Here is a 144,179-nt window from a genome sequence, read left to right as displayed (position 1 = left end):
GCAAGAGAGCAGTTACCTCATCACATCTGTAATATTAGATTTCCAACAAATATATGTGTTTTATATGAGAGAGCACCTATGAGATAATATTATCACAAAATGCATTAGTCCGGGAGATTAAATACAGTCAACTGCAGGGTTTAAAAGAAGACAAAATGTTGAGACATAAATTATATAAACAATAATCTTCTATTGTTTAGCATTGACAAGGTTGGATGTAGCAGAATATTTGCTTGGCTCTTTGTGCTTGCATGGTGATTGTGTCTTCACATTAGCAATCAGGACTATGTACTTTAAGGGTGACAGTAATGAATTACTTGCTCTTTATAGACAGCAGGACACCTAGATAAGTGATGGCTTTCCCTACAAATTATTCTGTTTTAAGATGTGCACTTTCACATCTCTGTGGTACCAACAATCTCCTGCTGATTAGTGATGGCCATCGGTTACAACTAACACTTATAGATAAGTTATAGAAGATAACTACTGTATTAGTTTAACGTTTCTTGGTAAAACACTTAATGGATTTTTTTTGGTTTATTTTGTAAGTGACTGCTTGGCATAACTTATCTATGCACCATTAATTCACTCTGCTATTTTAATGTTATATAGAATATTAGAAGACTATTAAAACAGTCACCATATTATTTGCATGTTATGTAACACAATGCTTATTTAAAGGGGCATACATTGACTTTTTGACCACTTGGGGGCAGCAAATCAAACTGTAAACACAACACTGATATTATCACCTTGTGTTAGCAAAAGGTTGCTTATTTACACATCCAAGAGACAATGTTAGCACACATTTGAGTCAAGTTTTTGATCTCTTGATGAATGTAAGTCCAATATTCAATCTCCTTCTAGCTCTGTTTTGGTCTCCACTAACACCAGAGATGTGCCATTTGGTGCTGGTAGGTAATGTGCAGAGGATTTATAGTAGCTTTTTTTTTTACTGAAAGCAGCTGCTCGTTGTGGTTGAAATGAGGTTCATGAGAGCGGTAAGCCTCAATTAAAACAGTAAAGTTGTTGGATGTAAAAACCATAACAATGAGTTGAAAGATGCCAAAATGGTTCTGCATAGAGTTGACGGGAACTGCAGTCGGGTGAGACTTATCTGTGGGTTTGTCACTATGAGCGACAACTTTCAGATTACAGATAGTGATTTGATCCTAGCATTAATATAAATATATTGCAGTGCAGTGTTGATTTACATATTTGATCCTAAAAATGAAAGCTGAAACAAACCAAGCCCCTATTATATGTATAAGTGATCATGTGCTTATATTGTTTGAGTTTGAAAACCTTGCTAACCTGAGCTTAAATACTATTGTCCTTGTATTTGAAATTATTTTCCTTTAGCTTCAAACACTTAAGGTGAAAAAAAAAATAAAGTACAGTAGATATCACTTCAGCAATCCTGAACAAGTAGCAGTTATAAAGGTTTTATCCCCAACAATAACTATAACAACACCCTCAACACTTTCACCACCTCTGGAACTACACTTAAGAGCCACTTTCAGCACACACCCCACTGCGCTGGTTCCAACCTTGGAGTCACACACGGGAATATGCAGTCTCCTGCAACATACACACTTTAGGTCATGAATATGGAAATCAAGGCCACCAAGGTTTTAATAGAACTCAGACCTAAACCTAGATTCACTTCTTCACTCTTATATATAGCAGATTTTCCCAGATGTTGTTTTCTGATACAAAACTGAAATCTGCATGCTAATAAATTCCTTGGAGAGCTAATAGAATAAATATTTTAATGAAAAATGAATAAACTAAAATCCTTCATCCTTCATTGAATTGTTGGAATATGCTTTTAGTTTTCTTGCACACACAATTTCTATCACATTCTGAATGTGAATCCACAGTTTTGTCACACACAGATGTTGGTTGAATTTTAAGGGATCATCAAAAGAAGCAGCACTATCAGGGCACATGGAGCGAGCCAAGAAATTATTTTAATATGAACATTCAGTGCATCCATTGTGCATGGATAGGGCTCGGATCACCGAGGTGTGCTGCCATATTTCCTCTTAGCTGGTGGTGTCCACTCCTGTGCCCTGGAAGATATGCAGGTTTAAATTGCAGCCAAATTCATCACCAGCTGATTTCACCAGTTTGTTTCTCTCTGTCTGGTTGAAGGCATGCTGATTAGTAAAATTAGTGGGTGAGGTTTGATTGGATTGAAAACCTGCACACTCCACTACTGGCAGGGAGCATTTGTTTTGAATGATGTCCCTCAGAGCCAGATTGCACAGCAGACACCCTCCCATTAGCCAAAAAGGGAGTCAAGGAATGTTGAAACATTATCCTCATGTCTATCATCCTCAAGCACAGTGAACAGTAACACAGAACTAGGATATTGGTCAGGCATTGAACTGATGAGTGTCACTTTATAATCTATTTTATTTATTTTATATTTTGCATTTTATATATTTTTGTACCAAAGGAAATGCTGCACATTGAATCTCTTTGCACTTTTATTCACACCTGAATTAAAGGAGCCTTACAACAAGAGACAGACATGTGCGAAGACTGTACGGAACTCAGTCTTTGTGACATGCAGGCTGAATAATTTAGTGTTCTTTTTTTTTTTTTGGAGTGAAGACCTTTTTTACTCAGAGATTGCCTGAGTCTGTGATGTAATAGCGTTTAAGGACTGACAGAATGTGATGTATGCTATCTTTAATTGAGACTTTATCTGTCTCCTAGTTGGCTCAACAGAATGACCCAGAAATGACAACTGCTTTCACTTCAATCGCTCTGCTTGAATCCCTAAAAACTTCTTAAAAGGACATTTCTTTGAAAATGACTTTGGTTGAGTTACCTCTCTCCAACCACTTTTTAACAAGTTAATTTATGGTGCTTAATGAATAAAATATTGTATTTAACTTTTGAGGAGATGAAAAAATAATGATCACTACCACTGTTTTTTTTCACATAATAAATAACACCTGTTTTGTAATAGTTCACCTATTGACAGTAAACCTTTCTGACTTACTTTTCTCATACCAGACACCAAAGGAGTTTATCCTGAAGTGCTCTATTAATAGCATTATTTTGTCGGTCATAGGTTTACAACAAGTAAAAAAATCATACAGTTTAAAAAATGGAGATGTTTAATAGTTGCTGTTAAAGAGAAATCTAATGGACTTCTGCAAATTTCTGCGTCTTCCCTCGCTGCTACAAATGCAATAGCATTTTTATGTCCCCCCATCCATCCATTCAATGCAATACTACATACCATGCAGTCTACAACAATGTGTAAATCTGACACGACAAAGGGTTAATGCATATGTCATGTAGGCACTAAATAAAATTCACTGTCAAAGGGAGAATACTACATTTCCTGTTTTATGTTTTATGTTTTATGAGTATTTACTGCAGGTTATTGACACATGAATTAGTCTAAGATCCCCCCACTGCTATACCCCATTTTATTTATATTTTACATACACCAACGGTTTGGACACCTGATTTAATAGACTGAATTCTACATGTTTTCTGTGTGTTCCCTGTGAAAATCCAGCATGCTTTCTCCTCCACATTAGCTGTAAAACCTGTGAATTCCAGGTATTGATTTTAAGGTTTCAAGTAGCAAGAGATGGCTTGCTAACAAAAAGGCTTGCTTAGCATTATACAAGGACACTTTGAGCCATACCCAGGACACTGCAATGCAAAGAAAAATGCATTGATAGAAAAGGCTTTTGTCAGAGCAATTAATACACAATCTATATTTCTAGTTACAGATTATGCTTTTGAACTGGATGCTGATATAAAAATCATGTCTGATTAATTGGGTCTTTTCATTTTGATCTAGGTCATTTGAATTCATGGGATATTGTCGCTGTTATGCTAAGAGACAAAGATAATGAAAAACTTAATGTATGGCTCTGCCCACATCCTTGGAGTTATGATTTCAATTGCTATGCACAACTTGATTTTCAAGGTCTGGAGTCTTTCTTGAATGAATGCTTGGAATCTGGCTCCTGGGGGTTAACAAGGAGGCTCCATATACTGTTCAACAATTCAGCCCATGCTCACCCCACGTGACTGTGCATGCAATAGGGCCTGCACTTGTTTATATCTCTGGATAAAGCATCCCACTGGCCGCAAATTAAGCATTCAGGCTCGGCAGCCTTGTTGTGCTCCAGTATGACGTGTTTAGAGTACTAAATCTGACTCTGCGCCCTAGGTACACCGCAATCTTGTTTGGGAGCTTCATAAGTTCTAAAGCTGTCATATCCTTTGAAATGACATCAATACACATGATTCACACTTGATAGGAATAAAGTCACCTGTTTTTTTTAAAATGGGAAGCCTTTTGTGGGAATTACTGGGGAGTGATTACAAATAAGAGGAACAAGTTTGTCACAAGATATTGAAAACATAGAGAGAAATACCCTGTCCTCTACATTATGATTGTGGGGAGTATAATGATCAAATAAATCAGACACCACTAAAATGTTTCTGTATGAAAGGTTATACACCAAGCTATTTCAGGCTTAGAAAAAAAACAGGAGACAAAAAAGATATTAAACTAAATGTCACTTGCCATATATCTAGAGCCGATACAGCTGTGACCCTGACTGATATTTGTAATCCTACCAGAACCTAAGATTAAAAGTAACCCGCCACACTGTAGACATTCTGAAACTAAATTGATTATCAACACTGGGCCGTTCATATCAACGATGAGCGAAATAAATTCACAGAATAACCGCTCATTCATACAGAGCCTAAGAGTTTAACTTGCTGAGACAGAAATGTCAGTGCAGGAATGCAGATCAATGAAATAAAGAAAATAAAGTAAAATAAATTTCTATGATAGTTTCCCTAGTAATTCTCAAAACTACTGTGAGCACCTTTCGTCCAAAATCCCAGTATTCTTGGTTTAAATGAAAACATAAAAATGTTTTCCTCACATATTATAGACATCTACGTCAATCCAGACACTTCACTGGCTCAGCTCAACACAACTTTGTATGAGATAAAATGGTCCTCCACATACAGCAGAGACACACTGTAGAAAGAGTTCTTATAGGAGCAATTAATAGATCCTATCTTGCACTGGTGACAGGGGAAAAGCCAGATCACACACTTAAGTGACAATTCCTCTGACAACATATTACATGCATAATTAAGCACAAGATCTCAGTTAAACGCTGAGAGTTGAGTCTCTGAGGATGATACAAGAAGAGACACATGTCCTTATTTAATATTTTTAGCCCTTAGCTCTGTCTCCCATGTATTTGGTGCTGCAGGGTGATGTGGACAGGGAGACAAACCATAGTGTGAACTGCTTTTCCTTTTTATTATGACTCCTCTCTTCAATTAAACTCCCTACATTTTACACAGATCAATACAGAGGAGTCTATAAAAATGTCAATATCTGAAGCATAGACTGCAGCTCAAGAGAAGCTGGAGATAATACAGCATCCCCCATGTGTGTTTGGCTAACAAGTTTCCCCCTTTGAACTTAACGCAGGCTTCCTTTGTGAAATACCAAAGCATTGATTAATCCATCTGTACTGATCTGAATTTTCTCCGAGTTGTGTTGCATCCCTTTGAAATATTCAAAGCAGAGCTCTTGGAATAACCATTATATGGACCTCTGCTTTCCTAGGGGCAAGCAATGAAAGTGGCTGCATACAAATTAAGTATGAGCAAAGAAAAGAGAGCGCACTGACTGAAACCACACTTGCATAATCATGCTTTTAGCAAGACGCTCGTTACAGAGTAGTTGTAGACAGAGTTGATTGCTTAATTAAGAGATGCACAGGTGTGTCTTTCACAGAAAAATAGTTATGTGGAAGGGTTCGATATAGCACAAATACTGTATGTGCAGGTATGCTTAGTTGTTCGATATGACAGGACTACTGAGGAATTTAACAAGGTCATAAGGAAGTAATAATACATCGATTTGCCCTTTTATCAGGAATGTAAATTTGTGCTTGAATTGCAAGGTTAGTAACTAAAATGAAGGGATAGGACAATGAGAAGACAGAGTCAAATATCTGTAAATGAAGTTATACGTTCTGTGATTAAGCAAAACGTCTCTCTTCTTAGGTGAGGCAGTTCAAATATATCACTGTCTCTACATCTAATCGGTATAATCAGATGTTATTGTGCTGAAAGTTATACACAACAACAAACAATGTTCTGTTCGCATTTATAAAACATTCATATCATTTCAGGTGATAGATGCTGATGCAATTTAATAATTATGCTAATATGTCTGTGTCTCGTCTTTCAATTAATTATATCTGAAAATGGATTAATTTTGGATGTATTGGTACATATTTAACAAGCAAATGTGTCTTTTCTTTTTGGTGTCCCTTTGCTGACACACTGGGAAGCAGGATATTTAAAGTAAAACTGAAATTAATTGAAATACTTGGGATTAAGGGTGTTTATATTACAAAGCATTACGAAAGCCTGCATAGTGTTGCAAATATACAGAAAATGACTAAATAATGTTTCAGAGGGAATGCCAACTGACGCTTGACATGAAAATGTTGCTGAATCTGTGATAGAACATGTTAGTAGACATGTGCTTTAACCCTAAAGGCTGAATACATATAACATAACCTACATTCTCACTGTCAGAATGCATCTAGGTTCATGGTTTCATTGTAACTGAGCTGAGGTTTCATTGAAACTAGATGTCTACCATGTGACATTCATGTTAAAACGTTCAGCTGTTGTCATGGTAGCCAAATAGGTTTACACCTTGTACTGTATGTTGTGAAATCTCACTTAGATTCACTGTGAAACCTCCAATTTAGGGTCCTTTAAATGCTAAATACTACGGTTTTTTTTCACCATAGATGAAATTGGCCAAAGTTCCCTCAGTGCAGGAGCATAACCTAGAGTATTCATGAGACAGGTTTATGTCTATTCTTTCAGTTCCTGTTATGTTTCAGATTTTCTGTCTTTGGAAGACAATGCTGAAGCCAACAAACACCTTATTGGCACAAAGCAGCAATTCATACACATAGCTGGATCATCTCTCACCCTCAGGGCAAGGCTACCTAAACCTGGACAGACCACAGGCACGCCCTGCCCCAACACCCCCAGGCATCCACAGCCTCAGTTGCTTTATTCTCTAATTTTGCCTTAAAATATGCAGCAGTGTTAAACACTCAGTCGTTATCAGCATGGCTGGCTGTCTCTGTGCAGAAATGCAGGGTGTGTTTGACTTTTCTTAAGAGATTCTGCAACAGGGGTAAGGGTCTCAGCTGGCCTCACAGTGTTATCTCTGGCACATTGCCAGTGTGATACAGTGTTCTGCACTCGGCTGGTTTCATCACATTAGAAGCCGACACATGCGTGGCACGATAGGGGAAATTAGTGGTTACAGCCAAGCACTGACTGTCTCACAGGAGACTACACTCATGTTAGCAGTGGACACAATGCTGCACAGTGTGACTTTTGGTAAACTCCTACTACCTTCACTGTGACTTGTACCACAGTGAGCTCCTTAGTTAATTCCAAACGGAAACCTCCAGGGCTGATAAATGACGCCAACGCTGAAGTGCCAAAAACTGCAGTTCCTTGAATGGCCAATTGAGGCTGGCTCCAAAAGCAAGTCAATCCCCACAGACCCCCATGTTAAAATGCCCAACTTTACAGCAGAAATAAACATGTTTACAGCCTGGTAAAAAAAAATGGTTTTGATCTCTATAGTTAATATTCCCCAATTGTGACAACTGTGAATTTTCATATAACTCACCTGTTTAAATTTTATGAAGGCTTAAAGTTATTCATAATTAAGGGCATGGCCGCTTTGAGTGACAGGTGGGTGCCGTCACAGGTAAGTCTCTACCATGGCAACAATGTTGGATAGGTATCATAACCATGGCGTAACCCCAGATTCACAGAGTATAGGTGTAGCTGTTGCTATTTCAGTGTGTTTTCAGTTCATGAAAGTTAATTGTAACACTTTGTTCGCCTAAAAAAGTCTTGTTCAGCGTTTGGTTGTACTAAAAGACCCTCTAAGGAGTCAGATGTTCAGTTTTTTCCATGCCGATGATCAAAATGCAAACTTGAGGCATCAAAAAAAGAGTCCAGAAAACCAATGGGTGACATCACGATGACTAGGTCCATAATTTTTTACAGTCTATGGTTAATTCCTTTCAATAAATGCATGTGGTGAACCAGTCAACATTCTCTTGGTGCTGGTGTTAGAATATTTGTGGCCTCGAGCATGCTGATGCTGATGCCTCAGTACTCATCCATGGTGACTATTATGCCCCTGCATACTTTTATAAAGTTTACAATGGCTCCTTCTGGCACTATGTTATAATAGAAACAGCCTATCCTCCCAAGAAAAACAACAGAATAGGTTGTTAATTCAGTCATCAAAAACAACCCACAGTTACGTTTGAGTGACAGACTGTAGTAATTATGATCAGCCGCTAGATATCTGAACTATGATGACATAGTTCAGATATGATGTCAATATAAGGTAACAAATTTCCATATTCGGAGCGGCGGGTTGGGTGCATGACTAGATAGATGGTAAAAAGTGGACTTAGCTGCAGGAGACCCGTTTCTAACTGCGAGTGTCATGTTTCCATGAGGACAGGACAGTATTTTAAAAATCGTAACTATAATTGCTGTTGGCGTGGCGATGAAGGTTGCCTAAATTTAAGGAAGCTGTAACTTTGACCCACACCACGATTCAAGTGATCATTTTCCAAACCATGATCTTTCAAAAACCAATTCTTTTTTGTGCCTAAACCTAACCAGACCTTAACCACAGCTTTGTCACACCTAAAAACATAAGTAATTTTTAAACAGTGATTTGTAACAGTTTTTGAAAGTGGCACAGTAGAAAACACTCCAATGGATTGCAGTGCATGGTACAATCGCCCTATGTAGTCGTTTAATTATGAGGATGTGTTGAAAAGGAAATAAAAGAGGCTGACTCATAAAAATAAATGCAATTCATTTAATAGGATGTTTGTGACAAAGCAATAGCAACGTTGCCTGGGAAATATGGTGCAACTCAAACTTGAGCAGAAATGCAGGGTTTATGTACATTAGTTTTCTAGTTTTCTACTGCAACCTCTTAATTAAATGTCAAAATAATGGCATTATGTTTCCAGTGTCCTGAAATCCATACAAAACATAGCAACAGATTAAGATTTACCTATGATTATGATTATGATTATTATTATTATTAGTAGTAGTAGTATTAAATTAGAGAAAAAATGGTGATTTATTATATGGAAAACCATATCAAGTACAATGAAAGTCCATTTATTCAAAGCAGAGATACCTCATCTAGCAAAGGACTAAAAAGTGAATTATGAAGAAAAAAAAAGAATGTAACCAAATAATAAAATATTATTATTATTAACTTTTTTTCAATATCAGCTAACTAAAGAGGTTATTGGTTGCTGTTTTCTATTATTATGATTATGATGATGATGATTATTTATTTCATTTATTTCTAACCATCATACACATACTTTTGTAGAATTATTTTAGTGTGTATCAGGTTTTATATGTTACTAGTCTGACGTTAAGATAGATAATGAGATAAGAGTTATACATGTATGTGTTTATTATATTGATAATACAATACTATAATCCAAGGATTCTAATTAAAATCTGTAATTAGGTTTTTTAACGAAGTCTCAGTTGACAAAGAGCAAATAATAAGTCTGTGTACTGCACCACCTTATGAGCCTCAAGGGCCAGCAATGGTTGCAGTATGAAATGCTAATGAACAGACTCATTCAAAGCCACGTACAAGAGAGAAAGGAGCCATTCAAGTGCAGTTCTTTTAAGACACTCAGGACAGAAAGACCAATGCTAAAAATAAAACTATAGGCTACAGTATCCACATCTGTCCAATATGTTTGCCATCAGTTACTATTAATCTTTAATAAAAAATAATTTAGTCAGTGAGAAAGTTACTCATTGTAATTACAGTATTTAACAACTGATTCAGCATTCTGACAAAATGTACATAGGAAACATGGCTCTTCACAGAAAATTCAGATGTCTATCTACAGTATAGTACAATATTGTGTTGTGCCATTGAGGATTAGACACTTTCTAATAAACAACTCATTCAGTACAGGTATATTTTTGTGATTTGAAAGGGTTGCTAAATATTGGCTGTCTTAGACAAACAGATATAAAATCAATTATTCTATTTAGAGCATCAGGCTTTGCAGCAATAGTGGATTAATTCTTAATAATGATACCAAGAACTCAGAGTTTAACAGTGTAAGATTGTAATTTATTTAATAGTGTAACTTTTATTTCTACTGAGCCCCCATAAACATAATCTAGACAAGAAAATCTGACAAATCCCCCAAAATGTTTCTTTTGTCTCCCCTAAATCCTAACCTATCCTATCCTTTTTCAAAATGATACACACATGCACCATCTGAATTACTCTTTCAAAGCAGCAACAACACACTGATGACTTTATACAAAACACTGCTGTCTTTAGTACTTTGTATTCCTTTTTAATTCTCTTGTACAGGCTTCTAAAAGATTGTTCTAGTATTGTACATCTACTCACATTTCAATGAACACAAAAATAGAAAGGCTTCAGAAAAAAAATGTATACAGCTTTTTTTTTTTTCCTTTTTTTGCCATTGCAGGTTTCTACAAAAAACAAACAAACAAACAAAAAAACAACAAAGTAGAATTATAGTACAGTAATCAATACAAAATGTTACTGTAAAATCACAGAAACAAAAATAATTAAAGCTGCAGATCATTTTGCTTTTTAAAAATGAGGGATATTTCTTACAAGTGTGGTGTGCTTTAATTTTGAAAATTTGATTGACAGGATGAGAATTTTCTGCAGGGTGAGACATGTCTGTCTTGCTCACACCTGTGTCATCAAAATCATGCAAGTTTTGGGCCCATTCACTTGAATTTCAATTAGTAAATTGAAAACTCTTGATGAGTTTGTGTGTAAAACAAATTATTTTCTTAATTTTCATCAAGTCTATTTTTAGAAAAGGAAAGACTTTTAACCCATATGACCTGGTGAAAGTTTGATTGACATGTGTACTGTCAGGTGTGTAGAGACAATAAGTAACTGCAGCTGGACACAGAAAAATACTCATATTTAATTGGAGAGTGTGAGCGAACCCACACATTTTTGAACATTTACTGCTTCCACATAGTTTTAGATACAAACTTCATTTGAACTTTAAATGAGTCATGAAACCTTGACCTACAAATCTTGAATTTACATGTTTTTTCTATCTTTTATTGTTTTTGAGATATTAGAGTGTGAGTTTTAAAGTCTTTTCTTGCTCCGCCTGTGATTTTATAATGAGTGTGTATTACAGAATGTTTCACAACACTGAGGGAGTCAGGAGCTGTTGGAGAGCAGGATTTTAGAGAACACTTCTTGTGAAATATCCTCATAAATCCCACTACTTTGGCCAAATCTTACATTAAAAATTATATTTTTTAGTAGGAAATTTCGTTGAGAATCCATTGATACCGGTTTGAAAGTGGTCAGACTTATACTTTAGACGTCAGAAGCCTCAGTTTGACACAAAGTCCATGCCCATAGATTGCCTCCCCATTGGTTTACATTGTAAGGTGTGATGTGCCACTGCAACTTTCAGGGCTTATAAAATTCAAAACGTTCAGGTTATTACAAAGTTTTTAACAACATTTTTTCAGCATAGTGTCATAAGTCACCTATTAAAGCTTGAATCCTATACCATTAACGCCCTCGGAGGAGATAGCGTTTGTTTGGGGGGCAAAATTGGGGCAAAGTCTTATTTTGAAAGGCTAATTGTGGACTTCCTATTGGATTTAGGTCAGGGGTATCAGTGTATGTGTAGGTCTTGATGAGACGAATAATTGAGTTTTGGTTTGATCTCTCTACGACATTCCTACGGGCTGTGGCGCCCACTTAATTACATAGGTGGTGCTAGAGAGCACATTTTGGCATTTTAGGGGTTAATATTTATATTTTATCAAATTTTTTCACCAGACCTGATGTGTGTACCAAATTTGGTGAGTTTTTGAACATGTTTAGGGGGTCAAGCTTAGGGTTTAGGTGGCGTAATAATAAAGAAAGAAACAAACAAACAAACACACGAAAAACAATAGGGTCCTCACTGTTTTACAGTAGTCGTCTGCCTTTTGGGCTCAGTCCTTAATTACAGTAACATTACAGTGCAATGGTAAACGAAAAATAGTATTGTAAGGGATGGGGTAGACAGTTTATGGATCCAACACAGTGTGTTGCCTTAGGGTGACCACACTTGAAGTGCCCCCTCCTCACACTTTACACATAAAGTTAAATTTACTATAGCAACAAAAACTGTAGATTTACATGAACTTATTGCTGAAGTACAGGCTCAACACACTAAAGAAAAATGTTAGACACAACCAAAAAACCTGACACCATAGATAGACATGGGCCTACAAATGCCATACCAGCCTTTACACTGATACTCAAATCTGAATGCAACTCACATCCCAATGCAACATGTCATGCTAAATATCATGAGGACTACATGCAAAACCATTAGAGTATGGCTAAAAAAACATTACAATAGTCCAATAATGACTGTTGCAAGCAACCATCTCAACAGCTGAATGATCATAAGGAGTGGGGTGAGGTGATGTGAAGGTATAAGGAATAGCACATTGAGACAATGTATCACAGTGTGTAGGCTATTAGAAATTCTGGTTGTTTTGTTGTTGAAACAAATTAATTAATTTTCATTTCAAAATCCACAAATGAAAAGGCATTTTTCGTTTTCCTGGTCAGAGACGGCAGATACATTGATAAAAGACTTTTATAAGATTTTTCTTCTTGCATTTGTAAAACAGAAGATGACATAGTTAACTAATGTATAAACTGTAGCACTCAGGAATATGAAGGTGTACTTGTTCCACACAGGAGGGTGGATTAGTAAAATGGTCTTTGAACATATTTTCTATCAGCAATAAAGTTCAGCCTACTACTGTTATTACTGAAATAAACAGTGACTCTCTCTCTCTCTCCCCCTCCTTGCTGCTCTCCGTGGTGCTGAAAGATGCACAGCAGTGGCTACTTTTCGACAGTTTTCTTATTCTAATTATTCATACTGTTATCAATAAGAATAATTATAAATAAAAGCTAAATCAAGTGCTTTATAAATGTTGTATCTGCCATTTCCGACCACAAAAACTAAGTTTTTTTGTTTTTTTCTTTTTGGTGCCCCTGGTCACTTGCCCAATGTGATATATGGATAATCGGGCCCAGGCCACATCATCTCATCCACATTACAAGCAATGTCATCCCTGGCTAGACAATGGGGGAAATATTGCCTTGTGTGCTTTGCTGCTTGTGCTGACTTCAGTTAGATGAGTGAGTGAATTGTGCGCCCTGTTGGTTCACCCCAGCTGCTTGCTGCTTTGTGGTGACCACAGCAATACTACTCTCAGACCGAACCCCTCCTTTGTTCCTAAGAACATAAGGATCTCATTTAGGTCGAGAACTATTCAGATAGAGGCGTTTTGCCCTCCACCCCATGGGGATGCCAGGGAGCAAAACTACACCTCTTATGCCTAGTACATGTGTTGACATGTTATGTTGAACACACAGCCCCCTTTCGGTGCACTGAGCAGCTGTTGTGTACTATGTGTACTATGGGGAAAGAGTAGCCGAACGAAGGTTATGATATTGTAACCCTGCCTCTTTAAGCACAGGGGGAGCCCTCTAACTATGGACCCTACTGCTCCTACGCCATCTGCTGAAGTGGTTTCAGATAGTGAGCAGCAGCGAGATGCTGCTCTTATAGTGTGTGAGACACACGTAATTGATAGGTGTGTCCCGATTAGCTGGCTATGTACATGAAAATTTCAGTAGGCGATGTGCATGATTGGAGGAGAGTATTACCCACAGAGTCCAGTAGAGGACTCTATGGCCTGTGCTTATGGAACTAGGGTTACAATATCGTAACTTTCATTTCATTTCCTCATTCATTCAATCCATATCAAAGCGCATATCAAAGCACATTAATTAGCGGAGGTTTACTCAGAATCAAAATCCTGGTTGGATCTTAGTTTGCTACTCAAGGACTATATCTAAAGTTACCACTTTTATGCATTATCAGTCATTTCTCTGAACAGTGTTTTTTGCCTTCACATTCAAATATTACACAGCATGAATTCACCCTCAGCTCAGAATAAAAACTCTGCATATCCTTTTTGTGAGTGAAAGTTTTTTTTTATAACACTGTGACAGCTGTCAGTTTGTTAGAGCAGTTCCTGCACTGAAATGTTTAATGCGCATAATGTTAAATCTCAGTTTAAATTTACCAAATCAGTATGACGCTTTAGACACGTAGGATCAATGAATAATTATTGGTTGGTCGCACTGATGGAACATCTTTCCTATAATATTGGACATTATATGTTAATATATTTCTGTGTGAGCAGAATTGTGGTGCAGCTGCAGTGTCCAAAATTTTAAAATCTACAGTATTTTAACCTTTTAACGCCTTTTCAAGTGCAAATCACCAAACACATTATTACCGGATCAGATTGTGAGATTACAGTCATGTCTCTAAGTCTTTGATCTATATCTTTTTAAATCTTTAACTGTATTTTTAGTCTTCAGTTGCTGGCCCGTTTTGTCCCTGTCAGATTAAAGCTGAACAAATATATTTAAAATGTAATGTAGGCTGTAGCCTACTACAGCCAGATTCTACCACTTTATCAACCATTAAGGAAATGTAAGTCTGATAAAAAATTAATTAATGAACAACACTGAATAAAACTTAATTGTGTTAACTTATTGACACTTTTCCCCACTGTGACTCAGGCTCTTTTCTTTCTTTTTTTTTTTTTTAAAGATGAATGTGCACTGTCCGCCCACACATTCATTACATTTTTTCCCAATTGCTTAGACACAGTTCCTGGAACAACTCGCCATTTTCTCAAATCTTCACATACAATTTTAAAAACTCACACCCAACGGTACAAACACCTAATTTCTGGGTCCCAGTTCAGACTTTGCCCTCAGACAACACGCACAAGCTGTCACAAGAACAGACTACATGACTGTTACAGACTGGAGGGATTAATTCAAAACACTGCTACAAAATGTTTTGAATAAGTTTTATTTGGAACTTTGTAAAATCACAGCACTGACTATCCAGATAACCCCCTCAGGAACTGGCGAGAGAGATTAAAACAGTACTGTACTAAATACCTATTACATTAGTGGATAAGGGAATACTACTGTATATACTGTTTTGGTCAAAAACATAACGTTTGAATTGTCACTGACAAAACATGTAAATAAGAGTTCATGCACAGTAAAAAAAAATTTCCAAAAGCTTTAAAGTATTTCCAAATTCAGCAAATGTACAGGTTCCTCAGCATGAGCATCAGTGTTCTCATCTCAGGTCTGTGTCAGGCCATAATATCTCACCAACGTCACACATTATGTTTGCTCTTGCCAGGTAGCGTGGGAAAAATGCCCTTGTGTGCCTTATCCAACCCTGGATAGACTCCACAGACACATCACCACAGGGGTCCACCATTGCCTCCAGGAGGTTTTGCTGTGCGTAGGGGTTTGCGGTCATACATTCTCCACTGCCATACTGAGAAAAATTCCTCAATCGGATTTAGAAATGGGGAATAAGCTGGCAAAAAAGAACGGTGAACCTGGGGTGGTCATTGAACCAGGCACAAACTGGACCAGCCTGTAACAACAAGGAAAATTACCTGTTTTCCCATCTGAAAGTACGGACAATGGATGAAACTGTGTAACGGCTTAGGTTAGGTTGCACTAGCTTTCCAGCTTCTCTCATAGTCCTCCCATGTATGAGCACAGGATAAACTAAGGTGGCACGAATTTCATCTGATATTACTTGTCCTTGTTGTTGTTGTGCTTGTCCTCTTCCTTTATGTTGGCAACCTCAGCATTGTAAGGATCCATTGTTCCAAAGCACAAAGACATGCCTCTAGGTCCTATTTACTGACCTTGCAACTCCGAATGGTGTGCTAACAATTTGGAAGCTTAATATTTGCACCTGGAGAAAGGTGAGGTCTTTGAGTTTACACTGTGATGATTTTAGTTAATTATATTGAGAGCATGTGTTTGCTTTATGAACATATAGAATGAATGATTTATTTGGTCACTTTTGGGTAAGGTTTTGCAGAAAGAGTTTTGAATATTGAAATGTGTGGAAACAAGTAAACAGTGTTTACAGTTATGGGAAATGTGTGTGTGTTTTTGGGAATGACACAAAGGTATAGATTTTTGTGCGACAGGAACCAGTGTTTGTATTTAAGCAATCGAGAAAAACTGTAATAACTCTATGCCCACTGGATTAAAATGGAGGTTCTGCCTTTTATTTACCTGTTGCCACGGTGAATCATAGTATCGGTGCTCCATTGATGATGACTTTTTTCAGTCACCACGCACGTGCTTAACTCAGAGTGAACATACTCAGAATTGACTGAACTGACTCTGATCAGCTGTTCTGGAGCCATAAACTCGGAGTTTCCCATCTCAGGGTTCATCAGCTCAGAGTTAAGGGTTAGGCTTAGAGTTTCTTAAACCTGCTTTCTAGAATACCACCCAGAGAAGCCCTGTGGAAACTAACATTATCACAGATGACAACAAACCTGGGCTGCTCTGGTCCGTCCTGTACAACTGCATTATGTAGTGCATCCAGAAATGTGATTATGTGTGCAGTATTGCAGTAACTTAGGGTGGCATGATGATGGAGAACTCCTTGCAGACTAATGGCGGCACATCAGGTAATATTTCCCTCACACTGCCCAGGGACATTCACAACGGCTCTTTGTCCTATAACAGTTCGGCCCTGACGTCTGGTTTTAGCTAGATTGAATCCAGCGTCAATGAAAATGAACTCATGAGGCTGTGCAGCTGCATCAAAGTCCAGGACTCTGTTACAGAAAATACATACATTGGACTGTGAATATGATGAAACTCAAAACACAGGACTACAATGTCTACATTTTCACTTAAGGATGGGGGTGGGGGGTGGTGGGTGGATTGGGTCAGACACATTCAGCCAAAACAAGCTACAGGCAAGGCAGGTGCCACCACAGACAACCCCCCTACCACCCCCAGAATGGGGGCACCTGCCTACACATACTGCTCTGTCTGAATGTATCTATGCAGTGCCAATAGGACACAATCTACTGCCATTACTGTATTACAGTTTAGTACAGTGACACTTGGTTGCACATAGTCATAGCAAAGGTCTTTGACTCTAACGCTGTTCCTCTCAAATGGATCTCTGTACAGCTGAGTGTCAATATACTGAAACAGATGATATTATGGAATGTTTTGTTATCTGTGATGATTTGCTCTCGTAGTTGATGTAGGTGGATGGTGTTGTTTGCCAACACAATACTGACATTGGCCAGTTCTTGTTCATGGGTGAACAAATGTTGCCCTCTACCCTCAAGAGGTCATTGGGCAGTTCTGTAGAAAATGCAAGAACATGTTAATATTGGTTTTTACATACTGTACTGTCATACTGTACACAGTAACATCAAAACTGTATTACATGCACTTCGCAGCTACCTACTCCTCTTTCTCTTCCTCTTGCTCTCGCTCTCACTGTCTCCATGTTTGCACAGTTCTCACAAAAGAGGTGAGCTTACCTGAGGTGTATTTGTAGTACTAAGGCTCAGACTGACTGGTATTCAATTAGTGTTTCCGCATGTATGTGTGGGTGTTGCCAATTTCAGGTATGTTTTGCATTTTGAATAGAAGTGTTTCCCAAAGATTGCAAGAGATTTCATTCTTGAACAAAGTGTCTATTGTAAGAAACAGTGTGTAGTGTTTTGCAAGAAGAGTGCTGCAGAATTGTGAACAAAGTGCAAAGTGGAAAATTTGTTCTCGTTCTGTAATTTTGGTGCCTTGGTTTAAAGGTTAAATGTGTATGAATTGGCCAAAAAATACAAAATATCTTACATCTCTTGCAAAAGCAAACGCTTCATTCAAAACTATATAAGCTCTTTGGTATTTTTGCTTCACAACTTCACACACAAACAACAAATAAATAGCTCCTTCCACATGGCAACTGCACACTGAGGTGCTAAGTATAAAATACCGTTATCTAGAGTCTTTGGCATTTTCATTTGCAGCATGCTGTAAATATAGACTATGAACACAAATGCAATGGGGAAACAAATAAATTTGTTTATTCTCAATACTCATATACTCATAACAGTATCAGACACAATTACTGTAACTGAGGATAACATGAACATAATTATTGTATTGTACTGTAAACAAAATACAGTATATTGCAATTTCAGTCCATTCTGTCTTCGATGTACAGCTGTCTCATCTGAAGTTGATGCGACGGCCCAGTGTCGATAAACCTACCCTGTTTATGTTGTTGAATTGTGTTGATGATGTGGTGTCACAGTTGTTGCAAAAGTATGCTGTTGTTTGCAATGACCATGTTTATGTTGTGTTGTTCCTGTTCTTGTGTGAACAGTTGATTTCATCCTCCTGTTGCCTTGCAATTCCGCAAAAACAGAATGCAAATGTTTAAGGTCTAAGATCACCTTCTTAAGAAATACTGTAAAATCATATAGAGTGTAGGATTTCTTACCTGTTCTCATTTCCAAATGTCCAGATGACACCTGCTACAATGTAGTGGCTCAAATTAGGCTGGACCCTCTGACCAGCCTCCTGTAAACTCAACACATGGTTGATTACATGGTCTACCAAAATGGCCTAGATCTCATCTGAGACAGTTCTCCTATTTCTCCTGACTTGTCCTCTCACCACTCCTCGTCCTCTGTATCCTCCTCCTCCTCTTCCTCCTTTTCCTCTTGCTCATCCTCCTCCTCTTTCTTGTCTTCCTAGTCCTCGTCCTCCTCCCACTCGAACACCTTCCTCTAACTCTCTTTCCAAAATTGGCCTCCATTGCTGTGCACACCAAAGGGCAAGCCTGAATCCTATTTATAGTGTTCAAGCTCTGATTTCTAAGTGATCTTATTGGTTACGGATGTTTTCACATGTGCATTCTGGGTGCAGGTGATTGATAATTGAGTGTTGTATTTCATTGGCAGTGTTTAGCAAACAAAACATAGGCTTTTATTTTGAATGTGTGTAGATAACTGTGTGTAGTTTTTTGCAAAAAGGGTGTTTTAGTTTTAACAAACTTAGTGTAAAACAGAAAATGTGCTTATGGTTTAGCACATCTGGTCAACAGATAAATAAATAAATTTCAGGTGTACTAGCCAGGTGATTTGATTCTGTAGTGGGTGAAAAAGAGAACACATTTACAAAAGTCCCACAATCCCAAAATGACCATTGTTCAGCCTGCATCTAGCAAAGAATACTACAGCGACTTATGGATGTGTTTTCACCAGGTGTCCGCCCCACTCTGAAACAAGCTGTTGTTTGTTGTCTCTGGATTTTGTAGACGGTGTGAGTTGCAGGGAGCCTCTTGTGTCAATTACTTAGCAGAAGAAAAGGGATTGATGATTTGCTAGCTGTGGCAGGAACAGATGTCCACTTCCAAAGGTGCGGCTACATTTAAACAAAATACTGTATAACTCTATCCCATGTGTCAGTAAAATGATTTTTCAGTATTGCTGCTGTCTGTTCCAAGAACAGATTGTGTTTTAAAATGTTGGACAAGCTTCTCCTTGTCAGATCAAATCTAGGTTTCTGTTTAATGGTAGATAATATGGTTGAAAAATATCATATATGCCCAGACAAAGAGCTGGATCACTGATAGATGGAAATGGATGGCCTTAAATGTAATTAAATAGGAGTAATGTTAGAAAATCTTTTTTTTACAGGTTGATATATAGTTTGCCGTGCATTATAGAAGAATTGGGAGTTCATGTAAGAGTGAGGGGCTGCAAACGGGGTGAAGCTTCAAGCTACAGTAGTACAGGCATAGAGTGGAGTGGTAGCACAATGACAAACTCCAGCTGCATCACAGATCAAACACACCCTTTACAACAGGTGGATTACTTAAACTGTCAATGGCACGCCCACTCTTCTGCTCTTGTGCTACTACTCACGTAGCTTCTCACAAGGAAACTCACTTGCCCATAGTCTGATTAGTCACTCCAAGACAGCTTTGAGGAGGAAATGATCGTGTTTGCAAACACACATCAAGCTGGAAGCTAGAGTTTTCTTTCCTGAGATGAGCAGCTTGGGACTTGGTGAGTCCTCTCAAGGGATTTACTCTTCTCTGAGATGTCAGGCATCACTGTTTAAGAGAAGCTAAGTATTTGCTGCTTGTGCTAACACATTCATGTCCATGTCTTTTCTATGCGAGTTGGTTGACTCATATATGTTTAAGGTTTTTTTCATAGAGAATGAAAATGCAACTGTTTAATTTTAAAAAATCGTGTTCACATATCAGCAATATTACTTATTCTTCAGTATTCCTTAAGTGATTGTAAAAATGCATTACTTTAAAGTAAGCCTCTCTTGACACAGCTGGCACTTTGTTTTAGATCACAGAATTCCCACCACTTTTCTTTTCCTCAGAAAAGTATTTTATTGTACAAAAATACAGCTAATTTAAATACTAAAATCCAAACAACTTAATTTTTCAATTCAAATGCAAGTATTTTGGAATTGAATTAGCATGATATTTGCAACATTGATCATCAATCAACGATTACAAATAATGTGTGGTAAATGTAAAGAAGCCTATAATATTATAAATATGTTCTACATTGTATAAATTATAGATTAAAAAGGCATCTCTCCATACACAGAAAAGTCTTTTGTCAGCCCAGGTTTGTTTTATCAGTCATTCATAGGTTTTGATATCACTGTCGTGGGACTCAAACATTAAAAGATCTTAAGCCATCTGGCAATGTATTTGCATAACAAAGTGTTATTCCAAATGGTAGTCAAGTGGTAAAATAATTACAGTCCAGTGCCTGAGGGTTTTGCAGCTGCAAGCACATATTGTCTCCCAAAATGTTGAGCTAGCAGCTAACCTTGTTTAATAAAAGTTCATCTGAAACTAATTTGGACACCGTTCACTGCTCTTTTGAGGCTGGATCAGCTCGACACACTGCATGCGAGGGAAAGACAAATGTTGCTCTTTCTGAAAATGGAGCAAAGTGCAAGTAGGAACACAACAAAGCTGCAAAATCACATACAATGTTATTGCAACCTTAGTATGAAAAGCTCTCCATGTTCATGGTCTTTTGTCATTCCATAAGTCTTGTAGTCTGAGGCAGCATAAGTAACCTACCTCTCTGATAAAACAAGGACTAAGAGAGTACATTCAGCTGTCATATGAAGCATAATTACTTTTTTCTTCTCATTATAAGATCTTCTCCTGCAGGGGAATATGGTGGATGACGGCACAGCTGGGACTATATTTCGGAGATACAAGTCAAAGTGAAATATTTAATTGAACACACCCTCCTGCTTCACTGATCACAGCAACAAATCAAATTTAACTTGTCCTGATCATGCCTCTCTTTCCACACAGAACAATCTGACACCTAGTGAGACCTGGGATTTAAAAGCTGTCTCTTTTATCCTTGTTCAGACTTTTATATGTGGTAAAATGGGAATAAAATAGTTGCCTGAGGACCACTGGGCATTTCAGCTATTGTAAGTACAACACTGCAGATCTCGACTACTGCAAATTAATTTCCATAATTGAAGATAATAATGACATATTGCTTGTTATATAGCAGAGTTTCAGGTTGATGTTTCATTTAAAAAAAAGACACAACATCCAATATCTCCTGTTACAACGCATTTATCATACACTCTTTCTAAAGTTGGTTGAATAAGGGTTAAAGTAGAAAATGTTGATGTTCCTTACATGTTATTACTGTACATAAAGCCATAGAGTATTGAGTATTTATATGTAACAAGTTTAAATTAAAATGATAAAATGTGGGAAAAAAACAACATTCAACAGAGTCAAAAGAATTGTCACATTCTGAGTTTGTCACTGAAAGGTGATCTTTAAAATCTAAATAACCTGCCTGCCTGTCACTGCGGGCTGAGCACAATAATCAACCAATCTTCACGACCGTTATTTTAAATTGTTATGGAAATTCAATCCGAGAGATCATTGGTTACTGCAATCAGTGACTTGTCAGAAAATGTCAGCTAAATTTTTACACAAAAGAAAACAAAAAACAACAAAACTAGACAAATGAGATGTTTTTAACATGGAGGCATAATGAGATTCTGTTAGAAGAACTGTGCTTACTCTGTTTCATTTCCAGTCACCAGTTAAGATAGCTAATGGTTCTTGATGTGAGTATTTAAGTCATGTACAAATTTAAATCTCTACATTCTCCACATCTACGTTTTTTATCAAGTACCAGGGGAGTATGGACCAGATTAGTAAAACAGTTTTCAAACCCTTGAATTATGCAAAACCTACAGTACATCTTGTGATTAGGTTCCCCAAAATTTCATGAATAAGCTGTGTGACTTGTACTACACCTTCAAATTTCTACTAGGGAATCTGTTGCCTTTAGGCAATTAGAGTAGCTGTCAGTGCAACAAATATGATGGCTGATACATTTATTTGGAGAGAGCTAAAAAGGGACAGTAGGAATTGCAGCAGAGAAAGACAAAGAACCTCCCCAACATGCCATTTCGCATACTGATAATTTACTGCTTACTGGCAGTAATACCACATTTATTTGTTAAACATTTGGCCACCAGATAGAAGCATACCACAGGGGTTGGCTACTGGCATTTAATCAACACTGTTTCCAGCAAACTTTTTGTATATCCACAAAAATCATAAATGAAACTTGCAGCTGTTTACTGTTAAATGTCAGAATTTTTTCATGGTCGTTGGGTAACCTGTTTATTCTTCCTTTTTTCACTAAAGAAATATTGCTATAATGTGTAGTGCCGTTTCTGGACATTACAAAAACTCCTGTCATCACAACTAGTTCAACTATATTGCTTTTTTCATTGCATTCAAATGCAAGGATCTACATGGTGAAGCCCATGCATAAATTTATGAATATCTGTCCTACGAAAAAATGGTGAAATCTCTTAGGTCCTCTCACCAGGGTCTGCTTGTCCTGAGGACAAGGTTAAATCAAAGAGGATTGTGCATTTGCCATCTGTGCTCCTAAACTTTGGAACAGCCTCTCCCTTGATATTTAACTGATTAAACAAGCAATACCATTTTATTCACTTTCTTTAACCATTTCATCATGACACTGTGTGAACTCTGTTCTTGATTTTATGCAGTTTGTTTTATATGTTTGTCTTTTATTTTTGTTTAGTTTTTGGTGAAGCACTTTGAAACTTTAGCTAAGAAAAAGTTCTGTATATACAGATTTATTCACTTAAAGGGGAGTTGTCATTATGGTTAGTATTTGAGAAAGGCTACTATATAGCAGTTGTGTTCCAGCTGGACATAGTGAAACATCATATAGTCCAAAGTCCAAAAAGACCCAGCAGGATAAAAAAACAAAACAAAGAAAAGCAACTATTGAGGCAGATGTGTTGTGCTGGAATTGTTTACCACATAAGGAGAACAGAGTTGCACAAGGCAATACTTACTTTAGATTACATTGATCTGAAAGAGGAAATTGTCTATACCGTAGCCATATGTGCTTGTTGCTGAGATTGCTGGACTGAACTTGGCTGCAGCTCTCGTACACACTTGCTGCCCTCAACACTTCCCATACATGCTGCTCATATACTGAAGAATACCAAAGAGACTGCTTGGGGGCTTTGGGGCTCACCAGATTCATTCATGTACCAGTAGACTCAGTGTTTATTAGCGTCTTAGCTTGTTCTGTTCCCGCTGCCTGCAGAGTTTGGTGAGACTCACTGCTGCAGTTTGGCTGATAGGTAGATAACCTTTAGTGCCTGTGAATGTGAAACTACATGGAGGTCTTATGGTCACACAGCTTTGTGTCAATAATGAGAAGGAGAATCTAGAGTCTTAAGTGCAGACATCTTGCTCAAACAGCCTCATATCATGAGGCTGTTTGATACTTGAACTCATGATGCACAAGCACTTTACGAGTAGTGAAAGCAGTAGCAGACAAGCACTTTAAAAGTAGGTAGGTAGCAGGACAAAGGAACAAGCACTTTGAAACAAATGTCGCAGCACAAATCACTTGAGGACTTTTTTCCACAAGATGATACTATGCAGGAAATGATTATGTATATTTGAATGTATAAATGAGATAACTTTTTTGCTGTTCTTGTTTTATCAATTGTATGTACCTAGTGTGTGTGTGTGCGTGTGTGTGTGTGTGTTTGTCTGTTTTTAAGAGCTGTACTGAGTCAAATTCCTATCTACTGTGTTGGCATGGCAATAAAGTATTGAATTGAATTGAAGTTGTCTTATTTATGGAAATCAGATGGAAGCCATTACAACAGCGTCTGACTGAAGCAGACGGTAAGTAGTTGAATGATGCACTTGACGTTGTTCAAGGTGCTTACTGTTAGTCTAAATGTGGTGTCACTGCTCCACTTATATGTAAAAGAAACTAACATTTTTGTCACACAGGTTCTTATTGCAAGATGCTGACCAGAAGCCCTCTCCTTGTTACTGTGGCTAACTTGCTGTGACTCTGGTAGACTTAGCACTGTTAAGTATACTGTGTTATGCTGTCATTGGTAGGAAAGATAATATTCTACCTTCCAAATTTACTTCAAAAGGTGAAAATACTGTAGAAATGATGGCTGGCTTCCTGCCAATGTGTCTGGGAGAGTTGACAGGTTTTCCTGTCACTGCCAAAGATTCAGTGGCATTTGATTTGCCTGTTGGCTAGTGTTAATTTGCCAGCCTGTATGCTAACATGAAATACTGCTCTTCAAGTCAGGCAAAGCAGCTAATTGCAAAGGAGAAATAACTGGGGTTTTTGTAGATTGATAGACAATTTCACTAATGAAAAGAATTAAGCTGAAATAAAATTGAGAAAAACACATTTAAAGAAATGTTACTGTAAAATACACTCACCAAGAACTTTTTTAGGAGCACCTGTGCAATCTAATCCAATACAACAGCTCTGCCATTAAATTCAACTTTTACAAAGCTTATACATTTTCAATTTTTGTTGATATTGCCAAAGGAGATGATTCTACTTTATGTTTATTTATTAGGGTTGTAGTGGGTGGCAGTGGTGTAGTGGAGCGCATTATTGAAAAGTGTTCCTAATATTCTATTATATTAGGAATACTTTTATTATATTATCAACATGAAACGGAAAAAAAACTTGACAGTGGAGGATTTCACAGATTTCGAAGCATTCATTAACCACAATTACCACCTGCAAATCAACCTGGACCAAGATTCAGGAAAAAATAACCCATCCAAAAGGAAAAAGAAAGACTTTTCAACAGACACTGACAATCTACAAACCATAGAAATTGAGGTCAGTCTGCTGCCCAGCATGAACAAAAAACTGAATGCTCTAGTATCACTACACGAAGAAGTAAAAGACAAAAGCAATAGCCTGGAATTTGCCCATAACCACATCGTAACACTGCAAAAATCAAACCAGGAATTAACCTCTGTTAAATCATTCAACAAACAAATGCATACTGTCACTACAGAAAACAAGCTGATGAAAGAGACTATTCTGGACCTACAAACCCGTTCCATACACGACAACCTCATCTTCTCAGGCATTCCCGAAAAATCATCCAACAACCCAGAATCATTAGTCAAAGACTTCTTAACTTGAAATTACCATCCAACACAGCCGAAAATATCATGTTCCATAGAGTGGCAAATGATCAGACACAGGACCTCGACCCATTATTGCAAAAAATTCGAGCATTTTCAGCCAAAAGAACAAGTCAAAAGCAAAGGAAAGGAACTTAAAGGAACAAAATTCAGACTGAGCGATCAAGATCCATGAGAAATAAACACTGTACCCAGTCTTAAAGGAAAAAACAACAAATGTGCATCACTTGTAGTTGACACACTGTATATCGATAGACAGTTATTCAGAAATACAAAAATCATGGCTCTTCTATATGAACTGAAATAAACTAAAATCTCCACTTCAGTATAACCATGATAATTGCACTCTCATAAACCTCCTACCTGGCATCACTCCTTTGTACAACTCTCTGTATAGTCTGCTAAGGCACCTACCAATGTTCCTCTCTGCCTTTTTTTGTTGTTATTGTTGTTGTTGATGTTCTGTGTCTTTACCGCTCATTTTTCTGTCCAGTCACATGTGTGTAGTTTGCAGTTTATGTGTATAGTCAGTCTCAGTCAGTTAATGTTGACAGCTCCAAACACACACACACTCTCTCTTTTCTCTCTCTTTCTCTCTCCCACCTAATCGTCTATCTCTACCACTTAGCCACCTATCTACTTCTCCTCTGCCCTCTTCCCTCTTTACCCCATCTTCATATATGCTCAACTCACACTTCAGACATATTTATTTCCCTCTTCTCTTTTTTTCCTCCTCTCTCTTGTTCTCTTGTTTCTCCTCTTTCATCCAGAATAAGACATACTTAACATGCAACCATGTTCATACACATAAATGAGTAAACAAAGAGGCGTTTTAATTTTAATAAATAAAAATGTTTAATTTGTCCACAACACATCTATTATTGATCCAGAAGATTTATCATCATTAATGCATCTATTAACCACACAACATTTACACTTGTCAACATTTACGGCCCCAACAATGAAGACCCATCCTTTTTCACAACTTTTTCTCTTTACTTTGCGACTCAACAAATATTATAGTAGCTGGAGACTTCAATACTGTCATCAAGCCAACAACTGACCGCTCAAGAATCTCTGGTAGTCCAAGAAACTGACACTGCTGAAATAATAAAACAATACATGGATGATTGTGGACTTGGTGATAGTTGGAGAATGAGAAACCCATCATTGAGACAATATCCATATTTTTCCTCCCTCCATCAATCTTCCTCCAGAATTGACTTTTTTCTTGTAAGCAACTAGTTCACCCAACATATCCTAGAAAAACACAATTCATTCAATCATGATCAGCAATCACACTCCTGTTCTCCTATCAATTAACACCCAAGCACATATTAAGACTCTGACAAGAGAGTGGTCATCCTTCCTGGAGATGAATGACTCTCTAGAAATTTCACTTTTATGAGAAACAGGCAAAAGCAGGAACGAGAGGTAAAATCATATCATATTCATTGCACAAGAAAAAGAACAACAAGAACTGGAAAATACCTTAGAGCAAAGGATTAAACATCTAACAAGCCAATATTCTGATAACCCCAGTGAACAAATATAAAACGAATTGAGCCAGCTTAAAACCCAACTTGAACGTATCATACACAAAAAAAAAACACAGTTCCTCATCCAAAAACTCAAATATGAAAACTTTCAGTAAAGTAACAAAGCAAGTAAATATCTGGCAAATTTGCTACAATGCAAAAAAGAGAAAGCAATTCTCTTGTCCATACTTAATTCGACAGGTACTATTACCCACAATCCACAGGATATAAATAATGTCATCTATTATTACAGTCAATATTATCCTAATGAGACACCTGTCACCCACAATCAAACATTTTATCTTCTGTTTTACTAATTCTGCTATGCAATTGCTCCTCCATGCACCTGTTATTTATTTTGTTATGTTATGTATAATGTTTTTGTCTTGTCTTTTATTTTTATCAAATTTTCACTACATTTATTTATTTATTTAATGCTTCTCTCCCTCTTTCTTTCCTTTCTTCTGTCATCTTTTCAATTTGATTTAAATGGCTACTAGCAACTATATAATAATGCAAATATAGACTTAATATACAGGATATTAGTAATGAATGGGACGATGGTGGTGGTAATGGTGATGATGGTGGTGGCACTGGTGACAGTAATGAGGATAGCGATAACATTAGACACACAAATAATTACTAATAAAAAAAATTCATTAATAATATATAACAGTCTAGTTTTGCAGCGGCTGATGGTGCAGGTCCCTGTCTAGTGACCGGGGGATTTCGGGTTCACCGGTGGGCTAGGCCAATACGAGGGCATTGGGGCAGGGAGGCATGACTGCCTGACCCAGACATGGAAATGAAAATGAATGATGAATGATTAAATAAAATAAAATAATAAAGAAGGATAAAGAGTGGGCTAGTTGAACAGAGAAATTAAACTGAAAAACAAAACAAACAAAAATAAATCTCCACCAACCAACAATCAGACAAACTTCCTCCTACAGGTCTAGAGGTGATCCCGGGTTCAGCAGTGGGCCGGTCCCCTCTGTCAGGTCTGGGGGTGGCCTACTGTGGCAACTCCCATAAAACGCCCACATCCATTTCTTTTTTCAACAATAACAAAATCCATTGATGATTATACTTATGGGGTGGACCCTGCTTTCCTGTCCCCTGTTGCCGTCCCTGGAGCCCGCCCTTTGGTCCCTCCCCCGCCCCCTCCTAGGCATGCTGACTAGGAGCCTCGCATGGTCAATTTACAACCCTACAAGATTAAAATCACCCACATCTTCCATTTTTCATCATTATTATTACTTATCATTATTATTATTTATTATTCTCTCTACCTCATCTCTTTCCCTCTTTGTCATTACTCATTACAAACTCATCTAATCCTACATGGCACGTCACAAACCCAAACCCAACTTCCTAGTTCAGTGTGAATTGTTGTACTGTTTTGTCCTAATATTCTAATGTCCATATGTTTTAACACTGTCCAATTGTTATGTTTTGTTATGTTATCTTGCACCAAAAAGAACAAATCAAAACAAAAACAAACAAAAAAATATACATGACAAAATATTCAGTAACACTCTTTCAATACAATGCACTCCAGTACACCACCACCACCCACTACAACCATACTGGTCCTCATTATGAATACCTCAAGCTACAAACTGTGTTTTGTGCCCATCAAATATTTTGCTTTGCATTTTTGGTGTTTTCACACCAACCATGTCAGCAATATCCTTTTCATTGAATTTTATCAGTAATGTTTTTTTGTTTGTTTGTTTGCACATTCCAGTTTAATTTAGTAAAATCTAAATCCTTCTTATCCTGTCTGGAAGGAATATCTTTTATCTGTGGCTTCTGTGCCTCTGCCCAATGTCTTCAAGTTGTATTTAATAAAGATCAGTAGTGCGGAGCAATGTGGAAGCACAACATCGCTGCTGTACTGCAAAGAATCAGGACACAGAGTTCTCACCCACTCCCATCAGCGGGGCAGTGGAGCAGACTCACAGAGCATGAGCAGGAAGGAACTGGTCTCAATAACACTAAATTAGTGATTAAAATAGTAGAATATTCATCATAAAGCATATGAGACAACATTCCTTTGTCTCTTTTCTTTCCCAGTAAGTCTGCATATAGCAGGCAGAAACAAACAAATAATTCTGGTCTATATTTGGTGTTTCTGTCCACAATCACAGTTGTACTAAACCTCAGATTAATACTGAAAAATGAGTCAGAAAAACAGAATGTGTCAGCTTTACCAAACGTACAGTATATACTGCTAAGGGACACACATTTGTTTATCTTCTCTGCTTATTTCCTCATGGACTATATAATTGGTGACATCAAAATATACCAACATCTTTACTGCACCGTCTCTTCTGTGTTAATTGCTGTTTGTATCACTTTTAAGTTTTACTCCATAAAATGGTTGGAGAATAACAAACTACAGTACTGTCAAAATCATTTTCTGCCTGCACTATACATGTATGCTGCAGGCAGGACTGAGCCTGGATTCATACAGTTTGTTTGCCCATGATCAATAAATTACTATCTGTGCTTTCTTCTTATAGTTGCTCATATAGCAACAAAGCCTTTCTCCTCTTCACTGTGACTGGATGGCTCCACATCATATAGTTTACAACTTCAGAATCCAGTTGCTCTCCATCTCACTTTTGATTGCTTTTTATTGCCTTAAAAATAATGGTAACTTGTTAAAAGGGGAAGCAAGAATAGTGAGAAAAGGGTATTCTTACGGTACCTTACCCTCACAAACTGCATGGATTTTACCATTCAAAAATACGAGACACATCATTACTGTAAACAAAATATAAGTACAACTATTGAGTCATGAAACTTTTATGAGTATAGACTGCATTCAGCTATGGTCATATAGATCTTCTCACAGCATGGTGAGGAGAGAGCGAGTCACCAGTGATGTAGGGGTGCTATAAGGCGCTAAAGTTATTTTTGTTTCATAGGTGAAGGTTTTATGATGCACTTCAAAATTTGGCACAGCACAGGAATCTTCCTCTTGCCTTTGCCCACTTGAAAATGCCATGTTGTTGACACTGCAGGTTTCAAAAAGAGAAATTGTCTCAACACTTAAAGTCCAACTGAAATCATATTTAATCATCCCTTTTTGCAGTCAAAAATAATGTTGCATGAACGGGCAGTTGCATACACCAACACAGACACACACACATGCATGTACGCATGTAAGGACGCACACACACACACACACACACACACACACACACCAGCTGTTTCTGGGTGCTCCTGTATCCCTCCCCAGTTCTCGGGGATCTCCGCCCTGGCCACTGCGAGAATGAGTTCATTCTTTTCAGGGAGGTCAATATGAAGACAATTTTAGCCAATGATATATCCTCACTGGTGTAGCCCAGCATTTCTCAACTGTCATCACCATCCCGGCTCAATAACTTTGAAAGATTGTCCTGGACAAGGTCAGTCCTCAGTCACTGTGTCCCAGTAGTTTCCAGACAATCTTACTGCAACCACAGGCAGCCAAAAGCAGCTAAAGGGGCTAAAATGATCTAACACATGAATAGCATATTTTTATAGCGAGCCAACTTGATTTAGAAAAAACAGAGCATTTATTTCCCTGCAGCATTGGAAGTAACATGTACAACACTCTCATAGAGGTGGAAAAAAGAAGAATACTTGTATACCAGTATGTGACTTTATTTGTAGCTTTAATGATTAACTGTACAGATGTGTCGGGAAAACTAGCCCTCATTTACAGTAAAATCATATTTAATTAATATTAAAGGTACACTGATTTATAGTATTTTGATGGCATGTACAGTACCAGTCAAAAGTTTGGACACACCTTCTTATTCAAGTGAATCGGAAGGTATGTCCAAACTTTTGACGGATACTGCGGCTGATCTTTGTGGAAAAACATGAAACTAGTATAATGTCATGCAGATCCTGTATTTCATTTCCCCTTTCCATAAAAAAAACATTATCCTTTGCTCTGTTTGTTTGACTTGACAGGAAACTGTCAGCAAAGCTCCTCAAATGGGATGTGGCCTTGAATAAATGTCCTGATAAATTCCAACTTAAAAAGCGATTCATGTTAGGTTTACATGCAGGAAACATTGCTGAATGTCTGCTCAGACTGAGAGTATATCTTTTATTTGCCTCACATACTGCTGCCTGTGTTAATAAACATCCCTCTGTGCCTCCTTTAGCTGAGAATGAAAAAGAAGACACTGACAATCGTCAAACGCCTCAAAACAGAAGAAATCCAAGTGACTATAGTGTAGCAAACATTATCTAACTTCAGTCCTGCATTTTTTTTGATTACTCACTGCTACTGCGTTCATTAAAGTGTTACAGCACAGCATACAGTAGAGTTCAACAAAACTCAAGAGACATTATTGGCAATCTTGCAAATCTCAAAGTTTTTTTTGTATGCATTAGTTGAATGACATTTTCTGTCTCAAAATATTGGGATTATATTTAAGTATTTAGTTCATTTTTAGGCCCTTTAAAGGCCCTATGTGGAGGACTGAAAGTCCCAGTGGTGGTATCGAACAGACAGGCAGACAGACAGATAGAAACTACAACTGATTTTATGGGTTTACATAGAAATGAGTGTGTCTACAGACATGTTAGCAGTTCTGGCTACTTAGGTACAGTGGTGCTTTGAGCTAAATGTTAATGTCAGCGTGAACATGCTCACAATGACAACAATGATGTTTAAAAGGGACACTGTTTACCATGTTTACCATCTTAGTCTGGTGTGTTAGCATGCTAACACTTACTAATTAGCACTAAATATAAAGTAATCCAAAGCACTGAATTCAAATTTTGACATGAAAGTAAAGTAACAACATTGAAGGTGTGTAATGAATTTCATGGCAATGCATCCAATAGAGACATTTCACTCAAACCCCAAATATCAACCTTATGGTGGCACTAACAAAGTCATTAAAGTCATTAGGATACATTGTTTGGGGACAATGAATGCCTGCACAAATTTTCATCCCAATCCATTCACAATATTTGTTGAGATTCAATCTGGTCCAAAGTAGTGGACCAATTTTGCCCTCCCGAAGCCAGACAGACCACTAGCATGGCTAAAAAAAGGGCTTTTATATTTGGATTTGTCATCTCGTTTTTTTTCTTTGTATTTTCAGAAAACATGTTCCAAAAGATTCTCTGTTTTTGATTTGGCTCTGCTTTGCCACAATAACAGATGGTAAAAATGTCCTTCACACTGCTGAAAAACAATTTCCACCGCTGAACCCCAAACACCTGTACATACCCTTGGCAACAGGTGTGATTCTCATTTGCCACATTCACTTCCTATTTTTTCTTAAAAAAAGACAAACCATATTAAAATCATTTACATTTTAAAACATCTTCGTGACATGGTAGAATAGAAATACTAGGGTACAGCATGAAAGAATGGCAAGGATATGAGCAAAAATCCATTATCGAGGGATTTTTTTATTCCCACAGCGAAACACAAAACAGGCCTGCCAGTCCACTCTGATTTTAACAAACATGGATTAGCTACAGTATATCAGGAAATAAAAGAGGGCAAAGCAGTAACTGCTTAGGCTGAAAAAAAAGAAAAAAAAACACTTTTCATTGACAGGGATTAAATCAGTGGGACTTTAAACATGAATAGCACACTATGCCTCCAGTACAAAGCAAAACACTCAATTTCTCAGCAGTGGCTTGATGTGACCAGGGTGTAGCAGTGACTGTACTCAGAGGTAATGATGTTGCCTTTCACTCTATTAAACAGATCCATAGGAACATAAGTTGCATACAGTGATTTTCCTCTGAATTAGCTATATGTTGGCTGTAAATTATACTGCAAAATGTACACAGTAGGCCAGAAAACTTCCATATCTTACCATCCCATAATAATGGTGACTGCAGTGTCTGCACTAAAAGAAATGTGCATTGATTTCTAAAGCCATAGTGATTTGGCTCTTTCTTATACCTATATCTAACTTACATGCTGGTGGTTGAATTGCTATTGGATCGTTAACAGGTTTTCATGTTGAGAGTAGGCAGTAATTCTAATGATTTTGAGTTTGTGTTGTACATAGTTTAATATTAGAAATCCTATAACAAATAAAACAGTGTTAGAATTACAGTGGAGTCGGGGGGGGGTGCTTGGTGCAGCTTTTATTCTGTATTTTTTTTTTTGTACGACTATGCGTTATTGTGTGGTGTCAGATCAGCGATTCTCAGCTACCGGGCTATGACCACTCTGTGCGCTGTTGGCTGCTAGACCGCACCTCCTGCCAGCACATGCAGTTCAGCAGCATCTCTCTCATAATTTCTGCAGTTCACTAAAGCTGAATATCCACCCTCTGTTTATCAGCATGCAGTGAAGACACCTTTATGAAGCAGGTTTCTTCTTGTCAGCCACATAAACATGAGTTTATAATAGAATGGATGTAGGAAACACCCAACCATATGATTTTTCCACACAATGACAATTTGTTTTTAAATAGAAAAAGGCTAAAATTGTTTTTTTTTTCTTTTTTTAATATTTCTATATGTTTTTGTTTGTATGTAGTCTATGAGAGAAAACAGACCCCACAGAGAGCCACAGTGTAATTTGAACATGGATATAAATAAAATGAACCAGAAAAAGATGAAACACACACACAAGCACACACACAAACACACACGCCCTCTCTATAGTCTTGTCTATAAACTGACACTGAACCTCATACTTGTGATAAGGTGTGAATTGAGGCAGGCCTGTGATTTTGGACACAGTTTGTTTGATACATTGTGAGACATGTAAACACACCTGACACTATGGGTTTATAGTGTTGTCTTCCTTTTCTTGGAGTAATTCGCAGTTTACTTTGCAAAACTGTGTGACAGCGTTATGAACAGAACATTTAAAACATAATGATTTTTACTTGCAAAGAAATATAGTTAAAGAAAAACTGCAGTATGTACACACAAACATGGACTTCTCTGTGGGCATATAATGTTAGGAAAAAATGCCGTTAGATATGAAATATGTACACAATATGTTGTGTACTAAAACAAATTAAGGCTCATGCTTTCTAGCTTTATTTTTACTAATGTCTTTATGCCAAATTGTTATGAAAGACTCAAAATGTTTTCACAAGAAGTGTGTTTTATGTGGTTTATTTGATTAGTTTAACCTTGGAGTATATCTGAGCAGTGATGTATGGATTTAGGACGTCTATTAAGTTCAGTGACCTGGAGACCCAGAGGACACAGTACTTAAATAAAACTAAATATCTTTGTCAATATAGTTTTACTGTATTGTTTCTGGTTATATTACTCAAGGTCCCTGTGCGAGTTCTGGTCACCCTTTGGGCAATCTATTCATCAATACCTAAATGCTGCAATACAAAATGGATTTTTTTAAGCTGAAAAATGTTCAATAGACCAATACATCATTACAAATAACAGTGGTGTGGCAGCATACTGTAAAATGCTGCTTTGACAGACAACTGCCCAGCTGAATCTATTAAAACACAAACTAGTTGGGGCTCTATAAAGCACATGACTCCCTCTATGTGGTTTCCTATAGCGTGAGTGAGTGCACTCCTGGGATGAGCAGCAGTGATTTCCAGCATATTGCAAGTCGTTTTCTTCCTGACATTGTAGGCAAAATGCAGGTGCATTCATTATCCCGTAATTACCCTGCTGTTAGTCTTCTGGTATATTATTCATTACGTGCATTCTCCACACAGTGCTTTGACAGGAAAGGTAAAATGAATGAGCGCCATAGATAGGATCAACTTCACCAACCTGCACTCCCATCATTAATACTGTGCTACAGCCGGGAAGTAACCTGCTCCCAAGGCCACTGCTAAGTGACCGCACACACACACACACACACACACACACACACACACACACACATGCACACACACACACACACACACACACTAAACCATAGCAATGGAGGGCTTGTACAATATTGGTCTGTGATAAAAACCAATCTCTAAAATCTTTTGTTCACATTGCGCTAAGAAGATAAAATTCCAGTCTATTATTGTGGGTACAGGTGGCACTTCATTCTTGGAAGTTTTTCATTTTGGTGCAGGCAAGCGCCAACAGCTGGAAAATGTAATGTTTCCGTAAATGATGCTTCACACTTGATGGTGAACATGATGCTGGCTGACTGATAATGATTCAGGGGGTTGAGAGCAGGCCAACTTAGAAGGATTTGGGAGGATGTAAGAGAGAGACGGGACAGTGAATCACTCTGCAGGGATCACTGCACAAGAGGAGTAGCTCACCTAAATGCAGGCAAAGCCCAGGGAAGCTACATCCCTGTGAATAAGACAAGAATACAGCGACATTGTGTTGATTCACTTGGGATCCCAGCAGTGAACAGAGCACACAGCACCAAGACAAGTCTCATGGAGATGTGACATATACGATATTCTCTTTATATTTATCGTAACATGTATTACATACTAGGGATGCACCGATGCAATGTATTCACCTTATTCAGCAGATCAGTTATCGGCCATGATGTGACTGATCCATATTAAGCTCCTATGTCAATGTCAGTATAAGAATGCAATGTTTCCTCTATCATTTACATTTATTCAATCACAAGGGGCCTCTGACTTGGGTTTTAAGGCATAAAAATGATTCCACACACTGGTACACAGATTTTAAATTTGTGAAAAAAGGAGAACTGGTATCAGATCAGTATAATCCGTATCAGCAGATACCCCAATTTGAAGTATCAGTATTAGTATTAGGAGTTTAAAGATGGATTGGTGCAAATGTATACCATGTTACATCAGTCAAGGGCTTCAGTGATACAGGGTTCTCAGCACATGTTCCAGTAAAATACAGCTGAATCAGGTGCTTCTCAGCTCGAGGACAGCAGACTTTCAGAGGAAAAAAAGGGGGGCTGGAGGACTATCAACACTACAGGTTTTTTCCGCTGTGGCCACTGTGCACAGTGTTCTAACTCACCAAGTACTTTACACATCCACATACTGGTAAAAAATTCTTAATTAAATCCTCATTAACTGCAGCAGCACACATGTTGTCTTTATGCTGAAATGTCCCCGTGGTCTGGTTTATGTTGGACAAACAAAAAGAGCTTTAAAGAGTCACATATCTGAACATAACACTGCAATACGTACACAAAACATGGATTATGCCGCTGCTCGACTTTATGCAAAGGCTAAACACAGCTCTGCAGCGTCATTAAAGTTCTGAGGAATAGAGCAAATTTCACCCACTCCTAGAGGTGGTGACATCATCAACTCACTGCTCAGAGAGGAGTGAGGTGATGTGCGGAGAGGCATATTGTATTCACACTCTGAACACAGTGGAGCCCTGTGGCATAAATGAAGAACAGAGTTTGTCATGTTTCCTCTAATTTGTCGCATTTGACAAAGTACCTGTACTTTTTGTACTTTTATCTTTGTAACTTCAAGAGAGGTTTGTGTTGATTCAATCTGTTTCTGACATATTGCTAGCTCTTTCGCATAAATGAAGAGCTGGATTTGTCATGTTTAGTTTGTCACATTTGACAGATATTTGTATTTATACTTTTTTACACTTTTATTTTTGTCTATGTTAAGGTCTGTGTTCTTTTGTTTCTGACACAGTGTTAGGGGTGTTACACTTGGACACTGACTATGCCAACTCTCACCCTTTGATTCATTATCCAATAGAATTGAAACCCAATTATCCAATGACAGTTGTCCAGCCGGTCTAGGCCGACTATATACAGTATGTTGTTTGCCTCATGTCATGTCTTTGTCCAATTTGACTCTAATGAAGACACAGTATTGTCGCAATGTTAGTCTGTTCGCACATTTAAAGGCTGTGAATTTTTAGCTGGACTGGCCACAGACCAGCCCTATAACTAATGATGACCATTGCAAGTGAGTGCAGTTCCAAAATAAATTTTAAAAACACACATTTACCAACTGATCACAGGCTCTGACACTGACAGGAGCACCAACATGCGGATACAAAGAGATGTGACGGATCCATTTTACCAACCTGCGCGGTGGCTAGCCGCTAGTTAGCATGGCTAGCATCATTAGCATAGCCGTGCCACGCTGTGTGTAGCCAATAGACTTAATAAAAATAAGGTGTAGCCACAATGTTTCCGTTTTCGTGCTGGGCGGGTGACAGGTGTGTTTACAGTGTTTGTGCGCTCTGAAAGACGTCATGGCGTGGATATAAAGTCAAACATATGGATGAGACAATATGTTAACAGACATCAGCAGATAGAAATAGATGAAAGAGCAAGAGGGAATTAACACATAAAATTAAAATACGTTCTCTTTCAAATCAAACATCCCAAGATATGAGTGGAAAGTGTTGTTCTTGCAACTGCATTTATACCATTTTTTCTTTTTTTATTCAACCGTAGCATAAGCATGTTATGTGATATGCTACTTCAGTACACTTGAACAACAAATATTACTAGGACCACCACAGAAAATTTCCGATGAAGAGGGATAGGGAGTGGAGGAGGTAGAGGTGGACCTGGAGGAGGATGTAGGAAGACGAGGAGGAAGAAGACAAGGATCAGAGTTTTTAAATGAGATTTGAGCAACATTGGTTGACAGTGTTGTAGACCATAGGTTGACACTGAGAGAGGCTGGAGAGAGTTCAGGTCAATCTCAGCAGATATACTGTTGCAACAGTAATTCGGACATTTCAACAAGAGCACAGGTGAAACACAACTTTTACTGTCTACAGTAAAATGGGGTACAATATAGCCTGCTATATGCACTACATCTGTACTTTTACAATTCACCGCATTCCATGTTTGAAACAATGTCTTGTACACTGTCCTGTGACATTTTACATGTATTTTGATTGGTCTACATAGAGGGTCGAGAATGTCAAGGAGGAAGAGGCCGCATATTCTCAGAGGAACAAGAGAGAGCTATCATAAACATGATTTTGGCCAATAATGCGATATGCCTCAGAGGAATTCAAACAAACATCCTCAATCACCACAGTTTTCAATAATGTTCGTCAGGTCTCTCTATCAACACTGGGGCGAATCCTTAGAAAACATCACATGCAGATGAAACAACTCTACAGAGTACCATTTGAAAGAAATTCTGAGAGTAAAAGACCTGCGGCATGAATATGTGGAGGTAAGTAATACACTTCAGTATTGTGCACTGCACACAGAACCTTTTTACATGTAAATTTATAGTAGGCCTATATTGAATTACACAATGCAAAATGGATGCTGATGCAATCTCGCATGAATTTATCCTCATAGATGAGGCTGGGTCTAACCTGACAAAGAGGGAAAACATCATTGGCCACAGAGCTATTTTGAATGTCCTGGGACAACGTGGTGGTACCATCACAGTGTGTGCTACGATTGAGCAGAATGAGGTCCTCCACCGCCATGCCAACTCAGGTCCTTACAACACAGACCACATACTCCCATTTTTAGACAGATTGCACAACATCGTCACAGCAGAAGCCCAAATAGATGCAGAGCGGATGAGATACATTGTCATCTGGTTCAATGTATCTTTCCACTTATCTGCTCTGGTCCAAAACTGGTTTCAACAGCATCCACAATTTTCACTACAATACCTAACACCATACTCTTTCTTCCCCAACCCCATTGAGGAGTTTTTTCGGCATGGCGGTGGACGGTTTACGATCTCCAGCCCTGTGTCAAGAACCCCTCATTCAAGCCATGGAGGAGGCCTGCGACCAAATTGATTCAGGGTCTGTGCAAGGATGGATTTGCCATTCGAGATGATTCTTCCCTCGCTGTCTGGTGAGAGAAAACATAGCCTGTGATGGGGACGAATGCTATTGCCAGATCCAACTAGGTGAAGAGATGATGCTTAGGGTTTTTTTTTTAAATTCCTGCTTTCTTTTTTGACTCCACAAATGTTTTTGCTGTGTTTATGTACTGTATTCTATTTAGAATATGTTCATTTCTGATTTTCAGTGCAAAATGCACCATTTGGAAATGCATGGATGTACAGTATTGACTGATTTTACAATGCGGAGGAAAATAAATATTTTCATCAGTGTGCAGTACTGGTCAATATATTCATGTACTTTACTCTCTGAAAAAATCAAACCCAGACTATATCATTAGAAAAGCAGAAATTGAACACAGCAGTGTGTCACTGGTTCAAACTGAATCAGATCGTAGGAACCATGTGTGCCATATGGTGACAAAATTGGGTTTTTATAAATTACTTTATAGTTTTAAATGAAGAGTTTAATTTTGCAAAAGACCTGAGGTGTCCTGCTACTTGTATGTGTGTGGTTGTGTGAATTGTGTGTAGTGTTTTGACAAAATGAGCCCTGTTTTCAAAATTGTGCTTAAGCAATCGTAAAAAAAACTGTAAGCCAAAGTAAAAATTGTGATCAGGTCAGGACTTCCCAGTTCATGACTAGACTAGAAGTGCAACATTTTAAGTGATGCTTTGTCCTGGGCATCTTTTTGGTTTGACAAATAAGTTTTAACTTTATCTGACTTTCCAAACTTCATTATTGATATTTTTTTTATTAGAAAACAAGGATTTAATAGTTAAAGAAATTGGTGTAAAAGACACAGAGTCCGTTTGTCTAGACAACAAGTGTTCAGACTGCTCATTGGCACATCCCAGCAGTGAAAAAATGACTACAACACATTAATCTTTTCAACGCATTCTTATAAATTACTGCTCTGAATTTAATATCTTCATGGTGCATGGTGCTATCACTAACTCGAGATCTTTTGCAAAGCATAATGTGAGTGAGAAGTGTTTCACATAATGACCAATTAAATGACTGTCTTTGTTTATCTGTTCCCTGTGTGTCTCAGGATAACATTGTAAATTGATTTTGCTGCAGGTGATCCACAACTGTCCAAAGAAGTCTTCACCCATACTTTTTTCCTTGAACCTGAAGTCCCACTTGGGGTTTTGATTCTGGCCCTCATCTTGTGCCTCGGTCTAGCAGAGTTTCTGCAACACAGCAACATTTATATTTCAATGGGTGAATATGAATTATGCACAATAAGCAGTGAGAAGGAATTTAATGATGCCTCGCTGGTACAGTCTGCCTCAACAAACGAAGAGTGATTCCCCCTGTCTTAGCTGCGGGGATGGAGGTGCTGATTTGAACAAATCTTTGACCTCATCCTTCTTGTTGCTTAAGGTTTGCAGTCAATGCACAGATTCGCAGAGGGAGATGGGAATGAGGGTACCTCACCCTGTCAGAATATTGATCCACTCTGACATCTAATGTAATGATTCTTTGTCAGTAAAGAAATGACTGGACAGGTTGAATTTGGGTTGTATCACCAGTGACTTTTAATTAAGAGTCCTCTGCCATCTCCTTTTGACCTCGTCATCTATAGCACACTGCAGCCAGTGAGAGCTGATTTTTTTTTTTTGTCACGCAAGCAGCGAGCACTTCTCCCACAGAAATTGCATGAGTTATCTCTCTCTCGGTATAACCTTGATTTGTTAGGCAGATGAAACCTCTGCCTTGGAATCAAATATTATGTTGTAACAGTGACAGTATAAACAAATTCTTGTATGCACAGTGCGGTTTCTGCTGTGTGTCTTGAAAAGCTCCGCACTTGCATCTCTAAGCCTCATAAACAACAGAGGGACTGCTTGGGCCTTTCTTATCAAACATTCAATTTAAGCTCTGGGAGAAAATTAAACATTTAAACATCCATGTACACTGATTCACATTTCCACTGGTAACAGTGTCTTTTGGGGGGGATACAGGAATGTTTTGCTAACACGGAAAAGAAGGTTAGGGGACAATCAGAATCATGGTTTAAAAAAGAAAAAAAAACTTAACTCACAGTTGAAAACAGGATACGAACAGCAATCTCCGGTGTTACAGTACAATGTTTTGTTGCTCTATAGTAACCTCACCTGATTTCCTCCTATGTTCCCCTCATAATTACTATGATCTTGAACTGGAATGTAAAAATGTGTCATTGTGGAGCACTTGCTGATTGATCTCTCACCATCTCTCACCATGGAAAGCCCATTGCAATTTGGAGTGGTGGTCAAATTAATTTTGAATATTTGTGAAAACAGATGGGACATCATGAGTTAAAAAAAAGATCTACTTATCATTGTTATAGAAGCACAAATTTATTAATTTTTCATATGAGGTTATGACGTGTTTATATCTATTTTCTTGCTATTAATATTTTATATGATCTTTTCATGTCTGTGTTTTTTCGCGGCCAGGCTTAGACGTATGAACACATACTGGCAATACTGGCTTATTGAAATAGCTGTAGAGGTATTTATCCATATAAAATCTCTTTTTCTCTGTTTAATTTTAATGAGAAGTGAAACGTCTCCTGCTGTGAAGAGGGAACATACATATTGACCCCTGAAAGACTTGGAAACCTCCTCTGTTTCATCTGAGCTTTCTTGCCAACACTGATTGACAGAAAACCATACGCTGACATGACGCATACTGCTTTTCAAAAAGTCTTGTCCTTATCACTCATCAATTTTACTTCTCAGGAGGTTAATAGGGTACGATAAAGCCTCTTTACCATGAGCAGTTGGTGCTGTACATGCTTAGACATTAAAATGAGATGCAGCATCTCCACCACCATGAGCAGTTGTTTGTATATAATATTAACTATGATGACATGGATATAAATATGTAGGAATGTGGATGTGCGCACTTATGTGAAGGAGGATTCATGCGGTTTGATTCTCAGCCAAATCAAACACTTTTGCAATTTGAAGCCCCTGCCTGGGAGTCGGCGTAAAAATAGAAAGGTGAAAGGCTGCATGTCGGCCGTGTTTGGGGAGGTGTGTTTATATACCTGTGGTGTCACATTGTACAGGTAGTTATTAATATCCGGATCATGACACCTCTATGGAGAGCTATTATTATAATTATTGAATCATGCCCTTTAGGGGTAATAAATGCATAAAAGGTACAGTACCATGATAATATATCCTTCATTGAACGCATGCACACATGATGTGAGACACATAATACCACTTGTGCCCAGAGAGCCAGAACCATCAGATTGTTTTGTTTTTCCAAAAAAAAAAAGTCAGAAAATAAAGCACATATAGGTGTGAGGTTGAAAGGTTCTTTTTATTTTTTTAGGAGCTGAAATGGTTTTCAAAATGCTTTAGTTTGTATGTGCATGGCCTCGGGCTTCCATTTGACTCAAGTCACAACACTGTAAATGCCTTTGGACAGTTGCTCATAGTGGTGAGCTATATTCAGTTCACTCCACGCTGACTTCTTCAAACTGAATTCTGTCTCGATTTAGGGACAGATTCTCCTTGCTGTATGTCTTGTTTGCATATCACTGAAACAACAAAGAATGTTTGTGCTCAGAATGAGAATTTTTTTCAGCCTGCTATAACCTACGCATAGCAAATCTTCTCCTGAAACAGATCAATGACTCCAACGTTGAAAGCTATGTGTCTAAATTATAATTGAGAGGTACACATACTACTGTGAAAACATTGGCTAGTCTTCTACATTCAGTAATAAATGAATATGCTTTAGTGGAGTTTCTAGAAGCTTTACGTGCACACCAGGGATCACAACAACTTGACTTCATTTCTCCACACTGAATCCCTGTCTGCCCTGTCTTTCTATTAGACATTTATTGTTTTCAGTTATTCTGTGTCTTCGCCACAGCATGCCTGATCTTCATCATGATTTCCTATGCTGTCAATTTCCTATGCAATTAAATGATAATCCTTTTTCACTATTCAAACGAAGGTAGAGTGTCCAAACAATTTTCAGGGACAGATGTTATTCTACTACATTTTTTTAGGTTCTTTTCAAAAGATTTCACTTTAAATCCCCAAAGATTCTTAGTCCTCTTACCTGTAAAAGGCTTTGTGCTAAGTCTCTTCTCGCAAGAAAAAAAAAGAGTCTAATCAGTATGTTTGCAGAATCTGTGTGCATCTCCGACTCCACTTCTTGATTATAAAAGGAGTCTTTGAGAGCTGGTTTCTGCCATAAAATACATAAATTGTTGTATCCAGCAGACAGGAGATGGTCTTATTTGTTGAATACATTAACATATCGCTTGTTGTTTGACAGCATGGACAGCAGGCTGGGAATACCTACATGCCGTTGTATAATCCCAAGAAGGTTCATTACACTAAACCTGTTCAAAACTTATTCCCAACAGGATGCATCTCAGGAACACACACATACTGAACTGCACACACAACTGCTCAATATTTGAAGTTGTATTGTCTTCATATTCCCTGTGTTGGGAGTGTACTGCAGTATATGATGCTAAATACTGAAAACAATACTCTAAATAACCCAGCATGTTTGTCAGAGATGTTGGAGTCCTGTCCTCTGTAAGTAGCTAATGATGTTTTCGTGCACTAACCATATTTTTCACTTCAGCATTTGTCTGCAGTGTTTTGCTTAGGAGCTTGGATTGCTTGAGGCAAAAACCTGACATGCCTTTGAGTCCTGCATCATTTATGCATTGTCAGCATCAGGATGCAATGGTTGCAACTGACTCAGTCCAGTGAACAAACATATCGACATGTTGCCACCCAGTGAAAGATTAAATCAGAGCCATTGTTCACTCAATGTTGTTCCAATGAAAACAAATCAAATTTTTTTTATTTAAAGTGCATTTCACGCAGAAGTGATGACGACATCAGTTGAGACTGGAAACAAAGAAATTTAGCAAAGGTGGTTAAGTAATGTAATTGCTTATGAAAGCCTAAAAGAACTAGGAGGAAGAATAAAGAACAAAAAACAGACAAATACCAACAGCAAATGTATCCTGCAGACACAAAATAACTGTTTTTTGGGGGGGTTTACATACAGTATGCATACGCATGAATGCATCTGTGCATGTTTAGTGAACAAATGGGCAGTAAACAGTCTAAGTGTGTGTATTTGTATCTTTGTAGGAGCCAATTTGAGCAGCAGACCTTCAGAATTTGAACATTTTTTGTAATGTGATCGTTTTGGCAGGTCCCTACTTGAAAAGCCTTAAGTGGTTAGGGACGGTGTTTACAGTTAAGGTTAGAATCTGTTTTTCAGAAAAGATTAAGGTTAAGATGATTACATTTGGGCATGTAAGTGTTTATTGTTAACTCCTTGAATCATAATGTTTTGAAAGTCAGATAAAATATTGTCACACTCTATAATCTGTATATCTTCGTGTTACAGAAAACTCAAAATAAATTGAGTGAAATGTTAGAATCCATTTAGTCTAGAAAGTAGTCATTTTATACAAAGATATTCATTATTTGAAAATGAAATATTTAGTATTTATGAAAACCTAAGAATTTTAAATAAAGTACTCTTGGTGTAAAGTGGTCAGAGCATGCCAGTGTAATGAGGGTTAGGAGGTCAGGGTTAGAAGCTACAGTAAAGGGAATAAATGCCATTGCGGGATGTTCATAGGAATAGAAAAGCAAAAAAATAGTCAAATAAAAGAGTCTGTATACAATACCTACAATGAAAATTATATTAAATCTGAATTCTGACAAACCAGAAAGCAGGACACACAATAATTCAGATTCAATAGTTCTGAATGAACAAATATCATTATTAAATAATATATAACATCTCCTACTTTAAGGAATAAATTCAGTTTAAAGTCTTAGTCAAGTAAGTACTTTTGACTTCACTGCCACTGTCTGGTCTGAGAAATACTGCATGTCAGACATGAAGTTTCTGCACCTCTCAGGGCCTAAAAAAATCATGATTCTGGGCCTATTTGCATGCAGGGTGCGATGCTTTTTGTCATTCCAAGATTTATGCCTGCCACATGTAGGGTCAAGTGTACTCCTTCAAACTTTATCTCCAGGCTGACAGAGGTATTGCTGGTGCAGGAGTGGCTAGTATATCATTTAGCAACGTTTAGCTGGGAAAATTTATGTTGATAGGAAATATAAACTGTTGTCATGACTAGATGGAAAAGAGAGCAATCAAACATGATAAAAAGATGCAGCTGTCCAACTTTGACTGAGGTTAGATTTAATACACGAGAAACAACAATAACAAGGCATATTTTATCTATTCTATACCGTGTATACCCTGTATTTATATTTTGAAGCACCGATCCATCATCTCTTATCAATCTCAATATTTTACCCTACTACACTATACACTACCCTTGTCCCTCATACCTCTGTTGTTATTCATGTAATGTATTATGTTCTGTAGTGGTACAAGATTATGTCTGACTTACAGCACTGACCAATGAAACTTACACTAAACCACTTTATAATTTTATAAAAGCATTTAATTGTGATAAATATTTCAATGTTTCATAATCAAAACTTCTTGTAAAATGAATACATACACTGTTGACACTTCTTCCCACAGAAAATACCCTCATTAGTGCCGGGCGATGGGCCGCTGGCTGTTGATTCTCTGAAGTGTGAAAGTTTTTGCCTTCTTTTAGTCTTGCTGTAAAGCAACACACTCGCTTTTTTCTTCTTCCTACGTAAAGTATTTTTTGTTACCCAAACATTGTCACCTAATTCTTTTAAGTTATAAACTCTGTTTTGATTTAAACTGAGACAGTATTTATTATTTTTCTCAGGACCTTCTCAGGACACAGTTTTAACAATTTATGCTGAACATTTTAACTTGATATCATTTCCCTGAAAACAGACTTTATACCTGTATGATGCACTAATACTTAGTAAACTTCACCGCACCATATCATGCCTTACCATTCTGAACACATACACTCTGTGCACCTTTTTTCACTTGTCTTGTTTCTGTAAAACTCCCTGTTTGGTTGAGGATTTACTGGACTCCTTTTGTAGGTGCCTTACAGAGATGTCAGTAAAAATAAATGAGTGTGATATTCTGGTGTGGAAGCCAAGCGGCAATCTCCCAGGCTGAAAAATGAAGCCAACACAGAAGTACCAAAAACTGCAGTTCCTCAAATGGCCAATTGAGGCTGACTCCATAAGCAAGTCAATCTCCGTATTCCCCATGTTAAAATGCCCAACTTTACAGCAGAAATGTTTACAGCCTGGTACAAAAAAAGGTTTGGGTATCTATAGCTAATTTCCTGATTCATGACAACTGTACGGGGGTGAAGTTTTATATAATTCACCCGTTTAAATTTGATTAAGGCTTAAAGTTATGCATGATTGAGGGCGTGGCCGCTAACAGGTTGCTACCACAGCAACAATGTTGGGGTGTAACCCCAGATTCATAGATTATCGTTGCCATCACTATTTCAGTATGTTTTCAGTTCATGAAAGTTAATTGTAACATTTTGGTTGCCTAAAAAAGTCTTGTTCAGCATTTACTTGCACTAAAAGACCCTCTAAGGAGTCAGATGTTCAGTTTTTCCAGTAAGTACATTTCATCTCAATGGTTTTAAGCCAGGTTTTTCACAAGCAAAAACTAGCATTAGCATTATCACAGTAAAGCATAGACTGTAAATGCACCGTGATAACCAAGCTAGCAGCTAGCCACAGGATCAGCTCCACCCTCTCATCAAAATATGGTCACTTCTGGCTACAAAAATCCAAGATGGCTACAGTCAAAATGCAAACTCGAGGCTTCATAAAGGGAGTCCATGAACCAATGAGTGAAGTCAGGGTGGCTTAGGGTTATTTTTTGTACAGTCCATAGTGGAAGCCTATCAACTGAAGTGAGGCCTGTGTGAGGAGCACTGAAAACAAAAACTGTCAATGTAACTCACAGCATTACAGTATGTAGTATACTATACACAATATTCAAATGCAGGGTGAGTTATAGGCAAAGATACTCAGTATGAGCTCTGCGTTCTGTTGAGAGTGAACAGAGAGGTTAGATCGGGAGTAGAATTTAAAGGAAGTTACTTTAGTGACTCTGGCAAATGTAATTACTACCACTTTAAAAATCACTTACAAGCTATGCAGTGTACTTATACACATAGTGACAGTGAGAGTCAGTGTTTGATAGAACTTGCAATGCAATTTTAAGAGTAAAGCAGTCTTTATTGGGTACTGGATTTACTTACAAAAACTCTTTAGTGAGAAAAATGGTGAGTGGCAACTTCTTAGAGAAACTTTGTGGTGAAACATCTTCTTAAATGTCCAAAGAGGGAGCTTTGAGGGTGATCGATAGCTTATGGCTCTAAAAAGCCTTACTCCCCCTTTAAAACTTTTTAGTTTCAGTTTACAGAAGATATCAAGGATGTTTTCTCCAGAGTTTAAATAAGGATTGGTTCTTATGATTCTGATTAGAAATAAGGAATTAATTTGGAAAAATAAGAGGATTGGTCTGTAAAAAAACCCCAAAAACAATTATCATACTGTATGCATTTGAGATAGTTTTCTTAGCTAATTAAAACTTTTCAAACTTTTAAATCATCAATAATAGTGCCCTTAGTGTCATTCCATTTAGTCAGAGATAAAATGGAAAGCAGTGACCAGGTGTTGCACGGTAATCCCTGATTGCCTGCTGCAAAGTTATGAGTATTCAGAGCATGATAATTGTCCTCAAAATACATGCATGACTACACAAAACAACACAAATAACCCCCCTTGTCACTTCTGGGGCCAAGCATACCCTGTGTGAGGTGAGATTAGAACAGTTCTGAGGGGGAGGATCAATAAATCGATCATTTGAGTGTAAGAAGTCAGCTGGACATCATGAAGGACCTCTAGTGTCGAGAGCCTATTAATTGTTTTGTTTATGTAGCTCCAATCACAACATACCACACCTCTCCCACAGAAAATTAATGATTACTGGCAAAAGGTTAATATCCACTCAGCTGAAAATGAATCAACAGTGAATTAATGAGATCATTACCTGCATGGATTGATAAGGAAATTAGTCTTCTTTCAAAGCTCTGCGATGTGGAGGTATTGATTTGAAAAATAATGCGTCTTGGTGAAGCCCTTGACCAGGTGGCCTGTGCTGGGTGATCCTGGACTGTTGGAGGTCACAAAAACACTTTATTTTCTATTGAGATGTATATAACTGACCTCAATGAATAAAATGTTAATGTGATGTTTCACAGGTTTGAAAGGAATTACTATTTCTGCCAACAATGTTAGAGTTATAATATTTGGCTTGCTGAAGAGACTCAAGGTTTTTCCTTGCACCAGCCTGTTTTTTTGCACTCTTGAAGAGTCAGTAAACTATCAGCAGGTCCCCACAGTAATTTCAGTTTCAGATTCATACACATGAAATATGTCTCTGCAGAAGATTGTACTGTGTTATTAATTGGCAGGGAGTCTGACAGTGCTTAGAGAAGGCTCTAGAGATGGGTTGATTCATGTATCAATTCTTCATTTGAACAGCACTTCAAAAGTTAGCCAGTCAAACTGAATCTGCAACAGAAGTGAAATTTCATATCAACACAGGCCTGTAGCTGGACTCTGCTGTTACAGTTTTCACAAGGTTATAAACTTAAACCAACTGTTTAAAGCAGATTGTAAACTTCTTTTTCCAAGAATAGGCTTAGACATTTTCCCCCAAATACACAAATCTCCCACTGTCTCTGTTCACTTTTTTCATAATTACCATAATAAATAACAAAGCACATCTTACAAACTAAACATTATGTTTTAGGTCTTTACCCTGATGTTATATTGTCCTGTCTGAACCTTTTTTGTGCTTTCACTGACATCTCTGGTTGAAAGTTTTGTATCTGTTGCACCTCTGACCACACCCACCATTAAACCAACCTTTTATCAGGTGTTGAGTTGCTCTTTAAGGTTAGGGAAAGGTGGTGGTCAGTGTTAAAATAAATGTAACATAAATATATAGGTTAGTTTTAGGCATTTGAACAAACTTCTGATGCCATAGTTTTTCACTTACATGTTGTGGTGGTTTAATGTTGCCAACATTGAAACAATACATTCAGCCATGTTACAGATTTTTTTAAACTGACTGATACTGTCATGTAAACCCTCAGTACGTTGCATGTATGTTGCCACAGCTCCTGTGTCACATGATATGAAAAGTTCTTGGCTAACTGATGTGTTAAAGCTGACGTGTAAAAGTTGAAGTGTTAGCTTCATGAATGCAAACAGCAGACAGACACTGTAGTCTAGAGCTGCAGACTCTTCCAGCTCCTGCATCTTGTCCTCTTGTGTCTATTTATGTAAATGATGTAACACATCTTTTGCTGCTCTCTGGCAGAGCAGCAGCCGAGCTGTGGTGATACTGGGAGATACTGAGTGGACAGGAGTAAAAAGTAGTCAGTGGCCATAATAAGACAGGTTTTAATAAAAGAAAAGTTAATGTGTCAAAACATGACATTTTGATAAAGTTCAAATCTATTTATTCATTTTCAAAAGCTGGTAATGGAAAAAAAGGTCAGAGAGAGGTTGTGTTAATCTTGCTACTCATTTATGTGCTATTTTTATGTTTGAGTTTTTCTTTCATTTGGTTAAACTGATTTTCCACAAAACATCTAGGGATGTGCAGAGGCCCAGTATTTGTATTTGTTTATATATTTGTTTAGGCAGCAAAATTATTTGTATTTGTATTTATATTAGAATAAAAGTGGAAAGACGCTTAAAAATCCTGTTTTTGTTTTTATTACGCTTTTAATTTTAGAAAATTAAAGTGTTGCAATAAGTTTTCATGAATAAACTACCTTATGAAGGAGGTCCCCTGAAACGTCAAACTCAAACTCAAGCCTCCCAGATCATACATGACTGCACTGGCTACTGAGCTAAAACTTTACTCATCGCCTCATTGCAGACAGACCTCTACCTATTTATACACCCATAACACAGAGACAGCACACTGTGTAATGTGTAGGGAGGAACTTCAAAGGTGATTCTTGCTTTGTACTTTTCATTTACAACCTAACTTTGTGGAAAGGAGAAGGGCAAGAACAGGTTATGGAAAGTCCCTTGTAAGCACTTTGCTTGTGTCAGTAGCTCAGCTTTATCTCTGGGGAACACCCCCAACTCTGGGAGTGATGTTCAAATTAGGAAATGTGTGTCATATAGCAGGTGGATGTGACTCCCCTCGTTGAGACCTGCTGATAGACGGAACAGTGGAGCAGAAGAGAGAGACTGAGATAGAGATGTAACTGACCTGAACGCTGGTATTTGACATGGGTTTTTTTCTTCCCGAAAACAAACAATTTTTGAATGACACTTATATTTGTACAAAAAAACAAAAAAAACGCTATTTATGCTTTGCCAAATAATGTATTTATATTCGGGCACACCCCTAAAAATATCCCTTGTATTTCTTATGTTAATGTTAATTGAATGCACATATTTAATTTAAAAAAAGCTTTTTAAGTTAAAATGCAATTTGTTCTTATAAATTCTGCTTGTTTTATATTGTATTTGGTTTATTTTATGTACAATAAACATACATCAAAAAAGTGCTTTGGTATCACCTGATATTTAGCACATTATCCAACTACAATTGTAGCTTAGCCACACTTGCCTGGACTAAACTTCCACTGGTATTAAACCTTTTAGCGTCTTGAATTTCTTAAATTATTAATTAAAACTTTTGTTCCCTGTATGCTTCTGTCCTGGAGAAATTGTTGTTGTTGTTTTCTGCTATAATAAATCAGATTTGTGTTTTGTTTCTTTTTACAACTGTGAACGACTCCAGTTATGCAAATGTCTCCTGTTTCTGCAGTATTTAGCAAATGTGCTGGGATCCTATTTCTTAAAAGGGAATGCCCCAATTTCTTCATTGCAGACTGGAGCTGATGTTTCTACCCTCAGTGGTTTTAACAATCACTCAATGAACACTTCGGATGTTTGAAAGAGCATTGATACCACAGATCTTACTCAATTTGGTATGAACACACGCATCAAAAGGGTTAATAATGTATTTGGGCTTCGAGATAAGTAGCTTCAAAATATACTTTTTATTACATCGAAGTTTGCTTGTTTGTCCTCTGGGTTGAATTTTACATCTGAGTTCATAAATACTTTGCAGTTTGTCAGCCAACTCTGAAGTCTCTGACCACGTTCATTAACACAGAGACTTTTGGATAAGAATCAAACCATGATGTAGTTGCCTCAGGCCTAATTGCATTGCTCATCATTAAAAGAATTTAAATGAATAAATAGATACATGATTAAAAGCTCAATCCAGCAATTTGCTCAATGACTCTATATCCACACTCACCTCTATAAACTAGAGAAATATTACACCTACAGTATCTGAATGAGTTGAAATGAATACCTATCATCTTTTGGGAAACTAACTCTGTCTGAAAGGTTCATAGAGACCACCACACTAGTGTCTGTTCCTGCAGTGCACTTGTATTTTCTCATGACCTTGAAAAACTACATATTACTGCCTTGTGCTTCTACTTTGCTGTATAAAAGCCCTCAATTCAAGGTGACAGAGGACCACCTTAGAAGAGCTTTTTTTTTCCTTTTTTCTGCTGGTAGAGTGCTGGGCTTCATGACAAGCCCCTGTTTTGGCCTGGAGCCTAGACACTCAATTCTGCTCCTCGAGGGCTGGTGTCCTCCAGCTTTTTGATCCTCCTTCTGATCCTTCTTGATAGTTAATGTGCAACACTTGCTGCCAAGTAGTAGAGAAGGTGTGTCTTGTTAACTGTCAGGGAGGATCAAACACCTGCAAGACACTGGCCCTGAAGGAAGCAGAATTAAGTACCCAGGGCCTAGAGAGATAGAAATGTTCATTTTCTCCCTACAGGTACCTACAGAGTATGCAAGGGAAATTAAATGTATTAATAGTAACATGTCTGTTTTTTTTAAATGTATTTATTTATTTTAAATTTTGCTTATGTTCAGCCTAGGAGCCTGTTGTTTGCATGTCCAAGTCACATCCAGATATATGCAAAAGTATCAATTACCTCAAGATTTTTTGAAGAGGGTACAGTCTGTACTGTCACCTTCTTTATAGAGTGACAGCAAGCGTTTTCCTCCAGTCCAGTGCAAAAAACAAGACTGATTCTTACCAGCTATTCTCTGGATGCTGCAATAAAGATCATTACACAACTCATGAGTGTCAAATGTGTTAAATCTGGTGACAAAAAGTCAGATGTGCAGAAATCTTAAACTGGTAAAACTATGCTGTAGTCTGGGGAAGCAAGTAACCATTTGTGAAACCTTGATCTGCTTCTAACTCTGTAAAATATGCTATTAAATAAATTTACCCTCTGGCCATGCATAACATTTTACTATCACACTTTGAAATTATGTTGCAAAAAAAATTACACATCTTATCAATGTGTTCAGATGTTTATATATTAAATTCTTTACAGATTTACTGAATATATAAAAGCAGAGAGGTTTGGTGTTGCAAAGAGTGGTTTAGTATGTCTAATATTTTCTTTAATATCGTGTTGAAGTCAGGATGTCATGATATATAATATATATAATATGCCAAAATGTTTTGCCCCTTTTATTCCATACAACCGAGGCCTCTAATATGACAGATATCTTCTGAATGTGGCTTAAAAATATCTTCGGTTTAAGTTTTCAGTTGCACATTAGACACCACAAACCTTACCTTTAGCAAAAATAATTTTGTACTTCGGTACTATTTGGTACATTTTGTGCTATGACAATATGAACATTTTGAAAGCATTGCTCTTCCAATCATAGACCCTTTTGATTGGTGAGTCAGATCCAGCACTCTGGTATTATGCATGCTCACTCACTGACATGGCTTAAAGGGACAAGTAATGGAATGGAGCTATCATTAGTGTTATTATTTACACCTGTGCTTTTCCTGCTTTGACATGTCACAATGTCTGCTGTGAAAAGGGTCTATTGAATAATATTCTTAGACTCACACCAAGCCAAAAAGTTATGTAGCTGTTTCTGCACGCTTTTCTCAATTAGTATTAATCCAATTTAATTAATTAGAAAGTTACTATGCACAACAAAATTGAGAGTATATGACTGACTGTCCTTCTCTGGGCATGAAGATGTCTATATTGATACCTATGAATTACTAGTTGGTCTCTGAAATATGGTGTTGAAGCTGAAGTTAAAAGTGCTGAAAATGCATTATGTGTCTCTGCTTGAAAAATCAGGCTGTTGCGAGATGAATAAAAATAATTCTTGTGAATAAAAGCTTTTAAGTGCAGATGAATGGTGAGGAATTCCAAAATTCAGTCTGAAATGATCAAACTGATAAATGTTAAGTATCACACTGCTGTGAAGGGAAAAAAAAAATCATTCATGACACTTTTTTTTTTTTACACAGAAAATTGATGCTGTTCAGTGAAAATCCAATTTCTTCAACATGTTTGAAACAACTAAAAAAAAGTGATTCCACAGGGCAACAGTGAGGTTGATTAGAGAAATGTTGTGCAAAGAATTACAAATTAAAGAGAAGGGGATGCAGAATCCATTACAGTGGAGGAGGAGCACAGGTCATTTAAAAAGGGAGAGGAAGGGGAGAAAAAAAATGCATCAGGTATTTCTCGGAGAAAGTTACGGGAGAAGTGTGTTTTTAAACTTTGGTCCTTGAGGCAAAGAGTACTGATGCTTTTCTACCCGCTACTTAATTGCATCACCTGACACTGTAATTACTCTTTGATTAGAACAGAAACCAGTTGGAGTCTGGGTCCTTAAGACTGGGAATGCCAGCTTTAACCAGTCAAGCATGAGAATTGTCTTAATGACTGATTCACATCTACTACACAACAAAACGTCCAAGCAGCTGAATCAGTTCTTGTGTGAGTGAGAGAGTTGTTGTTGTTGTGAGTATTAATAAAGAAAGATTGTTGGAGTGGGGGGGGGACTACTGGGTTAATATAATTCAGCTGCAACAGTATTAATGCACATTATCATAGCACAGTTTGAAAAGCAAATGCGATTTTCTGCCGATTTCATTACACATACATTAATTATGTATGCCTAATTTATTGGTCTACATTATCAACATGTTTATCTTCCAGTGATTAGTGTTTAATTGGTGATTAGATGATAACTGTGAGTACTGACGCTGAGTAGCATTTCTGCTTTTAAAATCGTCTTTGCTCATGCAAACCTTTTATGCATCCCACAATACCTGCATTGAACACAGAGCCTCTCATTAATTAACAGAACACAGGAAACTGAATTAATAGTAAACAACACAAGAGGGGTAAAAATAGCTTGCTGGACTCATGTAGAAGCAGTTTAGTTTCATTTAAGAGCCAGATCCAACTTATCTCTCTGCAAAACTTGGAAATCAAACTGGTATGTTTTTGTCATTTTTTAAAAAACATTTTTCTCTTAAGTTCTACAGCAACAATAATTCTGAAAGCTCAAAGAGGTATTTTCAGAGAACTCAGGTCATGGCTAGGCCTTTCAAAAAACACACAAGATGACTCAAAGATTAGTCATTGTAAACAAGGCAGACAAGGTAGGACTCAGGGAGTATAGTGGGGTAGCAGGGAAGGAAACAGCACAGAAGCGAGAATGGGTTTGGGTTGAGATTAATGAGATGATACTTTTCCTCTCCTGGAGTGAAGTTCCTGATTCCAGAGGCAGCAACTGTTGAAATGATTATTTCTGGTAATGATTTTAGTTTGTGGAAAGGACAGGGACTGAGTTGATCTTAGAACCACGTGTGATTGAAGATGTTTTAAAAAAAATTGTTTCTGTCCTGTTGTTATGGACTTTGTAATAATTATTACGGCAACTTCAGTCCTAGTTTCAATATTGGTTTCATCTCTGAATTAGGGTGGAATATCATTTCTACTCCGCAAAGCAGGGCAACACTTGAATAAATTTAAGATTTATTGAAAATTTAGAGAATGTGGAAATCGGGAGTCTTGCAGAGGAAACAGAGGGGATAGACGTTCATGTTCGGGTTGTGAATCCATTCAGTCACTAACGTACGGGTTGTCCTTGGCAACCAGTGGATGTATTGTCCTCCTTTAGTGCCCCCCCTCATGCCTCCATACACCTGAAGACAAAGATAGTGAAAAAATGAGAAAAAAGGGGGTCTATAGAGAGCAAGGTTGACATAGGGCAGTGTGCATGCATATGTTTTAATTGAGCTTTAACTTTTATGTGCATATATTGCATTTTATTGCCGTAATATGTTTTCATATTATGTGCTTTATTGCTTTTATATATTGCTTTTATTGTTTCTTATATTTTATATTGCTTAGCTGTTCATATTAGCTTTTTGTATCTGACGATTATTGCTTCTTATATTTTATATTTGTATTGTAATCTGGGCGTCCTTGTAAAAGAGAGCTTACTCTCAACGGCCTACCCTCTCTAAATAAAGGTTAGAATGAATGAATGAGGAAGGGATTGCACGTAATTCTTATTTTGATAATCAATAAGATTCTGGTGCATGGGTAGCAGCTAAATTCAATGAGTGACCAAGCCACTAGGGAAAATTTCCATGCAGATACAATTGCTGAAATATATATATATATATATATATATATATATATATATATATATATATATATATATATATATATTTATATATATATATATATATATACATAAGAAATATTTCAGTATGGATGAAAAAGATGAGCGCATAAGGGGAGTGTACAGTTGCATCTCATTTTGAGCTTATTTCATTTTGTGGATATTTGTTCAAAAACCTTTACCGTGTCAATGACAAACAAATGTACATTGAGAAACATACCTATAACCACTGACTTATTTTTTTTTTAGATATTCATGTATCAGTTGGCACCAAAAGGAGGACCTTATGGAAGCTTTCACACCTGCTGTTTGATTAATTTGGACCAGATCACAGAAAAAAAGTGATACATTGTTGCCTTCTAGTTCTGGTCTAGTTCATGTTCACACTGACTTTTACAAACTAACCAAGAGCTGTAAACGTGAAGTCATACACAATGAGAGGTAACTCAGTTTTGGTGACTGTCATCCAGCATCATCTGTCCATGACAAGGATCCACATGGGAATATCAAATTCCGGTGACTGACAGCAAGTTATGCAGCACTTTGATGCTTCTTCTGTTTATTTATGTTCTCTGGTGTCAAAAAGAGCTCATGAAGAAAAAAAACTGATCATGATCATGAGCATTAGCATTATTATTAGACTGCAACCTCATGTTGTAGTGACAAACTGGTAGTCTTGTACAGCAGTACTGTGGGTTTGCTATGAAAGGCACTTTTTAATGGACTTAATGTACTGCCAAAGTACACAGAGCAAGATACAAGCACAACACAAAGAAGTAACTGCTTTTAACTGACAGATTTATCAGGGAAAATTCCTGTACTTATGTGTTACCATGGTTACCATGGTTATTTGCATAAATATAAACATCACTTATACAGATCACTCATAATAAGATTGCTTCCTGAATAGTTCAGAATCATTAGATGGATTTAAATAGCTGCCCGGCTTTTGAAATCACGCGAAAATCACATCTACTACTACAATCTGTAACTACTGTCACAAAATCGAGGTTGATTTCAGACCACAAATGAACCACACCAAGAAGGTCCTGAAGAAGGTCCTAACTGACCAAATATCAGGAGGGCAGCCTACTTCACTGCTAACCCACTTTAATTAGCTGATGTCAATTAATTCTCAACTGTTGATTTTGTTTATGTGCATCCTAGTATGTAAAGCGCACCTGGCTACGGGAGCCTTTAGATCAGAGTACGTCTTGCAGCCTGTCTGAGGCGTGTCAGCCACTTTTTGTCCTTTGTCTGTCATATGTGCATCTGATGGAACATGTCAAGTCATATTTTATTATGTTTTACATGCAAAACTACAATGATTGTGTGTTGGGCTTTAAGCACTGCCAAAATGCAGGAGACCTATTGTCTCTATTGTTTAATGTGTGTGTGACCGGACTGAGACCACTTCCTCTAAAGGGTCTCGGTGCGATGTGTTTTTGTCTGCACAAATTTGATAGCTGTGTGAATAAAACAGAGTCCGACGTAACTGGAATAAAACAATGCAGATTTGAAAACTCCCTGAGTGACTACAGTAGTTGTTAATTCAGGATGGAGTGGTGCAAAGTTAGTTGTAAAAGTTGACACCATTGTGCCTCTTTGCACAGCAGGTAATCATTCACTCAAATGAAGTGAAAAACCAATTAGTTGGTGCTAATGGAGACTTCTCTAATTCTGAAGGTTTTGCAAACATTCATGTTTCCACAGCCAAACTATTCTCATAAAACCAGCAAGGTTTGGCTTAAAATGAGCATATTTCTGCTGTACCCTTTCATTATGCCCTTCAGCAGTATATAATTATAGATCATCTTACAGAAAGCTGAATAGAACACTTTAAAGAACATCTCATAGACAGATCACAGCCCTTCAACCAAAAATAAACACACAAGCTGCTATGTCAAATGCATTTCTAAGTACATCCAGGTAGCTTTTCCAGCCACTGATTACTGTTTCAGCTCTTTGCCAAATTGTCAGTAATGACTGACAAATGAATTTGTAATTCATTTTGAAATGATGGCAGTGTGACAGTTTGATGAGCAGGAGGTACTCGCTTATCATCACAGTCTTCTTTACTTGATGCTGGAAACACTGATGAACCACATAACATGGCATGACCCCCGGTGGGAGGAACATTTGAAGGACAGCTTAGCATTCCTTTCATGCCTTGTTAAGTCTCGCAGGATGTATCACAGTACTCCGCCTGTACCACCACGTACCTAAAACAAGCAAGAGGTACAAAAAGAAAAAGATGTGTGAGTTTCTGTTAATGAGAGGTTGAATCCAAGTTTTAGCTTTGGTAAGGAATTCCCTCATGCGTGTGATCCTGGAAATGCAAATGACAGCACAATTGCATATTCATAGATGGAGAATGGAGTCGTCATCTGTCCTAATAACAATGTAGGGTCAGGCTGCTTTCTGTGGATTTCTTTGAATGTGAGTAGGAGGGACTGTCTGGTTTGGAAGGTGGATTATAAATGTTCTAAAGCTTCGGGAAAACGTGAATAAATAAATAATGATAGAAGCTGTACTTCAATGTGTGATTAGCATGTCAGGTATCTTTTATAAATGCAATACACCTTTGTGAAAAAGCTTCCTACCACACCATATTAGTACAAAGGATGACATGTGTGTGGAGGGAGAAAGAGGGGAAGGGGGGACCGGGCGTGTAAAAGTGCAGAGAGGCAGAGAGATCGTCAGGAAAACACCAAGGGATGGCGGCTGCACAGAAAAGCCTCAAAGTGGAAGTTGTGACTCTGGGATAGTGAGACTCAGAGGTAAGTGTTCAGGCTTGGTGCTACAAAGGGCAGTATAGTGCTTACTTTGATTGAATCAATTGCTCTGTGTAAGTAGCTGCTGGTGCCGGCCTCCCCAGGGTGACAGAGAGGTCTGCGGAGAGTGAACCAATCCAGCCATCCATGGCCAGAGAACAGGGAGGATTAACAGAGCAATGCATCATAGCTGTAGCAACCACTGATGTGTAGCAGACTGTATTTATTGACTCATTGACTGTATTGATTGTCTCAACTGATGAAAAGTCCAGAGACAACAGACAGATGCACAGCGAGTTATTCAAAATAAATTATAATGAGGAAAAGATGGTGTAACTGTTGTTATTTCATTGCACGAGTAAAGAAGATTTTCAAGAAAGGAGCATTTCACAGCAAAACCCTGTTATTTTTGACACAAGTATCCACCCAGTTACCACTGCTGATCACAAGTAAACCTCTGGTTACAGCACATTTCCCTGGTAGAACATCAGCTCATTCAAGTTAAGCACATACAGTAATGGCTTGGTAATTTACCTGGGCTTGTATGTAGCTTTTCCTTGACAGCAAATCTTCTCTGACATTGACATTGTTCCAGCGGCAGCAGCTTATTTAACAAACCATTAATCTCTAATGACAGAGGACCGCAGGGTAGCAGATGTTTGTTAACAAACTTCTGCTCGGTCCTCCGCTGTTGTTCTTCACCCTCTTTGACATGTATTACTGTGACAAGAGGAGGGTCATGAGGCAAACAGTCGAGGACTGGAAGAGTTAACTGATGTTTTTTGGTGTGCATTTTGGCAACAGGAAATAGTTATTGTCAAAATGCAAATTAGTTTGATGCACAGCTAACCCTTGATATTTGTAGTACATGGATTAATTTGTCAAATTATACCAAAACCACTGATACTGCACCACCATACTGAGTGCATGGTCATCAGTATGCTAATGTTCAACTATGCAGTGAAACAATCCAATTATTGAATGATAGCCACTGTACATCAGCTCTCTTATTGAATATGTGTGCAATTAATGAGTGTAGAGCAACCAGAATACTGACACAGAGTACATTAACACTTTGGTAAACTTAAGACTGGCAAAAAAATAGGATTGTCTCCACTCAGAATATGGACAACTCAAAAGATAAGCACATGTTAAAGGATTTTTGTATATGTCTATCAGTTTTCTATTTTCTCTATATTCTAAAGCAGCAGGGCAGTGTTGAAAGAAATAATACAGAGCTCTTCATGGCCTTAGCCATTGAAATAGAATATCTTTTTGTACTATATGCTGGTGAGTGGGTGTGAGGGCAACAAACTGCAAGGAAAGTAAAGGGAGAAGAAACAGGCAGAGTTTACCCTTAGGGCTCATGAGGTAAGGACACTTAACTAATCGCATGCATTGCCATAGTCAACATGATTTTTATATCAGCTCTATGTTTTAAAAACAACAAGGAATAAATCGTCTCCTTTTCACAAATATAAATATATTTTATGTTTAGTATGTACAATAATGATTTGCCATCATCAACAACATTAGTATTGAAGGGAGGAAAAAAAAAAAAAAGCATGTCAGTAAACTTTTGCTAATGGATACAGACACTGCAAAGACAGCCATGATTGATTGGCGTGCTCAAGCACTCTCTCTGAACATGAAGCGAGACAATAGTAGTTTTATTGAGAAGGCTGGTGGTGTGGCTGCGCCGTGCCATGCCGCAGTCTACTAGTCCTGAGAGCTTCGAGTTTCGCTGTCCTCCTCCAGCTCCCATTCAAAGTTCTGGCCAGTCATTTGGTAGAACATCATGTTAAAGGGTTTGTAGAACTTGTGCAGCCGCCGAATCACATCCGGGTCAATTTTAGGGTGAGTTCTCCCTTTAGACTTGCCGAGGCATCTGGGAGTGCTGCTGTCCTCTGGCTTCTTCAGACACGGAAATCCTTTTGTTTTATTGAAGTAAAAGTGTTTGTCTGTGACGATCCGTTTGAGTCCCAGGAAGTCCTGCACTTTGGCCATTTCGCCTGCAGGATCCACAATGAGCCTCTCCCCGCTGACAAAGTGCATTTGGGAGAGAGGGAAGTACTGCATCCAGCTCTCCAGGTGGAGTGCATATATTCCTATACGCAATGCACTCCATGAAGCGTCTATAAGACCCAGCGTCCGGTTCTTAAAAGCCAGAACCTCAAAGGTCGGGATCTCAGGTTTCTTGGACAAAGTCTGTGTATAGTCTGAAATGGCTCTAGTGACAGGATTACGCACCACAATAATAAGCTTGATGTCCCTGGCCATGGAGTGGATGCGCTTTGGGGCATGGTTAGTCACAAAGTAGCTGGGTGTCTTCTCCATGGTGATCTGCCCCTCCAGGGTTGAAGGCATCAGGTCTCTGGGAACACAAATAGCAGAGAAAAAAAAGCAGCTTAGCATGGTATTATCCTCAACACCTCTTGCAGTGCAAATGAAATACCCAAGGACACGGTGAGAGCAAATTTGGTACATTTATTAAGCAGTACATTATTTGAAATTACAAGTGAAAATAACTGTTATTATCACTGGACATTATGTTGTGAGGAGAAACATACAGCTAATTACATCCATGGAGTAACATGGAAGAGATAAAAGAAAGAAGATGAAACGGCAGGCAAGCAAGTATGCTCATTGCTTAATTGACTCCATCTGTGTTACTCCAGGAGCTGTTTTGGAACTTTAATAATGAGTTCGCTGCATATCATTAATACTGGGGTGCCTGGGGTATTGTTTTGTCATACATTTATTATGCATGCTAGGCTCACACTCTGTGCAGGCAGTTTTATTTCTTATGCACATGCACTTCCCCTGCAATGGGTGCAGGCAGCTCTTTTCTTCTCCTCTCTGTACGTTTAAGGTTAGGGGCTGTTCATTGAAGGCAGCCGTGATTAATTATGAGATTCAAGGTGATAATTTGTAGTACAATAGAAATGTCCCCGACTTGAGAAATTTATCTCGGGGATAACGGGAAGCCATTTGCCATTGTCACAAATATTATGTTGAACTTGGTCTGTGAGAATGAGTTGTAGGATACGACAGTGCAGAGGCAAGTATATCACACGCACAGAAGCGAGTCTTGTTTCTACAGTTTCTATTTTTGTATCAATAATAAAGCATAGCATTCGCCTCAAGCAAATCCTTATCAAATGTTTACACTGATGTTAATTCCAATCCGTGCTGTTTTCTTTGTTTGTAGGCTATGTGATTCAGTGCTAAATTGGTGCATTAAATCCTCTGTGTGACACACCGTTTATTTAACTACCAACAAACACGAGCACAGGAGCTTCACAACATAACGTAAAGAGAAACAGAATTCAAAGATGCAGACTGTTTTTTTTTTTTGTTTTTTTCTCCACAAATTAAGTAATGTTTGCTTGGGAATTAATGTATAAACAGCAAACCACAATCTAAATTATTCCATCCGGAGGCTCACAGATTTAGTGCACAAAATTTTCTATAATTCTGGGATAAAAGCTATTTCCTTCTCCCTGCAATATTTTTTTTTCTATAACGCTGCCCTGCATCACAAACCTACAGTTGTAACGATATAGTCACATCAATCATTTGCATCTTGGACATATTCTAAATTAACTGTTCTCCAGCAAAGAATCCAATTTACTCTGCAAAACATAAGGGCTGTTATGCACATATCGACCACCCTCACACACACACACACACACACACACACACACATGCACCCATGGATACTAGGCTGAAAATCTCACAAGTGGCCTGGTAATTGCATCTCAGTAACAGTATTGCCTTCCTGATGGGTAATTTCCCTCCGGATTATGTTTGTCTCTTGACAGTATAGAACTGTGGTTACTTCTTGGCCTGTAATGGGATATTAAACATATCTACAGATAGCATAGTGACTAGAAAGAGTATTAGTTTTCATTATATTCTATCACTTTCCACACTTCCTCCTTTACAGTAATGAATAGCTAAAGATTTTTGTAACCTTTCAAGGACTTCAGATCTGTCTGCCATTTAACTCAACTTGAAAGTACAGTAGGTGGTCCAAGGGTGCAACATCACCATGTATGGTGATAAAAAAAAAAAAAAAAAAGCTCAAATACACTGTAGCGAATCACCTTGAAACAACTAATTTCCTACTGTATGGACATGAGGTGCAGCGTCTCACTGGTAATGCGCTGTGCATCTTTGGAGCATATCCAATTGACGGGACAGATGTACAATGTTCAAGGTTACCTTTTTGCACATCACAAGCTATTGTCCTCATCTGGCTCAATGCTAATCATCATATATTTAATTATAAAACGAGGGAAACTGCACAAGCCAAATACTTTGTTATGTTACCGAGGCTCCATTTTGATGGGGAATCAGTCATGGATCATGTACATCTAAAATGTCAGTGGGACGGTGAGGCGGGACGGAAATCAAAATGCTGATAAATAAGCTAATTTCTCCATGCATGGCAAATGACTCCTCTGGCCTTGCAGTCTAGTGGAACTGGAGTAAACAAGAGCAAACAGTTAACTCGTTTTTTTTTTTGTTGTTTTTTTTTCTCAGCATCAGCTGCTGAGCTCAACGCAGGTCATTCAGGTGGGTAGGTAAATGAAATCCATAGCGCTAAAGAGGCCCTGCTTACCATCTGCTGTTTACCGCCTCAGACCGAGAACATACCACATAACATTTACCTCTTGCTTTTCAGCACATGTCCAAAGATTTATTTACATAGAAAGCAGAAGTGTGAAGACAAAGGTGTATCATACTTGGAGTAGGGAGTAACTTTTAATGATCTTTACCATGAGGGGTATGTTACAGTATGCTTAGAAGGGAATTACCTTTGTTGCGCTGAGAGATACAGAATATGGAATTAAATGATATAGCAAAACTAATACTAAAGTCATTAACATTTCCTTAGAAAACATCTGAACACAGTCTCATTATGTTTCTATAATTTGTAAAACTTCTGACAAAATCCCTCGAAACCAGATCAATTATGTGTAGCTAAAACATTATCCAAGTTAGACAAATAAATAATAACAGAGAAAACCAGCCTATAAAACTACATTTGTATTGTGGTCATGTACTTCAACTTAGGAAGGAAATCCATTTCACACCCACTCCACGTGAAATCCAGATCCGGAGGATGCCCAGTTGTCTCCAAAGGTTCATTATTCAGACTGTGCAGTATACCAAATCACAGCAAATTTTTTGTTTGTTAAGACAGAAACTAATCTTCGCAGATAATCACAACTCTTCATGCCTAAACGCCCACCATAAAAGTGCTCTGAAACATGCCCAGGCATTTAACTTAATGTTTCATTATGTTCTGTCAAACTAGTGCACGGGGAATATTTGGAGGCATGATGAGGTGAGGGATCATGCTAATTTACATTCCTAGATACTAATAGGTCCAAGCTGTTTCTTGAGGAATAGACTTTCTCCAGAGATTTTTTTTTCTTCTAATAAGCACTGGCAGAGAAAGAAAAACTTCCTCAGTCTCTCATTTGGATTGATCACAGCTCTGCTGCAGAGTATCAATCTGACGAGCTTCCTCCATGTCATGTCAAATACAATCAATTATTCTAAAGGAGTCCACTCATGATAAACTCTTGAGTCCTCGGAGAGAAAGTTTTGGAAACACTACCAGTGATGTGGGCAGACTTCTGTGATTCTCTGAATAATTGCTAAAAAACAATATTAGATTTAGGTGTGCATTATTGGAGATGTCTTATTTTTTGTTTTCCATCAGTATTTACTCAGAAACAAGTAGTAATCTCTCTGTCACGGAGATGTAGGAATATTTTATCTTTGGCGGAAGAAACAATTCATTCAAGTTTTATAAAAAAGAGTTTTTTTCCTGTTTTGACAGGAAATTTTAAGTAACATCTTAAATAGTTGATGACATTTCTCAGAAAACCAGAGCCTTAACTATCAGTGCAAGCAGACAATAGAGAGAGAAAGGAATGGTAATTGAATTGAGGTGTTTCTATGAGGTCCGACTGCAAATATCAATTGCGGCTACTCATCAACAGCAGTCAGTCAAGAAATTTGAAGTGAGAGACACTGTGGTCAGTTTGCAATGAATAATCCCGTCATTACACACTGAGTGACATGTTTGTGATTACAGCAGCACAAAGAACAAAGTCATTGGTTTACTGAGAAGTGGAGAGAGAGAGAGAGAGAGAGAAAAAAAAAAAAAAAAAGAAATGGCCAGTCAAATGAGTCATTCTTCACCCGGCTCCCAACAAGTGGATGCGTACATGTTTGGCACACATAAACGCAAGCCTACAGGCCAGAGCAAAGAGTCCTATCGGGTCTGTTATGGAGTGGGAGGCATTGTTTTGTCACGGTTAAGGTGCAACTTTTAGGAGGAAAACAAGAGTACGTTGCCATTCTCAGCGATCAGTTCGGTAATGATAGAGTGTTTGGGTCCAGATGGGTTTGTTTTTGTTTGTTTGCAAACCTGAATCTGACCTTTCCACCTGAGTGTAGTGAAAGGATCCATGGGGTTATCTTACCTTGAAGCTATCCACTGAATCCGCAATGTTGTAAATAGCACAACTGTAGTTTAAATTGTGATTTTTTTTCCCCATAGTTATATAATCCTCTCGAACTATGAATATACTAAGGTTGACTGCATGAGGACAAGTGACAAAATCATGGAAACTGTCAGTCAAAGAGAAATATAATAAACTAAAATATGTTTCTTGCAAATCCCATACTGTGACTGTATGATTTTCTAGTGTTTTTCTGATGCGTTTCTGTCTACAAATTATTTAATTCAGATATTGGACAGTCACTGAAGCTCTGGTGGAAATTCAGCTACAAAGGCCACCTCGCCCTAGCACTCCTCACTCACACCTATTACTTCTCCATATACTTTTATCCAATTAGTATACTTCACATTCTTCACACATTTACTCCCACGCCAGTCCATCCATTTATTTCCTTTTTATGGTTCCTGCTGGGATCATTTATCCAGTACCTCCTCTGGTCACTTCCAAATCCAACATGTCCTCCAAACTTAATGACAAAATAGACTCAGTTGACAGATTATTACAGGAGGTGGAGGTATAGCTAAAACTTAAGTCTAATACAACATCCTACGGTGTTCAGTTTTTGTTGAAACTGTTTCAGAGAGTTGTTGCTTCAACTTTATGGCCATTTTGGAGGCTGTAGTTTGTGGTGCTCTGCAATTGTATTGTATCAAACTGAGAGGTATTTCTAATATTTTGTCCACCTCATTAAAATCAGTGAGGTATGATAACTTCATGCCTCTACTTTTGTTTCAGTGAGACAACAATCATTTTCTCAAGAGGTCTCTGTCAGGCATAAGTTGTCTGAAAGGCCCTGAAAACTTATTTTCTCAGTCACCTTATTATGAGTGATGGGCCATGATAACCTTAATGTTAATACACCTACTTTGCATCTTATATTCTTACTGTCTTTTGGGTGCATCACAGTGCTCCACTTTCTATCACCTCCAGAACATCTTTGAGTCTTTTGCCTACACATTTTTATCTCCACACCAGATATTGCATGTAATATTTTTACGCCTGATGATGGGATTTATGCCAAATTATCCTGTTTATAAATATAGTTAATTATCAATATTACTATTGGCGGTCTCTCTGGAGTTTTAGTGACAAGAAAAGAACGTCTGTCGAATGGCAAGAAGAATAAAACGGTGGGACTAATTAAAACACAACACAGCCTCCCCACTATAAATAAGGCCATTATACTTTACTTCTGCAGGACTGTGAGCTTCAACAGAATAGTTGAGGACAGAAGTGACAGCTGGTCCTGATCAAAACCTTATTCCCTGTTCTCTTCCGGAGATCCCCTAAAGACCGTCCCACTTCCAACAGTACATGGCAAGCCAGGTACTTCTCTTCCCACATCACTAGACTGTAGCACTGAGATCTGAAGCTGTGTCCAGATGCCCTTTGGACACATCATGATAAAGCGTTATGACGAGAAAAACTGTGAGGATGTTTGGAAAGCTGTACCACCCCGCATCATTAGTCCTCAACGGTGTATATGAGCTACAAAATGTGTCTATTTTTAACTGTATTAAAGTCTGGACAGAAAATGAAAGCAATCTTATCACAAATCAAATTATCAAAAGGATTTTGCTGTTTTCAAGTTCAGTATTACTGTCAGTAGTTTTAATATTACTGTCTATAAAAAAGACTCTGATTTCTCCTCCCAAATCTAGAGATAAAGAAACAGTACAAACCCCAAACCAAAAATAATACTCTTACGTAATGGCTCATCTGTGCTCTAATAAGAAATAGCAGTGTGCCACTCCTCTGAAAGATCATTTACTTATTTCATTTTTTTGTTTGTTTGTTTATTTGCTTTTGGAAGGCTGATGAGAGCACTTCAGGCTACACTCATTCAATTTGATCACAATTGTCCTCAATATTCTGTTATTGGTGTCACAACGGCAGAAACAAGCAATTGTGATGTGTTGGTCCCGGCTCTGCAGTAATTGTAAACAGACCCATAAAAAAAAACAAAAAAACAAGGATGCTCGTCACTGTCAGCGTTGTTTATTTATAAAGTTGGAACACAGACAGAAAACTATTACCTGAAACAGAACGTACCAATTATATAGAGTTTATTATATTTATATGCAGGATATCAATGCCTGTCAGTAGAAAATGGTTTGTTTTCTTATAATCTATTTCTCCAAGTTTTTAATTGTAGTCTCTCCTGTTTGTGATGTTTCAGTCAAAAGTATATAAGTTAAATGTTTAAACATGTTCATTCATCTCTGCATATTTCACTTTTATTAACCTACATTGCTACAAGACCCTCACAATATGTATTAGCTCAAAGAAAAGCACAGAATGGCCAACTATAATTGGAAGTCACACCTGAATACATCAGAGTCAAAGGCTAAAATTTACATCCAGGAAATGTTGCAGATCCGGCTCAGTTAAGCAGAACCAATTAATATGACAGTTTGAACATGATAGATTTCCTTGCCTGAGAAAAAAATAAATAAATAAAAGGCAGAAAGAATCCGATCATTTTACTGAAGTTGACCGCAGATAAAACTCTGCACAGTCTGACCGCAGGATATGAAGCAACATTTTACATGAATTCTCCTTTTTTGCTCATTCATGCTCATTGGCTACATGGCATATTCATGGATGAATGAATGATTCCCTCCACATGTAGATTGTTTAAGGCATACTTGGCTTATGTGGGTTCGTCTGAGGTACAGAAGTCTAACAGTATTTGTAAATTTAGAAAGTCATTTTCGAAATTAGAGCATTTTTAATCTACAATTGCACACTGTGCACCAAGCCTGAAGGGATACAGCATCTGACAAGATGACAAAATTGAAGGGCATCAATTATTGTGTGGATAAACAAATGGCTACAGAAGATATAAACTGCTTTCCATCAGAGCAAAGCCATATGGCTGAAACCATCATCAGAACAAATGGAATAAAACTGGTCATTAAAGACACCAAATTAAACACCAGCTGTATCCAATTTCATTGTTTGCAACAGGTATATTATATATAGATTCTTTGCAGATACAGAATGACTATACATTACAGACAGCCAATACTAACTGTATGTTGCCCCAAGGTATAAAGGCATGTAGGACAGAGGTTGTCTGTCTTTTTTTCTTCTTTTTTTTAATATCCAACAGGTTATTTTTTTTGGCAGTGCTATCAGTTAAACACCAGAACATGAACCTTTCCAGGAAATTACCTATCACAGTCACTCCTTTTTCAATTTTTTCCCCAATTCATTATGGAGCTGTAGGTCAGTGTGACACCACAAAGGAAGAGGCTACACAAACTCTTTTCTGGGTGAGACATTAGTGCATACAGTATATGCAGTAATACAAGAAGAACTTGATTCAGCTGAAATAGAAATTTTCTCCTTTTCAGAGAAATTGAAGGTAACTCAAAAAATGTCAGAATGAATACTGAGGAAGAATTACAGCAGGCTAACTTGTTACTTTTGCCATTTCTCTTATCACAAAAATTGGTAATATGCGCCATTAAAGTATTGGGAAATATCAGCTCTGGACTGCCCAAAGAGTAGCAACACTTCTGTTTGTTCTACATATTTTATCAAGCTTTAGGTATTCATACTTCCCACCATGGAGGCTGACTGTAGTGTTGACTATAATCATTTTCTTTATTTGTTCTTTAAATGCTTTTGTTAGGCTATCAACATTATGCAAATCTATGTGACTCAGTATGACAACAATACAATATAGCTGATAAGCTGCCATAAATACACAAAAAAATGCAACAATGCCACAAATATACAACTGTATCAAGTGATTGATAAATATTGCAGGGCTAGCTTTGGATAATACAGGATGCTTTTAGGGTTTATTAGAAAATGGTAGCAGAGAGTTCCAGTTTAATCATGGTGGCACTTCAGCTTCATCTCTCTCCATCTACTCGTGTTTGTCTGAATGCTTCTGTCAAAAGCTAAATAGCACCGTTCAGCGCACGTCAGCATCCATTTCTTAGCTGCTATGAGCTGACAAACATGTTTGTGTGATGATTCTCCAGTACAGTTCCCTTCCTATAAGCTGATGTGTTTTGGAACATTTGAGAAAAGTGGCAAAAAGTATGAACCTCCCTCATCTGTGAGCAAAACTAATCCCCTTTTGTTTGGATGCACCAGATGCACCAATCCAATACATCGGATAGGTATCGGCCATGATAGGATGATCTACCTTAAACGGTTTAAAATCCAGTGTTTCTATTGTCACTTCCATCCATTCAGTCAAACCTACTCAGTTTTTAGTGCCACAGCAGTCCCTAACCTCATGTTATCTTACTTAAAAATGATCACAATGAGTTCCATGAGTGAGGTATATAGATTTCTGATAAGTTTCATTAAAATTAACATTTTTTTTTACTGTAGTTAAGGTCTCTCTGTTGCAGACGGGAGCTTGCCCTCTCATCATTTTCACACTCAGCAGGAATTTCACAGGGATAAGTGGTGTGGGAGTCTTACGCTTTGTCAGGAATTAAAGAGAGAAAGGAAATGAGGATGACAAAGACAAATTTTATCCACAGCCCCAAAGTATTTTTTTTTAATGATCAGCAGAAAAGGGTTAGCAAGTTTAGCTAACTTGCCAATCTGTAACTCTAATCTGTTCCAACTAATATATAAAGCATAATGAATCTAGAGTTTCTGGCTGTATAATCCTGCTCATATACAGTTTCAAACCATTTTACCCTTTATTGGATAGTGGGCAGTGAAGAGGCAGACAGGAAACACTGGGAGAAAGAGATGAGTTTGCCAATGCGACAAAGGTGCTCAGCTGGAATCAAACCAGAGACATAATGGTTATGTGGCATGTGTAGTAACCATTCAGCTATCAGGACGCTCCCCAAGCCATTATTTTGACATTTGACTTGCTCAGTGGACTAAACGTCTGACCTCAACGGTGATGGGAAAAAAAACCTTGGAAGCTGTAGTGACGTCAGATCATTAACAATATGGCCTTTTGACCTTTTTCTGTAGTGTTGTTTCCTGCTTTTCTCCATTTCTAAATGTTCCATCTTTTCTATTATAATCTCTTCCTCTCTAAATTGAATCATTGAGGTGATTTATTGATGAATAGTGGTGGACTAATAACTGAATAAATGTAATTGAATCATAATTCCTCTGTATCTCCACTGCAGTAGCGTCTCCATCACCAGTAGTGCTACCAATGCCTATTGACTCATGTTTGACCCCTTGTTGTAATGGCCACATGTGCAGAGGCACAATGACGTTGGATAGCAGTGCGATATGTATTTATCCTACTATTTTAACAGTGTTGCAACTTGGAGGGCTTTAAAAAAAAGCAAAATGTGTCTCAGATGTTTGGTCAGCAATCTATGGCAGCTAAATGTGAGAAATAAAAATCATTTTTATTTCTTGAGGAGGGGATATGTGTCTATTCTATTGGGTGAGTGTGACAGCTTGCTGGTGTTTGTGTTTAATATCATTTCTGGCTCATTTTCTGGCTCCACCAGCCTTTTTTAATAGTGTATATCATTTTGAATATGGTGTGACTATGTATGATAGGTTACTGTGTAACATGTTGATGCTGATGGTAAATTGTTGCACTTTTATTCCTGATAATGCCATCCCCACTGAGCACTGCAGGTATGTAATGATCCTTTTTAATGCTATTAAGCTGCAGGTATTTTATTGTTCTATATTGAGGAATATGTGAGGACACCAGAGGGGACATATCATGCACATTTCTAGGCTCTATTGAAATATCTTTGTATTATTCACAGCTAAAACAACTCTTTATTTATCTTATACTGGCCCAATCAAGTTCAGCAACAATCCAGTTCAGCCTCTGTCTTAAACCATTTTAGCTAATGTCTTTTTAAGGGCCCCCTCCTGATGAGACCACTCTGTTCTGATTGGTTACCTTTTGTAAGATTCCCCTCAGCAGACTTCCAGCAGCCCTTGAAGCTATGTAAACAAATTGTAGTAGTAGGATTATATTTCTTCTTCGCATTCTTCACTCGAAATTGAAACTTCTCAAATACATCCATATATCTTTGAGCCTGAATCCGATACAAAATATGCAAGTGGACAATGTGAACAACCTGTGGAACAACCTTAGCGACAAAGGCTACCAACAGACAGCTGTTTGTGGACATGCACGAACAATCAGATATCATCATAAAGATGAAGCATTTTTCCATACGTTCACCTCAAGTTTTGGACATTTGACCATGTTTAACATAGACATCCAACATCATAACACTATAAAAATAACAGAAAATCACAAAGATCATGATAAGTATATGTCATATTATTTGGACAGCCTCTCCCAAAAGACAAAAAGAGAGAGGGAAAAAAGGCAAGACATAAAGTTACCTTTGTAGGAGAGATTTACCAGCTCCTTGTCTCTATTTCTTTGTTCAAAGATTTCTCACATACGTTTGATACACACAAAATGCACAACAGTGTGCAGCGCAAAGGCACCTTAAATACTAATCAAACAGTGTGGCACAAGTTAAATTCTTTTTAGCTGCTGTGGCAGGTCATCTGAGCAGGTGGCCCCACTACTCACTGTAAAATATTGATGTTGGCTGTAGCGACAGGAGAGAGAAAAAGGATGGAAATGGCTCCTCAGTAGATTTGGTGAAAGGCTAAAATGTGGACTTTTGCACAGTGAAACTGACATTGGAAGGAAATTGGATATAATTTTCAAATCCCCAGGAGCTTCTTGATTTCAGGATCTGTTATTGTTTCTAAAAACAAGGTCTGATCAACATCAACTGATCAATCAGTGCATTTATTTTTGTCTTGTTTCTTTCATGCAAATCAGCTTGAAATGAAACCCATGCGAGACTACATTAAACATTTAGGCATTTAAATTGCAGACTGCAATATTTCTCGCTGGTGAGAAGGAAATGTTAACTCCTTCCTAAATAACATGCAAACAAAACTGATCAGTTAAGCCTTGAGGCATCTAAGGAAGTGTTGCTAAATCTAGTTTCTAGCTCTCCTCTGTCCAATCTCTACAAAACCAACCTAAATACCTCACACAATTAAAAGAACCTGTTTAAACTGAAATCTTTACTAAGTCAACTGAGCCTGGCAAGACCAATTTATTGTCTTTCATGCCATAATTTTGTAAATTGTTTGGGAAAAGATTAACTGAGATAATTCCAACAGTAGCATTTCTGTTGTATAGTTTGAACAAGGTGACAGGCAGTTAGCACACCACCTCACTTTCTTCAAAATGAAAGAAATGGATGAAAATTGTTGTCTTTTTGTTTCAGAAACTGCAAAGAAATGACCATAGATACCCCATGATTTTGTGCAGGATAATCCCAGAGTTCTGTAGCCAAACAATTACATTGTGCATCCAAAAGCACAATATTTATCTCACTGCCTCCTTGATTTTCTGCATTGATAAAGCTGTGGGCTGCCCTGCAGCGATCTACTGGAAAAGTGTTGCTGCCTGCATTTGTTGCTCATAAGATCCTATTTTCATGTTTGAGGCTTGTAAATACAACTCACAGACAGTGAAAGTGAAAGAAATAACAGGATGAACCCATAAACAATAGGTTTGGTGATTGTTGACTATTGTGAAGGAAACATGCTGTTTAATACATCCTGGATTGTATCTGCATTAATTTTTATGAGAACTAATTTAATATCAATAAGCAATATCTACATTGCAAATGATAAGGCAAAAATCCTGAAACCTGTGATCAGAGATTTCTGAAGCCGGACTGCGCTTTGAAAAGGATGATACCGCACAGCAGTTCACACAAACATTTGGACTGTCATTTGAAGAGAAAAAAAATGATGGATCCTTCAGGTAATATCATTTTCAACTAATTTCTGTCATTGACAACACCACTTATGGTCCTTTAACCTCGCCTTGGCCTGTAGCACCTGTTTATTGATTGTGCTGAGAATGCTGCTGAGAATCACTGTGTACAGTTACTGTATTAACAATACACCCTTGAGTCTTAGGTGAAAGGTGAGCATACTCATAGTTTACACACACACACACACACACAGTAATGCTATCTGTGTCATGATGGATAAATCATCCGTGTGTTTCATCAGAGCAGCTGGAGGGAGCTCTAATTTAAAGTGCAGCAACAAACTGAACTGTTGAAAATGAATTACAAGTGAAAGCTTTGAGAAATGTCGTTTTTGAACAAGTATTTACGGCAATTTGAATACAAAAAGTGTACAAAATAACTGAGCCGCTAAATATCAATTAACTAAAAGTCATTCTTCATATGCTGGCATTTCTCAATGAAGTGTCACAGCTGAAATATCGGGTGTATCTGAAGTAGTTAAGGATGTTGTTAAAGTTGACATTATGATTCTTTGATTCAGCAAACAGATGAAACAGCAGAATCATGTCCAATGTAATGACTTTTACGACAAATTAAATGTGGCGAATACATGAGAAATGAATATTGTTTGAAATCTTTTATAGCTAGAAGAAATGATTTGGTCATTTAGAATCAGCAACACAGTTATAATAGGGTTTCTTGTCAAAAATACATCATATTTTCAAAGATATTTAAAAATGATGCATCGGGTTATGTCCCTGTGATCTAAATTTGTACTGGGCTTAAAGGAGGGAGGCAGGGATGTTTGTACTGTAACATCTGGATGCAAGGAAATAGGCTGCTAAGAATGTTATAATCATGCAGACAAGGCCTAAGCTGCTCCATTACGGGCTAAGCTGACCTATCAGTGGGGCTTTTGCTAATCCAAATTGTGCTTTGGCTGGCAGAGATTGCTCAATTCAGACAGTCTGCTGGGGCAGAAATGCTAAAATAATTCACCTGCCATGTGAGCTGCTGTCATTTATGAGATATTTATCTCCCAGTATCATATGTGCACAAAAGCTGAGCTATTTTTTTCATTTAGAAAAGCTTATTTCCATGGTGGATATTCCATTTGCTTATAGCCTACCATAAAATGCCAGTTATGACCAGTTTGGAGTGCCTTAAGCGCGCTTTCATTTGACACAAGCTTAATAGCCCCAGCTGCCATACTTACATCATACTCAAATGTACTGAGTGACAGTTATATTTACAACTGCAGAAAGGGGCAAGCACAGTAAAGGTTCTTTTATGTGAGAATTACTGTGTTTTCTTGTATAAGCACATGAATGCTCTCTCTCTTTTGTCTGACAAAAAGCTGTTTTAGCGTGCTTCCATTTAAAGGGTGTAATTTTTGAGAGTGCAAATGCACAGCTTGGAAGCCCTACATTCTTGTTTGTCGTAGGGAAGTTTGAGTCTGTACTTGTACCGACACCTGCCATTAGTTTAGCTGTTTTATTCTAAGGCTGGTATGACTACAGCTAATATCAGCAGCACACAGTTGGCTCTACAGATACACTGTGTTAGCCAGCCTGACATGACACAGGGGAAATTAATTTGCTACAGCCATATAATGGTTGGTTATTTAATGACTGTTAGATTTAATCTAACACCGTAATCTCAATGGGTTGCTTCTCCTCCTGGAGTTTCATACCTGTAAAAGACTGAAGGGTTTAGAGACTAAGTCCACTGTAAAAAGGACCTAACTCTACAGCACTAGTGGGTTCACTGTGCTCTCAGGAAGAAAACACGAAGCTGACAACTAAACAACATCTCCATTAAATGTCTCTCTTTATAGAGGAATAGCCTCATATGATGGCATCTGAGCTTTTTTGGTTTATGTCATGTATATTTAATAATTTTAGTACCAAAGCAGGACAAGTGCCTCCCCACTCTCACTGACTCTAGGAATGCTACTTGCAACCATGACATTGGACGAACACCGAGTAGAGATGACTGCGCAGAGATCCTCTGCGGGACCTCTAACCTGTTAAATATGTCTGTTCCGCATTATTTCTGCTGGTTACAGCTTCAAAACAACAGGAAGATATTCTGTGTCGTTGAGAAAATGGACAGACAACACCTCAGCTGTGAAATGGCTGTTGCAAGTCATTGAACATCTCGCTGGTTTTCAATACTCAAGATGGGAGGAGATATGAGGATGTAATCCTTGAATGGATCTCAGTATAGCCCTCAGCCCTTTGAGCAGCTTGTTTGAGCACTTCCAGTAAACCCTTGTACACACCCTTAATCTCCCCAGCAGAGGTAGTTTGACACAGCAAGTGAATCTGCCATAAAAACACATCACAAATGCAGGATAATGTTTTAGAGATATACAGATTAACTTGTGTAATCCCGGCTGCCAAAGGGAGAGCTTAAAGAGAAATGTGTCAAATGTTTATAGATAGAATAAAACCAAAATATTAAACCTTAATCTCCAAAGGCCTTTTTCTATTGTGGTACTCACATGTTCTGTTCTGTTCTATTCTGGGAGTATAGGGATGATCAATTACAATTATTTTAAACAGCAATGAATGATGTTAATAACCTAAATAAAACACATTTCTAAAATTATGAGGGGAAAAAGAATTAAATCGAACATTTAACTTGACTTAAACTACTTTGTATTCATCTGTAAACTGCAGAATGGCATGATGTTTCTAATTTAAATTGTCACACAAATGGATTTGAATATATTATTTCTTCTGGGTAAATGTCAGTGATAAAAGAAACTTCAGGTATTAAAAGAAAATTCAGTGAATAAAGTGAAGCCATTCTCAACCTACAATTTTTGTTTTTTTTTCTAAGTGATTTCATGGAATGACTGAGCGCTTCAGTGTCACACAGCAATTTGCAATTAATTTAACAGACAAGGGTGTTAAACACAAAAAGATGTCCACTGCCCTAATCACATAAATAGAAGTTATCCTGTTGGGAGATGCACAGCCACTTCACATCTGGACAAGGGTGAAGTGATAAGAATTGCAGTTGTTGGCCTTAATTATCATGTAGTTGGAGCCAAAACATAGAATAAACTCATTAATTTGTGACCTGTTGTTACTACAATAACATATTGAGAATATAAAGGTAGAGACTGGCATTGTTGGTTTAATTTATACCAGTTTTAAATGGAAAACAATGTCCATCATTTAAATATGCCTTCTTGCTGTTTAACATATATATTACCATTTTTTTGTGAAAATGTTTTGGTATTCTGCATAGACAATTTGAGAAAGGACAATGGGGAGAAAAAGAATGAATTTCAAAATATAGCCAATGATTAAGTCTGGAGCAGTCACACATGATCGCTCCCGCAAACTGCTTTAAGCATCATGAGGTCACATTTTCTCTGACAGCGAGTCAAAGAAATTAAACCAAAACAACTGTCCTTTCTGTGATATTTTGTCTAAAAGCAGCACTGATAGCTGAGACCAGACATTTTAAATTTCTTTCCATACCTCTGATACAGTACTCTGGTTCAACTGATACAATGTTTAGGCCACATGACACACAATTAGCTTATTTACGGTATGATATAATGCATGTGGGCTATCACCATACAATATATGCTTCACCAAACCTTTACAGTCTGAGGCACATGACGTAATTGGCCCAGATAAAAACAAACACCTGAGGGCCATACAGTATGTCCCCATTGCTATTGCACGATGGAAACTATTTGCTTTCAGGTAACATATGGTTGATGCTCAGGCAACCACAAATCCTGCTGCAGCAGCACCACATGCACCTGAGGGTGGCAAGTATGTGGCAATCCATACTGTTCCTCAACAATGCCTTTGGTGGCCTCTATGCACATTATTCTAAAAAAGTATCTGCCAACAGTTTCCACTGGTTGAAAAATGAAACTAACTTCTGCAGAAAGCCCATGGGCCATATCACTTATTTCCAACACGCTCACTTTTGGCACGCCGATGTTATGGTTCAAATTTGGCTGCAAATATTTGAACCACATCAGCACCGTCATTTACTACCAAATCTGTGCCACAGCTTGGCTGTTTACTTGGCTTGCATCTCTGCCAAAGAAAATTTGCTGACTGGATAATGCACTGAGAGACATACTGTGTACCACACTGTCCCCATGCACATACTTATTAACTGATAAATGCATATTTGCAAAGCAATGTGTAGACTCTATGGTCTGTTACCTCTTGAACTGAACCTGTTCCTTGTACTGGGTTTGTCAGTATTTACTGCAAATGTAACAGTATACATCTGCACCACTGCTACCAGACACATTCATGTACTTGAATATGTCTCATAGCAAGATGGAATAGCTCTGATTATTCATTCTGCATTTCATTTTTTGATGGAATATATCTAAAACGTCTACCTGCTTAAAACCTGTTTAATTATAAACTGACTCCATTGCACATGCAGTAGTTCTATATGTTGACAGGTGTGAATTCACTTTCTGAGAAGCAATGTATTGCTGACCATGAAAATCCCTTATCAATAATTAACACTTTAAGCGGGTACACTTCCAACACAGAGGATAAATGAGTTAAAGCAAATTAACCATATGGGCTGAGGAGCATGTTTTAATTACTTGTGAAACCTGCTCTGCTATCTCTAGCTGTCTGCATTTCACATCAGTATTCAATTAAGCGCTGTGATCAGATGATTTGGCAGAGCAAACTGCATTGCGGCTTTTTGGTGCTTCTTCCGGTGTAATGTAATGGATCTCACACTGAAGGAATATTAAAAAGACAGCTTTTACTTTTTTCAAATTAACATGGGTATACATGGACACCTGAACCACATGTAAATCCAAAATACAAAAAAAATGTTGCCATTTTCAATCATAATTAGCAAATTCTGTGTATGTTGTTCTTGTGATCCCCATTCTATCATTCACACAGAAAAATGGGGTGGACCTTCAAACTGTTGTTTCATCCCTGTCTGAGTAAGGCAGTGAGTTCTGTGTACATAATTAAACACTATGAGTGTTTTACTGATTTATCATCCACAAAAAAAACAGTCTCTTCACATTAGTGAAGCTGACCAATCCTTGAACTCTCCATGTTATTGTGCAGCGAATGTAGACCCACCCCTTATATGAAAGAAAAGCTGAGTGCATTTGAAGAATATAATTTCACTATCAATCCGCTCTCATAAATCGAGTTGGACACCGGGGTGTGTAAAGTTATACAATAAATTAATTGCCTAATGACTCTTGCACATACAAGCAATATATTCTCATATTAGTGGCGATAGAATAGAGGACTTCTGAAAGGCTTATGTTTTAGTGGAGGGCTTACAAAAGCAATGAACAAGAGCCCTTTGTAGCTGCTTGTTAGCAGACGCGTCTTTTAATCTTGTAATGGTGGCTCAGATATCATTCACAACAAAATGTGACTTCATATGTTCTTCAGTAAGAATCTATTTAGCCAATAAATGTCAGGAAAACTCAAAACAACTTTGCCGAAGGCCCTCTCCAGTGACTTTATCAATTCATCCAAACACCAGAAATGTGTTAATGGAAAACAGTTTGTTTCTTGAAGTTATGTATGATAATCTCCGTCAGTCAGAAACTTGTGTAAATGAGCTCCAGTGTGAAGTGCAAGAAGGATGGTGGGAATATCCAGCTGCTATTTCATTTAGCAGTCATCAAGTGTTACAATGATTTTTTTTTTCTTTCTGAGAACTGTTGCCAGGAAGGCAGTTGTTTGTGTTATTGGCATAATGTTGAAAATACTGGTTCTTACATCATACTGTATGTAGTTATTTCCTGAAACACAGATTATGACAAAAATGGTTTCAAGTAGATATGTGTGTTAAATTTCCTGCACATAAAAACTGCTGAGCAAAAGCAAAATTCAACCAGTAAATATTATCAACACCACCTGCACTGTGCAAGGTCAAAAAGGATGTTTGTTAAGTGCTACATGCAAATGTTGGACCCACTTCACAAATCCTTCTCAAATCCTATTGACTGTGGAAAATAAATGTTGCACATACCATGAAATACACTGTACACTACATATATGGTTTTGGTGTGGGGAAGTTTTTCATGTTTTGTTCTAAGCCACTTAGTTCCAATTAAGGCGAATCTTAATGTTGCAGCATTCAATGACATTTTAGACAATAGTGTGCTTCCAACATTCTGGCAACGGATTAAATAAGCCTGTGTTGTGTTTCAACATGAAAATTGTAAAGAAATGGGTTTTCTGGTCTGCACAAAAGCCTTGACTTCAACCCCATCCAACACCTTTGGGATGAACTGAAACATCGACTAAAAGCCCAACAAGTCCTCCAAATTAAACAACAAAATAAGATTAAGATTAACTTTATTATCAAGCCAGAGGAAAATTGGTTTGCAGTGTGTGCACAAAACTTAGCATACACAATAAAAGAAACATACATGCTAAGAAGAAAAAAGCAAAGACTCAGTGTAAGAGAGGACACAATGCAGCCCAGAAATATACACAATACGATACTTTACACTGTGCAGCACTGACTATAGTACTGCTGTGAGTACTAAGACTTTTTATATTCAAGACATGCACATCTGCCCCCCTTGTGCTGCCCCTTGTGTGTGTAATATGTCATTGATCCATGCAATCCAGAACGACATATGGAAGCATTTCCTGGTCCGATGTCCCTATCGGCGGGACAACATCATTTGTCTGTGAACACCAAAACTGTTACAAATCACTGTTGAAAAATAAATACATGATGTAACAACAAGATGGTTAAGATTTGGATAGGTTAAGGTACAAAAACAACTTGGTTTGACAATACAGTGCCACACAATTAAATACATTATTTAGTTAATTATGTGTATTGGTGATCATAGGGTCTAGTTGACCTGTACAGGGAAAACCAGATTTCAAAATAACTTCAAATAGGGATACACATCTGTCTGTATTAATTAATTGTAAATATGCAAATGTTGAAAGGCACTTCCAAACTTGATCCCAATTCACTCCAGAATTGTATTTAGTATCACTGATGATATTTGGTGTTTGTTCCATGTCAAGAAGATTTAAAAAATTCAAGCTACAAGCAGGTTTCTATTGAGTAGTAGTTTGACAAAATCATTCTCTTAGCAGCCAAAAAGGCTAGGCCTGCTATTTTCCTGTCTTTTTTGGAGCATGAGCGAGCCAGGTCTTATCATCCATCATCAGTGGCTGACCTCACAAATGCTCTTGTGAGGGGAAATCCCTCCAGCCAGATCCCAAAATCTAGAAATATGGAGGCTGTTACAGCAGCTTATTAATGTCCATAGTTTTGGAATGACGTATTCCACAATCACATATGGGTGTAATGTTCAAGTGTCTACATAAATTTAGTATATTTAAAGTGTATTTTACTAAAAAAAAGAGCATCATGCATTTTACATGATAATCAACCTGGTCAGTCTACCAGTAACTTCTTCCAACCTTCATTATGCAGAATCTAATCTGGTTGTTCTATTTTAGTTGTACTGTTTTCAATATGCATTAATTTCTGTCAGTTCCAGCAGTTCATTTGAGCAGATGTTGGTGTAATTAATATTACACACTGCAGTCATCTTTCATACAACAAGGATTTATGTTTCATCGCTTATACTGAAACTGTTGGCCTCTCCCACCACTTGGATCTTGAAGAAATTACGAAACTAAGAGTGGTTTTAACAGGGATAATCTCAGATGAACTGAAATGGGTACAGAGTTATTAATGTTTTTAATGGATATTTTTTTTTATATCTGAGCATAGCAGTTAAAAGCCCGTCAGAAAGAATTTTCTCTTCAATTAATCCTCCGTTTGGTTGTTCACATGATCACATTTCAAATGTGCATTTTCAAGTCAACATGCAGGGACTACTAATCTTTACAAGCTCAGCTGAATGTTATGCACAAAAACCTTCAGTGATTTGCATGACTCATGTTAATATTCACTCACTGCAGAAGCATGTAATGTGTTGTTGGTTTTTTTCAGGTGTAACAAGCACAGAAAGAGTTGTGCTGTTTGTCTGGGGATGGTTTGTGAGCCAGGAGAATTTCAGGGCATATTATGAGAAACAATATTATCACAAGGTCCACCTGATGATTGCCTCATTATAAATGGTCTCCACATTGACTTTTACCTCAGCAAGACAGAAGGCTATTAAAAGATGCTTTATTCTCCTTCTGGATGTTCATTATTTCTCACAGCTAAGGATGTTGACATCTCAAACAAAAACCCTGAAGTGACCAGCCTCAGGCCTGTCAGAGTGAGTTGAGATAAGTCTCACATGCATACAGTTTTCCCTTGTTAATATTTTTATTTAAATAGCCAAGAATGATGAGGTACCATCATGATAATGTCATTTTTGCAAACAAGCATACTTCTTTGACACATTACATTTCTTAAACTTATCTTTGATCGTCTAACCTGGTAGCAAAGAAGACAAAACAGGTCTCCATGCAGTCGCTTCAGACGTTTCTAGGACAGAATGATGAAGTTAGAGAGAGAGACTTATTTTATTGATAAAGATATGGTACAAGTCCCGTTTGGACAGCTCCATATTCATGATGACTTAATGTGCAGCTTGTGACAAGCGCAACCAATCTCATGACCACGTTGTCAGACATTCCCAATAAAGCCTGTAATTATTCACGTTGCTTAAGTGCTCCAAAGAAGAAAAAGTGTTTGGTTTGACTTACTTTACAAAGAGAAGCAATAACTGTGAAAAAGAAATTAGGATTGTTTTCTACTTGATACAGTTGAAATCCAGAAAATTATCAAAGCTGCTACTTGAGACAAAAACCTAAGGCCCTAGCAAACTTGAGAGGTCTTTAAATGGGTGAGGTGTTTATGCGGGGTTTAAGGGGAGCACAGTTTATGACACACTCTAATCGCTCCCAGGTAATTAAAATCTCTGACTAATGTGTTTGTATACCTTAAAGGTTAATTTTGTTAGTCTGGACTGTGTTTTTTTTTTGCCCCTGACATGCTAGTAATCAAATCAGACACATATTATGTTGATTTGATTAGTATTTAGCAACATAGTGTACCCATAATATTTCCCTGTTACTCTCTGAACAGATGTTCAGTGCAATCTGAGGGAGCACCACAGGGTAAAAGAATTTCTAAGGAGCTACTCTATATACAATGCATGTTTACACATTTAATATTCAAATACATTGGGTATCATTAAAATCACATGTTATGGGAGGCAACATAACGTTTAGTATATCACTCAAAAATTATAGATCTCTTATAGACTTAATTGGATTACTTGCTGTCTTACCAGTATTATTTAAAACTAAACATTTTCTCTCCTCCTCAATGGGTGTTTCATTTTCCACACAGCTTCTTGTGCTTTAAAAAAACCCATCACTTTCACGTTCAACGATTGTTTTGTGATGTTTTGATGATATGACACTATTTCTTGCCATGTTTTGCTTGCGTGCTTCTCGGCCCCAGACAATCCTCCACCTCCACAAAGAGCTGAGTGACAGAGAGCCCCATCTGGCTGTCATTTGGCCTGACCATGACAGAGAAGCACATGGCTACAGGCTGCATACACTTTCCCTTTGTACTGAATCTGCCTACAACATTGACACTCTATCTCGGTTGGAATGAGCTGTTTGCAGACCCTGAAAGGCACCACTACTGTCTGTTATAAAAGTAGTTTTGAGTTGGCCATGAATACCTGTCAAGACACATCATTGTTGTTCCGGTGCAATTTAAACTAAAGCAGCAACACAAGAAACAATGGAAGCTCATACCGCAGCAAGACCCCCCTGCTCCACAGCTGACAGACTTATCAGCTGGTAGTTGTGTATTTTTTTCATAAAGCAACAACATATCCATATCCCTGAGCATGCTACTTTAGGTAGAATAGGACAATCCTAGACATCCTAAAATATAATAATTTAAAAAAAGCTTTCAAAGCATATTGTCTGGTCTTTCATTGGATTTCATTTTAAGTGCAATAAATAACTCGCTTCAGTGTGCCAACCAAGTGCCAAATGTACGTTAACATTAATGAAGTTGTTCCAGTGACCTCTAAATTTGATTTGAATTCAATACATCATTTGCCAAGATATTCACAGTTGTTGGCAAGCAAGTAGCACTAAGCTAGTTGTCACTGTTTTGTTTCAATTAACATAAGTTGTCCTAAATGTGCTGAACACTAGGCTTCTTCAATACCACCCCAGGGGCAATGTCTTGGAGAACAAAATAATTAACAGCTGTGCTGACACTTAAATCTGTGGTGTTTTACTGTTTTCATTATCTGTGTCAAAATCATTTAGCTGTGTCATCTCCGCCGAGAACAAAAAGGAAATTGTGAAAACATTTAACCATTCTGAAATGTCAAATATTGTTTGAAGATAACTTGACCTCATAGATTTTACCTGTGTCATAGATGAACTAAACAATAACACCACAGTATGAATATACGGTTGGGCAGTGAATTAAAAAACAAAACTAAACATACATATAGACACATGAATAAATAATAAACGTAGATGGTTTAAGGAATAATTCCACATTTTGATGAATAAGCTTATTAGCTTTCTTGCCAAAAGTTATACGAGAGGATGGATATCACTCTGATTTATCTGTTAAAGGGGATCTATTATGCTTTTCCTTATTTTCAGTCATATATATATAATGTTACATTGTCAGATTTTCATATTAAACATGGCCAAAGTGTCAAATAATGAGGTAAATGTATGTTGAAGTAATCCCTGTGAGCAAAAAAAAGCTTCAGACTGCTCTGAATGCTCAGTTTCCAACGATTTTTCTACTTTCAGCCCGAGCCAACATCAGCTCGTGACTCGTTTCTTTACATGGTCATCTGCTCCACACACAGCACACGAGTCCACTGCTCTACTCCACTAACATCTAGGCATTTTTCCATTGTTTTGGGGAAAACAGCTCGACTCAAGTCAAGCTGGCACGCTGTGAGTGTTTTTCCCTTACAGAGCAGGACAAAGTAAAATTAGTGGCTTATCTGTTAGAGGTGTGCTGGTCATCTGCAGCTCTTCATCAAACATCATCATCACTGTGGCTGTTTCTACTTGTTCTATTCCTCCCTGCATTATTTCTAGCTTATCCGCTGAACAAAGAGCTCCGAATATCTCCATATGTTGTTGTGTCGACCAGTTTTTAGCGTCGTTAACAAAGATCTGCTAATTCGTTCATTTAAAGTAATTTAAAAGCTTTTAATATGAACCAGTAAAGCAGAAAATGTTGGATTGTCATCAGCAGTAACTTAATACGTCTCTGATACAGAGTGTTTTCGAAAAGCTGGCCAATCAGAAAAGAGTGAGCTCATCAGGAGGGGGGCCTTAAAGAGACAGGACCTAAAGCTGCCTGTTTGAGACAGAGGCTAAAGTGAGAGGCTGCATAAAGATAAATAAAGAGTTTTTTGAACTGTGAATCATGCAAAGCTATTCTAGTGGAGTCCCAGAATAAAATTATAGAACTGGAGATAAGCATGATAGGTCCCCTTTAAATATAAAGCTACAGCCTAGCAGCGGGTTAGTTTTGCTACCGTTTCACCCTATTTCCAGCCTTGATGCTAACGACTGCTGGCTGTAGACAAATATGAGAGTGGTGTCAAATGTCTCATCTAACTCTCCACAATAAAGCAAAAAAGCATTTCCCAACATGTCAAACTACTCCTTTGAATTCCCCCTCCACTCAAAAATGTGTTTTGCTTATTGTTACTTCAGTTTGATGTTTGAGCTTCACTGTGCACAATGATGTATGGGCAGAATTTGACACTAGAAGGCTGTTTTCAGATTCCTCTTCTGAAGGGGGGAAGATAACTGAACTTTTCTTTTTTTTTTTTTTTGTGGAAAAAATATATTAGACAAATTATATTGTAAAATACAGTGTTTTATATACATATCAAAAATATGTCTTCAGTGGGTCTTTAAACATTATATTGTGTTTATGTCTAGGGAGGGACAGTCTGCCCTACGGACTTAAAATTGATAAAACTTCAATTAGCAGTGTTGTACTGGTGACAAATATCTAGGTGTCAAAGATAGTAATTTTGAGTATATGTGCATCTTTTGTCTGTTTAGCCTCTTAAATGACCTCTCAGACCAAGATCATTGCATTTCGTACTTATCAGTCAAACAGCTCTCCCAAACATTAAGGGTTATACTACAAAAGAAGTGTTTTGTATCACAGGTTGTCCAGCTCCATCAGAAATCAAAAGTGTCTTGCTGTTCCGAGAGGCCGTTATCGAAAGCGGAGTGAAAAGCTGGCTGTCATAGAGAGAAGTTACAGGAACTGTCGGACACATACCCCCGCCCCCCCGATTCCAACGCTGAAAAGGTATCTGACAAGCAGTCCTGATGGAGTATACTGGCAGCTTAAGAGTTGTATCTTCTCTCATTAACAGCATATGAGAGGCTTGCTGCTGTCAAAGCTAAGAGTTGTGTACATGTATGTACATGTGTACATACAACAAATAGTTATTTTGGTGAATTGACTGCACATGTCACAGAGTCTTACAGTCATTACAGCAAGAGCCAGCTGAGACTGATCAACATACTCAGGATTTCTATAGGGAATAGCACTCCGTCACATAAAGACACTGTCTGAAATAGCCTTCTTATTCTGCATAACAATTACGAGTATTTTTAAATCTGTCAAGAGATGATAAAAAAGGAAAAAAGATGCTTCTGTGCTTGTCTTGTAAGCATGTTTTCGGCATATTGTCATTCTTCTTTTCTTGTATATCCAAAGACTGCAGGGGAAATAAGTCTGACTTTTCTGTCTTTATTTTGTAGGTTATCCTACATGTCTGTTCTTCCTTGCACTTGCATGAACTACTTGTTGTACTTTAACATTAGAATAAATCTTGTCTAAACGGCTGTCATTCCCCAAGAGTAGAGCTATTTCAAAGGTTACACAAAGGAGATGGTGAGGCTATTACCCACATAGGCAGAAGTGTTTTGATAGCTGTCTAGATAGGGTGGCCTTGTGAAATCTTGTGAATAAAAATATGAAGAAAATGTCAGTCAAAGCAGCTAAACGTCATCTAAAATACAGCGCAGATCAGGGCCTAAAACTTCATTGCAGCCAATTAAAGATAAATATGCCACAGACTGATACAAGAGACGTTAGGTTATCAGGTCACTTCCTTTTCATAGCAATTAGTCTGCTGTAGAGTCAAAGTTCTTGTGAAGGGTGAGCTACTCATGTGATGAGCTCTGCAGACCTGGCACATGACATCAGTTAGCTTGAATCAAAGTCTCTGACCTTTGCTGCCTCAAAGATTGTCAAGTTTCCTGTACAGAGCTTCCTGCGACTGTAGCGTGTACATATCACAACGCAGGCTCATCCGGTAACCTCTAGGCCAATGTGCAGGCCACTTGTTACCTCATGCTTGTTGATGCCCTTCATGCTATACAATACATGGCCTTTATAAAGTAGAAAAATAAAGAAATGCCTGGTATGACCTTTTAAATGTTCTACCACTGCCATTAAAATTGACTTGTGGTTCCAATTATTTGCCTCTCTTGTCTTCTAGCACACAAAGAATTTCAGAAAAAAAATTACAGTTTAAGGTCATAAAACATTAGGCTACGGGGGGGTATTGTATTAATGCATGCACAACAATAACAATACATTTAGCAAAATGGCTGATTTACTTAAAGACATTCTGATGTCACCACTTTTTTCAATAAATCTACTATTGCATTGGCTTTAGCAGAAATGCAATGTGGTATGAAACTTGTTATAAGAGTTCAGAATGCGAGTCAGGCAGCACATTCAGTTTCAACCCATGCTTGTTCTATCCTCTGCACTTTATTAACCTTTGCTCAGGTTTAAAATGTAATGCTAATGTCACTAATATAGGCACAGAGACAGTGAATGGAATTTGTACATTTTGTACAGAGTAGCAAGGCCAATACCCTCTGTTCCTATTCTGCACATTTTTCAAATAATGGATGTCATAGAAGTGATCACATATTAATACTGCCCAGACATCATAGTGACAAATACTGCTGCTGTACTTCAATCAGAAGAGACTAATTGAAAAAGCTTTATTGAAACAAACAATTAAAAAAATATTGGTACATGCACTTGGAGCTATTAATTTTTGGCGAACTAAAAGCAGCAACTGAAGTGACAACGACAGTTGATGGAAATAAAAAATCTGTTGATTAGTTTCCCAGAGGTTGTGAAAGAAGCATCGAGAGCTTAGCTGACTGACTATATGGTTTAAACTGAAGGAATGTTGTCTTTTTGAGATTAAACTGACTGGATAGCAAATGCATAGTTAGTAGAATGAAATAGAACCAATAACCTTGACTAAATAAAGGGGAAGTGATAGATATTCAATGAAGAACTCTTGTTGGTTAAACTGGTGCAAAGCTTCATTTGACAGGTCTGCTGAAATGCTCCCACCTACACTATTTCTGTAACAAAAATCAAATCCTTGTTGATGATGTAAAATTATATATATATTATGTATGCCTAAATATTTTATACATGATTGTGTTGGCCTAGATATATTATGCATGATTGTCTAGCAATGTCTATGCTCTTGCTCTTGCAAAAATCATCTTTTTAGCGACTCTGAAGCTCCTAAGGTTTTCTTATAAAACCTGATGTTCTTAGTGCAATATTAGAGTTTATGTAATGAAGTAGCTCAAACTAAACAAACAATGCAACATCAATCTCCAGCCCGTAGGATACAGCTCACTAGATACTAAATTATTGATGCCTTTTGTCAGTTTTGTGAGCCAGCCATACCACTCTGCCTGGAGTTTAATGCATTAATTGCTCAACCACATTAAAGCACAAATTTCACAGGTTGGAGCATAAAGAAATACATTTGAATTTGGATATTCTGAAGCTATACATACAACACACTAGCCAGAATGGCACTCTGGAGAAAAAGAGAGACAGACAAACAATATCATTAAATATGGATGTTTGTCTTTTCTTCTAAAACAGTGTATTTGACCAAGTAATGGATTGTTCACATAGCGATTGAGACACAAAGACAAAGGCTATTCAAGCAAAACAATGTGGTCCTTTGAGAGGATATGATCGGAGTGAAAAATATTGTATATCTTTAAGCATCACTATTACTTCTCAGCAGTGGCACGATAGAAGAAGTGCTTGGGAAAACTGCACACATACTCACAAGGTTTTGGTAGTCTGACAAGGTTTGTCTAAAGCTGTTAAATTTCAACTTGTGAAGAACTGTGGTTGCTTTGATGTTTTATACTGATGTCCAGTGTTCATCAAGTCTGCTATTAAACATCATCTTTTACAGTCCTTCAGCTGTACTTGGTTAGACATGTGCATTTGTCTAAAGGGCCCCTTCCATTTTCCTCTCATCTTCCTTTAATTGGCATGAGTGAATAATCCGCTGCACCAATGACACTAATATATGTAAATATATTGATTTTTTTCAGTTACTGTGGTGACAGTAAAAGGTGTGAATATCTACGTGGGAACTGCTCACTTGATTGAAAAATAAAAAAGAGCATATTTCAGGCTGCTGTAAAATAAGACAAAACATATTGAATATATATCTCTAAGATCTAATAAGAGATTATTTGCATTATTGTCAAAACTGAGCCTTCCTGTGGTTCAGTTAAGGTGAGCTATGCTAGACCTCTAGGGTCAAAAGTCAGTGACATCAATATGGATTTATCTGCTATCAGTTATTACCATTTTTCTTTTTTATGAGGTCCTCCAGGTAGCAATTTAATATCAATAGCAACACACTAATCAACATTAGCTATAAATATTCTTACTTTTATTTCATTTTTTAACATCAAGATAGGAAACTATGGTGTTCCTTTTTTGCATTTTGTAATTTCATGATCAATAGACAGTTTCATGCAATATTGCTGTGTAAGTATATAACCTGTTTCATCATCAGGAGAGATGTAACCTCTGCTCAGTTTTACTTCGAGACCCTGTCTGAAGTGTGTAAAGCCGCGGGGCTTATTTACTCTTCTCGTCCATCATCTACATGTCAAAAACACTTTTAAACTCTTATCACTTCATCTGGGGGAAGGAGAAAATGAAATGGCACGGTAAAATGAAAAATGCACCTGATAATGACAGCCACAATAAAAGGCGTATGCATACACAGCACTGACATGTCTACTGACAAGAGTGGATGTTTAAAAAAGAAAAAAAAAAAGTGGCTGGTGTTTAAAAAGGGGCAATATATGTACATATCCTCGATCTATAAACATGTTCAAACCTCATATCCACCAAGACCTGGGAGAGGGATAAGTTTGCACCTGCACTGTGTGGTTGTCATGGTAACAATAAAAAAGATCATAACCGGGGCCATCTGTTTATTGGAGAGAAAAAAAACAGACATGAAGGGAAACAAAGAAAACAGAAACTGATATGAATGTATATGTATTTTTATGGCCATGAAAAATTCAAATTCAGACACAAGGTTCACACGCGGGTCAAGTTTCGTTCAAGATGAGATGAATTGAAAATAAAAATGTGTTCAAAAGTTTATGAATGATTACATTTAATATCGCTCATTCTTAAAAATGTGAATTAACAATATCGAGAATTAATTGTTCAATAGTAGTGGCATACTCATCACACAGTTTAGAGTTAACGGATACTTTGCATTATATTGTATGTAAATATTATGAATAACCATTAAAACCACACTCATTACACATCAAGTCTACATATTTATCAAGTAAACTAAACAACTTTCCATCATGTAAATAGATTTGAGTTTTATAAAAACAAGCTAGAACTAAAATTTGGCTGTCATGAATTTCAACTGGGTTCTACTGAAGCATGTGTTGCATGTGCATTCTTATTAGATTAGCGTCTGGCAGCTTTTGCTCAAAACACAAATCAGACAGAAAACATTATATATAAATATTTATAAAATATGTGTTTTTTGGAAAATAGCTGCTTTTCCATAAACTTTAATAAAGACGGCAGTAATGATAACCCACTGGACCTGAGCAGAAAATAATATTTGTCAAATAATAATCTTCAGCCTCCTCTGGCAAGGAATTCCTTTATATGAGACGTGCACCTGAAAGTTCTTTAAAAACACAATATAATTACTCAGTTACTGTAGCCGTCTGTGTATAAGGACCTCTGATCGATATGACAAATTGTATTATTTTTCTTTTTATAGGGACTTAAGCATTGCATATTCATTGATTAGACTGAAGCCACATATCATAGCACTTATAGCCTCAAGCCAATTTGCAGTACCTGACTCTACGTTATCCTTAATTGCTAACTGCTGCTTAAATGCTAACGCTATGAATTTTTCAGAAACCATTAATGAGCAATAGTTTAGAGAAGGCATTTAATGGATCACTGTTGAATTATAAACCTTCATGAGATTATTTATGAGTGGAGCTGTGAAGGTACTTGTAGACTGTACATTATGTAATATATGAAATGTATTTACTCAAAAAAAAGGATTGTATTCCTATGGCCAAGAGAAAAACAATGAGTTCAATGAGGAATGAAGGTGTTGTTTAGCTGACTCATGAGATGATCGCTTACCGTTCTCAGCTGTTCAGTGTTTTATTAATGTTAATAGATATTACTTTTGTCCAGACTGCTACAATGAGAAATATAATATAAACCTAAAATGGGATTAGCTGTGCTGTTTACACCATGATTTGTTTGAGAATCACAGTATTTTCAGGTCACTGCTAAACATTTTTGGGAATTGGGGTTGCTTATCAAGCTGCAGAGCATAGACAACAGAGGAATTACTGTAAAAAACACACACAGATTTTTTTTAACACAAAATCTTGAAATTGTAGAGCAGCAGTGAACTGCATACTCCCTGGTAATCCTTTAAAACCCAACAAATTCTGGGAATTTGGGAAACTAATGCTATCCTTGACCGCTCTGATATGCCTATGCTGCTTTAGTACAGTAGTGTATGAACAAAGCCGGTTTTGACATCTAAATCACTGTTTGTCAGCAACTGTGTTGGGAGATAGTCAGTTTGTAATGTGCAGCTACAACAGTCTCTTGCAAATATTCTCCGGGGGGGAATCACACATGATCATCGGTTCGCAGAAAGGTTGTGCTGTGTAAGCCGTAATTAGTTTATTTGAGAATGAAGCCGACAATAATCATTATTAAAATGAATGACAGCAAAAACAGACAAACTAATTGAGCGTGTTAACTGTCCTCAAACCAAATGGGGTATGACTAAATGCATCGCTGGAAATATGAAGCTGCATTAGGTCTGGAAAACACTGCATTCTTCTTTACCAAATACTGCAGCACGTAGAGGCATATGGTTTCATGCCAGATACATGAAATCAGCAATCAGCAGAAAACTGGGAAGGAAAAACCTCATGATTTCTAAATGTGCTGTGACTATGATGGAAAACCTAAACAGAATATGTGCTGTGTTTGCCTGTCATTTTCATTACACTGTGATGTGTTGTCTGTGCTTAAAAAAAGCACTGAAGGCGGTCAGGCAAGGAAAAACAGATGAAAACATCACTAATTTAAAGTAACAATCTTGACGATCTCCGTTTCATTCTCTTTGGCGGCACCTATGGCGATAAGTGGTTATTGCAGGTGTGTTTTTGGACCTCACTTCCCAGAGATCTAAACAGTGTGGCATGTGTGAGGTCACGCTAGCAGAGACCAGAAAAAAACAGTACACCGCTTCACACACAGTGAGTTGAAGAGCGAGTCTGTTGCGTTAGCTCCGACCTTTCCTCTCTGGCGAACCAACCACTGCTGGGTGATGGAGAACGCATCACTAACTGGGCGCCGCTTGTGACTTTTCCTGGGAATGTCACCACTGACACCCAGTTCGTAATACTGCAAATGCAAGGTTTTCATTAGTGGACCATAGGCTCAATCACCATTGTGTTACCTCATTTGGCAATAGATAGTGACTTACCAGACATTTATTTAAATGAAAATCTTCAAGATTATTACTTTAAAGTGCTGATGTCAAACATCTGAGACACAGTGAGTCAGAAACAATTTTCCTCCATATTTCCATACTGCAAAATACCATGTGTTCTATTAGTTTTAGTTCTTGGTGACAATGAAAGATTGTAAAAATAGACGCTGATCAAAGGCACATCTGGGACCGGTGAGAAGAAAAAGAATTCATCAGCAGTCAGAGAAAGCAAGTCTACTGCTCATGTCTGTCTAAAAGCAAAGTAGAGACAATGGAGCCACTCCTCGCATGTCTCCTCTGAGAGCCAGGTGCTCAAAATCACCTGAGGTCACCAATTCTCCTCCCACGTGGGCATCCATGCCCTCTGCAGGCGCTATCAATGTTTAAAAGCTTTATAAGCATTGAGAGACTGAGAGGCCGAAAAGGGGTTTGTCATTTAGAGTGAGAGCAAGAGAGAAAACTATTAGGGAGAGGATTTGCAGAAGTAGGGATGGAAAAGCAGCTGGATAGAGCAGAAGTGGTCTTTTTTTGTTCACTTTTCCACCTATATTTCTGAAACCTAAAGTGGGTCATTCATTTTGGACAGTTTGTGTCAGGCAGATCCAACAAATCAGCTAATTCTGCTCCCTACAGTAGTTAAAAGCAGACTAGGACACAAGTATGAAAAATTGATGGGAAGGAAAGGATAGCACTTCCTGAATGCCAATTAAATCTCTGGGTTGTCTGCATGTACAGAGGACATGTAAAAATAACACATGTCCGCTAAACACTGGACAATAAGGGCAAATTTTATTTAACCACCAATTTAGCCAGAAGGAGCACGGCCTCACAGTGCACAACTGATATAATTAAATACTCAGTTGCTATATGCAGCAGGTTTAATTACTCCCCAAAGCTGTAGATGAGGAGAGCACTGCTTTTTCCTATTTTTAAATTTTTTTTGGTGATGTCGCACTTTTCAGTTTTGGTTTTGGACCCATTCACCATGCAACACAGAGCGCTGTTATCTGTATGCTTCATACTTCACTTCACTTTTAGCATAAGTGAGATCCAGAAGCCTGTGGTGCAAAACAACCGCAGCCATCAGCCAGAAGTTGGCTGGGTGGGAAGCCATTACTCAAGATGTTACAAGTCATTAATAAGTACAAAGGTATTCTTGGTAGCGAGCAGCATGTGTGTGAATAAGTACTATACCTCTGATTTGGGAAAGCAATGCAGAGACGTGATGAAAGGGTTGAATCTCGTTGTACATTTTCTTTGACAGAGTCTGAATCACAGCTTTGCTTCAACAAACAGAGTTTGATACACCGGGAAGATCTTTTACCCCCAGTGTCGACCCTTCAGATGAAAGTTTCAAGGAAATACGTGACAACATTTTGATCCAACTAGAAGTTGGAATATCAAATAGTCACTGAGCTTTTCAGCTAATATGTCGATCTTTTGTCCTGCTATGTGACATTACAGGACACTCTCCTGCACACTTGACACAGCATCCAAATTTCTGAACACCGTGTCAAGTGTGCATTTGAAATTTCTCAAGCATGTTTGGCCCTCCTCAAACTTCCGTATGAAAGATTTGATTTTCCCAAAATTACTAGAAAACATATTTTCTTACTTACCTTGTGGTATCTAGCCAATCAGACAGTATTTGTGTACGTTTTGAGATAAACATCTTTTGAGATTTTTGCTTCTAGCCAAATACAAGGTGAAGGATCTCACACTGAACAGCTGAGGATTCTTTCTTCATTAGGAAATACTTCCAGTTCCACTTTCAAACTGTTCAAGAAGTCTCTGTATTATTCAGAGTAGCAGTGACACTGTTTCTATTAAAAGTAATTTCTTTCAGTGCTTTGTGAACCAATAAGACTACTCATTTCCATTGTACTGGGTTGGCTATCAGCAACTATCTGCATGACCAGATATCACAAGAGGAAAGAAAGATTTTTTTTTCTAATATGTAAAAAATCAAACCCTTTACTTGAAGCTTGCCTGAGCTTGATATAGCAAACAGTACATTCATTAATATAATTAATATCATTGATATCTCCAACTGAAAGATGTCATCTAAGTTTATGAAAATGTGTGTTGAGAAGGTACTGATAACTGCATCTTTTCATCATCTATTTCCATATCAGTTATGAAGATTCTCCATCGTTCTGCATAGGAATTGTATGAAGAGCACTTGTATTCAATGGACGTTAAATAGTGTGTCATCAAACTTTGCCTCATTAACAGCAGCATCATTAGGCTGAAGGCTTTGGGAGTTGTACTCAGCCATGTGACAACACTGTCAGGAATGTGAGGTGCAACTGCACTTAATGAAAAATTTGCATCTCAAAACAAGTCTTTTTCTACTGAGCAGGATGGCGCGCCGGCTCCGATTTGTGTACATTTCAAGTTGTCAGTATTAGCCATGTCATATTCCTGAGCATAGCACTGTGAAAGCAACCCACTGTGCTGTAAACGAGATGAGATGAGTCCTGTTGAGAGGTGGCTGCACAATCTGTCTCTTTTTGTGTGCCTCTGACCTTCTAATGATCGAGTCATGGGCCCGGGATGGCAACCTTGTCTAAAACTGCAACCCAAGCCAGAGTCTGAGGAGGGAGATATGAACGCTTAAGACTATGGCGCACTGAGACTCATTTCATAGCACCTTGCGAAGCTGATAACGAAATCCCTCTGACATTAGGGAGGTAGCTGCTTTCCCATTTTAATTACCTGGGAAACTGCAAGCCAAACAGTATTTCTATAGCCTCCAGATTCTTTGATGGCATTTGTCATTTTAGATAGATAGGAAAAACTGTCAAGTAGGGCTAACCCCTCTCTAAACTGGCGCATAGATTTTCAGCTAATCCGGGTGGGAGAGGGAGACTGAATGGATAAACACTGAATAGAACTGAGCAAGCAAACAATTTTAACTGCTGCTTAAAGTAAACAACCTGTCAACGCATGAGAGATGTTCCTAAATTGTCATACCTTGAAACAGAGAATGTAAGATTTTACTTCAGACTTGGGTGGGGAGGGGGGTGGGGGGGGGGGGGGGGGGTAAACTGCACACCAGTATATACTGTAATACATGGTTTTATTTATTTATTGCGCTGTTTTAGTGGTTTTATGATGGAAAACATTTTACAGAGGACTCTTCTTCTCAGAATGGCTGAAAATAACCTTTGAATAAGACGGGCCTTTTTGTAAGCAATATGCCTGCGGTGAAAAGGCGCTAAAAGCTAAGGTCTGCTCAAAGCTCCTGTCTGATCCACAGTATGCTTAATGGCATGGAAACACTTAAGGTCAGGACCGGTGTGTCTTTATGTTTGTGTCGGTAATGGTCGAGCATCCCTACTGATATGTGCTCGAGTAATTAATGAGGTCACAGGATCAAAAGGCTTTTTTGTTCTGATGGGTTACAGTTTATGAGATCTGATAATAAAGCTAAATTCAGGCTTTTTATATCATGTTGTCCTCAGATGATCTAAAGATTTTCAATAATTGTGGTATTTTTGCACCTACCTTAAATATTTGCATTTTTTGTAATCCTATATGCATAACATGGGTAAGAATATAACTGCACAAAAAGATCTTGATCCTACTACAGAATTTCTGCAACTTTGCCTCAATATTCATGAATTTTCATGAAGAAAGAATTCATAATTAAACAAATTACAAACTAAAAATTCAGCTTTGATGTACATTAAATGTTTCTTTCAGAGGTTTTTATATCTCTCAGAAGGAAGATTTGGGTTATGGTTACCTTTTTCAATGTCCAGTAAGCCATTTCCTGTATTTGTTATTACTATCTGCAGAATTTGCAGCTAAAATAAAGCAAAACATTCACTGATACTTAACATTTTCAAAGATGATTTGGTTTATTATCTTTTGACAACTGCCTTTATTTTTTGGTGATTTCATTTCTTTCTCAATGAGTGAGAATTTTTCAGGAAAAGATACAATCCACAGGGCATCAGTTGTCACTTACATGCCTGATTAACATGAAGCAATCCATAGAAAACAATAATTTGTAGTTATCTCAGTCAGAGGATTTCATATCACCAACATCAAAGCTATGCTGTGACATTTGTTTCCCCTTGTGTTTGATAGAGAAAGGGGAGAAACTGAAAGAAAACGTGAGGATGGTATGCACTGAAACCACTAGACCAACAGGATGCCCTACCTTGTTTATAAGAGAAAATAATACCACATTCATAGTGGAGAACCGGTGCTTGCACAGTGTGAAGCAAGTGTGTTTCCATTATTCTGGTTACTTCAGTCGGTCTGCAGTCATGGAGAAATTAAAGAGATTCTGCGATAGACAGATAGGATCATTTAATTATTCTGGTTTCATCGAGAGAGCAGGTTTCAAACACTGTTATTCTAAACAGTAATCAGTGTTTCGTATCCTTTAGAGCCGTCTGGAGTTTAAGTAGCACAGCGAGGTGATGATGAATGACTCTAAAGGAGGATCCTATTTTTCTCCTTGATCAATGTTATCTTTCCTTTTTCTGCAATGTTTTCTGCACTCTGTTCTTGTCCACTTGCAGCAAGTCTCACTTGAGATAGTGTCATTGCAAGGGTATGCTGAGCACTTTAACATCCCCTCTGTTCTTGAGACACTCTTTTGTCTCTCATCAAGTATCCAACCAGACATAGACAAGCACGCTCAAAGGTTATCTGTGGTCATCCAATATCACCATCATAGATAACAACTTGGGCACACGGTACAATTCAATTGGTAGCTGGGTGACGCGGTGGTGTTTTTACCAATTACAAAGCAAAAAAAAAAAAAACCCATTTAGTTTTGAAATTCAATTTTAAAAGTGTTTATTTGTTTCATGATAGAATTCCTCCCAAGGAGTGTTTCTACTGCAGTAAACAACATCCTCAATCCCTGACTAAACTGTAGGATTTTCAGAAAACTGAAACAAAATATGTCTCAGGAGAGGAGAAAAAGAGGAGTGCGCTCATTTGATTTACTGTAGAGACGGCGAAGAAGAAAACTTGAAAGACACAGGTTTACTAGAGTGAAGCGAGGCTTCCCCCAGCACACTGTAAATTATCTTTTTTCACCCTGAGATTTAGAAGCAGAGCTAGAACTAGAAAAACAACCTTTTAAGGCAAGATGGACATCTGTTAAGGAGCGAGACATTTTCTGGCAGAAAAAATATCGTATGTCTACATGTGAACTCTACTGTATAAATTCAGATCAGATCAGATTTCTTCATCACATCACCATGATTATTGATTGTCTTTATTTATCCACTTATTTCTTATCAGTATGACATTGTACCTTGTTCTGTAAATCAACATCCTTTCAGTATTTTTGACTACATTTAGGAAGTCTTGCTTTTTTTGCCGTGGCATTTAGCAAGTTTAAAAGCTCATTGCTACATTCCACAGGTCTGTGATTAGATGCAGTGAGCAACCCTTGAGTAAGAGGTCTGCGACTAAATTGTGCACTGAGTGGTGCCATTTGTGTGCAAATGTTGGTACTTACAATTTTCTCGTTGAGTATTTAAACTGCCTTTCTAATTAGGCACAAAATGTAGGAGATAGTGAGCGACATTGAAGACTTTATCTTGTCCAAGATATATTTGAACATAAAAGTATCATTTACCATGACCGGAAAGATTTATACTGTCCTTAAATATCCTGTTATAAAGTACCAGTTAAATATCACCTCAGTGGCTGATAAAGAGGTGAAAAGGCCTTTCCTCTGATAAATTAAGATTCCTCGCTCTGCTCCTGACATGTGGTGATGTGGCAAACGTTCTCTACATTTAACACTTTACACGGATTGTGGTTTCCAATAGGTTCACCGGGAGTAAGAGGCATTAAAAAAAAAAGAAAAAAGAGAGAGACAGAAAAAGGAAAACCAGTCGAGCATTTACTAGGTGGAGCAAATGTCTTTATCTCTTATGACAGCAGTGAGTGTATGTATATACGGAGACTAGTAGGATAAGTATGTGCATGCTCCTGTTTTGTTCCATCTGAGACTAATTCAAAAAGAATCAATATACACTTAAGCTTTTGCAGCTAAGAATCTTCATCTCCTATTTAGCATCAAGTACATCTTTCTGAGGTTTTCAAAATGGAGCTTTTGAACTCATAAATACATTTTAGCCTTTACCTCTCTATTTAATTGTATTATTTTCATTTCTCACTTGTACATCAATAGTTTTCTAATAATGCTAACCTTCTCCTATACCAGCTTCCTTTACCAGCAATTTAAGGCACTTTGTCATTTGGGGGAAAAGCAGAGATAGTTCATTTTTAACCTATCTCTTCATTTATTTATTTTCAGGCCCTTTGTGTCGTCCATCCCAGCTTCTGCACTGCCATAGGGAGGCAGTCATGCAGTGTAATGTTAGAGCATGCAGCTTGCACACATGTGCCTGGTTAGTAAATCCATTTACTGACTGCAAATGCATTTGAAGGCACTTTGACAAGGATGGAAAAAGGCGGTAATTGTGATCTTGGACCTTGCAACATAGTAATGAAAAGATAATACAGATACACACAGGCCACTGAGATAATTATAAGGTACAGAAATAACCAGTCTCAGTGTACACCGTGATCACACGACTTCAAGATTACTATTTTTTTTTCCTTTCAGTAATCACCTCTACATTTGGCATTTTGTCCAAGTTGTTTGAATTTGACACCTGAAGAATCATGTAATTCTAGGTCAGAGAAATTGCAGCATCATTACGGGTATTCAAAAATGGAAACGTGTGAGATGGAACATTTGCAAACGGAATAAAAATGCATCAAAAACAGCTCATGTTACTGTTATGAGGCAACATATCAGATTGCTTGTTGTTGTAAGGCTGTAATGAATTGTCACAGAATACCAACATGTATGGTTTCTGCACAGGATGAGAACAAAAGACAAAGGGATAACAGAGCTAGTTGTCTCCGATATTGGATATTACACACTATGCCCGCAGAATTGCTAATGAACTTCATCCAGTTTCATGCTAATGGTTATCAGGGTGATTTCATTCCCCCAGCCTTTGTGTGTAATTATTGATTGTCCCAAGAAAGGTGGGGTGTACAAAGCCCAGTAAACAGCAGGTAATTAGTATTTCTGGACCTTTGGCAGGATAATGTCCTGTGTTGCTTTTATTTGTATGCATGAAAGCAAAGAATGTAGGCATTCTTTTCCCACACCGAGATAACTGGGACTAGAGTCGTATGCTGCTACCTGAAGCTTCATTTAATCTTCCCTCTTAAACGTGCTAACAATTAGAAATTACAATTGGAAATTATTGATGTTTTCAATTAAAGCCTGTAAGATTAATAATCTGCTAAGAATCAGAGACTCTCATGATAATGGGAGTAGTGAGGAAAGAAATCTCCCTTTCTGTAAGCGTTATAGTGCCTGAATGCATGAGCAGCTGCTTTATTATCACATGTTATTCTAAACTGCTTACATTATTCTCATTGTCATGATTTATCTGAAACTATTTTAGCAATGTGTGAATTCTACTTCTGTTTAAGGATTATTGACACACATGTAAAGAATTTTCAACAAGTTTAATTTAATCTATTCATGAGGTGTCTCAGTTTGAGGATCCAGTGGCAGTTCATGGTATAGGTAACATAGGCGAGTGCCTAAGGTACCAGTGCGTGGGGGGAGCATGGAGAAGGTGAAAAAAAACTGCTTGGCACTCCGCTCGCACCCCTTTAATCAGTCACAACTCTGTCAAATCTGAATACACATGCATAATACACGCACTCCTGGAGACAGCGCAATTTAGATCAAACACAGATAGTCGTATGTGATGCATATTGTGGATAAACATCCGTAAATCTGCTTAGAAATTATACAATAAAAGATTCTTCTTATAACTTCCTCACGATCATCTTGTCTAAAGGTTTTCTCAAGTATTGAATGTTATCAAGTAATAGTTGATCATGATCCTGCTCATTTCCATCATGCAAATTTGCCAAACTATAAACAAATAGGCTAAAAAATGGAGCTCAATAACAGTTTGCCTGGAGCAAAAAAGCAGGAAACATCCAGAAGCCGCAATACATTGTGTGATAATAGCGATCTTGCAAGTTCATTGCATTGCCACATTTTGCAAGACAGGTTCAATTAAGTCTTGGTCTCAGTCCGTGTCACACTGTGTGATATCAATTTAGAGGTATGTTGATGAATGCCTCTTGAATTGTAGCCACAGGCAGTCTTTGGTTGCCACTTCTGAATAGGTCATCGGTGTATTCACAGTGTGTTCTAGGACCGTTGTTTTGGATTGATCATCAAAGATTCCACCTATCTCTCTCACATTGTCTGTGTTTGTAGAGATTTTGTGGTTTTAAACAATGAAGGTGTTTAAGTAGAACTGTTTTCTGTAAGTGGGGGGGCCAGGTACTGCTAAAAACAAATTCTTGAGGTCATATCTACATTAGCTGTCCCTGTCTTGAAGGTCAGTGGGAGCATAATAAGATCTTGTTTCATATCCATTAAACTCCATTTAATAACCCCCGTTCCTCCATTCCTAAGCGCTGATTACCGAACTCTCTGCAGGTGGGATGCACAGTGTAGACTTTGCACCAGCAGAGCATTAATTCACTATCATGGCAATGTGAGATTATGACCATGTGTTTGTTGTTTCGTGCAAGGAGGTGGAAGTATTGCTTGCATTTCCATCAGGAGAAGGAGCCACTTATCAACTGGAAAAACCATTTTAAAACAGCGTCTTTCATGCAGAGTGAAATGGAAAGCTGGTTTGTGCAGCTTGGTGAAGCATCACCTCTGCTGGCATGGCCGAGATCATTTGGATGACCTGTGTTGTGCTGGAAGAATACAACAGACTTGCATGGAACACAACACACCATTAATGGACATTTGATGTGGATCACTCACTCCAAAATGTCAACAGGGTTGCAAGCTGCCACTTTTTTCCCCCCTCTCCAGTCCTAGGAGTGAGGCGACACAGAGTCACTATTAGAAGGCCCCTGCAGCTCTACATGTGCATGCATCATTCATGGGCTGGCAAAAACACTCACACACACACACACACACACCACAATATTATTCCATGAAAAAAGGAACATGAAAAAAAAAAAACGTATGTTTAAAACTAAAGGAATTTTATGTACTATAGTATTATTTTGATTACTCAGCCTCATGCTACAATCCCTCCTGGACCTTCAATGTTGGCATTGTTCCTAAAACCGTGAAAACTTTGGCTGTCTTAAGTTTTTGAAAACCGAGTGCCAGGTTTCAGCAGAAATATTCACAAACACCCACACAAGTCAAACCTCTTTTTGTCTACAGAAGTGGTAAATATTCATACAGACCAAGTTTTCAAGGAATTTCTGGCTTAATCTGTTAAAAGTTTAATCCCTAACTGCAAGATGACCAGCAGATATATTGTTGGCTTAGAACTAATTATTTATTTAGTAATTTTATGAAGACACACTTCTCAACTTTGATTTATTCACAGCTTGTATTAATTTTGCATTTTAAGGCTAAAAAAGATTTGTCTATATTGATATTATTAGTGTAAGAAATTAATGGATTTTAAAAGGTCAAAAGGTTAATGTAAATGTAGAAACAGACTAAAGCCTAGGCAGAACAGATGAGAATATATATGTATATATATATATATATATAGTGTTTTGTTTTACCGTAGTTTTGGAAATATTATATAATGAATTTATTCCAGTCTGGCAGGGATACAGACTCATGTAAAAATAAGATGTTTGGATGTGTGTTTGTTGTGTAGCCACAAAATCAAGGGGAAATTCTGATGGATTTAGTTTTATAGACTTGCTGTTGGGTTGGTTCATAACAAACACCACCTGCAATGGCATATGTTGTCTCCGTCCTCCTGTTGGAATAAATCAAGTGCAATGATCTCAAAATGAATCTAAAATGAGTACAGTACTTTTACTGCTGATATCCTGCACAGTAAAAGTGTCAGTGATAAATATTTAGAATACAAAAAGTCAATGAAAAACTGCTGGGCGATTATACACTAAAACTAACCATTGCACATTTTTTTTGTTTATCTTTTGACTTTTACATTACATTTTACACTACGACCAGCTGTATTAAAGCTCTTTAAAGGCACATCAACAAAAAGAACTATATATAAACTATGTTAACCTCTAAAACAGAAATCTGCATGAGTTTCCTATGAAGTAGGCTTAAACAATTCTGAAAAACTTGAGAGCAGACTGTTAAATCTTTCAGAGATATTTGCAAATCCTCTGGGAGCACAAAAACCTACTCTTCTCTGTGTACCTGATGCATTATTTAACTACTTCCTAATGAAGCTAAGCAGTCTGAAAATTGAATAAACTTCAAGGAGGCACCAACTAATTAAAACAACCTTTTCATTTATGCTGGTGATGGTACAGGTATAGCCCTGTGGCCTGGGACGTCTAGCCTGTTCCCTGATGGACAGGCAGCCTCTGGCTCGGCTGTCTCCCCCTGACACCAGATGACCTGATTGATTACGGTTACTGCCAGCCTTCCTGAGAACTGCCAATATCCAGTGTCTCTCCATAATAAAGGCACCAAGTGTGTATCAACAAACACCCAGCACAGACCCTCTGCAAGTGGACTGCAGACTCACACCCCCCCTCTCCTGGGCCTCATTTTAGGAAGATTAAAGTCATCAACAGCTTGGTGCTGCTTTTGGTGAAGTTAAAAGAGAGCAAGATAAGCTGGAAACATGATGATAAGGAGCTATCCATAGAATGCAACAAGAAAAAATCTTTTCAGCTCTACAAGGTATAGGATAATTACTCCACAGTTTCTCTCTCTTTTATCCACCGCAGTGTTAGATGTTAGCTCTGACGGAATATGGGGTCCATTACATCATGAAAGGAGAAACTAGAAGTCATACCTGTGCCCCTTAAGAACTTCCTGAGTATTATATACAATTGAAAAATGCACCTCATTAAAAGACAAATGCGACGAGTGGTGAGACACAGAGAACAGGGGTGTGTATCAAGACAACACACCTCTTCCTTTAATTAATTCTGCCACAAAGCTCTCTCCATAGCATCTCAGATTACAGAAAGCAAATTGCTATATAATCACATGCTAAAAGTTAGACAATTACAGCTATGCTTTCTTTTCTACAGTAACAGCTGCATAATCACATGTAAATTAGTTTGGGGGCTGTTATCACTTACCTATGTGAATGGCAGGCTGAAATCACTAAGGGGCAATTTAACTCTCAAGTCACTTATTCTACCATTAAGAATAACAAAGACTCATGTATGGTGAATGATAAAGAGTTGGGTCCTTAATGCACCAAACACCTCTTAAGGTTCAAACACATCAGGGGTGTGATTACACGAATGGTAACATCCTGTTCTCAAAATCATGAAAATGTAATACTAGCAATGATTTGATTATTTGCTTAGTTTAGTTTCCTGGACGTTTCACTGTGTGCAATCATTTTTAACCAGCTTTTTTTTTTTTTTTTTAAAAAGGAAAGGGAAACAAGAGAGCCGGCCAGGCAAATGCAGAGAAGACTTCTTTATAGTTTGCAGAACCTCCTGGTGATCACTTATCAGCAGGCAAATCAGCTTAGTCATTGACCTCGTGCTCTCTGGCACTCATTAGTGCGGCGTGTGACAGTGATGGAGGGGTGGGCTTGTCCTGGAATACGCTGCTCACACAGGGAATACATGGGTCACCACTAGTGGGTGGCCAGATTAGTGTGTACTGAGAGAGCTTTCCGGTGTGCTCTGCCCAGGGCGAGCTTTCGCCTGCATCCCGACCCCCACCTCCCCCACAGGTATTCTGTTCTTGTTACCCTGGATATTGGAGGAGAAACTAGAATTGGAGAGTGGCTGCAGTGAGTGATGCCATGTAGCTCAGGCAAGCACTCAAGGCATTATGGGCCCAACATGCTGAGTGCACCGAAATGAGAGAAGATCAGCTGCAGCTTTCTAGCTCTTTCTATAGCATCAGGGGCCACGCACAGTGTGGCATCTCTGGTCACTGTGGCAGTATACGTATATGGTGTGGCGGGTATTGACAAGGCAAATAGTCCAACACACACACAGCCCCTCATATGAAAATATAGTTATACCGTATAATATGGAATCCAGATCAAGTCCCCCCAAAATAAATAACATTAAGAGTTAAAACATAAGTTAAAAAATAAGTATTTAGTGCAAGGCTATTGTGTTGCAAACAATTATCCAATCACAAACGAAAAAGTGCTTTCTTGTATTGCTATGAGGCAATTAAATAATCACTAACTTCAATTCTGAAAGACAGATAGACAAATAGAATTAATCTGTCATACACACTCACACAATATAAGTGACATTATTTGAGTGAGCCTTTGTTCAGTCTGTTTTTTTACTCATCAGGAGATTTATTTTCAGATCCACACATCCCTTCCCACCTTCTCACAGTTCCACCTGGGGACTGGATTTGCAGTGCTGATACTAGGTGCGGGCGCTGACACATTTGGAGGATTCTTCCTGTAGCTTTAGGTTGGCTGCACTTCCCTAAATAGCACAGTGCAATGTTAACACATAAGCATTCTGCAATTGATATAATTACTGCGTGTGACAGAAAATACGTAAAGAAAGTGCAGAGAAAGAAAACACTTCAGCATGTGGGATGTGTGGCTAATTTCATTCTTTAGAATAGGCGGGTGTGAACACTATGGAATAGTGTTCACCCACATACTGCATTGTCCAGATTAAGCTGGTTGGACAGAAGCTCCCATGGTATTTAATCAGCTTCCCCAGGCCATTACCCCAGTATGGGGGAGTGCAAACACCCAGTATTGTCTTTTCTCTAATTCTGTGCTATCTCTTATTAAACCAGCATGACAAGAGCAGACGTGGGAGAGGCGGTGGTGTGTGTGTGTGTGTGTGTGTGTGTGTGCAGGGGGGATGTACTCTTGCAAAGCTGTAAGGAATGACAAGAGCAAGAGGGTCCGCAGAGAGAAGGTAAATAAAAGAATATCTCAACCTCTAACAAGAATTTTAATTGGCTATTCAACGATATAATTACATAGACTTTGAGTAACAATTACTCCAAATATATGACCTTCAGTCTGTTAACAGTAACCAAATTGGCACTGCAACTCTATAGCTGTGGTGTCCTTAATAAGAAATTATTCAATAATGAAATTATACTTCATTTATAATGATAAAGGACAGAGTGTGAGGACGAGGGAAAAAGGGACATTTTTCCATCAATTTCCACCCCCTCAGATTTACTATACTGGACAAACATCATCAACCTAACCTTGGTGGACTTGTTTCCTCAAAGAAAGGCACATTTTCTCCTAACATTTTGATTGTAGACTTTTTTTTTTTTCAAATTCTCATAAAAAGAAAAAAAAAAAGTGACAAAAATATGCAGTGTTTATAAAGTTTTGGTACAGAGCGAGCTGGCCTCTCTCAAATAGAGATGACTAACCACAATACTTGGCACAGTCTCTTACTGAAAAAGCATCAACATCATTATGTGCCACTTTAGGAGCAGATGTAAATTGAGGTGCACAATTGTGTACAAAAGTTCAAGTGTCAAAATGAAATTTTAAGTGCATATGAAAGTGACAACATTTGGCTAGAATAAAGTGTGCTCCACAAAAGACTTCACACCACTATATTGCTTTTTGCTAAGACTTAAATGATAATCTGACTGAGCTAAAAATATTGTTTTTCACCTTCAGTAATGAACATGATAGCAGATGTTAATCAAGGCATGAAACAATCAGATTTACATGAATTATAATAGTGATGAACATTATGAATTACTGTTTTGCCTACAGTGGCAATCAAACATTTTCAACCCAAATCTATCAGTGAGGTTTCTTTTCAAAATAAGCACATCTGCACACACTACAGAGCAGACTGAGAAGAAAAGGCAGAGGCAGTTAAGACGTTCTGGCAGAACTCAACAGATCAAAGTGTGAGGCTTTGTCCGCTGTAAGATCAGCCTGTGAAAATGGGACTGGGGACTGGCGGACTCAGCTCTTTCCCCTCAGTATTGGGTTAATGCAGTTGTGCCACTAATCATGTCACAACCTGTAACGGCAGGGCAGCCATACAGCTGTTAGCTCAAAAATAGTAATAATTAAGATCCATGCAAGTCATAAACCTGATGGGTAAAAGACACCAATTAACATAAAAATATGTTTCATTGTGGACCATTTTACCATTGACAGAAAATAGTGAATTATGTCAATATTTACTGTATTTTTCTTGATTATATTATAAATTATGTAACTTTGTTTGGCTGCAATCATTCCAAACCTTGTAGAGTTTCAGAGTAGTAGTGTGATAATTATGTGTTAAGTCTGGACAGCATGAGCTGCTGTTACATATAAAGACTGTCAGATTTACAACAGACTGAAGAGCTCTGGGTTGCAGTATGTGTATTTGTTCTAAAGATGAGAAGATTTGAAAGCTATGTCACGCTTTCATCTCAGTCCGACTGACTTCACAGGCTGGTCTCCATGAACACAGCTCCAATTTGAATGAGGTTTTTAATGTATATATCCATCCTCGTGTCCAAAACAAGGACACGCTAAGATATCATTATAATGCAGACAGAAGCTACGGCAAGAGGACAATATCCCCAAGAGCATTTTTTCCCCTCCAATACCATTTCTTTTTGTATCCATTATGTTCCTGAACCAGAAGCCCTCAGAGGAGAAGACGAAGAAGATTTACTTTAGTTCAATACAATGTAGGCCATAAGCCTTAAAGCAAGGGTCAAGCCCCATACAGTATTCTCTGACCAACTCAAAGGAATTCAGAGAAAACCACCAAAACCAGACACGTCTGGTGGGGTTTTTCATGCTCTACTAATTTAATATACAAATAATTGTATTACTCTGTTGTGTATGAGATGTTATGCCTTGTCTATGAACTGGAGTTGATAATATTTTTATATATATAAAAAATAAAATGTATTCTGTGATTTTGCAGATATTCAGCCTTTCCCTGGCACTAGCCCTGAACTGAAACCAAAGAGAGAAAAGATTGATTAAACCACTTAAACCACCACTACATTTTTACACATCGTTGCATCCTAATAATGCTTAGAAAACCAGGGTTTATACAGGATTTGAGGCTTTTTAAACACATAAAATATTGCTGGTGAAATTTGTTTGTTACCCTTAATTTGCACCCTAACAATTTCTCCATTATTAACAATCACCCATGGCTATACATTTGGGTATTGCTTCACACTGTAAGTAATGAACTACAGGTTCATAAAAATCATAGAAAACCACATGATTCATTTATCCATCCTTATGTACTAAGATGTTGCCATGTTTCTAAACACAGTCAAACATGGTGACATATTGCATTGTCTTAATCAATATTGTATATCCTATAATATATCATAAAATGTTAATTGCACTAGGATTATTGTTTAATTAATATTTTATCAGTCGACATATTACTGAAAACAACGGCTCTTAATTATTATGAAAGCCTCATTAAATTGAATTGAGTGTGACCTGGAAATGAACCCAAGCACTAGTCTGCTAGTGTAGAAAGACTACTTTGTTTTTACCTCAGATGAGAAGCAAATGAGAAGGAACATTTAGTTTTATGTTGCTGTAAAACATAAGTGTGATGTGATTTTATCTCTAACATTATGTCCAAGAAATGTTGTTTTTCACAGTAAGTCGGCTACACATCTGTAAACTAACATCTTGTCACTGGCTGCATTGAGAGCGCAACATGTCAACAGTGCTGGTGCAAAGGACTTGAAGCCAAAAAATACTATTCAAGTCAATGCAGCTGAAATGCGTAGATAGCATGTACAATTTACCTAGTCTAGCAGTGTCTACCTGATACAAATCTTTGAAACAATTTTTTGTCCCAGGATCATTATGTCATGGCTCATGATTATGAGTACTCATCACTGCGGCTATGACTGAGCAGTTTTGACATCACCATAGGGAGAGCTGTTATCAAACTGCAGGATTGTTGGTTATTAGTGGAGTCAGGAAGTTCAAGCGTTGTGTTGCCTCTATATACCCGAGGCAACACAACTAAATATATCGAACTTTTGAGTTTTTCGGGTTTTCAAGCATTAAGGTTTTGAGTGCATACATCTACAAGCCCTGAGGAAAAAACATGTCACCAACTGCATTGTTTAAAGCAAGCTAAACATTGTCAAACAGAACTGAATGAGTTTTCAATACAGTTTAAGGTTGTAATGTTTCCATTTAGATTGCTGGCAGCTACTTTGGTAATATATAAAAGCTGAGTAGGCAGTGGACTCTGAGTGCAAGGTTGTGGCTGTTTCCCAAAGCAGTACGTACAAGAGCAGACATAGTATATTCAAAACTCAAAAAAAGATGTGTTGCAAAAGATTGTACCGTTTGTTTATTTTTTCACTAGTTGTCGGTGCTATCTGTACAGCTTTGTATATGATTTATCATTTGAGAGGAATTACCTGGTTTATACTGTACTTTTAGTGAACAATCTTTTTCATGTGTTTCCATAAAGTCTACAAAGTGAGATACATTTAAAATTTCGAAATGACTCTACCAGTTTGGGCATTAGTATTAAGTACATTCACAATCCTAACAAGTACCCTCCAAACTATTCCCCAAATGCTGATGAATGCCGTCCCTCATTTTTCACAAATTTTACTCAACTCTACAGCAATTTACACTTGTCAATATCTACTCAGTTAAGTGTACGATAGAAGAGATCCTTGTGATTTTCAGCACATTTTGCATTGATATGCAGCCCCATTTACCCGCCATCACTGAGTGGCAAATTACATGAACATTCTTCAGCTGAATAATGTCGCAAGCAGCAAGACTCATTTCTTTCTTTGATTCAAGGGTAGTTCTTTGGCTAATCTGTTGTGCAGTGTCAAGAGCTGATTTTGATTAGCTGGCTAGCAGAATGAAAAGCTGGTTTACTGTTGCCATGGAAAACTGTGTTTCACACATTGATCATCTCACCATTTCAAAAGAGGATTTTGTTCGAGTAAAGTTCTAACAATACTGAATCAAAGTAATCACAATGATTAAAACATTTATAAACCACATGCCCTGTACAAAAAAGAACAAGAAATATGTGTGCTAACACCTCCCTTTACTAATATTATTACAGTGTTCATCAAGATAAAGGTTTCAGAGCAAGTGCTGTTATAAAAGTGCTCTTAACACTTTAAGGTAATTTTAAAAAATATCATCAGCAATCTATAATTCCTTTTCATTTAGCTTGACAGACAGCTATAAATAGGAATATACGGTTTGCTCTTTGCACTGAAAATGTTACATGAACAATAGAAAATAGAATCTGAGGATAAGGCACATTTTGGTACGTAAAGATATGTATTAATTTACATTAACCTCAAATATACAATATCACTTAATAGGTAATATCAAAAATGGGATTGTACTTGTATTTCATACATTTAAAGATAGTTCGGCATATGAGAATTAACTTATTTGCTATATACTTGATAGTTCCCCAATAAATATATGAATGCACACAGATATACAGTGCATAGTATTGCACTGCTCTATGTTTATTGGGGAGTGGAGGTCTCTCAAAGGGTTAAGTACATCACGCCACTGGCTCTGCCCTTACAGAGTTACTGTTAACAGTGACTGAGCAGGCCGGCTTCTATCAGGAGGGATGCAGCAGTCACGACACAGACAGGTATCACTACAGCCAGGATGAATCAGGACAAGAATTAAGGTGGATATTAACATATCCTCTCATTATCATATTTAACGGTGTACATGGAAATATGTCCCAAGCACTTACCTCAATTAAATTACAGTTGAATTCCAAGGTCACTACTACATTAACTCTGATCCTTCAAAAAGTCTAAATAAATATGTTTTTCAAAGCATAGTATGTGGTACAATATATATATGATATTCTGACATTGTTTTCTCACACACACGCTTTGCTCAGATGGTGGATTCTTGTAACACAGAACAAAATCTTCAAAAGACAAAGGTGCGATTAAATGCAACTTGTTTTCAGCAAAGAAAGGATGTCGCATTATTAGAGACATAATACTTAAATACACAGTTGCAGTCTCTGCTTTGTATGTTTTTGTCCATAGACAGATCTGTCCCCTTCACTGCTTTGAAGGAGGCAACGGTAAAGTTTGACAGATGGGGAGGACTGAGCAGAGCGTAGGTTAACATACGCTAAGGCAGGATGGTAATTCCCATATCTGTACACAGGCACACTGTTTACATAATATTCTAAGGGGAGTTGTGAACCACATACTGCATGCTACTTAATATCATACACTCCACAATTTCCACATCACTAGGTATGCAAACAGCTCCCTTTAATCAGTGAGTCATACAGTATATAAATAAAGCGTGAGTGTAAAACACGCAGGCAGGGTTAGAAGGTTGAGCTGCTGTTCAAACGCTAGAATGGGCAGGACGTGTGATTGCAACTTTTAACGTGTGACTTGACTGTTGGTACTAGACTCAGAAACTGCTGATCTTCTGGGATTTTGGCACACAGTGACTGTACCTAACTTAGAATGACATGATAAACTAAAATAAACATGCAGTCAGGACAGGGTGATGGATAAAACGGTGTCAGGGATGTTTTCTTAACACACTTCAGGCTTGCAAGTACCAACTGACCATCTGAACACCGAAGCGTACTGAAGCATTGTTGCTTATTTACACAGTTTCCATGTCAAAGTGTACCATTTTGAAATGGTATTTAAAGCAGGATAACACAGTGTTTTTGTTTTAAAATGTCTACAAGAACATGAATGTGACTTTATATCACTCCAACAGCCTGTGCAGTCCTCAGATAAACCCAAAAGAGCACCATGGAGATGAGGTGGAACACGTTTGTAGCAAACATACCCTGCCAAAAATCTGCAGAAACAGCATGATGCTATTGAGTCTCCTGTGGAACATTCACAGGACCTTGTTACAGTAAATCCATGCCTCGAAATATCTGTGGAGTCCTACAAGATACAGTTGTTTTAGCTAACCAAATGGATTTTATGGAGGATGTGGTTTACATTTGTGCTGATGTTGAATGTAGAAATGCACAGTTTAGGCCTGGAGTCTGTCATGTAATGTGAGACACAATATTCCAATGATGTATGCTCTTCAAATTGCTATTAGAGCTATATTTCATGAAAGCTTTTCTGTTACAATAACACAATGATATCATGTGCAAAGTAGTCTACTATGGTTTCTAATACTTGGGAGAGAAATAGCATCGGAAATTACTGAAATTATTGATTTATATTGTGGCCAAACCTAAGTGTGTTATGCTAGATAGTTTCTTTAACCACTGCGCCAATCTACATCATTTAGGTATTAGCTGCTTTATGCATAAAGCATACATATGCAGAATGCACCTTTACATACAAGGCATATCTTATAATTATCTGTTTACAGCTGAAATATTGGCAATTTTCTTGGTTTGTCACACAGAAGATAACAGAACATTAGAAAGACACTAAATTCAATTGTAAAAGCTAAAACCACCAGGGTATGTTTGGAATGGGAGATTTCCATTGTAATTGTTGTATACAATATGCAAATACACCTTACAATGCATCTTATTTGTTTCAAATATTCAGTCAAATTGCGCATTGGTCGATGTGTTGCTATGACAGGCTGTCAGTTTGAGGAATGGCTCGTCATAGTCATGCCCATGGGCAGTATGAATTGAGTTGCACAGCTGGAGTTATGTTAAACGTAAGGCGAAGTGACAGAAATGCTAATCAAGTATCAAAACTGACACTGCATTCCCATCGATGCACATCAGACCTTCAATGATTTATTAGTCCAAGTGAAAGCATGTGTCACTGTGTTGAGTGGCTCATGGGTAAACACGGCTCTCGCCAAGGTGCACCACTTAGCAGCCCCCTCCCTCCTCCCCCCTCCGCTTCCCCCCTCGAGCATGAACAGCACTCTCCATGAGGGCTGTTGATAACACAGTTGAAGAGTAACTTTCAAAACAGGTAAGCCACATGCAATATATCTAAGCAAGTCACTTAAGGGTGTACTAAAGGGCTATTATGAGAGCAGAAGGTAGAAGGGGTGTGTGTGTCCCTACTTCAAATGGGTTCTTTTGCTGAGTAAGCCCAGCTGCCCTCCCCCTTCCCGACTCCCATTCCATTCCTGTCCCCAGATCAGAGAGAGGACGGAGAGCTGCAGCAGACCCCAATTATCCGACCGTCATTCACAATCCTTCATTTACCTCCTCAATTGCTGCTCACTACTGCATTAATTTTAGTCAGGATATTCCTGCCAGAGCCTTAGGGAACCGGGGGTGGAGAGGTTAAACACTCCACAGAGCAACTGAGTTTGGCATAAGAACCGAGGGGATGAGACATAAAAGACAGCGAGCTCTGCTTTTCCCATACTGGATATTATTTGCATCATGGACAGAGGAAGAAAGTTGTCTGTTTGCTGTGTCTCCACTTTGGTGTTGCCAATTAATTCTGAATTTCTTTGTGAGTGGTTTGCTGGAACAGGGCCTGGTTTGATGGATAAACAATGCTCCAGTGCATAATTTAGTTGAGCATGGAAGTGAAAACATAAGATCCATTCACTCTCATTCTCCCAGTTGTATTCTTAGCATCCACTTAAGCTGACTGCAGAGTTGTAATGAGATTATTTTGATTGAAAAACTGAAAAACAGATAATTGGACACAGTTGTTGTCACTCAAATGTTTAGCTTCTAGTAATTGTGAAGTCTAAATATATGACGTTATCACGCCTGCTTCCCCTTACGCACTAAAGAATATCACATATAGTGATAAATATTGGAATAGCTGGTTTCTGCATAATTCATACATCTTAACATCTGAGAGAATGCCCGCCCCTGCCAAGACATTTCATTGGTTGCCTTGCTAATCAAGACAAAGTCCCTGCTGCCAAGTTTTGCAGCTATAGTGGGTTTGTTCATTTTTAATAGCAAGAGGAGAAAAAATAGAATAGCTAATGATGTTGATTATTCAGCTGGGCAGACCATGTTTGGTTTTCCTTGAGAAAAGCTTGAGTCATTACAGAATGATGGACTTCCCATATAGAAATCTATCCTGCCAGCACAGACACTCACAAACACACACACACATACACACACGCACACACACATGTCCACAATTATTCTCCAAGGATCCTATTTGCATTAAGTTCCTTCAGTAACTTTGATGCTGTTTATCACCATTAACAAGATTCCTTTGTTCATGTATGTAATTAATGCAGAGTCTTTGATTACTCCAGCTTCATTTCTAGAAGAAGTTGAAATTAATATTCTACTCTAGGCAAAATGCATTTTCACAACAACAACAACATAATTATGTATAATAAAATCTTTCCAACCGTGAACAGTGGTGTCCTATGTATATTTTTTTTTCCCAGACTGATTCTTTTCCTCTTGGGGAGTAGTTATTCTTGTGTGAATATAGTGCTTGCTTTCCCCTGTTACAGTATGGACAGTATAAGCCGCTGCTGCACGAGAGTAGCCTGAAGCATTTATGCTTTCATGTGAAAAGTAAAGGGGAGAATGCTGTGGGAGATTAATGGTACATAAACAATATAGATGACTATGTAAGCATAAAGCTGGTGTCCTGTGTATGTTTTTTTTTTATCCTTATGCATTTATTTATTTATTTAGTCTCAGGCAATTCTGTAAAGCATAAGCCCTGACAGAAACCTTGCAGAGGTTTACATCCCAGATGTATCTAGAACTTGAAATATGCAACCTGTCTTGCGTTTGCACATGTATGATTCAACATTTGCTATAGATTTCTACCTAAAAAAAAAAAAAAAATCCCCTCTGGGAGGACATGTTGATCTTTATGATCACAGACTAGAATCAGTCCATTCACACACTTTCTGGCAAAATATGAGTTACTCAGATATAAATTTGGGAAACTGTCAACATCTTGTGTTGTTAAGCAATTTTCATTTAGTTTTCATTTAGCAGTGGCTCGATGTTAGTCATTTCAATCATCTGAAGATACAACAGAACATAGTTTCTTGATGTAGTGATTTAAGCACAGTTCACAGCTGTACTACAAACACACTCATTGTCACAGGCGAGTCAAACAGGAAAAGATATTTGGCATTATTCAAAGCTTAATCTCAAAAAACACACAGGGGGTTTTGATGGCACATTTGCACTTGAATAAAACGAAAGGTGCTTGCTGGGTAAAGTTGATTATACAGGGCCAAATCAAGATAAACACATGCTGACAACAATAATAATTCTTCTGTCCGACCACATCCGTATCATTGGATGATGAAACGAAATCTGATATGTATGTGCAGAAACCAGGCTGCTGCAAAAGGCAAATCTGTGGCATCGTACTGCTAGCTGAGAATTACTCATTTTACCCTTTGTTGCATTTCAAACAGGTTAGTTACAAACATGAATCAAACATGCTAAGCTGCTTATGAGCAAATTTACTATCATGTTAGTTTATGTATACATCAAAGGCTCTATGTGGTGTGTACTTTTGTTTGCATTCCTTTATAAATAAACAAAAAACATCTTTTTTTATTTCAGCAAATAATGATTGTTGAAGTATTTGCCGAGTAAGTGAACATTACATGGTCTTATGAATCTTCCACAAATCCATTTGAGACCCTCAGAGGATTCCTAATGGAATGCAAATTTAAGTATCCCACTGGGAAAAGTACCTTTAATTAATTTGGACATGGACCACACATTTTGGACCTGGGATTGAGGTGTAAACAGATGAGTGTTTGGCAGTATACCTCCTCTATGTAATAAAGATGTCCCCACAGCACTCCCAAATAGCTCCAATATGCAAGTGAGGAAATTTGCAGTGTGCCCTGATTTATTTGCTGTTATTAATGGGGCGGTGTTGAAGGAAGTGGTCTGTGGCTGCCAGCGCAATATCTGACCTCTGAGAGTGCATTAAATCAAAGCATTAGGGAATTCAGTAATAAAGAGGCCAGCTAAGGCACTGAACCTGCTCCAAAAAAAACAAACAAACCACAACACTAGCATAGAGGAGGCTGAAATCACACCCAGAGGCTTCTCTCATGGATGTCCACTGTTGTGTGTCAGTACGACAGCAGTGGATGTTGCCTGTTCAGTCTCTAATACTGTAAGGTTAGGTATCGTGTTTTATAAAACCTGTTTTGTTTTTTTTCTTTTGGCCATTAAAATAAAATAAAAATGTTACAACAAGACAACTTGCTTCTTTTACCATGGCTTTTGTCAAAATGCATGATCTATTTGTTAATCTGGGCATGGAAAAGCTCCAACACATAATGTTGAGACCAATTTCATCAAATTCAATTTTTTTTCTCATATTTGTACCAAAATCATGCACAGACAGCAGCTTAAAATAGGAGATATCTGCAATACTTCAGTAGCAAAATTATAAGGGCAATGTGAAAGCCATACACTGTATAAAGATGGATGTAGCGATGTGTGATGTCATTGGTTTACATTTGAGCCGGTTTTCTGTTTGGCGCCAGGACCTTCCAAATAAGGAGTGCGAGGTGTTGCCTTTCACACATCTGAAGTGAACACTAGCTTACTGGAACTCAGACTGGTGCACACTTGGGCTAACATTAGGTGCTTTGGGTAAATTGTTCTAACAGGGCAGGTATCGTAATCAAGTAACATTAAGCTTATAGAAATATTGAAACAACAGTCCGACTCAGTGCGAGTCCTGGAGCAGAGGAGAGCAGGAGGTGAGCCAACTGTCGCTCACACCCAGTCAATCAATACCCCCACAGACATCAAAGCCTACTCTCTCCAAATATTATTAACAGAGCAATAATTTCCAAAATAAACACCAGCATATTAGAGGGCCTAAATTTAGCAATTGACATAATAATGACTCGATGAAAAAGATTATTGACTTAGTATTTCTTGACAGAAGTTGACGCTTTTTGTCAGTTGGAGCCAGCATCTAGTGGTCATTGGTGGCATTGCACTTTAAGGTAATTCCACATTGGCTTCAGCCCCTTAAACACTGAACACAGAGTAGTGCAACTGTGTAGAGCAACTAGTCTGTTTCTGAGCTTTAACTTGTTCAGCCTGTTAAACAAGTTGGGGAGATAGCAGTTTCTCACATGTAAACACAGTCAACAACAAAAACAAGGAAGAAACCCCTTGTGTCTGAAGTACAAAATATCATGATAACAGAGATGCAAATGATTGACATAACTTGGCAACCCAGTTAAGTCAACATATTTGTTAACAAATTTCCCCAAAGATCACAAAAACACCTCAAAACTAGTTTTTCAGTTCAGACATGATGGTGATGTCTTATTATTTTGGTTCAATAATAGTGCACACACATCCGGCAACCATCTGCTCCCAAACTTTTTCCTCTCACAGACTTAAGAATTGGTTATGGCCAAGACCATGCGTCACCTCAGTTATTGTACTTCCCCAGAGCTGTCGCTATACGCACACAGCACCCTGTAGACGCAGCCCCCACATAGCCAAATGGTCTCTTGACTCCTACTCACAACTACTTGATCTGTCTGTCAACAAAAACAAGTTTTCACAAGCCATATTAAAACAATGCAAACACTTTTGACGCACACACACTCTGCCACTATCTATATATGCTCATGATATTCCAGTGAACATATTGTGTTATTGCAGATGTATACATTTTTGAATACGCATATTCACGTTAAAATGTGTTATTGTAAAAAATGACAATTTCATGTGAGCATTAAGGTTATGATATTGTAACCCTAGCTCTATAAGCACAGGCGGAGCCCTCTAATGGATGCTATGGGTGATACTCTCCTCCAATCACACGCATGGAGTCACCCACTGAAATTTGAATGAACGTGGTCAGCCAATCAGGATGCACCTAACAATTACGTTTGTCTCACGCACTATAAAAGGTAGCATCTCACTGCAGCTCCAATCCCAAAACCACTTTAGTGTATGGTGTAGGACCGGCAGGGTCCATAGGTAGAGAGCTCTGCCTCTGCTTATTGAGCTAGGGTTACAATATTGTAACCTTCATTCTATATCACACAGGCTCTGACCTCTACTGGACTCTATGGGTACAGTAGGCAAAGCCTGATGAATGTTTGCCCTGACACAACATGTCATCAGACTGCCTCACTGAGCCCGACCGGCTATTGTTTAGTCACCGCAGCCTCCAACTACTTTATAATCTCAGCTGCTAAAGTGGAGCAGTAGGGGGCCCAACCTAGCCCGGTTGATATGAATGTGAACTGGGTGAAACCATAGCTTAACCTCGCAGGGGTCACAGATCATACAACTGACACCCTGCATACCTCAGTCCCAGAGTCATCTTGGATCATGGGAGAATGCAGGCCTATATTGCCCAGGGGGGGTCAGGTGTAGCATAGACCAAGATGCTGCCAGGCACATGTTCTCAACGCTCACCCCACTGAATAAGGCTGAACTGAACAGCTGTTCAGTGTGCCAAAAGGGGGCCAGGCATTCAAATAACGTGCCAACACAGGTACTGGGCACAATAGATGTGATTTTGCCGCCCTGATGTCCCCATGGGATAGAGAACAAAATGCCTCTAGCTGAATAGTTATTGAACTAAAGGAACTCCTTATGTTCTTAGGAACAAAGGAGGGGTTCGTCTGAGCGTAGCACCACTATGGTCACCACGAAGCAGCAGACAGCTGGGGTGAACCAAGAGGGCACACAATTCACTCATTCTCTTAGCTGAGGTCAGCGCAAGCAGCAAAGCTGTATTGAATGACAATGCCTTCAGAGAAGAGCGCTCCAGAGGCTCATAGGGATCATGATTATGAACACAAGAGCAGACTTTTTGTTATTGTGTCAAATCCTCCTTGTCTCCCATTTGGAGATCAATGAGGGAGAACACGCCATGCATGCATGTCAGGTGTGTTACTCCCTGACAGAGGTAATGCAACCTGACGCCGCACACTCAGCCAGAGTGACACGTTGTACACACCGCTCCATGACAAAGTGGTAACGATGGCTAAAACAGGACGCAAACGCATTATTCAGTACTGTTACATTGGGTGAGGTGTGCTTTCTGACAGTTTCACACTGACGGTAACGTGAACGCACGGAGCTGTGATGTCTCTGGAGGGGGGGTGGGGGGGAGTGGTCGATGATAGCTAAGCTGTGACTACTCACGTGGACAGTTAGGGCTGTGTTGAGGGGATGGCACACTGAAGAAAGTAGCCTCTGTGCTGCCCTACACCCTGACAAATCCCGCCAAAACCTGCGAACAGGGTTTTTGTCAAAAATGTTTGTTTCTGGGATGCCTCCACACACTTCCAGATGTTTGGGAAGGGAGGCGAGCCACCTGAGCCTGGTGAACCCGTCCATAGAAACCCTTGCAGTGACAGTTCACCATCTTGAGGTTAGCCCAAAGTGGCCCATTGCCAGTGTCATCACTTGTGAGAAGTCCCAGTGGACAGACGCCGGCAACAGGGGTCCGTGGGATGCCGGACATCAATGAGATGCTATCTTTGTCATCTGTAACAAAGCCGTCATCTCAGTGGGGATGACAAGGAGTGGAGGCGGTGTGTTGTCTGCCAGGGCGGGGACTCGGTGTCATTAATCACAAGTCCTGACTCGGTCTCCTCGCAGCAGAGTGTCACATCAAAGACCCGAAAATGATCCCAGAGCTGCTGACGTCTAATCTCAGGCATGAGGCACTTGAAACAGAAGACATGACGGTGTGTGCCAGCTATGAAGCTAGGACACAACGAGTGACGAGTGTTTTGGAGCGGCAACTCCATCAGTGGAGAGGTAAGTTCATTGAGCAGATTCGCCATCACTGAAGAAAATAGGATAGTGAGCAACAGTGAGATGCTGCTTATATAGTGTGCAAGACACATGTAATCAGTGGGCACATCCTGATTGGCCAGCTATATGCAAATTTCAAATTGCGTGTGATTGGAGGAGAGTATTACCCATAGAGTCCAGTAGAGGGCAGACCCTGTGTGAGATGCTTGATAGCTGTTGCTCCAATACTGGTTACAGAGCTATACCTGCGTCAGGCCATTACAGAATGTGACTGACAGAAATAGACCTAACACAAATACACATTTAAAATCTGTTCATTGCTGACAGAACAGAACAGACGTGAAGGAGCAATGAAAACAGCAATAAATGTTTAAATAGCACAGTTGCCTAGTGTTTGAGTGTTCTTTACTGTTCGGTCAGCTAATTCACAGAATGGAAAGCACCGGATGTCTACTACCATGAGCCGCATTTACTGCTACATGTTTTAATGCAAACATCCACCACTTATGGACTGTATTACATTTATCACTTCCCCAAATTTATAAGCACTGATTCTTTAAACTTCCAAGCTTTCCTCAGTCACAGATATTCTACCATCTATACAGTCGTTGGTGGAAAGGTATTGTTCCTTGTTTTACATGTTCGTAGCTCCAAGACCTGACAATATTTTTTTTTTGTAATTGTGTCAAAACAATGGGAGGTTGGATGATGACATTAATTTTCACCCCACGAATTCTCTAGCGACTTTCAAGAATTGACAGAACGTGCGGTGGACATTGTTGTGCGCTTCAAATTCTGAGCTTTCATGAGTTGGAAAAAAATGACTTTGGAAACAAAAAGCAAAGAAGTCATGTAGAAAAAGCCATGTCTGACTCTGTGGGTTAGCACTTATCCAGGGCAGGGGGCACAGCCTCTCTGATGTCAAAGTGTCTGTGCAACCCACTGTCTCATTATGAGTCAGAATAATTTGCCACCGCACCTCTGCAGACATTCCTCTGTGAACTAAAGAATGGCAAGTCTCAGAAAACATTTCACTATTTTTCACTGACATTATTCAGGCTGCATTTATGAACAGATGTGTTACTAAATTATGTTTTTAAAAGAAAACATTCACTGAAATTATTGGAAAGCAATTAGAATAGATGGGTCCAGAAGTAGAAGAGTGTTTAAGGCAGTAGTCCTCAATCCAAGCCCTCTGGACCCAAAGCCCTGCTGGTTTTCACTCTGAACATGTAATCAGGAAGTGGTTTACACCTGGGACACCAGGTGAAGGCAATTACCTACAATCAACTACCTGGCAGGATAGAAGGAAGCAGTGCTCTCAGTCCTGAAGATGTAGAGTTACATTCAGTGTTATCCAAAATGAAGCAAATAGTTTGAATATAGTGATACACTGAACACCCTGTTGCAAAATGTTTGTCATAGTGTTACCAAGGTAGTTCAGAATGCCATCTGAGTCTTTTCAAAGGAGTTTTCAGACAGCACTGATGTAAAAACCCAGAACTTTAACCTTGAAGTAGATACCACATGCGTTCCTCCATTAGTAAACAGAAGGATGCAAAAGACTATTCTCTTCTTTCTCTTCTCTTCTCATTTGAGAAAAGTATGAAAGTACAACATATGATAAGTCCAAGCATCCTATCAACACTTAAGTTGACATAAGAGTCTTGATTCCCACAATCATGCACATGAGAAATACATGTTTGCAGGTAAAATGTCTTCACAAACAAAGATGTCTTGAAATAGAAAGCTGCCATTGTGTCCGTATGTGACGATCCATCTGTTCAGAATGTGACAAGACAACACAGTGGGACCATGAAATAACACAAAGAAACATATGCACATTACAACCAAGGCAAATTGCGCTATATATTATTAAACTCAAGGTGTGAAATTCTTTCCTCTGGCATTGCTCCGTTGCTGAACTAATTATCATGGCACATTAATTTTCTAAACCCCGAAGCCTTTGTTGAGTTTACCCAATGTGCAGAGCCTACGTGTTTATTCCTGTAAAAATGAGGTGTATTACAAAACACATTTAAGAGAAAGCAATTCGCTCTGAGCTGAGACAACATGGAGCAAACAGCTGCTAGGACTGCTTCATTTGTATTCTACAGACTGTATCAGAAATTTTGAAAATGTTAATTGGAGACAATGTGTTAAGAGCCAGATATGGTCTGACATGTAGTCAACATAATAGTATTTAGGATGAATTAATTATTACAATATGAAGAGGGTGAAAACAGAATGCCATCCGCAATCCGTAGAAATAAATAATAGATGAAAAAGACAGCAATGAATGCTAAACATTTGCTTAAAAAATATACTGGAGTGCCTTTCGGCTGACACATTGAAATCAAAAGACACTGCTTCCCTGCATCCAACAGTGGACATGTTGACAAAGCCCTCATTTATTACAGATTCCCAGCCCAGCGAGCGTAGCCCCAGCGTGACGCTGATTAGAAGGCTTGTACGAAATAAGCTTGAGAGCCCCATTTCACCACAAACTTATATTCATTTAGTTCTGCAGATTTATACATCCAGCTATCTAGGCACGAAAATCCAGCATGACATGAGGGTGTATTCTGCCCTTTTGAAAAGGGGGTTAATCTCTCTTTTTTTTCATGAAGAAACCTCAATCTTACAGTGACCAGCATGTCTCATATGATGCAGGGGCTGAAGCAATAAATTGAATTAAATAAACCCATTAGTTACAGCAGCTACCTTCTCACCTCGGCCCAGATACACTTTCATGGTAAGTTGGTCCTTTATAAAGACCAGAGGACACAGCTTAAGACTGTGATGACAAAGTGACCTTGAGTCAAAAAAAAACAGAAAGCATGTCCTTGTTCATTACTCAAATCGATTAAGACAGTCTGTTTACTGCACAGGCATAGCCCAGTGTGTTCTGCAGGTGTTTAAAAGTAAATGTATGCTCATTCAAAAATCAATTCATACTTAGGATTCTGCCTCCTCCTGTCTTGTAGACATGAAACAAACTAGAGGTCGATTAGAGTAGAAAGCGACTATTGGGAGATTCACTCTGGGTGTACTTAAAATGCATGGAATGAATAACCAAGACCAGTTCACATACCTTATAAAAAAAAGGACTCAGAAAGAAGTCAAGGATCCTAATCCTCCAACAGCATAAAAGCAGACTGGACTTTTTACAGTTTTGTCCCTGACAGACACCAAATAAAACACACAGCTACTGAATTTGGTCTGTGTTTTTATATCTATAATAAGTTGTCTTTTTCTGTAAGTAATCATCATATCAAACTATGCTCTTCTGACTGCATGGGTTTTTGCGTTTGTGAATGACAATTTTCGAAAATAATAAAAAACAAAACATCCATCTAATTGACATTTCACTCACTTTTTAGATTTGTAGAAACACCTCGTGTCTGATAGTTGTAGCTGCTGAGTTGCTGCAGACAAACGTTAAAGGCTAACCAAGGTTGGAAAAGGTTTAGAGACATTTTCAATATTTGATTTTACTGAGAGAGTAGACAGGCAGTTAGAGGCAGCAATCAATACAATCTTTCTGATTTTATTAATGTTACTGTGGTTACAGCTCGGCAACAACATAGCATGCACCATGAACAGATCAGTTTTTCAATATTAATTTATCTATTTTGCCATCAGCTTTTTCAAATAATTAAAAAAATAGGTTTCTTAAAAAAGTAATAAAACATTAATTAATTAGTCTTGTGTAATGCAACCACGAATCCCACGTCCCAAGTCTCCAACAGAGTACGTTAAAATCAACAACTGACTATTTGACTGTGTTCACAATGTCCCAACAAGTCCTCAAACCTTAATGACTAAATAGATTTTTTGTCGGTGGAATCTCAAAACGACCCACAGCAGGGTTTTGTGATCTGATGCTGCTAAAGTTTAATGTCCTACTGGCAGTGTTAAAAAAAAAATGATGATGATGATGATGAAAAAGATGAAAGCCACATAAATAAAATCACTCTTCACCTGAATTTTCATCAAAATATTCAATATTTCATGCAATTTTTCATGTTGACCAATTGGAAATATGCAACATGAGGCAATATCTTATGTTAGTTAAGGAGGACCTTTTTCTTTGCAAATTCTTAACAGATTTATGGCCATCTATCCTCAGTGAATGTTGTAGAGACATCGCTGGAGAGAGAAAATTCAGGTAATTTCACACTGTGCTGACACTGAGAGGAAAGGGTGGAAGTTCTGAAGAAAAATGCGTGAATAGGGTGCTTGTGGTTAAAGGGGACCTATTATGCTTTTCCTTATTTTCCGTTGTGTATATATATATATATGTCACAATGTCGGATGTTCATATAAACATGGCCAAAGTGTCAAATGATGAAGTAAACATATATAGAAGTAATCCCTGTCAGCAAAAAGCACCAGCTTCAGACTGCTCTGAATGCTCGGTTTCCAATGGTTTTTCTACTTTCTGCCCGAGCCAACATCTGCTCGTAACGGATTTCTTTATATGATCTTCTGCTCCACGCACAGTGCACCAGTTCACTTCTCCACTCCACTAACATTATGGCATTTTTCCATTGTTTTGGGGAAAACAGCTCGACTCAAGTCGAGCTGGCACACTGTGAGTGTTTTTCCATTACACAGCAGGGCAAAGTAAAATAAGTTGTTTACCTGTTGGAGGTGTGCTGGTTGTCTGCAGCTCTTCATCAAACATCTCACTGTGGTTGTTTTTACTTGTACTATTCCTCCCTGTATTATTTCTACCTGATCCACTGAACAAAGAGCTCCAAATATGTCCATATGTTGTTGTTTTGACTGGTTTTTAGCACCACTAAGAAAGCTCTGCTAATTCATTGAGAAACAAGTTTAATTTAATGTAAATTCTTCACAATAAAAGTCTTCCATTATTTAATAATTTAAAAGCTTTTAATATAAAGCAGTAAAGCAGGAAATGTTGGGTTTGCATTGGCAGTAACTTAACACAGCTCTGATATGGCTGCCCCTCAGCAGGCTTCTGGAAAGCTGGCCAATCAGAACAGAGTGGGCTCATTGGGAGGGGGCCTTAAAGAGACAGGAACTAAGACTGCCTGTTAAGAGACAGAGGCTGAACTGAGGGGCTGCATGAAGGGCCAATGTAAGATAAATAAGGAGTTTTTTTTTTTAACTGTGAATCATGCAAAGCTACTCTAGTGGAGTCCCAGAATAAAAATAGTTGGAAATGAGCATAATAGGTCCCCTCTAAGAAAGCCTCTTGTTGGCGGCAAGCAAAGCTGTTAGTATTAATATGAAAAACCACTAACAGTATCATACAGTACAATGATATGATTGTAACTGTGGGACTTTTTCCCTACACTTTAAGTCAATTTAAAAATACTGCTCTTGATAAGAGACACTTCAGTGTAGTTGCACTGATGAATTTCCATTTTTACATTTGTTACATTGTGAGTTGCTTTACAACAACAAAATGAAAAGAGGCTGCAAAGGCCAAACCTGAATTCCCACTATTAGATCTGAGGTAGCCCTAACACTGCACTATTAGCACAATTTATGTGTCATCTCTTTTTCTGAAACACAATTTAATGTTGATTTCATTGTGTGTGGCTGTGCAGTGAATTACTGTTATAAGACAGTATGTCACACATATCAAAAGCCCCACATGGGAAGAGTTGGCTTCATCGTAGACGGCAGGTAACAACCTTATTATAAAAACAGAACACGTCAGCTCTCTCCTAAATCTCTAATGCCAATAGTCCAAATTATCCAGGAAAAACAATCACCTCCTGATACAGCAATTAGCATAATCCCTAAAAGCGTCCTTTTGCATTTCATTGGCTTAATCCAGGTCTCAAGGGAGTTTGGCAAATGCCACAGTTTGTGTTAATGACTTCCAACATACCAAACGCAAAGAGAGCGCTGGTGGCAGAGACATCAGCAATATGTTTCACCACATCGTTATGAAATCAGGATTTTACTGAAGATTTCCTCTTCAAAGTCCCAGTCCATCCAGCACAGCAGCATCTCTACTGTATGTAAGAAGTGTGTCGAGTGCAGTTTACACATCTAATACTCAGCTCATACATTGTTTCACACTGTGCTAAAATTATTCTAACGGAATACCCCATGGTGATTTGAGGGAAAGAAAGAGCATGAATAAGTAAACAACATAAAGCGATGAGAAACTTCAAAGGCAATGGGACAATCACAGCAAACACGATCCTGGAAGCCAATGAATGTGTTTGTCTTTGTTTGTGACAGTGACTCAGGGGTGTTAACAGAGGAATTAGCTCACACCTCCAGAGTCTCAACACATCACACAGCGATAATTGAATTAAGTCTGTCAGGTTATTGCTGAACTGTAGATGTTATGAAGAGCACGAGATGCATGTGGCTCCAAAGATCACCTCTATAAATGGTCCGTCTTTGTCATCAAATCAACTGGAAAAAAAGTAATTGTGGAAAATTTAGAATCTTGAAAAATGGTTCTATGTTTAGCAGCCAGCACTAGATTAACACTAATTTCTGTTCTCTGACAAATTGGCTAAGATTTTTCTTGATGGAAAAAGCCATATGCTGCATACTGCTGCATACATCTACTTTGTAATGGTCATATGATAATGCTGTTCACTACTGGGAGAAGATTTCCATTTCTCCTCCATCCCTCAGCATAACATACTACAGAAGTACCTATCAGCTCATGGACACACATTTGAAACATACTCCCAGCAGTCCCTGTATCTTGGCTCCATGACCATTCCTGTCAGGGTTTTCCCTTTGACTGAACAAATGCATCAGCTTGCGTCATGAGACCACATCCCTCGCAGCCAATAAGGAGTGTGAGCACGCAAGTGCTCCAGGAGATGTGGAAGGAAAATTGGAATCTTGACAAGTATGATTGACATGCGTATTTGTCCCAAGGTAGTCTTATTTGCAGAGATTTAAAGACGTCTGTAAACCAGTATTCGCCAGAACAGAATCATTGTTCCTCTAGACTAGAAGCACGTCATGGCAGTTCTGTTGCATGCAAATAATCTTTTGGGAAAGATAAATCTCTTTGAGCATAAAATGACTTCAGCTTATACTTTATTTTGGGCCCAAAATAAATAATTTAATAGTCGATGCTATGTCTTTCATTTTCAGACAATCTGTCCATGTCGTGGAGCAAAAGCAGAAGCCTGAGTCCTCCCCTCTATCTCAGCAACAACGGAGGAGAAGGCTGCTCTGAATTTTATCTGGCTCTTTTGATGGACACAAAAATAAAGTGGATATGAGCCTTGATGGTGAACCATAACCCAAGGCTACTTCATAGCAATAGAAGGGGAAAAAATGGTGAATTAAATTCTAACCATAAGTAAAATAGACTTTCACTTGAAAGCATCAGAGTGTAGCTACAGCAGGGCAAAAGAAAAGCGATGAATGTGTGTGTGAGAGAGGAGGAATGCACATGAATTTTGAACAGGACCAAAGGCAGGATGAAATTGGCTATACCCATTAACTGCTCAAGAGATTTTTTTTTCTCCATATGCAGAAAGGATGGAGTAGTATTACTTCTTCCATAATTCTTATTTTACAATACAGATTGCTAGAATAAGATCAAACCAATCTATAATCCTGGAATGGAATGAAAAAGGAGCCTCTATTCAGCCAAAACAAAACCAGTGGGAAAAACCTCCTGAAAGGTAATTCAGCACTGTGCTCTCTACATGTTGATCCTGTGTATTATGATATTTGCAGCAAAAAAATATGAAACCTGGAGAACAGTGTGGTAATGCTTGTACTAATTAGCTGTGCTCAAATAGTTGCTGCTTTGTGGCTGTACTTGTTGAAATTTGAATGAAATTCAAATCTGCAGTGTATTACAAAAGAGAGTTTTCAACAGAGCTTTTAAGAATTCAAAACCTTATGATGTTGATAAATTCTATATAATCTGTGCTGGGCCATCTGCAGGAAAGGTCCGTTTCAACTGGGAAGGAGCTTCTGGTGCAACCCTCACTCTTCGCTGTATATTTACACAGTACTGTGTACTCTATTAATCTGCAACAGAAAATGTGTTTTGCAAGAAATGTATTGTGCTGCTTAAATAATGTTTTCTTCTTCATCTTCATAATGAGGAAACATTTTAATTAACAAATAAAAGAAAGTGGGAAATGTTCGTACTGCTTATGTCTGCAAAACATTGACAATACATACAACTATACAGCATGATTATATTCATATGTTCATTCATAGTTATGTTTAGACATTCAAAGTACTTGGTTAACATTCAGGAAAAGACTGTGATCTTGGTTAGATATTAGAAGAGGCTGTATTTTTCAGTAAACCTTAACACACATGGCACTCAAAGTACTTGGACTATTACACTTAAAACCACAAATGTGAACAAAAAGTCAGAAGATCACTGAACTCAGTAGGAGTTATCCTCTGGGCACCACGACTGAAACCATGTTTGTAGAAAACTTTGTGTCAATCCATCCAGTAGACGTTGAAATATTTAACTGGAAAAGTGACAAGTTTGACCTGCTGGTGGTGTAGAGGAAATGTAAGGGGATTGCGAAGTCATCAGGAGACAGTTTTGTTTTTTGTTTTTTTTAATAGTTTATTTGAAAGGGACAGATACAATGTACATAGACAAACTGTATCTGTATCTATGATACACTGTGATATACTGTATCACAGTGTTTATAGCAAATGCTAATTTGCAACACTCATCTCAAGAAAGGCTTTTGTGAAAATAAGAGATTAAATAGACTGAAACAGAGAGAAATAATGTATTAAAACAGTGAGGTAAAAAGAAGGTAAATTTAGTACACCAAGATACAATAAAACGTACATTTAGTAGTAACATAGCTACAGAAAACTAGACGAGCAAAGGTTTGTTTCTGAATTAACAAGGATTTGGTAACTCTCTAATTCTCTCATTATCTGGGTTACATGGAAATCTGCACCAAATTCCATAGCAATCCATGCAATAGTTGTCAATTTTGATTTGAAAATAAAGAAAATAAAGAAAATAAATATATATTTTGTAAAGGAATTATTATCATGCAATGAAAAATTTAATTTGAACAAAAAAAAAAAAAAATCTGTGCTCAATACATTTATTTATGTTTGCTATCATCCACATGTTATAAGCTTTTTCACTCAGTTTTACTCACTCTCAATTTCTCTGATCTGTGTGCTCGCAAAGTCTTTGACAGTCACTCAGTGTCTGTCTTTCTCTTTCAACATCTCTGCTCTGTGTGCTCTCAGGTTTGCCTGTGCGCTCTCTCAACTTTACACAGTGTTACAGTGTGCCACAAAACTGCAGTAAGCAATTTCTGATTGGTTGTTTTGTCCACAATCTGACTGTGCCTCTAAATATTGTTGTATTGTGTGGCAAAATAATTACGTGTGGTTGTGGTGTGTCTGTTTCTCTCTTCCAGTGCTTCCCTAGTAACCACTAATACTACTAGCAATCAGACTGGAGACAAAACAACTGATAAGAAATTACCTACTCCAGTTTTCAGATTGGCTGGAACTGTAGCACACTGTAACACTCTGTCAAGTTGAGTGAGCGTGCAAGCAAACCTGAGAGCACACAGAGCAGAGATGTTGAGATAGAAAGACAGACATTGTGAGCGAGTGTCCGAGGGTTTGTGAACACACAACAGGGATATTGAGAGAGGGCAAATGAGTATAGCTGAGTGAAAGAGGTTATGACTGTGCTCTTATATGGTTATTGGCCAACACACAACAAATTTATTGAGGACAAAATAGATTTTTGTTTGCCCAAATTACATTTTTCTTTGCATGATAATTATTTCTGTACAAAATATGTTTTTCTTTCTTGCAAAAAATTATTTTTCTGTGCTCAAAATGTCCCAACACACGCTCAGGAATGAGGCACAAATATAACTTCAAAGGTGGTCCTAGGAGATCATCCTCTGGGGAACATGAACGTCTGTACAAAATGTCATGACAATCCATTTAATAGTTGTTGAGATATTTCAATCTGAACCAAAGTGATGGACTGACCAACCCAGTTATGGACAGTTAACATAATTCAGGTAGCAATTACACGTTCTTCAAAATATATCCGGCATGTAATTTCTAGGAGATAGTGTTGTGTAGTGCCAATGTCCGGTTCGTCAATTAAAGCATAATTATATTGTGTCTTTATGTTGAGATACAACCAGTTTGAACACTGAAGCCTACAAGACAGAATAACTAACCTCTGGATTCTGTTAACATGCTTCTCTTTAGAAACCGATTGAACCGGTTTCCACTGGATAAATAAACACATGATGTAAATCACCTGAAAATAAGAATTGTTGTGTTTTTGTTACCATATAATGAGCCCTTTATATCTACATAGGGAGCGGGTCCTCTTCTACCAAGCCTACCATGTTGCACCGCCATGTTTCTACAGTAGCCCAGAAAGGACAAACCAAATACTGGCTCTAGAGAGGGCCTTTTGCATTTTTTGTGAGTTTTGCGGCAACTGTAGGTTCTTCTACACGCTTGGAAGGAGTGGGTGAGGGGAGGGCTAATCAGTTGGTTGCAGTCTGCGATCTCACCGCTAGATGCCACTAAATCCTACACTGTGGTCCTTTTAATAGTTTTACCTTTGAGAATCCACAGGAACTTTCTGGTGCTCCACCATTACACTTGACAATCAGCTGCATGTTTGATAATCACCAAGGAGTGCCGTTTAACCATAAGAACCCATTTCTTGCATGTGATGTATATAACTGCATCATATTGTTCATTCAATAGAGTGAACAGGAATAACATTGAAGTGTAGGCCTACAGCTTAGTACACTGATTTACAATGTGTGAGAGGCACAGCAGAAGAAAAAAGCCTCTTGTACTACTCTTCTTGGCTGTAGGATATAATGAGTAATTTTCCTGTGCTATGCTTGCATCTAAAGAGATTCTCAAACAAGAAATAAACATGATTGCTATGGTGGTAACTGGAACCTCAGAGCTCCATGATGCTTGGGAGTTTAATCAAGTGGAAAGGGGAGGGCAATGAGAAAGACCTGACAGAAGCGGTCCACTCTCTAGACAGCACAGGGGTATGCTGCTAATTAAAAAGTTTAATTCCACAACTGCAGCACTGGCATCAGAGCACTCAGAGGTGCGTCCTTGTGAGTCTTGGCGCCGTCTTATCAGGCGTAGGCAGATTCTGCCATGTTGGGAAGGCACAGGACAGGGAGGCACTGCAGCAGTACACAGGCCCAGCTGGAAGGGATGGCATCCTGCCTACTCGTGGATCTGGCCCACCTTGCTCTTTCCCATCTCCCCATTGAGAGGAGTCACGGGCTCCCAGTCAGGTGGCAAGAGTCAGGGGCTAAGCTGCCCATGGAGCAGCTGAGAGAGGGAAAGCAGGGCTAAACAAGGGATAAACGCTGGATTTAGACTTTCGGCTGCTGGGCTCGGCAGTGGATCCATGTCTCCATTACACAACTCCTGTCACCGGGTCCTGTCTTACGACCAGAGGTTGCAGGTACACTAAAGCCAGCACTGCAGTACACACTGTTCTTTCAAAGTCCCATGGTAGCTGAGTTACACATGATATACCGATGCTGCCAACATGAATAGACTTTAATATTTCAAAAAAAGATGTGAATTTTTCACATTTTTTTCTTGAGGAGAGAAGAGGAATGAACCCACTCTATTGTATGGCCATAGTTGAGGTAAAAGTTTTCGTAGCTGTGTGGGATCTATTGATTAGAGCAAATTACAACTCACATAAAGAGAAAAGTCCTTGAAAATGGCAAGGCTCATTCTGTGACATCCCTTTAAAAGGCCACGTCTTGTGAAGCATCAAGAGAAGATGAACTAGTAACACTGCATCGCGGTTGTATGCCTCTGCAAACCAGTCAAGTTACAGTTTACATCCGTGTCTGTCCAGACTCATATAATATTTGTAGTGACGACTTAGAAGGAATTTAATAAAAGGTATTATGTGTATTCCTTGTATGTGTTCACATGCTTGGCCAATAAAGATGATTCTGATAGAACACAAAGCCGTAGCCATGACAGGAGACAATGCTTCAGATATGGATGTTGCTGCAAAGAAGCTACAAATTCTAAAACGTGGATGCTTCACACACATCTTCAACTCGGCAGTACAGAAGATCTATACAAGAACAGCCCACAGTTTCAAGGTGGGCACCCAAGATTAGTGTCATCCATTCAGTATCCGACCAAATATGAAATATGGTCTCAATTTCCCCTTCTGTTCCTGAGTTATGGCATTGAATAATGGCCAGAAAAGTGTTTTTGCAGAACGTTGTGATGTCACAGTGATGTTGACCTTTGACTTTTTGGATATAAAATGTGATCACTTCATCATTTTATCCTATTAGACATTTGTGTGAAACTTTGTCATAATTAACATATGAATTCTTGAGCCTTTGACCACCAAGATCTATTCAGTTCATCCTTGAGTTCAAGTGGACATTTGTGCCAGACGTAATGAAATTCCCTCCAGGCGTTCCTGAGATATTGCATTCACAAGAATGGGACGGACGTGAGGTCACAGTGACCTTGACCTCTGACCTTTGACCAACAAAATCTAATCAGTTCATCCTTGAGTCCAGATGGATGTTTGCACCAAATTTGAAGAAATTCCCTCAAAGCCTTCCTGACATATCGCATTCACGAGAACGGGACGGATAGATGAACAACCCGAAAACATAAAAACCGGCAACAAAAGTTAAATAGTTTTCAAGTATGCTGGAATAAAAACAATGTCTACTGGGACTAGTCACTACTGGGACTAGTCACTACAGAGCTGGAAGCTATCGCTGACTCATTTCTCAGCACAGGGATGCAGCCCTGAAAGGGTAACAACACCGCTCCAAAAGATTTATAGGCACATCCCCTCAGCTTTTATTGCATAGGGGGTTAAAGTGACATTTTAATAACACAGAGATATTAGAGTTTGGCAACTATGAACCAGAACCAAGGTTCTGGTTCACAGTTGGCTGATTTATCTTACATATAAATATCGCCAAGATGAGACAAAGTACACACTGGAAACGTTATGCACATGCAAGTGATACTTGATCAGAGATATCTAATCTCCTTGGATTGGATTTTACTGCAGTTTGCAAATCTCATTAATGTTCATTAATGTTGGTAACTCAGGTTCAGAATTTTGTGCAGTCTGATGTCACGCGGCTACTTCACACTAAAGTTGTTCAGATTATGACCTGCTGTTGCTGAGTCTTTTTCTACGTAAAATATGCTTTTAATTTAGTGCTGCCAAGTCCAGACTGCGCAGCTATGATTTTGATGAATGATGTATTCACCTCATAAACAGGTGAGCTCTGCAATAAATTAGATCCTTCTACGTTGGGTCAAATCCAGAGTGTTACAGTGAAACTCACAGAAGTCACAGAAGGTGGTCGATGTGGTGTGTTAGGAATGTTCTGACAGAGCAATAAGTTATTCAGGATAGCCACCCGTGGTTTCACATGCAGGAAGTGTTTCTTCATACCTGACTGTATTGTCTTTCCTGCTTCTAGCTGCCATAACCTTGGAGAGCCAACTGTATAGAGCTACTCTTAGTGTCAGGTATTTGATGAAGTACATATAAATCGACTTTATATATCCTGTTAGGTGTTATACTGAAAAACTTTATGAAGGAAGGATCATTTATAGCACATAGCAAATTATTGTGGGACTGGACATGAGTGACTTTACTGTATTTGAAAAGCAGTAAGGTTTGTTTTATTTGAAGCTCAAAATTTGTTATTCTGTGTTTGATGTGGAGTAGATGTTCATGATGTGTATATACCTCTTCAGTATGTATTTAGCCACCTGGTCCACAATCCAATACAACAATACACACATATTTATAAAAATCCGATTCACTGTGATTCAAAGCTGATTCAGCAGGATTCAATCAGATAATGGTTCCATTATTCTGTAGCGTGCAACTTTCTTCAATCAGCAACAAAGATGGTGCCACCAGTGTATTTTACATAACAGTTGCATGTGTTTTGCATAACACAGCTCTTTTATTGAGATTTCAGGCTGTGTTGTACATGGTGGAGTCTGACTTTTCTCCTTGTGGGATTGTTTTCGGGAACTGGATGGCTGAAAGTACTGTATGTTACTGGGAAACTTAACAAGAGAGGTGACTCGTGCGCACACACACACACACACACACTAGAGGCACAAGGGCACAGAGACAGAGTTACTTGAAATTTGCCCAAGATCGGTGTTTCACAGCTGTATCGATTTTTGATGAATTTCACACAGAATGTGGTTCGAATCTGTGGTTCTGTCAATGTGACTGTATCTCTGACTCTTGCATTGATTTTTCAATACCTGTCAGTTAAACTTTGCACTCCTAGCAGATATAAATACTGGTGGTACCAAAGTTGGAAGTTAAAACAGAAACACATATGAATGCACATTCATGCTTCAACACAGAATTACTTAATAACATATTTATTACATATTTCCATCGTTACATTGTAAAATCTCAACACAATTCCTCTAGACTAGGTTCTATCAGCGTGAAGAAAGCCATTCTTACTCCTTGTGAAAAGACTGATACACCTGCTCCCACTTTGCTGACTGTCCAGTTCACACTTCAATGCAGAGCAGAATTCCATTGAGCCTCGGTAGATGAGAAACCTCATGCCTCCTGCTGTATTATTTGATCTAGTCACACATGCTTTTCAACTGGAATTAATCTAAAACGGACAATCTGACACTTTTCAAAAATGGTCTTCTTTTTAACAGTGTGGTAGGTTTTCACTGCCACTGTTAATCTGCCGCTTAATTCAAACGTTAAAGTGCTTGAAATATATATTTTCTTTCTTATAAGGTAATACTTTTAATCTTTTTTAAATTAGAAAATGCCCACCCTGTCAACAAGATTCCTTTGTAATTGATCACACCAAGTTTTTTAGCTGTCTCAAATGATTATTAATACACGGCATGGTTTGTTGGACAGAAGATTATTTTTTTTGTTATTTCTATATTCTTGCTCTGGTAGCTTCTCCTTTCAAACTGTATTTGTTAACATGAAAGTAAGCCTTATTTGTTTGGTATTTTGCAAAATTGCCATCACCCTCACTAATAAGTCCTCATTAGGCTAGTATCTAAGTTGTGTGAATTTCTGCTGAGAACGCTCACCCACAGCAGACATAAATCTTCACATATGATCAATAATCAATGAGATTCTTTAACACAATTTATGAGGCACATTATCTCTCCACTAAAGTATATAAACACTGGCACAGAGCTGAAGCAACATTTGTTGTATTGGTCATAATATATCAAGCGTTCCCTATTCCAGGATGGACGTTTGCACCAGGTTGAGGCATACTCGAGAGAACAGATAAGTTAAATCCTTGTGGTGGTGGCTCATCCGCTTTACTCAGAAATAGAGGCAACATTAGAAGCGCCAATTGGCTGATGACAGTCCTCTGTGTATGGTAATGATGGCACTACATTGCTAATTGCTTGTTCAAGTAAGCCCAAAACACACTGGAGAAACTGTCCAAGAGTACTAAAAACAGGAAAGCAGCACCAATCACCAATCTGGGCCTGTCTTTGGAGGCTCATACCAGACCTGCACTAAACTTGGAATCCTGATATGAATATTAGATGTGTTTTGGATTTCTGCAGAAATGTTCATGGACTCCTTAGAACTCCTTACAGGGTGCTAAAACTGTGTTTGTGCCACATCCGGAAGTAATCACTGTCAGAATCCATACATGAACAGAACAGACAGAAATCTGATCAAATTTGTAATTGGTCTGAAATGATAATTGCTATTTGTGTCCTACATCCTTTCCAGGAATGGGAAATATGATGGATTACTTGCTTAGTGTTTAATCTTAATAGTTTGATACACTTTTGTTTACTTTGAAAGTGGAATTTTAGTTACAAAATTCCCCCCAGAAGCTAAAGGTGTCAGTAATGTGTCATTTTACAGTAAGAAGTATATGTTACTACTGTATTGCCCTTCACACAAGTATGATCAACATATAGCCACTCTCTTTTTTTATATAAGTTTAGTATTCTTACCTCTATTAATTGTGTTCATTTTATCTTGTTTTATCAATAAGAGTTTGCATAAAATTGTGATTTAGTCTACACTCATCTGTGTGTTCTCTCACACTTGCTAGAAAACGTCTTAGTTGCACTCTTGAAAAAATAAATAGTCCTTTTTTTTTCCAAATAATTCAAATCTTGATAAAGGGCAGTTATTAGGTTTAGTCCTCTATATGTAACCGACTTAAAGCCACTCACATCATTAACTGACATGTTGCTGCCCATATTGACATCAGAGAGAGCCTGGCAGGAGCTTTTACCTCCCAACACAGCAACTGTGGAATAGGAGGGGGCGTGTGGTTGCTACGTACGTATGAGAGCTTTTTTTTCCCTACAACTGCCGCAGACGCTTGAACATGTAAAACATTTCCTACTGCCGTTAGCCACTCAGGGAAATGACAACATCCCCGGAAGAGCTGATTCTTTATGACACTATGTAGAAAGCATGTAAATATGCCAAGAAAAAGCATTACTATACAGCTCCTCTTGTACTATTTTTTTCTAAATGAGGTGTCTTAAGTAGTAAGGGAGCAAGTAAGTGTTTAAGATCAAACTGGAAAGTGGCATAAACTCATGCTGTGTGTTCACATTTCTTCATTTAACATTAAAATATGGTCACTGTTTAATTACCGTATTCAAAAGAGCTAACCCTGCTAGTCACGACCTTCAGTGAACCACTCGGTACTGCAGGATCAACAGCTCCAGGCGAGCCTGAATCCATCCACACTGTATATCCTCACTTCATGGCAGGTTCTTTAATTCACAGCACAAGACTCAATGTTAAGACTCAATGTTTTTCTTTCCTCTAGAGCATCACACAAAGTAACATAGTAACAGAAAAAGTAATCCCCAAAACACACACAGACAAGAACAACCCAGTATCTTGTACCATGCACACACACACATGCACACACACACTCCCAGTTCTTTCTACAGATCACTAAACATGAATATGTGTAGGATAAACTGTAAGGTATCACCATTAAAAAACAGCATCTAATGCAACCGCACACAGAAATGGTTGGGTTTAGAACATGGCACGTAGATGATACCTTTGGTTTACATTCCCTACAGTTTATCTATCATATCCATCAAAATGTGGAGCAGGTGTTATTAACACAGGTCCAAATATATGAATCACATTTTATGAGATTACTGGTTTCATTCAACTATACCAATGTCAAATGGTTGCAAACATCTGTAACTGATCATAATTTCACTTCCATTAAGTGCACATTAGCCTGAGCATCACAGACACAGAAGAGAGATGCAGTATAATGCATCATTTAGAAACAAACAAACAAACAAACGTGATCTGAATGAATGAATTTTATATCAGTATCTGGTATGAGGTTTTTGTTTTTTTAAACCATTTCCTATGTTGCATCATATTTTATTTTTCACACCGGCCATTAAAACAAGCAGAAATATTGCCTCAGTGTATTCCCCCCATTAATGCAAAACCCATATTGCCTGTTTATTTATCTCCTCCCTGAACGCACCACTCTGAGGTGAGCATTATACATGGGACAATGACAGATATAAAATTAAGGTTCCTTCAGGGATTTTTTTGGCTCAGGGGTCCCTAAAACACACGAGCACACTTATTATTATTTATGTAAGCACGTCATCTTCCTGTCTAATGAGCCTTTCGCCGTAAGCGTAATGAAACAGCTTGCATTAACACAGGCTAAATGAGCAGCCGAGAGCTCCCATGTCTATGCAGCAAGATGAAAGCAGATGCTCCGCAACCCAAACACCAGCGTAACAGACCGGGTTCTACGGAGAAACAGAAGGGACTTTGAGTCAGCGTCATTCTCATCAGCTCATTGACTCCATTAGAAAATCTTGAATTCCTCTGGTCAAACATCATTATGAGAGAACAACACCTAACTGAGCCATGACCAACTGACCATGAATGAACCCTCAAATTGATTTTTCCTCAATTAAACACAGCAATGATAAACAGGTTCTTCTCTGGCTAATAAACCTGGACTCAATGTGAATGTCACCATCAAACAGATGGAAGGTGATGTTAACATTTTACACTCCTTTGAGAACCAGCTGCAAAGCAGAGACAAAGAGTATTTCAGAAAATACTACACTTATGGCATTAAAATATTAGATTATATACTATCAAAACATATGCAATTTAAGTGAAGGAGGTGTTTTGGTAATTGATGGGTTTGACTGCACTGCTGAGAAACAAGAGAAGATACTGTGACTTGTAAGATCACAACTGAGTACACCAGGAAAAATAACTTTATACCTTCTCCCTTGTCTATAAAGTATATCTTACATGTAGTGCAATATGTATCACATAATGTATTGAAATGTGCTGTTAAAAACATATTTCCTTCTCTGTCTTAATCTGTACCAATGACTGTGTGTATTTGGAATAGATGTGTAAGGAAAACTAAAACTGCCATCAGGAATAAACCGGATCCGAGATAAAGTCTGTTAGTCAGTGTCAAAAAAGTAGAAATGTAGAAATTGTTACTACCCAAAATGCATAGATTGTTTATTATGAGCATCATATGATTATTCTCTCACAGTGTGTGTAGATGATTTCAGCCGGTGGATGGATGAACCAGCCCAAAGCACACATACAAAATAAACTAAAATGCAATCTGTAAATTAAAATGTGATTTTGAAATTAAAAAGGTTAAATGAAACAAAACAGTGTGGGATCAGACATTAAAAAAAAGCTTTAAACAAATCATAAAACTATACAGATATACTTCTCTGTGTGTGTTTGTGCATATCATTACATGTGTACATTACATGTGAGTGTTGTGTAATGCTGTTAAGTTTAACTTACTGTGTGTTACAGTACATCTCTTCCCATATGACAGACAGTGCTGTGTCAGGCTGTGTCAACAGTGTGATTGCCATCACCAATGAAAGACCACTGTGGATAATCAGTGGGGTTCAATATATAATATGATAAATACACACCTTTATGATTCAAAAGAAGAATGGGCTCAAGTAAAAACTGTCCAACTACAAAGTCTAAATGCTATTTTATGCTCTGGTAATAAGATCCTCAACAGAAGATTAATACATCTCACTTCATCCCTTCAGTGTAAGAGGAGTTAAATACAGTCTTTTGTCATGTTTTAGACATTAACTACAAATCATTTTAACCACCAGTTTTAGATGTTTGAATAATTGTCCCTATGATTTATTCAAAAAGGGACCTATTGCCATTCCTGTCACTACTGTATGAAAAAAAAAATCAATTTCCAAACATTTGAAACATGCTTGAATAAGGTAACCCATCACAGTGAACAGACATTATTGCCTTAGAGATGTAGCTGAAAGTGTAGATTAACTTGAAAAGTTTGCATCACCATGCAACACATTAACTTTGACAACCATGAGCGCAGAAATATTATTTACTGTGATGGATTAGCCGCCTCAAACAGGTTTCAAGTCTCTTTGAAGCTGATTTCCAAACCTTACTGAAATGAAAAGCACATTCGGGAAATCAGAAACACCACTGTATGCTTTGGGAAATTGTAACTAGAAACCTAATGTATGCATGATGTGTAATAAATGTGGGCAAGGTACTTACAGAAATAGCTTGGTAAGACTGAAAAGGGGAACTCACCTGTACCAGTCCAGCCCCTTCTCGTAGTTCCTGTCAAAGAAATGTGGCTCATTCCCAACGGCTCTCACGTCCGGGTGCACCCTGAGAGCCTCCAGCAAGGCTCTGGTTCCCCCTTTCTTCACCCCGATGATGATGGCTTGAGGAAGTTTCTTCTCTCCATAATCCGAGGTGCAGTTCACCCTGAGTTCGCTGTCCGTGGTGCTGAATTCCTGGTGCTCTCTCTCCAGCGCGGTGGTGTGATACGCCGCCGCGGATTTAGTTGGAGACGCCTGAGTCCTAATCCATTCCACTGTCCTTTGTTCGGCCTCAGCATGATCCTTTACGGTGGAAATCGCTGTGGTTCTCTCGGCCTCGGTGAATTCTGTAAAGCCCTGGGAAGCGGAATAAAGTTTCTCCCTCAATGTCACAAAAGTTGTCTCCTCCGTCACCAGCCCCCCTTGATACACGTAGTTCTCTTGCAAAGGGAACTGCAGCGAGTTGTAGCAGCTCATCAAGCTATAGAACAAGTAGGTGACAGAGAGGGAGAGGGTGAACATGAATAAGATTTTCCGGGGCACTTTAGAGGTGAAAACCGAAGTGCTGGACCAAAATGCCATCTCTGATAGCAGTGATCCTCTCAAAGAAGTGGCCAGACATGTTTCCACCCCGAGTCTTGCATGGACAAAATCAACAGCAATAATCAGTCACTATCAGCGCTGCTCCAGCTAAAAAAGCGTGAAGCTGGACCAAACCAACCTAATCCAAGCAATTCGCATATTTATAAGGATAGCGGGAAATAGATCGTTAAAATTCCGGAAGAATATCGCGTCCCTTTTCTTGAGTATCGATTTCTTATTCCAAGGCTGACAGACAATGTCACAATTTATTGGACTGAACTTGCAGATTTGAGAGGCTGGAGGTCTGGCGTCCTTCCAAATGAGCAGCCTGGCTTGAACTGGACAGAGTATGATGGACGAAATCCTGGCATTTTATGAAGAGTGGAGTAGGGGGGAGGGGGGTGGGGGGAGAGAGAAGAAAAGAAAACGAACAGCAGAGTGTTTAAAGTAGGCTTCTTCTCATCAGTCGCTCAGCCCGAAGTCCAGTCCAGTCTGTGATGCAAGAGTGGATTCACATCCATCCAGAAAAGCTACAAATCCATTAAACCTTTCCAATAAGAAATGGATCCTCAACCGCTTCTCTCAGTTTACTTTGTGTCTTGTAGAAAGTCGACAGCCTTTGCACACATGCATTCACTCTTCCCACTGACTGCCAAGGCTGCTGCTCGCAGTCCTTGCGCCTTTTCAGATTGGTAGGATCCTACGATGTGTGCATCGGCTGGGTGAGCTCATCTGAACTGAAGCACTGTAGAGCCTCACAGCACAACTAATGTGTACACCCACTTTTTTTTTTCTTCCTCTATCCGTGCACAACTAGGGCCACAAACGTCAGATTTCCTTATCTGAAACAGTTGTGTGGAAAACTGCTTCTCCTCATTTCCGTGACTACTTACGGAGATGGCAATTACAGTGCTGAAATATGTGAGAGCTTATTGCATCGGTGAATTGTTCCATACTGTATAACGTTCACAATAAAACTCCATCTCAGAAAGATTATTTTGATAGAGATTATTTTACAGAAAGCTCATGTCTGCACCCTGCTGGTTTTCTATGGAGCATCACATAAGTTAATTTACAAAGAATACAAGAGGAAAAAAAAAAGTTTATCTTGATAAATACAAGAGCAGGTTATATGAATCAAACTGGATAATGAGCAACAGTGTGTTTTAAATTAAAACAATGAGTCATGTGGGTGTCAATTCTCATCCACACATTTATAAATGCAAGAGAGCACATGCAGAAAACAATCCTGTGTTCTGCATTATGTTGAGGGCGAGGATGCTGCTGCTTAGGCATATTATACACTGAATGTATTATACATGGGTGCATTCTATAATTACTGATGGGAATATTCACTAGACCTTAACTTGTACACATTGTTGCTGCAATATGAGGATTTAAAATTGCATGCCACTGAAACGTCTCCCTGTATTAGAGAATTTCATTCATTACACACCTCAACACACCAGGAAAGCCAACGTCACACTAAGTACTGGTTCACAAATAATTAGCCATGCCTGGCCACTGTTATACTTACCGTTCTGTGTTTTGAAATTTAGAAAATATTTATATGTGTGTGTGTGTGTCGCTCGTCCAAATTAATCTTTTTTAACTACCTGTGATCGGCTCAGCATGCAAACCAGAAGAGACACAAAGTCATTCTGTTATAGAGTGTTGCACTACAATATAGCAAAGTGCTTTTGCATTCAGTGAGAGTATTTGCACAGAATCAGAAAATCTATGTCATCCAAACCAGTGAAGAGAGAAACAAATCTTTCCGTTGCTCACTTTCCTAACACAGGGTCAAGGTTTTGTAACCCAGTGGAAATATACTGTAGCTACTGCAGGCGCAGTCTAAACTTCAAAGAAATACTGTGATTTATTGTTCTCAAGCAAACCTGTAGACAGTTATGGTTATTTTATGCAGGGGTGCCCTTTCAATAAATCAACAAATCAAGTCGGTAATATTTTTTTATGGCCAAATATGAGTTTTCTCTTCAAAAGTGAGATGCAACTGTCTCATAAACAGTGTTATTAGTTTCCATATCCATCTTTGTTGGTGAAATTTGACCCAGAAGACAGTTTGCTTCACTGTAGATTTTGTTAGAATCTGTCAATTCTGATTTTAGTCCCAACTTTATGTCCTAATCAATATCCAATATCATCTTGTTGGCAAACCATAGGCCTGTACGTAAGTGACACAGGTGACGGGGTGAGGGGGAGGAAAGCGTGGACAAGTGTTTGAAGCACGATGATTACTGGGTGTTTGGCAGTCAAGAGAGCGTAGGAGAGTTCGATGGGTTTGTTGAAATTGTTGTATTCATAAATTGCTACTGGAGAAGCCGAGAGCTCTCTAACGCGAACTGCCCTGTTTGTAAATTCAGACTTCCTACCCATCTAAGAGTCACCCTGTCAGAGATTTCTGAGCATGCTCAGACACTCAGAGCAGAATGTTTGTGTTAACAACACAAGTGAAGTGGTATTAAGACTGCTATTGCTCAATGCTGATTATAAATTATTATCAGAGCACAAGAGAAATATATTGACCCGTTTTATCTTCCCTTTATTGTGTCTGTTATCTGAGCTGTTCATAAATCGCTCTTTCTGTCCCTTTGGAGGCTAAATGCTCAGATTCTGTCTATTTGCATTCACAAATAAGCAGTCACTCAGGATAACATGGGAGTTTATTGAAGTTAAGTTTGAGTCCAGGCAGCTGCTCTGTTACAAAGAGAACACTGGTTGTGTCAGAAGGCCGACATTAAATATGCATTGTCTACCTCACCGGCGGGCAACAGGTCTTCACAGGATTTAAAACAGCACTGTTTGCCCGTCAGAGTCAACATTAATGTATTCACTCCGGGAGATCTCCTTGCTTCATGAATCCACAGCACAAGCTAACTATTCTCATCACAAAACTACCAGCACACACTCACGGAAGTATTTATCAAGATGAGATTCTGAGCCACACAGAACAAAGTGACCCCCTTTGCTTTGCTTACATTAACATTCACCTCATACCTAGATTGCATTCAGATATGAATTATCCATATTACATTTACACCTGGAATTAAAAATGCGTCTCAGCTATCCAATGTGTCTGTACTTCCACTTGCAATTATGATTTTCAGTCCTGACAATATCCACTCAGAGTAAATGCAAAGTGATTCATCGGATTCGTTATAAATATCATCAAACAGGCTTTAGAGGAGGTTGCAGCACTGAGTCTGCTTTATTGTAGTTCAAAAACTCTCTTTCATACACATACAGCACATGTGGTCCCACCAAGTCTACTGAGCTACCGGCCTTTGTTTTTTCCTCTGTTTGAATATCTAAGAGAAGACAAATTAAATCCACAGAATTCAGTGAGAATATAACTGAGAAGACAATATCAAAAACAACTTATTGTTGAAGTCAATATAAAAAGTGTCTTACATAACATTTTCTGTATATCATGAGGTGCAGATAATGACAGAGCAGTTTTCAAGGTTTTTGGTAGCTTTTTAAAATCAAAACCAAACAGATCTACATCAGTTAGTGGTATTCTGTTCATTGTTCTCTGTGGTGTTGTGCTGGGGATGAAGCCTGGAGGCAGTTAGCACAGACAAGGTTAAAGACTAAACTGCATCTTGCACAACACCTGCCACCCCTTCTATGGTGATCTGATGCAGTGACAGAGCCTTCAGTGTTTGCTTCAGCACCACAAGATGCAACACAAAACACTTTAGAGACTATTTTATACCAAAACCCCAAAGTATATAAAATAATCCCTGTCAAAATCTCTCAGGCAGAGCACACATGCAGTTCCTGTGCTGTCAATGCAAAATACATCAGACCTCTGGCACTTTCTCAATATAGTTGCAGCTCAGGAGCTGCTGCACCACCTTGAGATTTGGGTCCTCTAATATGAAATGACCTGATTCTGAACTCTGCCATCGTCTGAGCCTGTCTGGTGGAGCCGAGATGAACGGCTATTGTGGAGAGGTTTTGGCAGGTACAGCCGTCCGAAGTGTTACCGTGCTCAGTGTAATTTAAGTCAGAGTCTGCAGCCAGGTCGACAGAACCACACCCTGTTGTTCCACTTGGGTTGACACCAGGAGAGATAGTTTATCGGGCTGCAATTAGACAGGAGATGACACAACCTGTCATAATGTCCTAGACAATGACAAAAGGGACTTAACAAAGTAAGAATATTTCCTCTCAGGCCCCACATGCACACATTAAGTAATATTAAACCAGTGTTTACAGTGTGTGTAAACACTGAATGGATAATACACTACAAAGTCACAACAGAAATGTTACATTTTTTATAAGATATATGTATATAAAGTAAAACAAGACTGTTGATACATGAACCTGTGAAACACACAGCAGAGTGGTGACTCAGCCTCTTGTTGTCTGGATTTAATGAAAACAACACAATTCTTGAGGAAAATGCCTCTGAGTGATACTTGAAGGCATTTTCCTTATGAATTCCTTTGAAGTATCTCTCTGCAATTTTCTCTGCAGTAAGATTGGAAAAAATAAAGATTATATCAACAGTAGACTATTGAAAGATGTTATGAGATAGATATTGAAATTTTAAATGCAAACAACATCATGGGGCACAGAATGTCAAACTACCATGACAGGAAGGATTTTCTACTGAAATTTCTACATCCAGTAACGCCACGTTTATTGCGATAAACCATCTTTATGTACATTCAGCCACCCAAAGAGAGATGTGAGGCTCCCATGCTTTATTTCTGGGCCTAGCAAATCCATTTGGATCAGTATCACACAAACCGCTGTGGGAAGTATTCGGTTTCATTTGCATACCAAATCAGAAATCTGGTTAATGCCTGTGTGAAGGCAAGCTGAACGACAAAATGGGCAAAGCAAAGACACAAATTCCATGCATCCAGAGACCTGAAGCCTCCAGCCATGCATATAAACAGACCTGGGATGTATAAACACAAACACAACGTACAGATATGTGACCCGTTCTGTAGCTGTACACCACGGGTATGGACATTTTGACGGGAATTTGGGTGTGTTGCATGACAGCAATGGCAGGAAAAGTTTGGCTACGGACATGCTAACATGCTAAAATGCTGTGGGTTTTTTCTGTGTTAATATTTACAGTGCTTTCAAAATATTTAACCCATTTATCTTGTGATGACCATTCGGTAGGTGAAGAGAGATACTGACGAGTGTCCCTTGTTTGTGTTCCAGACACCAATTTAATGAAGGAAATTGCTTATAAAAACTGTTAATAAAGCTGTGATGTCAATGTACACTGGAATATTCTGAGTTGTTGAATATGTAGACAGAACCCTTAACTCCAAGCTACAAACATGGTTTTAGCCGTATGCTAGGTCATCACCTGGTTGGAAAACAAAATGACAACCTCATCTGAAGATTTTTCTCACTATGAAGAGGTCTTCTCTCCTTATTTTCCACCAGGCCTGTCCCCTAGCACCCCATGGAATTTGGATGCACCTTAATTCAATTAAAAGTGTCTGCTGCAAACACATCCAGATGTTCAAGTTTAAATTCAAACAGAGATTATATTAGATTAGAGGGAAATTGCATAATTTAATAGGAAAATAATGTATGTGATGCTGTAAACATCCTGCCGATCACTGTTTTTGAAAAAAACAAACAAAAAAAAACTTTTAACACAGTTGAATGTCTGGACCCAAACTGCAATACATTATAACTAAGTGTCTTTGTCTCATTGTAGTGTTTGTTC

General features: G+C 38.2%; 1 protein-coding gene across 1 annotated transcript; it reads right to left on the bottom strand.

The window, feature by feature from the left end:
- Positions 1-59,781: 59,781 nt before the first annotated feature.
- On the bottom strand, positions 59,782-139,336 carry hs3st4 (heparan sulfate (glucosamine) 3-O-sulfotransferase 4). The gene is made up of 2 exons (XM_044330110.1): positions 137,853-139,336; positions 59,782-60,642 (listed from the first exon to the last, which is right to left on the bottom strand). Exons 1-2 carry the CDS (start codon positions 138,446-138,448, stop codon positions 59,988-59,990), a joined length of 1,251 nt encoding a protein of 416 aa, XP_044186045.1. The 5' UTR covers positions 138,449-139,336; the 3' UTR covers positions 59,782-59,987.
- Positions 139,337-144,179: the final 4,843 nt, after the last annotated feature.

Source organism: Thunnus albacares, chromosome 17 (assembly GCF_914725855.1).
Source record: "Thunnus albacares chromosome 17, fThuAlb1.1, whole genome shotgun sequence".
NCBI classification, from domain to species: domain Eukaryota; kingdom Metazoa; phylum Chordata; class Actinopteri; order Scombriformes; family Scombridae; genus Thunnus; species Thunnus albacares.
The sequence above is the reverse complement of the archived record's forward strand: the minus strand, read 5'-3'. Positions and strand labels throughout refer to the sequence as shown.

Bases quoted from the DNA above. Each gene is read 5' to 3' on its own strand.
- hs3st4 (XM_044330110.1), bottom strand. From the start codon at position 138,448: ATGGCATTTTGGTCCAGCACTTCGGTTTTCACCTCTAAAGTGCCCCGG. The intron at 60,643-137,852 runs GTGAGTTCCCCT...TTGTGTTCCCAG, and splicing joins AAGGGGCTGGACTGGTACAG to AGACCTGATGCCTTCAACCC.